General features: G+C 42.7%; 6 protein-coding genes across 13 annotated transcripts; all 6 read right to left on the bottom strand.

Annotated features, from left to right (window-relative positions):
• Positions 1–23,739: 23,739 nt before the first annotated feature.
• LOC130207158 (uncharacterized) lies at positions 23,740–26,292 on the bottom strand. Of its 2 annotated transcripts, XM_056435636.1 has the most exons (4): positions 25,598–26,292; positions 25,335–25,494; positions 25,038–25,196; positions 23,740–24,602 (listed from the first exon to the last, which is right to left on the bottom strand). In XM_056435636.1, the coding sequence occupies exons 2-4, from the start codon at positions 25,361–25,363 to the stop codon at positions 23,822–23,824; spliced, it is 969 nt and encodes a 322-aa protein (XP_056291611.1). In that variant the 5' UTR covers positions 25,364–25,494; positions 25,598–26,292; the 3' UTR covers positions 23,740–23,821. The 2 variants fall into 2 exon arrangements, with proteins under 2 accessions (XP_056291611.1, XP_056291612.1); XM_056435637.1 differs by lacking the exon at positions 25,335–25,494 and having other exon boundaries at positions 25,598–26,291.
• A 14,440-nt stretch (positions 26,293–40,732) lies between these two features.
• Positions 40,733–44,001, bottom strand: LOC130207589 (kelch-like protein 10). The gene is made up of 5 exons (XM_056436236.1): positions 43,853–44,001; positions 42,600–43,083; positions 41,891–42,508; positions 41,193–41,342; positions 40,733–41,086 (listed from the first exon to the last, which is right to left on the bottom strand). Exons 1-5 carry the CDS (start codon positions 43,999–44,001, stop codon positions 40,733–40,735), a joined length of 1,755 nt encoding a protein of 584 aa, XP_056292211.1.
• A 10,176-nt stretch (positions 44,002–54,177) lies between these two features.
• kif20ba (kinesin family member 20Ba) lies at positions 54,178–94,572 on the bottom strand. Of its 2 annotated transcripts, XM_056435175.1 has the most exons (35): positions 94,501–94,572; positions 93,796–93,898; positions 93,189–93,278; positions 92,892–93,014; positions 92,536–92,674; positions 91,812–91,996; positions 91,020–91,068; positions 90,537–90,741; positions 90,065–90,178; positions 89,790–89,861; positions 89,484–89,630; positions 88,735–88,897; positions 88,487–88,642; positions 88,218–88,337; positions 87,632–87,771; positions 87,414–87,534; positions 86,823–86,946; positions 85,795–85,955; positions 84,047–84,523; positions 82,563–83,749; positions 81,182–81,320; positions 80,787–80,909; positions 80,624–80,666; positions 79,814–79,939; positions 78,967–79,100; positions 78,471–78,626; positions 78,075–78,251; positions 75,183–75,299; positions 74,829–74,936; positions 73,980–74,189; positions 63,828–63,869; positions 58,850–58,924; positions 57,658–57,775; positions 55,657–55,802; positions 54,178–55,347 (listed from the first exon to the last, which is right to left on the bottom strand). In XM_056435175.1, exons 2-35 carry the CDS (start codon positions 93,895–93,897, stop codon positions 55,267–55,269), a joined length of 5,670 nt encoding a protein of 1,889 aa, XP_056291150.1. In that variant the 5' UTR covers position 93,898; positions 94,501–94,572; the 3' UTR covers positions 54,178–55,266. The 2 variants fall into 2 exon arrangements, with proteins under 2 accessions (XP_056291150.1, XP_056291149.1); XM_056435174.1 differs by lacking the exons at positions 63,828–63,869; positions 90,537–90,741; positions 91,020–91,068; ... (4 more) ...; positions 93,796–93,898; positions 94,501–94,572 and having other exon boundaries at positions 90,065–90,156.
• A 3,749-nt stretch (positions 94,573–98,321) lies between these two features.
• LOC130206914 (high-affinity choline transporter 1-like) lies at positions 98,322–106,866 on the bottom strand. The gene is made up of 9 exons (XM_056435182.1): positions 106,714–106,866; positions 105,046–105,262; positions 104,601–104,717; positions 103,764–103,919; positions 102,798–102,946; positions 101,859–102,002; positions 100,653–100,806; positions 100,151–100,368; positions 98,322–99,927 (listed from the first exon to the last, which is right to left on the bottom strand). The coding sequence occupies exons 2-9, from the start codon at positions 105,227–105,229 to the stop codon at positions 99,388–99,390; spliced, it is 1,662 nt and encodes a 553-aa protein (XP_056291157.1). The 5' UTR covers positions 105,230–105,262; positions 106,714–106,866; the 3' UTR covers positions 98,322–99,387.
• Positions 106,867–107,276: 410 nt separating this feature from the next.
• On the bottom strand, positions 107,277–114,184 carry LOC130206912 (high-affinity choline transporter 1-like). Of its 6 annotated transcripts, none has more exons than XM_056435176.1 (10): positions 114,012–114,184; positions 112,642–112,832; positions 111,653–111,808; positions 110,429–110,545; positions 109,807–109,962; positions 109,468–109,616; positions 108,863–109,006; positions 108,546–108,699; positions 108,212–108,429; positions 107,277–108,014 (listed from the first exon to the last, which is right to left on the bottom strand). In XM_056435176.1, the coding sequence occupies exons 1-10, from the start codon at positions 114,080–114,082 to the stop codon at positions 107,520–107,522; spliced, it is 1,851 nt and encodes a 616-aa protein (XP_056291151.1). In that variant the 5' UTR covers positions 114,083–114,184; the 3' UTR covers positions 107,277–107,519. The 6 variants fall into 6 exon arrangements, with proteins under 6 accessions (XP_056291151.1, XP_056291154.1, XP_056291152.1 ...); XM_056435179.1 differs by having other exon boundaries at positions 108,212–108,258; XM_056435177.1 differs by having other exon boundaries at positions 114,008–114,082.
• A 1,908-nt stretch (positions 114,185–116,092) lies between these two features.
• On the bottom strand, positions 116,093–124,855 carry LOC130206915 (ankyrin repeat domain-containing protein 1-like). The gene is made up of 9 exons (XM_056435183.1): positions 124,749–124,855; positions 123,419–123,607; positions 121,622–121,750; positions 121,194–121,301; positions 120,651–120,749; positions 119,903–120,001; positions 119,669–119,767; positions 119,477–119,575; positions 116,093–117,788 (listed from the first exon to the last, which is right to left on the bottom strand). Exons 1-9 carry the CDS (start codon positions 124,773–124,775, stop codon positions 117,711–117,713), a joined length of 927 nt encoding a protein of 308 aa, XP_056291158.1. The 5' UTR covers positions 124,776–124,855; the 3' UTR covers positions 116,093–117,710.
• Between the last annotated feature and the right edge of the window lie 19,324 nt (positions 124,856–144,179).

Raw genomic sequence — 144,179 nt, 5'->3', positions numbered from 1 at the left:
TGGATGTCAGTGGTGTAAAAAAAAATTCCCTGATTTAACAGGAAGTGGGAATCAGTGAAGTCGCCGCTAAACCGGGTAACATTTTAAAAAGGTCAAGATTTTTTCTGTGTCCTCCGTCACAATGAGTCACCAGCTAATAATCCCCAGATGAAGACACTGCTATCCAGCCGAACAACGTAATCTGTGACGAGCAGGGTTTTTATTCACTTATTTTCATTTTGTTGCCATGGAGATGAGTCAGGGCAATGTCTGGTTATCTTGTGGGTTATTAGGAGGGAAATCATGGGTCATCTCACTTTGATGAAGAGGATGACTTTGACAAGGTGCCATATCAAACTGCAGAGCGGAAGTACGGAGGAACGACAGCACATTAAACTGAGATTGTTCCTGAGCCAAGAGAGGTAGAGAATTGGTGGATGGACCATGTTGATGACAGACTTTGAAAAATCTAGATGTATACACGAATAATTAACATCACAAATGTGTAGGTTCAAGCACACCAACAACTTGCTTTAGGTTTAGGAAAACAAGTCATTTAGATACCCGATACCCTCTAATGACAGAGACAAATTCCTCATAAAAAGGGGGGAAAAAAACAAAAGAGGCGCTATAGAGGAGGGATTTTTCTTTATCTCTGAGGCTGCAACATTACATGTGGTCAATGTCAAAAGGTGGTTGTAGTCTTGCAGAAAAAAAAAAAAGGGATAATAAACAGCATTCTCGTGTTTCTTAAATCTGTTTAAATAGAATCATGAAACTGTAAGGGTTACAGGTACTGGAACCCAAAAGCACGACACGTAAACAGGAATGCAGGAGGAGGATCTTTACTTGGTGATTCAGGCAGGGTGATCAGTCAAACAGGGCAACAAATCCAAAAAGGGGCAGGCAAAAATCTTAAATCGGGTTGACAGGCAAACAGGGTCGTAACTGGCAGATCAGAATTAATATTTTGGAATTCACTGGAAAGTTTGGCAATGACACACAAGACAATCGGAAGTGAGGGAGCTAAATAGTGAGGGACTAATGAGGGGATGGGCTGCAGGTGAGAAGGGCGTGAGGACCAGGTGAAGGGAATGAGAGACAATCAGGTGAGGAAGACAGGATCTGGAATGCCAGGAGAGTTAATTAAGCATGCAAGAAGGATGAATATAACTATGGTGTGGAAGTCGTGACAGAAACAATGTTTTTTTTGTATTTCCTCAGGTGAATCATCTGTTCGGCTGATAAGTGGCCCTGCACTGTAAATATATCCCAATGCAGTGAGCAAAAGGGGTGCGATGACCTTTTGAGTCAAAGAGCCGGGTCGAAAAATACGGCCATTTCCCACAGCTGCCGAAATTATCCTTTGCACAACACTTTCATGGATCACATCGTTTTCATTATCAGCATTGTGCTGCCGTCAGGAGAGAGATATGCAGAGTGAATACGATCACAAAGAAGGGCTTTGTATTCGGTCACACTTTCATATGGCCCCCGAAACCACGACTGGGCAACCGCTTCCTGCAGAACCAAAAGGTGTGTTAATCAGTGCTCCATGCGGTGGCTATTAAACCCTGCCGGCTCTGATCCAACCCGCGCCAAGAAAACACCGCCGGGGTTGCGGCGGTGCTGCCAGATCTCCTCTCCGGGGCGCTGAGGTCTGTTGACTTCTACTGGCGAGCAGACCTGATGCACTCATTCACTCGAGCACATGGGTGAAGGGTGACTCATCTGTCACACACACACACACATTAAACCGGCACACGGGAAAGTGAAATTCCACCTGGATTCAATCTCTCCCGCGGCAGATGAGTCGAATTCTACTCACTTTGGAGATTCACTTGAGCTTTCTCATCATGGAAATTGGAATGACATTTGAAATAAATAAGTTACTAGTGGTTTGGTAATTGTGTTGGCAATGACTCCAACATTCTAATTCTAATTACATTCATCCCCAAGCTCTCCTCTCCAGACCCTTCGTCATCAGGCGATGCCACATTAAGTTTCGAGTTGAGCAAACATTTCCCCGAAGCAGCGGAGCGACTCGGGAGGCTGCGATAAATCACCTGAGTGAGACCTCGCGAGATAGACTTTGGCTAAAGCTCGGCCAACTTGGACCCTCGACACAGCTGATTGTCATGCAATTTAATTATAAACTTTCTTCTTCCAATACCACCTATAAAAAACATGGAAAACTCTGTGTAACACATTGATATCATACATGGTATATATTTATATTCCAATACCAAATTCATACAAACATTCAGTAGTATTAAACCATGAATGAGAGAGAACATATCTGACTTCTACGCTGCCCCTCGAATGAGAGGGTCGTTACAATAAACCACCGCAGGTTTTATATTTAAAATTATTAGAGGTTTTTGCAAAATTGGAATAGAGTTGAGGACCAAAAAGAATGATTTTGTGTCCAATTTGCATGTTATCGGTGTAACAATGGCACTGAATACTGTACATATACTGGCATATTCAGAGCAACAGGGGGCCGAGGATGGAGCCTTGTGGAACACCACAGTTGGGAGGGGGCACCGACTACACTTTCTTGTTGCTACACGGACATATGTAGGGCCTTAATACATGCTGGTCAGGTCAAAACAGATCAAACATAGCAATTCATAATCTTTTCAATGAGGATAATTTTATTATTTATATTTAATATTTATCTGTAACTGCATATTGATGTCGTCTTCTGTCAGTCCTAGCAATACAGGTGAGAACGAATGAAACATTGTGTATCATACAAATACTCTGGGCAACACACAATCTACTGTTTGGATATCATCGCTGTCTTGAAGAAAACACCGTTATCATTTTCTTTAAAGTAAGAAGGTTCTCTGGACAATTATTTATTTATCTTTGCAGAAACCGAGCAGGAAACATTTTCTTCACAAAAGCAACGGTGTCACATAACATAAAAAAGATTTCCTTTTGTGTACTAATGTATAGGAGTGTGTCGCTCCATACACACACCCAAAATGAAATGAATATATGTGATTGTTTCATGTTTGAGTCAACAACAAGTGGTGGGCTTGTGAGGAATGAGTCTATCATCACTCAGTAGAAGACTTTGTTGTTTTGTTTGGTATGTAGGTGTGTGTGTGCGTGTGTGTTACCACAGCAGGTAGTCTGCTTTGTGTGGCCCCAATAATCTCTGAGCAGGATCCTAGTGATGCGAAACGCATACTGCTGCCATGCGATTCCCACACACACAAACACACAATACACACACACAAACACACCCTCGCGTATTTGCTCTCTGCCGTCATCGGTCAAACAAAAATGCATTCCCCCAGACACCAAAGACATTCGATTGAAATGTTAATGTACGATTGTACGACGGTAGAAAAGAGGTCAAGACAAAACAAATGTTTTTGGTGAAATCTTCTCTTCAGTTTAGTTCCAAGTCACAAAGCTACAGTCTTACTTAAAGGGTAGCGACACAACAACTGTATACATCAAAGTCTGTTTACAAGAACAAGTGCATTTGTGAACTAGAACTTCCGCTTTGAGGTCGTGTGTGTTGTGCACCGACAGATATGCTAGAGAGGTTCATGTCATTTATGTTCGCTTTCTCTCATTCCAGGCTTCCTGATTGTTTTCACCTGTCATCACACCTGTCTCCTATGCTCATCAGTGTCAGCCCCGCCCCTGATTGGTCCCACCTGTGTCTTGTTACCATGTGCTTAAATTCCCCTGTCTCCCAGTGTTCCTTGTCAGTTCGTCTGGTCTTTTGCCATGATCAGGTCGGGTTATGTTGTGCTCTTGAAAAGTTTTTGTTTTGATCCCTCATCACTCGAGCGCTTCATTTTGTTCACTGCAGAACCGAAAAATAAAGTACTTACAAATACTTTATCTTTGTCTCCGGTCGCGGGGTCGTGCAATTGGGTCCTACTTCCTAAGTGTCTGAGCTCGTAACAGAACGAACTGACCACATTATGGACCCAGCCGACCTAAGAAAGAACGCTTCACGCCGCCTCGGTACAGGGCGTGACGATTTTTCATCACGAGGAAAAACTGGACAAAGTCAGCCGGAAATACAAGAGCTGAGAGGACGCCAGGCCGTGGTTCAGGAAGAATTATCTACACAGATGCAACAACTGGTTGCCCAAATGAATAATTTTTTCACTCATCAACAGACTGCTCCTCTGGTGAGGTCATCCACAGCTGAGAATTTGCCTGTCAATCCACTCTAGCTGACGACCCAGGCCCAAATCAGGCTGTTTCCTCCGTTACGGCGTTACAGCTGGCTCTTCCGGAGAGATTTTCCGGAGACTCTTCGAATTGCAGAGCCTTTCTGGTACAGTGTGATCTGCATTTTCAACACAACCCAGCAGCTTTTTTATCTGAGCATGGTAAAGTGGCGTTTATTGTGTCTCATTTAACGGGAAGAGCTGCAGCCTGGGCTACTGCAGAATGGTCTAGAGACACCGAACTATGTTACTCATTGGCCGATTTCATAGAGACTATGAGGCGCATTTTGACCACTCATCGCCTGCTACGGAGGCCAGCAGAAGACTGTTTCAAATACGTCAGCTCAACCGTCAGGTGGTTGATTATGCCATCGAGTTTCGTACAGCAGCAGCGGACAGCGGATGGAATGTTCGCTCGTGACGCCTTCATGACAGGACTTTCGAACCGATAAAGGACCAGCTGGCTCCACTGGAGACACCCGGGATCTGGAATCCTCATCGCTGTGGCCATCCGGATCGATAACCGAAAGAGAGAGAAGGAGGGCGTCGTATAAGATGATATTGTTATCCTCCAGAATGCGCCGAGGAGTCGCGCCCGCGCAGCGGAGGATTTCAGCTCATGTTACGGACCATCAGCGGACTACCCTTCCGAATCACTCCTGTGTACCCATGCAGCTTGGAAGGTCCAGGCTTTCTCTGGTGGCGAGGCAGCGCCGCCGTCTCGGGAGGGGGTGTGTTTTACTGCGCCCAGCGGGTCATCAACTCGCTTCATGCCCGGAAAAGATCGTGCTCACCAGTCAAAAGGAGGCGCTGGTGAGCAAGTTTCCGCAGACTTCCCTCCTCGACCTGTTACTCAGGTAGACATTTGTATTAACAATCAGACCATTGACCAGGGTGTGTTAATAGACTCAGGGGCTGACGAAAGCCTTATAGACTGGGGCCTAGTCAAACAGCTAAAAATAAAACTGTCCCCGCTAATCGCTATCTCATCCTGTTAGTGCCAGTGCCTTAGACGGCCGCTTGTTGTTCACAGTTACCCATTGCACTGAGCCCATACGGATTACTATAAATAAGGACCATACCGAGAGCATGCAATTTCATATTTTGAGTCGACTCAGCACCCGATTATTTTGGGGTTTCCTTGGCTGAAGATCCACAATCCTCACATAGACTGGCCTTCAGGAAAGTTATAGACTGGGGAGAGGATTGTAAGGGCAGGTGTAAACTTTCGCAACCTGTTAATGCACCAACAGACTCTAGTAGGATCATTATAGATCACCCTGACTATCCTGATCTACACAAGGTACCTTCCTGTTACCATGATTTAAAGAAGCGTTTAACAAGTCTAAAGCCTTGTCGCTACCTCCTCACCGAGATTTTGACTGTCCCATTGATCTCTTTACGGAGGGCCCCCATTCCCAAGGGAGACTTTACTCGATTTCGAGACCTGAGAGAACAGCAATGGATGAATACATCTCCTCTTCACTCAAATCAGGGATTATCCGTCCTTCATCGTCTCCAGCCGAGCGGGAGGAGCCGAGTTCTTTGTGGGAAAGAAAGACGGGTCTCTGAGACCTTGCATAGACTACAGTCCACTAAATGACATTACGGTGAAGAACCGCTATCCTCTGCCACTCATGTCATCTGCTTTTGAACTGCTTCAACGGCCAAGATATTCACCAAGTTGGATTTAAGAAATGCATATCACTTGGTTAGAATAAAACAAGGGATGAGTGGAAGACTGGATTCAACACTCAGAATGGTCACTATGAGTACTTGGTAATGCCTTTTGGACTGTGCAATGCACCGCTGTTTTCAAGCTTTTGTGAATGAGGTTTTGGGAATTCTTGAATATTTCAGTGTTTGTGTATCTGGATGACATACTGATTTTCTCCCCAGACGCTAAATCTCATGTTAACCATGTCCGCCAAGTTTTGCAGAAACTACTGGATAATCAGCTATATGTCAAGGCAGAGAAGTGCGAGTTCCACACAGAAGAGGTGTCTTTCTTAGGATACATAGTCTCACCTAATCATATCCAAATGGATCCTGCGAAAGTCAGTGCAGTATCCCAGTGGCCCACACCAGACTCCAGGAAAAAGGTTCAGCAGTTCCTAGGATTTGCTAACTTCTATAGGAAGTTTATTAGGAATTTCAGTTCTGTTGCTGCTCCTCTGCATGTTCTGACTTCTCCTAAGGTTCCTTCAAGTGGACCCCAGGCGGATCTTGCTTTCAAACTTCTCAGAGATAGATTCACATCAGCTCCCATACTCACCATTCCAGATCCCCAGCGCCAGTTTATGGTCGAGGTGGATGCTTCCAATGAGGGAATTGGAGGAGTACTGTCTCAACGTTCTGCAGAAGACAACAAGATGCATCCATGTGCTTACCTGTCGCGAAGTTGACAACGGCAGAGCGGAATTATGACGTGGGAAACAAGGAATTGTTAGCTGTAAAAGCTGCCCTCGAGGAATGGAGACACTGGCTAGAGGGTGCAGAGCAACCGTATTTAGTCTGGACAGATCACAAGAATCTAGAATATATAAGAAAGGCTAAGCGTCTCAACTCCCGTCAGGCCAGGTGGACACTTTTCTTTAGTAGATTCAACTTCACACTCTCTTTTCGTCCCGGTCTCAGAATCAAAACCCGATGCTTTGTCTCGTCTTACGATCCCGAACCACTTGCGGTAGAGCCCAAGACCATCTTTCCACTTAACCGGTGATCGGAGCCTTTTCCTGGCAAGTGGAGTCAGACGTTAAAGAGGCAAATGTCATGAATCCAGCGCCTAGCGAGTGTCCCAACAATCTGCTGTTTGTTCCTGAGGCTCTTCACTCCAAGGTCATCCACTGGGCTCACTCATCTGTGCTTCCGTGCCATCCGGGAGTAGCAAGTGCCGGGAGTAGCAAGAACAATGTTCAGGATTCAACAACGTTTCTGGTGGCCATCCATGAAGACAATGGCGTAGAGTATGTAGCTTGTCCGGTGTGTGTGTATGTATGAGGTATATAGCGCTTGTCCGGGTGTGTGCGTGTAATAAGACCTCATCTCAAGTTAAGATGGGCTTGCTCCAGCTGCCGCTGCCGATTCCCCATCGTCCTTGGTCACACATTTCGATGGATTTTGTGACAGGATTTCCTCATCCAGAGGCAAGACTACGGTTCTAACAGTGGTTGATCGATTTTCAAAGATGGCTCACTTCATCCCATTGACCAAGCTTCCCTCTGCCAAAGTCACCGCAGAGGTCATGATGAATCACGTATTCAGGATCCATGGATTCCCTAATGACATTGTTTCCGACAGGGGTCCACAATTCATTTCCGCCTTCTGGAAAGAGTTTTGTCGACTCATAGGTGCCACCGTCAGCCTGTCATCAGGATATCACCCTCAGTCAAATGGACAGTCGGAGCGTCTGAACCAAGAACTAGAGACTCTGTCGTTCGTCTCCCGAACACGCTACTGTGTCTCCTCCCCGAACCAGACCACCTGGGTGACCACCTCACATGGGTCGAGGTTGCCCACAATACCCTTCTCTACGGCGGCTACAGGTCTCTCTCCATTCCATTGTGTCAATGGTTTCCAGCCTCCACTTTTCCCTAACAACGAGGAAGAGGTGATGGTTCCATCGGCACATGCCATGATCAGACGTTGTCGCAGAGTTTGGGCTGGTGCTCGCCAGTCTCTTCTCCAAGTTCAGCTCGGATGAAGGCTGTTGCGGACGTTCATCGCAGGGTCCTCCCTCCTACAGTCCAGGCCAAAAGGTTTGGCTCTCTACCAAAGACTTACCACTCCATGTCGCCTCAAAGAAACTGGCTCCGAGATTTGTGGGTCCGTTTCCAGTGTCCAGAGTCATCAACACCGGCGCCGGTACGCTTGCAACTCCCAGGACCTTGAGAGTGCACCCGTTTCACGTAGTTAGAATCAAGCCGGTGTGTGAGAGCACACTTGTTCCGCCTCAAGCCCCTCCACCGCCCCAGTTCTTTGAAGGGGTGGCGTTTACAAGGTCCGTAAGCTAGTGGAGGTCCGTAAAAGAGGGATGGGCATGCAATTCCTGGTAGACTGGAAGGGTTACGGTCCTGAGGCTAGAAGCTGGATAGCTGCTTCATTTATCGAGACAAGACTCTTATCCACGACTTTTACAATCAGCCTGGGCCATCAGGAGTTGGCCCTAGAGGGGGGGGTACTGTTGTGCACCGACAGATATGCTAGAGAGGTTCATGTCATTTATGTTCGCTTTCTCTCATTCCAGGCTTCCTGATTGTTTTCACCTGTCATCACACCTGTCTCCTATGCTCATCAGTGTCAGCCCGCCCTGATTGGTCCCACCTGTGTCTTGTTACCATGTGCTTAAATTCCCCTGTCTCCCAGTGTTCCTTGTCAGTTCGTCTGGTCTTTTGCCATGATCAGGTCGGGTTATGTTGTGCTCTTGAAAAGTTTTTGATCCCTCACTACGTGAGCGCTTTCATTTTGTTCACTGCAGAACCGAAAAATAAAGTACTTACAAATACTTTATCTTTGTCTCCCGGGTCGTGCAATTGGGTCCTACTTCCTAAGTGTCTGAGCTCGTAACAGTGTGCCTCCGCCAATCATGTTGCAGTTTACATTCACGTCTGTCCAAAAATGACATTATCTAAGCACATCAAACATTTGGGGAATTGTCATAATTAGCATATGGATTCTTAGAATGGAGTCGTGTAGAGTGGCCTCTGACTTCTATTCTGTTCATTCTTTCATTTTGATCTTTTTTGACCTTTCTATAATCAAAATGTACTTTTCCTTCACATATTTGAATAAATCCCCTCCAGGTGTTCCTGAGATGAGGACTGTCGCAGGCGTGGAGACATACAAATGTTGTATAAAGATTTTTTTTGTGGCTCTAATCTAAAAACCTGTGGGTGTGGCGTTAGGATGAAGCTTTTTCTTCTTCGTGTATCCATTTAGTCTATGAAATGTGAGAAAAAAGTTAGGAAAATCCCATCTCAGTATCCAAGAGCCTGAGGCGATGACTTCGATGTGCAAGTTTTGTCAGAGTAACGATCCAAAAAATATATATATATATTCAACACGAACTGAGGGAAAAGAGAAAATTATGACTTAACTTATTTTAAAAAGTACTTTTTAACATGTAAAAACGGAAATAAAACTGAAAAGACTCGCTGATTTAGTGCCAATGTGAGACATAGAGAGAGGAAACACCAGAATGAAACGGCAGATGCTTTTTTGTCTCCTAATTCCATCCAGATTGAATTAACACCATTTCTCATCATTAGCATGTCCTCTTTTTCCTTTAGATCACTGATCATCCCATTAGGCCCGCACTGCATCCTCTTCTCATGGCATCAGTCTCATTACCCACTCCATCCCCGCCCCCTCATTCCTCGTCCATCGTCCTCTTATTCTCTTTTTATTTTTTATTCTCAACTGGACTCTGGGCCTTTACCCCTGCCAAATAATCCCAACAACGGGAGCAGGAGGGCCGGAGAGGAAAGAGGCTGTGATATGACTCCAGCTGAATAAAGAGGGAGAGTGAATGAAAGAGTGAAGCGGCAGTGGGGAAGGAAGTGTAGAATAATGAAGTGTGTCAGAGAAAAGGAGAGCAGATGGATACTTAACACTTCTCTCCATCCACGGCATTATCTTTAAATTGTCCTTTTTCTTTCAAATCTTTCACACTTCCCCATTTTCTCAGAGACACTCGAACTCACCAGCACTGTGATTGCCAGTTTGGAGGTTATAGTCCCACCGTGCAACGTTAATGCTGCAGGAATCAACCTAAGTCATGAAGTGTGGCTTCACTGGAGATGAGAGATGTACCACCTTTGCTCAAATACATATATAGTGTCAAAAATATCAAAATCAAATCATGAGATTTGTGAAATGTATTTCAGAGAGCAAAGTGTGTAATGTTTTTCATTTTGTTTTGTGCGATTTAAACAGTCATTTTGAAGAGCTGAGCCACATAGTTTGAATATACCAGCAGCCAATGTGAATTATACTGTACGGCTGCTTTTGTGGCGCAATATGTTTTTAGAACTGTAATATTTTGACAAAACATGAGCAAAAATAAAAATAAAAAGGGTTAATTATGGTGTATTATTGTCTTGAAAATGTCAGGGAGGATAATTCACGTATTGGTTTAATTGTTGATCCCTCTCTGTTGTATTAACTCAAGCAAAGACACAACATAGATTGGCACAAATGTCCTCTACCATTCTACTTTTACATTTTAAAGTGTAAATCTACTCCATGCGGAGCAGCTACTGATGCCAGTTAATGATTGATTGGACTTGATGAGAAAACAAGACTTTCTAAAGCGCTGTAAGCCTCTTTTCTGCAACAGTCATTAGACACAGTAATCCTGATGTGCATTAGATTTAGCCTGAGAGAAAGAGAGAGACTGGGAAGGATGGAGATAAAAGATGGGAGGGGATCCAGAAGAAAGGAGAGAAAAAAGGAAATAGGATTTTGGTCTAAATGCCTATCATTTTAAAACATCAATTAAAGGATTTACATCTGGGGGAAAAATTTGGGCAATTTATTTTTGCTCTGTTCAACTTTGAACTTGGTAAGTGTTACATATATCTGCTTCAAAAAGGTTTTCAGACAGTTATGAGACAGGAGTCGCCGGTAATTTTTTAAATTATGTGTACCAACTATCTCACAAGGGTGTGCAAATTAATTTAGCTGTGCCGTATTCTGTGTGAAATATTCCTGATTATTCATAAGTGCTCCAAATGTAGTGCTCACAGTGTGAAGTCAAGGAGCGTCTAATGAGTGAGCGAGTGGATTCAGATGCATTTGCACACAAAAATGGCTGCAAGTGTGTTGACACAAATATGCAGAATACGAGTGGAGCCAGCGTCACACCCCACAGGTTGTCAGGATCTGGGTTGAGCTGAAGTGAAAAACTGGAAGAGTGTTTTTTACTTAAATTTTTCTCTCCATTTGAACAAGTGACATTGATCGCGGTGACTACCGTGGACAGTAATGGGGCTTGCACCATGTGACCACAACGGCCTGATTTCAGCTCACATGCAGCTGATACCTCCTGTTGATATGAAGCCAACACAGAAATTCATCAAAAGGCCTGCTGAGAGTCGGGTCCCCATAGACCCCCCCCCCCTCTCCTATGTTCAAAATGTTCAACTTTCCAGCCCGAAGCAAACACGATTACAGCCTGATAACCTTCAAACAGCAGACGTTGAGCTCTGGGCTGTTTCTCCGTGTCTTTGGTCCGGCCCTGAGGCCAACACCAAAAACCCATGACTCTTGTCATCGTCTTCAGAAAACACCCCACAGCTCAGTTCCAAAGCTACTACAACACATTTCACGAGCTCTGCAGCTTTAAAAAATATATTTCAGTATACTATCCTAAAAAAAAGTATACATCTAAGTCATCATGAACATTTTGAGATGCATCACCTGCTCTTATTCCGTCTACGGTTCTAGGATATGCAGCAAGCCAAACATAATGCATTTCATATCTACCGTTTTCCCATGCTATGTGTTCATGAGGTGTTTCGTGCACGAGCTTGAAGCCGTACAGGTGTGAGTCCGTCAGTGCATTGGAAACCACATTGTTGGATGGAAATGCATGGAAGCCTGTGAAGCATGTGTAGCGTTGAGGCTAAAGCCACAAGGAATGGAGCAAAAATGTTCTGCTCTTGTATGGAATCATTATTTTTTTGGAAAGAGTGATGGATGAGGAGTTTGTGCAAGCAGCTCCGACTTCATTCTCGCAGGGCGAAGTGTAAGAAATCAGACGCAATGAGACTGAAGACATCAAGGTTTAACAGTGTGTGAATTTCTGATCACAAGAAAACATTCCTAATTCCTTCTGTCTAGATTGACCATGACGGTCTGGAATTGGAAAACACATGGAAACAACCTTTTTGATAGAAGCAAATACTTCCGTGGATCGCCTATAATCTCCAAATTATCGCAATTCACTTCTTACGGGACTTTGAATCCTGTGTAAATAGTAATTTATTCTGAATGACAGTGTGACATGATGTGACAACAGCAGACTAGTAATGCCCTTGATACAATAATCATGTCTGGCAGCCATTAAATCAGTCACCGCTTCCATGAAGCAGTTCATAAGCATGAAGAAATTATCCCGATGCGTGGAAAGACTAAACATTAACAAAGCCCAAGTACGCTGCTGATGTGTGTTGGATATCGATGACCGCTTGAATACTTTGTCAGCCGTTAAATTGCGGAGAGATTTTTTTTAATTCATGTTGCTAATTTTATGGTCTTCCTCCAAAGTATGACTAAGAGCTGAAGCTGAGTAGGCAGCTGGGAAAGAACACAGCCTGGAGCCTGAAGACTTTCGCTTCTGAGTCAGAGATGGAGATTGTTGGAGTGGGAAGGCGGTTGTAATGAGTTTTATTTTGTTACCGTCAAGTTTGAATTAAGTATGTTATCAGGCAATTAAGCCTTTCTTGGTTGAAAGAGAAAACTTGAATTCAGAAGGTGTACGGTTGTTTTTTTCTGTCTAATTAGGAGAATATATTTCTTCAAATCTGAGGCCATGGTGCTCTGCCGGAAACCGGTGGATTGCTCCCTCCAGGTGGGGACAGAGTGCCTGCCCCAAGCGAAGGAGTTCAAGTATCTCGGGGTCTTGTTCACGAGTGAGGGTAAGATGGAGCGGGAGATCGACAGGCGGATCGGTGCAGCTGCAGCAGTAAAACAGGCGCTGTACCGGTCTGTCTTGGTGAAGAGAGAGCTGAGCCGAAAGGCAAAGCTCTCAATTTACTGGTCGGTCTACGTTCCAATCCTCACCTATGGTCACGAACTTTGGGTAGTGACCGAAAGAACGAGGTCGCGAATACAAGCGGCCGAAATGAGTTTCCTCCGTAGGGTGGCCGGGCTCAGCCTTAGAGATCGGGTAAGGAGCTCGGACATCAGGAGGGAGCTTGGAGTCGAGCCGCTACTCCTTCGCATCGAAAGGAGTCAGCTGAGGTGGTTCGGGCATCTGATTCGGATGCCTCCTGGACGCCTCCCGTTAGAGGTTTTCCAGGCACGTCCTACTGGGAGGAGACCCCGGGGAAGACCCAGGACACGCTGGAGAGATTACATCTCCCGGCTGGCCTGGGAACGCCTCGGGATCCCCCAGAATGAGCTGGAAAGTGTCGCGGGCGAGAGGGAAGTCTGGGTCAACCTGCTGGGTCTGCTGCCCCCGCGACCCGACCCCGGAATAAGCGGATGAGAATGGATGGATGGATGGATTTCTTTCTTGTAAATTTTTTTGTTTTATTTTTGCTTTTCATTCGACTAAAAAAGACGAAAGAACTTGTGGAACGTACAGAGTGAAGCTAAATTCAACCTATATGTTATTGTTGACCATCGTGAACTGAACACAGGCTGTGAGAGGATTAAAGTTGTAAGATGAAGACATGTCAGTCACAAAGTAGCCCCGCCCTAAAGCCTAACCAGCTTTTATTATTTCTATTATACTCTACATGGGACTATAATTTACTAAATGCTGTATTACATATTTTAAATTAGCATTAAAAACCATAAACTTATATTTACTATGTTTTTTTTGCTGATCAAATCTTTTATTGGTTTTCCAGATATGCAAATGCAAAAAAAATGATGTGCACATTGTACGTATACAAAAGGTACTGAGACAAAAACCATATAAAACATAAAATAAAAAATAAAATAAAGAATATACATATAAATATTCTTTTATATTTACTATGTTGACTGAGATAATAAATCAAGTAGAGCCATTTCCTCGTCGACTTGTATACAATCTGCCCTTTTGATGCGACCAAAGAGTCGCCCCCTGATGGCCATTCGAAAGAATGCAACTTTAAGTCACTCCCGCTTCGGCTTCTCTTCCAGACCTGCAGGTTGCCGCCTGGCTCGCAGCACCACTTCGGTCTCCTCGGACATTTCTGTTTCCAGTGGTCAGCTTTCATTCGGCAATCTCGAGCTGCCAGGAGGATTGTGTTCCAGAGTAAGTGTGAGGAAACCCCTGAGATAATTAGGCGCAAAGTTTGTGAAATTACTATCACATAAACTCTTTAAAGACCTCTCAGAATTGATCGCACTCACACGTTTGGGCTCAATAACGCCTCCCGGGAGACTTTCCTCGACTTTCTTTTAATGAGTAACCAAAGTGGTTAGTGGTTAAAATCTCATTTCATGCCCTCCAGCCGAGCTATAAAACCCAAACTGTCTTCATATTGGGAGGTTTAATTGAGAATTTCGAAGCAGGGTGAATCAAATTTGATTCAGCATTATACACAGAATGACTGTTGTCTCCTACTCTGCTCTGTAGAGGAGTGCTACTGTATGAAGCGTGGATCCTCACGGCTCGGCATGACTGCAGCATTGATTACCAATCTGTTCTCCCTCGCTCCCTCTCTTTTCTTTTTTCTGTCACAGGGCATTTCAGTCCTTTTGAAGGGTCGATATTCAAAGAGGAATTCAAAGTTCACGCATCACAAGAGATATTTGTACAGCACTTTTGGTGAAGGTCAAAATATGAGTCAGTTTGTTTATATTATATTTCAATTATTTGCAACTTTATATGGTCCTATCAGAGCTTTGACTTGGTGAAATGCTTCCTCTAAAAGTTTAAAATCAGACAGACGTGCAGGGAATGAAGAGGTCCAACACACATGCTGGTATCCTTTCATTCAGTCTGTTTGCTAAATATTAGTTGTTATAATGTTGTGAATTGTATTTTCTTACATGTGGAAGCAAAGTCATGAGAAGTAATTGAAGCAAATAGAAAATGTCTTCACCTCAAGACGACTGTTTGCATTACTTCTCATGTGATGAATATTACTCCAGCATTACAGAGGGTCTGATTGGGAATTTAAAAAAAATGTCTCTGGCAATAGTGACATGAAATTAAACGGACAATGATTTGGTCACTTCCTGTTTTACATCTTTTTTTCTCCTTTGCATCTACAGATATGCAATCTTCATATGTTTTGAGTTTTGCCACTACAGTTCCCTGCATCTGTCCAGATCAGTCCATCTCTGGTCTGAAGCGTGACAGACTGACCTCAGATCAACACTGGAAGCTTCACATTTAAAGAGCAGAGCGCGTCTCGGTTACACCTCACATTAAAGTCCGCCACAGTTGTCTAATTAAAATATTAGCGGTACCAACATAGATCCATACTGGACCTCCAGCGCCTCTGAACAAGAAAATGGAAATAATTAGATTCTTACATTAATGTCATTAAATTTCAAAAGAAAAGCATGTTCTCTTTTAAAAGTTCCACTTATCTTTAGACCCATTGTTACAAAGTGGATTTATTTATTTTTGTTGATTGGCATATTTCTCTTGACTTAAACACGATAAAAGAAGCTAATTGGCTTTCGTTAATGATGTCCTTTCAGGTAGATTAATTCTGTGCGAGTGGCCACAGTGGTCCTCCACTTCTTCGGCTGCACTGCTCTTAAAATCCATATTTATGAGGCCGGGAGCACGAGACACTCTGTCCTCTGGCAACCTGGTGTGTGTGCACAGAGAACCCTGTGTGCACAGCTGTACTGATGGTTTACACACACACACACACACACACACAGACGTGCATGAGCACCACTACAACATTGTAGATTAGGAGGTGAAGAACCAATCAGAATTCAGTGGAAACCTGAACTGCAAACTTGAGACTTGAACCGTTTCTCAATTCAAAGTACACCAAGTACAGACTTGTGTGTATTTGGAGACTGGTCTTGGGAGTCCAGACTCCGAAGGACGGGAGGACGGTCTTTCTGCGATTGGAACAGCAGCTTTCTTGATGATGTCACCACATCAGCTGTTCTTGCGTATGAGTTTACTCCAATTATTCACTGTAAATATTTTTTTACAGTCAAACAAAATATGACAACCCTGCTTTTCTCATTATCCTTAGAATATAATTATTTTATTTTGAAATATATATATATATATATACACTGAGATCCTGGCAAACTCAGCACTTTAATTTATTTCCCCCCTTGTATATTTAGTATGAGTATTTCGTATTTTTTATTTTTGTAAAAATATTTATATTCATTGATCCTCTGATGTGCACCGCTGCTGTGATTTTAGAAATGTCCCCACTGCAGGACAAATAAAGGAATATCATATCATATAGTTATATTACACATGTAATTGCAAACAATTCGGTCAAAAGTAAAAATACAGCACTTATAGTTCAACGTTAAAGTTTAATTAAAATATAAAGTTATGAATCTTAACCCTGTCAATCTGATTTAACGTTACAGTGAATAAATAATAAAGTATTTGTGCTCGTTAGATCCGCCAAACCAAATTATAGCTCATGTTTAACCGCAACGGAGAAATCAGAGCCAGTGGAGCATTTAAAAAAGTCCTGCCGAGATCAGGCTGCTCTCGTCGGCCACACAGCGCTGACCGCCCGGCGATGTGGAGCTCACCGAGCGAGCAGAACTGTCACGATTTTCCCACCTTCATAGTTAAATTCATCCTGCCTGCATTCTTAATTAACTCTCCTGTCATTCCAGATCCTGTCATCCTCACCTGATTGTCCCTCATTCCCTTCACCTGGTCCTCACGCCCTTCTCACCTGCAGCCCATCACCTCATTAGTCCCTCACTATTTAGCTCCCAAACTTCCACTTGTCCTCTGCCAGATTGTCTTGTGTGTCAGCGGCAAACTCTCCAGCGAATTCCTAAGTACTAGTTCTGATCTGCCGGTTACGACCCTGTTTGACTGTTAACCCGACTTAAGAATTTTGCCTTCCCCTTTTTGGATGTGTTGCCCTGTTTGACGGACCACCAGATTTTGACTCTGCCTGAACCACGAAGTTCTCCTGCATTCCTGTGTTTGTGCCGTGCTTTTGGGTTCCAGTACCTGTAACCATTACAAGAACCTCAAATCTACGGCGTAGATCTTTATTAGGCTGCATCATAACAAACTGACTACAGATTTGATTTTTAAACTAACTTTTCGCCTGAAAACATCGTAAAACTACATTCCTGATCCTCACTCAACAGTAGTATTTAGAAAAAGTCAACTGTCAGTAGTTTATTTTCTCCTCCGCTATTGTTTCCGGTTGCTGGTGTGAAATGCATTCTGGGATATCTGCTGGCCAGAGTGCGCGCAAGTCTCCTGACGCATCCTCCGGAAAGTGGGAGGATCAAGCCACATCCGGGGGAATTAAATAACAATGTGTTGTATTTTATAAAAATATAATCAATCGCTCCAGATAATTTAAAAAAGGAGAGAACACAAACAAAGTGGACAGGAAGAAATCAGATGTGTGTAATGTACACATTAACTAACATATAATAACTGGTAATGTGTTCCTGGTGCATCGTAACTCAGCTGAATGGAGCAGGGCAGCGATCCCTCCATGATTTCATGATAATTAGCGTCTGGATCATTAGATGAAATTACATCACCTGTAAATTCAGTGTTCTATTAATCTGAGGAACATGCCTTACACTTCAAAATGGTGTGAATAAAAATGACGAAATGATTTAGTTTTTATAAATGTGTATTCCAGTTTACCGGGAACCAGTTGGGAGTGACGATGTGTTCCCGTGTGGATCTTCTATATATGTTCAACAAATGGAAAATTGACAATAAAGATGACTTCTGACTTTGACAACCTTACCATCTTAGCAGAAGTGTCCCTTGAGAGGATCCGTAGAGCCCCTTCATGTCTACTGGAGCTTAGATTCATACACATTAGTCCACTGTCCAAGTTAAATATAATTTTATTTCAGGCAATTGTAAACTAATTAAAGAAAATGGATCCTAGGAGATTTGTTACGTTCACTAAACCTCACTGGCCCATCCAATTAGCAGCGTCTCCTTATTTCAATGATCTGTTGGTCCTCACATTGAGCTAATACATCCTTTAAGTGTGATGAATCAAACAATAAAAGGAACATTCTTTCATCTCCAGGCACAGTTTATGTGAAACTGAAATTGGAATGTCGAGAATTGAAGGGTTCATCTGGACAACAACCGCCAGATGGATCATCTGCTTAACATCGGGACATTACAAACGCTGTGGGTTGAATACAAAATGAAGAGTTCGAGGCAGAATCACAATGCGGCGATCACACTTTCATCCAAACTACAGGACCTCCGGGTCCGGAGCTGGTGAATTACATTACAGGAGCAAAGTCTGACTGAAAAAGTGAGGCGAACCCCTTGTGAAAGGTCTCCAGAAGAAAAGGAAGTGATTGAACTTGAGCTTCGGTCCCCACGGACGTCCACTATCCCTCAGCGCTTCCTTCAGAGGGCGATAAGAGGGGGCGAAAGTAAAAAGACTGAAGAGATCCAACCTCAGTCAAGTTCATTGAATTCACACTGACACTCGGGTGCATGGCGGTCAGTGCGGAGTGACTCACAGACTCAAAGTAGAAGAGAAATGGCATAAAAAGAATAAAATGATATATTTTTATTTTTCTACATCATGTTGGTATTATGTTTGAATCGGTGTTACTAAAGGTGGATTCAACAATATATGATGACTGCAACCTTTGGAGTTGGCAACAACATCAGATTTATCTTCTGTACTCGGGCCTCGCAGAAATTCCAGCAGATGCCGAGTGATGGTGAAATTATTGGTATTAATCAGCCGCCCCAATGAACTCCTTGCACACATACCGCAGGTAATATGACCGTTATGTGTTTATGTCGTTAAAAAAAAAGAAAAAGAAAAGACTTTAAAATGGTTCCTTGTATACAGCGGTGGAACATGAACACGAATGAACTCAAATACCATACGGAGTAATAGTTTTAAGGTATTGTACTTTATTTGAAAACATCCACTTGATGCCGATTTAAATATATATATATATATGAAAGCATTTATAAGACATTACTTGACATTTATGATGCTGCTGCTTTCTGTCGTAAACATGAGCTTATAATATTGTGTATAAGTGCACAAGTTATTAAGAGTTCATCTTGTTTGGCTGCTTATTAATTACCTTCGCATTGAAAATGCGGAAGGTTATGTTTTGATCGCCGTGTATTTATTTATTTATTTGTATGCGTGTTATTCGCATAACAAAAAAAGTTTTAAACCAAATCGCGTGAAATTTGGTGGGATGATTGGTTATTATCCGGGGACCATTTGATTAGATTTTGGGATCGGGTCAAAGGTCAAGGTCATGAAAAGGTCAACATCTTCTTTTTATCATAGGTCAATTTATATCCAATTGGCATGCAACTAATGCCAAAATGTTCATAATTCAATGTCCAATCTTGTGATATGCGAAGGTATGCGCTCTACCGAGTGCCCATTCTAGTTTATTTATTTGTATGCGTGTTATTCGCATAACACAAAAAGTATTAAACCGAATCGCATGAAATTGGGTGGGATGATTGGTTATTATCCGGGGACCATTTGATTAGATTTTGGGATCGATCGGGTCAAGGGTCAAGGTCAAGGTAATGGAAAGGTCACACTCTTCTTGAATCGCATGAAAATTGGTGGGATGATTGGTTATTATCCGGGGACCATTTGATTAGATTTTGGGATCAATCGGGTCAAAGATCAAGGTCAAGGTCATGAAAAGGTCAACATCTTCTTTTTACCATAGCGCGGTCAATTTTTATCCAATTGGCATGCAACTAATGCCAAAATGTTCATAATTCAATGCCCAATCTTGTGATATGCGAAGGTATGCGCTCTACCGAGTGCCCATTCTAGTTAGCATTGTGATTATCTTGTACACAATCAATCGCCTTTCAGAATGTTGCATTGTGGTATTTCTGCTTTTCTTGAAGTAAAGTATCAGATTACAGCACCTCTAAACTCCAATCCCATTTCATCTTCCTTTCTTCATATATATTCTATTATTTTCTCGTTCATTTTCAAAATAAAAGCATGCTACAACCCATAAATAGCTCCATTGCAGCATCTGTCTGTACTTCATAGATATATCAGTGGCTGTTTAACAAAGGCACATTATGTATTAGTGGTAACATGATTAATTAGAAATTGCATCAAGTAAACAAAGAGAGAATGAAGATGTAAAGCTTACCCCCATCGCCTTATTAACGAGGACCTTCTCTTCATGCCGTGTGCTTCTCTGCGTTTGGAGTTTTTTTTATGTCAGCCTTTGTAATAATGACATGCTCTCGTCTAAACATGCATTATATAAATATATAATATAGCGTTTGTGATGTTGCTCATGTAGCGTGTGTGTGTGTGTGTGTGAGTGCGTGTGTGTTTGTCATTGCATACTTATATCTGTGCATGCGCTGATAAGCGCGTCTGGAGAGACTCTGTTAATGAGTTGCTGGTTGGTTGAGAGATCTGCAGCACAGCTGCAGTGAGGCCGCCTGATTGCACAGCTTTGGAAACCAACTCATCCTTAAAGCTCGGGTTAGAGAGCAACACATTAGATCTTACCGGATCAGAGAATGTGGACTACAAAGAGAAAAAGCAGTAATTGCTCATCGGGGTAAAAATGGCCTTTTCTCTTTCCAGTCTCGTCAAACGACTGAAAAGGAAGCGTACGTTCCCTCGGAGAGTCCTTATTATGTATCCACATGAGACCACATGTCACCCTCTCGCAAATCTGTGTCTTTGTATACAAAAAGAGGCAAAAAGTTCCCGTGACCTTTAAAGTACGTCTGGAGGTTTCCCCTCGACGAGGAAGCTGCGGAGCAACTTCATACTTTTATTCAAAACGGCAGTTTTTGTGAAGTTATTGACGGTGGTTATGAGTATTAATCAAAAGGACACATCTCAATATTCCCTCAGGATTTTGAGTGTGTGAATTATTCCTACAAAACGAAGTCTCCATGCTCGATAACCATTCATGGCAATGTATGCGTTCTTCCAACTATTCCATGACCATATGGGAATATATAAAGCTATGAGCTAGAGTTTATAGGCAGGTGTTATTCTTTTTACACCATTACACAAAGGATCTCTTCAAAATCCAACATGGCGTTGCATCAAAATCCCACTTTTCTTGACTTTAATCGGGTTCAAGAGAAAGTCAATTCTTTTGTTTATCTTGTGTATTATTCTCTGCAATTAGCAGCCGATAGTAGAATAATCATGTACGCCCATTCATTGTTCAGGACAATCAAATTAAATAAAACAAATAGCCTAATTATACAGGCTGGTTCTGGCACGGCTTCAGGTGCTGGAATGAAAAAGGAGCTCAGCGGGGAAATCAAACAGAACCCAGGGCATAAATTAAAATTAAATAAATATATTAAATAACGTGTGCTAATGCTCATGGAAAAGGCTCAGCTCACAGTTTACTAGTTAGAAGTTGCAGTTTTTTCTCTCATCCAATACACAAACAAACACACACACACACACACGGTCCCGTTCTTTTAAAGTTCAGAGACGTGCCGCTGCATTAATACATGTAATCCTTCACTGTAAGTGAGGAGACTCGTCATTCTTCCTAACGTGTTAGTGACTTTATACGGTCACGTCACATTCTCTGCAGTTTGCATTAAAAATTCAGGAATTTTTAGTTGAAAGGATGTCCACAGAGGATGAAAGGTGCACCTTATTGGATTAGAAATTAACTTTAATAAAACGAGTCATGTTAAGAAAACAAGACACAGACAAACAACTTGTTGTGTTGCTTAGGTTGGAAATCCTTTTTTTTAAGAAAGCTTTGTTTCTTCCTATCGTGAAGGTATATCATCGTCAATATAGTTTTTTAAATAATTCAAATGTCATCAACCCCCATTTTTTTGGCAGGTGATGCACTATTTCTATTCTTAGAACATTTAAATAATGTCAGATTCAGTTCCCTTTATTTGTGACCTATAGGCTTCAATACACCATCCCCCAAATATCCTGGTTTGAGTCTTCTCACTAAAAAAGTAGAAAATCAGCGAAATGTCTCGATGCAACTTTATTTGCATGAACAACATATTTATATTGAATTTCATACTCGGTCTTTGAACTTTGAGGAGGGTTTTTCTCCTGGTCCCTGGAGCCTTCCTGCCACCTCACACTGATCTTTTGAAGCTTTGAAGTGCGTGTGTGTGTGTAGAATAGTTTTTTTGATCTTTGATATACTGTCGTGGTGGTTATTAATGGCCCATAAAATATAATATAATGCTCTATAGGCTAAAAAGCGTTCTTATAATGAATAATTCTGTTTAGATATGTGTGCAACCCTCATCCCTCTGCTCTTGGAAAATATTCAAGGGAAATTCTATTGTTTGAAAATCCCAGGGCATCGATGAGGAAAACATGGAGGGAAAGTCTTTCAAATTTTTCCTCTGTGCTTTCTCCTCCATCAAGTGGTAATTTATTCTGATTCAGCTGCAAAGGTTCGGAGCTTTGGAAAGCCATCTCAGCATTAACAGCCATTTGTCTGGTTGCAAAGGCTGGGATTTACAGCGCCGAGTGGTGTTATACCTTTTCATTACATTCAACAGTGTCGGCAAAATAGACTTTATTAATCCAGGCAGTTGCATATTACACCTACACACACACACACACACACGCATGCCCATACTATAGCAGCAAGCCAATATCACATCTTTTTACAGGCCATAAAAAATGCCTGTGTTGGATAGCACTTTGCCATGTTGGTTTAAAACCATATATTTAGAGAGAGAGAGAGAGAGAAAAAAATAGAGAGAGGAGGAACACACATACACACGCCCATACTATCGCAGCAAGCCAATATCACATCTTTTTACAGGCCATAAAAAATGGCTGTGTTGGATAACACATTGCCATGTTGGTTTAAAACCCTATTTTTAAACAGAGAGAGAAAAAAATAGAGAGAGGAGGAACACACATACACGCGCCCATACTATTGCAGCAAGCCAATATCACATCTTTTTACAGGCCATAATAAATGTCTGTGTTGGGCGAGAGAGAGCAGATGAGAGTAGTCGCACACACTCGTTGCGACGGTGCGTAACACACGTTATTAAATGGTTTACCAATACTAGGCCTTAAGGTGAACACTGTTTTCGTTTCAACCCGCTCCACAGTCGCGCATCTACACAATCGTTAGCTCATAAAAAAGAACGAGTTGTGCTAACCAACCAAAAAAAAGTTTGTCGCTGAATTTGCCGTCGATTCTCGATGAGACTATGTTTTATGCCGAACTAGTTTCTTCAGAGCGTAATAGGATCTTGGTCACGAGGGGTGGCACGGTTCGACACGTGATCGGTCTACACCAATGAGGTAGCTGTTTTTTGTCAACAGAACGGCAAGATGGCGGCTCCCGTGGTTGGATTCAACGTTACCGATAAAGAGGAAAACACCCTTAAAAGTGGGCTAAATGGATTCTAAATAGTGCTGTATACATAGCCGCGTCCAATAAGAACAATGAGGCAAATATACGATCATGTTATGCTTATGTTAAGTCATTTAGATCAAGTTTGACATACCTGGGAATACACCTTACTGACGATCTAACATGGACTGTGAACACCCAGCACACACTGAAGAAATCAAGGCAAAGACTGTACTTCCTACCTCAGTAGGAAGTACAGTCTTTGGCAGTAAAAGGCAGTAATTGTACTTATACCAATGACCATTTGTTCGTTCGTTCATTCATTCTTCCACAAATGAAAACAACACTGATGAACAAAAGAAACAATCTTTATGAAAAATATGACATATATAAAACTGTACAAAACTACAAAAGAAATAACATATTAAGGACGCTCAGTCCTCACTGTCAGTGTCAGGGCAGTTGTCTTCCAGTTGCTCGGTGTCTTTGGTGTTGGCACAATTACAGCAACGACATAAGTCTGTGCAACACAATCCTGCAGAAAAACAGGAACATCTTCCTGTCTCACAGGCACCTTTGCAGCCGCAGTGTATGACATGCAAAACACTGTCAGGGGCCGGATTTCTGGTCATCCAGGTGATGTGCAAGGTCCCATCCTCTATTTGCCAACCATATCCAGCAGGTGATGGAGCACTTCTTTTTTGTTTGCGACAGGACCTCATTATTGCAGCCTGGTAGTTTGCCCTTTTGCAGTGCTGTTGGAGGGCATCAGTAGTTGGGGGAATGCATATTTCTGGCAAGGCTGATGATGCCATACAGAAAGCCTTGTACCTAGCTTCATTTACATTATCGGCAGCTGGCTGATCATATAAGTGGCACACATACTGGCAAAGAAGTGCAAATGTTGACTGCTCCAAGTTAAAGTGAGTACCTAAACTTTTAAAAGCCTTTAGGTACTCACCTTTCTCACATGCAACAGAAAATGTCTTTTTTTCCCCTTTGCCATAAAAGGCACTTGTGGAGTCACACCCAGAGAATGTGTGAATTCCGATCAAGGCTGAACACACACTGGTTCCGAGAGCTGATGACACCTTGGTAATGTCAATGGTTGACAGGGTCTCTGCAAAAACCAGCTCGCAGATGTTGCGCTTGGTGGGGATGTGAAACACCAGCTGGGGGAAATCACGAGCCAGCCTCTTCTTCAACATATCCTGTCTGCAACAAAACAGTGACAATTAAGAGTCACAGGAGTATCATGAAAAGCAGAGAGTGGTGCAGGTGGTACAAGACATTACAGGCTAGAACCTATCTGCCATACAGCACATTGAACACCAAAGATGCCCAAGAAAGGCACACACACACACACACACACACACACACACACACACACACACACACACACACACACACACACACACACACACACACACACACACACACACACACACACACACACACACACACACACACACACACACACACACACACACACACACACACACACACACCTCCTTGTTGCCAACTGGTACATGTTTGTGCAAACAGCAAGAATTAAAAACAGTTTCTCAGGCCTGTCACACACATGTTGTGTAAAGCTGGACTTGCACATGACAAATAATAAGACGTGAGAGAAAAATGCATTTCAGTTACCTGTAGTTTGAAGCATCAAGACCTTCATTTGCTTTCACCAGTTCAACGAAGGCCTTCCTCAGCTGGCCCATTCTCAGCACCTCTTGGTTGACAAGCAGCCTTTGGCGAATGATCCTTTCACAGAATATCTTATAGCTGACATCAAACGTGGGCTCAATCCTAGAACACATATGAATGAGAAGGAAATAAATGAATATGTGTTGTGATTGTGTGTACATACAACAGAATGCGGATTGAATGTTTACTTATGCAATGTTAAGTTAGTAGCTCCTTGAAATGCAATATAATAAATAACACTGTTCTTTCTCTGGTTTTTCAGGCCTCATCAAAAACCTGGTGTAGCCTACTGATTATAACAGCCTTTGTGGTTCTGCACCTCCAGAGCCACACAGTCTGTCTTTTATATGCAAAAAAATACTTTGGTCCTCCTTCAACTCGGCAGCTTTCTGCAATTGGCCTTAACAAAACAAAAAGGATAGCTCAATGAGTTTGTTGACATATCTCACACATAATTGTACCTTTCAGTCACTCAACCACAGTGTGTGTGTGTGTGTGTTTACCTGCTGTTAATGTTTCAGCCTTTGACAGAGTATCCCTTTGTCGTTTGCCTGCTCGGTTGACGAACTTCTCCTTCTTTCCACCTTTGCCATGGATTTTTTGTCCGTAAATCTACGGTAGCACGTGTGATGGAAGCCAGCATCCTCGGGAATATTGTCAAACTCCACATCAACACAGTGTTTGAAGTTCTCAGCCACGTCCCGAGACTCACCGTCCAACCCGAGCCACGTTTGTAGGCTTGTCCTGTATGTATTCCATCGTGTAGTGGTGAAATAATGTACCTCCTCGTGCTTGACTGAAGTAATATGCATAAAACAATGTTTGTTTTTTGATTTATTAATATATTCCGGTGTATTTTCTTCGTCTTCCGTACTGCTCGAGGACGCCATCTTGCCATTCTGTTGCCTCATTGTTCTTATTGGACGCGGCTATGTATACAGCACTATTTAGAATCGATTTAGCCCACTTTTAAGGGTGTTTTCCTCTTTATCGGTAACGTTGAATCCAACCACGGGAGCCGCCATCTTGCCATTCTGTTGACAAAAAGCAGCTACCTCATTGGTGTAGACCGATCACGTGTCGAACCGTGCCACCCCTCGTGACCAAGATCCTATTACGCTCTGAAGAAACTAGTTCGGCATAAAACATAGTCGCATCGAGAATCGACGGCAAATTTAGCGACGAACTTTTTTTTGGTAGCTAAGCACGACTCTTTCTTTTTTATGAGCTAAATATTGTGTAGATGCGCGACTGTGGAGCGGGATTCATTTTCTAAAGGACTTTTCGATGTTCACCTTGCGGCCTATACCCCTCTGGGGTATCGATTGCATCATCGTGCGAGAACCAACTGGCAGCAGCTCAAACGGGGGCTGGTGGATTTTAGCTAGTTGTTGGCAGAAATAATGTAGCTAAGGACATATAGCAACTTAATCAGACAATTAATGTGAAGCCTAATATATTGTAATTCATTCCCATGCTCGCTGCTAGAAGTAATCACGGTGACGAGCTCCTCCGCCCACAGCGCCGAGTCTCCACCAAGCCCGGCCCTGCTTCACGGCTCATGTCGGGAGCTTCCATCCAATTACATTCAAGATCCAAACAGGAAGTATTTTTTTTAAATTAGTTTTTGACGAGACACAGTTGTTTAAAAAAGAAGCTGCTATCACAGCAATATAATTTACAATCTAACTAACTCTACAGCAGCTTACAATACACAATTACAACTTATTATACCCCTGGAAAAAAGTTTAATCAAAGTAAGTATTAAATCAGAATTCCAGGGTTGCTCTCCTTTTGATGTTTTGAATATGATACGATCAAGATCCGATATTTAAAGTCACAGCTAGAGCTGATCTTCAAGGTTATAAAGATAGTGGTGGCGTGTTTACCATCCATCCCTTAATTCGTGCAGCATAGTCCATCATCGTGTCTTTTGAAGACGTAGAGTGCAGTAGCTTGATAATGGCCCTCTTGGAGGAGCACACTTTATGAAACTGTCTCTGTGACTCTAACTCCACCCCCCCCAGATAAATCAAACTGAATGAGCCTTATCCTCCGGCTCCCCAAAGGGTAACGTCTGAATGACACATTCGGTCTGATTGTGTTCCACCTTTCAAACGGGTTAACAAAGCGGCAGCCAGGCCAGCTCTGAGAATAAATCGGCATAGACTCGGGGCATCATCGTATATTGTGTGCAGTTCAGGGTGAAATCAATAAAACGAGATGGAACGAGTGCAGGGCTCGCTCCTCTTAGCCCGGTAGCTGATGACTCATCCGTTGCTGGGCTTATTTTGTGAGCTCTTTTAATGAGGAACGACAGTTGCGTCACAATAATGTTCATAGATGCTGGGGTTTGGAAAAAGCAGGCCATCTTAAAATGTGATTTTAGAGGAAACAGTTGAAAATAATGTATTCAGCAAAGGACAGCTTTTTTTCAAATTTGTGGAGAACTTTCTCAGAGCGAATCATTTTGACGAGGACACTCGGTGTCATCGACGTGACTCCACGCCGAAGTGGATCAGGATTACTGAGGGACACTAGTTTTATTCTATCTTTATAATTTCTAGATGAAGTTATGAACACATTCTTCTTTGATATTATCACAGTAAGTACACAAAAAGCCTCACATCACATTTAAGAAAACTTTTTATGACAGAAAAATATCTGTCTTGATGTAAGTAATCAACTGAGGAAGTTTCATCGTGATATATAATATGTACAGTATTAACCCTATATTCACCTACAGCAACATTATCATTTGTTTTACTTTAAGTTGCAATTTGAGTTGAACTCATCACACAAAGACTTTGTTTTTACTACTCTGTACATTTATCACACTCATTGTATTCCAGTTGTAATTTTTATCTTTTCTTTATTGAGGTTAAAATAGAGGCAGACTCCATCTCAAGGTGTAGCTTTTGGTGCACGGGTCAAGGCACACATGAACTTGGACTTGCCCGAAATATGATCCTGCAATTTCCAATGTTCTGCCCTGCAGTAAATTCTGCTGGCTCAGCGATTTAAAGCCCGAAAGGTTCTCACAAGCATTTCGATTGTCTCCACACAGCTCTCGCCATGGCGACGGCTGATCTGGTGGCTAGCGGCTAACATGTGCTAATAGTAATACGAAATGGTTATTATCACCGTGTAATAAGAGATGTAGCTCAGGGGCTTTATATAATTAAAAAACACATGTAAACAAAGGTAAATAGACAACAAATTAGAAAATAAAAGGTAACTTAAAAATGGTGTGTATATGTTTACAAATATATCTATATATATATGTATATATGTATATATGTTTACATATATATAGATATATGTAAACATATGTATTTTGGTTATATGTGTATATATATATGTACATACACATATATATATATTTATATGTGTGTGTGTGTGTGTATACACTACCGGTCAAAACTTTTAGAAATGTACACAGTTTAGATTTCGTAATGTACTCTGAAATTAAAGAATAGAACATATAAACAATTGGAGATTTAAAAAAAATGTATCATGCAATCGTTTTGTTTACCAAAATGTAATTTAAATTGTTCACTTGTTTCGTACCTTTTGCAGATATAACAGCCAAACTCACGCGTGGCATTCTTTCTACAATGGAAATCAAACAGCTGCAAGTTGTGAACCCATTACTTGTTCCCTGCAAAAGGCCTCTTTTTATAACTGAAATTATTTTTCAGTTTTTGGTAACCTAAACCTTTTTGTTTCACCGTTTGTCGCTGAACTTTGTACCATTCAGGTTATTCACTTGAACTGCTTACAATTCAATAAAAACTGAAAAAATGGGCGTGTTCTAAAACTTTTGACCGGTAGTATATATGTATATGTGTGTTTATTTCTATGTATATATATATATGTGTGTATATATATATATTTATGTATATGTATACACACATATATATATATATACACATATATATATATATATACATATATATATATGCATTGGATTACAACACACACAAGAGGAAGAGCAACTTTATTCTCTGTTCAGGTAGACATCAAGCTACTCTGCAACATCTTGTCATTTCAATTAATTTTACGGCTACATTAATGCTCTAAATCTCGTACAACACGGGTTCCCGGAGAACCATTAAAGTCCTCAATCTGTTCCCATTCTTATGAGGCTCTCCTTGAAAAACCAGTCTGTAAGAAATGGGACAGAAGGGAGTTTTAACTCAAAGACCAAAGGCCCGTCGTCGGCCCAGTGACACCTCCCCGCTGCGCTGTGAATCACAGTCATGCTACGCAGTAAATCCAGCAGCAGCTGGTGCAGACACAATCCTTCATTCATTGGGACCCAAGATTTACTGCATTCCTCTCCAAGAATCGGCATTTGTGGCTGTCGCGTCCATCTGTCATCCCACGAGGGCCGCGTGCGCTGCCCGAGGGCACACTACCGGGGAACGCATCCAGCTGTGATGGAGTTTGTGAAGGTCGTTCTCACCAGCCGACGACCTGCATCGCAAATAAATGTTCCGTACAAGTTTGCCCGTAAACTCCCCTCACTGGGACCGACGGCGTTCAAACAAACTTGTGTAGAGCTTCAACTCTTTGCTGCCTTGAGTGTTTTTGGAAATGATCTAAATGGATCTGGAGCAAAGCGCCTTTTTCCTTCAAGGGCACAGACGAGACCACAAGTATGAATTATTTACACGCAACAAGATAAGGATACACACACAAACACACTATCTGCAAATCCACAGGCCTCCGGGATTGACGAACTGTACGCGGAGCCGGAGTGAGCTCAGAGCAGTTTGTTGTGATTATACGAGATGAGATATCAATCGACTCAATTAATCATACTCGGCCTCTGAGGGGAACATCAGGCTCTTGGAGCGGCGGCAGGTAATTATGGGATACATCAAAGAGGAACACGGGATAAATACAGAAAGGGCATTTTGGAGTTGTTGTAAACGTACACAATAGGCACTTTTTTATACGTGGAAATAAAAACGAGTGTGTAAAAAGGTCGATCGTATCAGCGGAACAGAACCGAGAGGAAATGAGAAACGTCAGCGTTATGAAACCGGGCTTTACGGAGGAGGAACTACAGACACTAAATACACTACACGTTTTTGCATTATGAGCAAAAGTGCTGACATACAGTCAAAAAACATTCATTTGTATTTAGTACATTCATGCAAATAAACAATGGCACAAGAGGGAATTAAATTACCTTTTTATTTACTTCTATTAACTTTTAATTGACCGACATTTTATTTTGGTAATTTACTATAAAATTATGAACCTTATCCTTAATCTAAGCCTGCCTTTTTCTCATGCTTGTGAGGAAATACTGCTTGTGTGTATGTGTGTGTGTATCTACAGGACTGTCTCAGAAAATTAGAATATTGTGATAAAGTTCTTTATTTTCTGTAATGCAATTAAAAAAACAAAAATGTCATGCATTCTGGATTCATTACAAATCAACTGAAATATTGCAAGCCTTTTATTCTTTTAATATTGCTGATTATGGCTTACAGCTTAAGAAAACTCAAATATCCTATCTCTAAATATTAGAATATCATGAAAAAGTATACTAGTAGGGTATTAAACAAATCACTTGAATCGTCTAATTAACTCGAAACACTTGGAAACACATTTTCAAATGTTTGATTTTGTTTTGCTGTTATAAATCTTTTTTTTTACTTGGTCTGAGGAAATATTCAAATTTTATGAGATAGGATTTTAGAGTTTTCTTAAGCTGTAAGCCATAATCAGCAATATTAAAAGAATAAAAGGCTTGCAATATTTCAGTTGATTTGTAATGAATCCAGAATGCATGACATTTTTGTTTTTTTAATTGCATTACAGATAATAAAGAACTTTATCACAATATTCTAATTTTCTGAGACAGTCCTGTATATGGCTGGATAATATATATAAACACATACATATATAAGTATATATATATATATGTATATATATGTATGTATATGTATATATATATGGATATATATGTGTATTTATATATACACACACACACCATTGCCTGGGATGTTTCCTGGGTCGGTCGTCAGGGAGAGTTCATAATACTGTGAATGCAAAGACTCAATCATATTTATTCCAATGGGACACCTTTGAGATTATTACTTTAACCCTTAAACAGACATTTTGAAAATGTGACAACTGGACAAAATATTCATGTTTTCCAATGAATGATTGTGACTCATTGTGTGAAACTCAAATTGGACCGAGCTACTCTCTCTCTCTCTCTTTGGGACGGGTACACCGGTGATCAATTTGCATTTGTAGCATTTGTATCTCTGTATTATTTTCCGATGAAAAGCTCTGAGCAGTTTCGACCAATAACCATCCGACCGTACACTGCCTGAGGGTTGATGTCTCTTCACTGTCCTTTTGCATCATGGAGAGTTGACGGCAAATATGTTTCAGAATGTTCCCAAACTGAAGCAATACTACAGCATTTATTAAATATACTAGTAAAAACTGCAATAAAGTAGGTGCCTCAGACTGGCCTTTCTTTTGAATGGAGTAAGTCATGCAAAACAGTAATACTCCTCATTAGTTTTATGATGATGACTTGGTTAATAGCTCCAGGACTTTTCTTCCCTCACTTATTTTCCCAGAGTCTATTGGAAGATATATTTTAGTTCTTAATGGAGCTAACCTGGATACACGACGCTCAAATGAAGTTGATAATAAATGCATGAATGTGTCGTCATTAACCTTCAGTTCCCGCTATTATGAAGCCCTCGCTGATTACCGTTGACTACAGCTCTCCTCCAAACTCGAGGAGCACAACATACTGCACAGGTCGTTCGTGAAAACTAGAATATTTTATCTTTTAAGCGCGCCTAAAACTGCTTGAAAGACATTTACACTGTGATTTGCTGATTTTGAAGCCCAACAAAGCAGGTTTGAACTGCTCAGTAATCCATTTGCAGCTGACGTGGAAAACACCATCAAACCTCCAAATGGAGCTGATTGAGCTCCAGTGACACGCAGAAGGCAACGTATAAGTCTGTGGGCGCTGCAGAGTTTCCACGTTTCGTCCCCGACACAATGCTCCAGCTGCCTCCCAGGCTGCTCACACCTCTCTAGGTGTGGCAGCACATATGTGTGAACTACTGTTCTCTTTGATCAACAAAACTTCACCCAGGAATCGTCTTACTGATGAGCACCTTCACTCCATCCTGAGGATTTCCTCAGCTCAGAGCCTGACTCCAGACATTAAAGAACTTGTATCCAAGATGAGACGCCAAGTGTCTGGCTCAGACCAGTGAGCATCACAGAGCAGCAAACGTGCTTTGACGCATTTTCAGTTTTTTATGTAGTTTCATTTTTGCATTTTTATTCTCTTGCTACAACAGGCCATTTGATTTTTCTTTGAAGTAAATTATTTTTGGCTGTTGTTTGCCTGTAGAAAATGTTTGCACTTGCAATTACTCTGGAGAAACTGCAGATAGAACCATCAGCAATTAATGAAACATATTATATTACTTTTATTTATATTTATTCATGTATTATTTATTATTTTTATTTCATATTTAATGTTGTTTTATAGGCAATATTCTATAGGCCTTGTTAGTTCCAGGTTCAATATGTGCACTAAGGTTCTTTCAATACGTTTTCAATCAATGTTGAACCCATCTGGCCCTTGACAATTTCTTTATTTCGGCCCACTGTGTATTTGAGTTTGACACCCCTGGTTTACGGGAACGTCCCCCATTGGTTTGTGGACTAATGTTCTGATGCCTTGACTTAGTTATTTTTTACAACTGAATACATTTGAGGGTGATCAGAAATCCTAGTTACATTTAGGGATTTGAAACTTTGGTGAAAGGTCAAAGACATAAAGACATATCCCAGACCAGCCAACGCCATGGTAGCTACCAATAACACTGTAGCCATGCCCCGAGTCTATTTACTCTAAATGGGACCGTAATTTACGTAATAAACATCATATTGTATTTAAACTAGCGACTGAGACCACAAAGTAACATTTATAATGTTTACTGAGGTAATAAATCAAGTCAGAAGTAGCGTCATTTTCCCACCGACTTCTCGACTATCAGACTCATTTTGCAACCAGAGAAGTCGCCACCTGCTGGCAATTAGTAAGAATGCAACTTTTATGAATTATCACATATTTGTATTTGTGTGCAATCCTCCATCTGTCTTTTTTGATCACAAAAACACTTTATTTTTTATTCTATTTCCCCCTCCACACTCATAATGCCTCGTATGTATGTGCGTTACACCGTTGAACAGATGGCGGCGCTCCGCCAAAGGCAAGACGTAATATAGATTTATTCCATGAAGATCCGACACACTTCCTCACCCCTTAATGCACTCTAAGCAGCATATGACACCTGTTAATTCACGGAAGCAGCCTGCGGCGCTCCGGGTCAGGCGCAGAGTTCAGATGGAATGGCAGCGATTTGAGTCACGTGACCATTTTCCAAAGGCAGAGTTTTGTGGACGAGTTCAGAACCCCGAGTGAGCTACTGAAAGTTCATCTCGGCAGACGAGAGAGAGAGAGAGAGAGATTCTTTTTTGATTTTTGCTAAACTTTATTTCAAACTTTGCACCACATAAAACCAAATTCCAATCAACACAAATTCCTTTAACTGCAGCACCAATCCTGAAAAAGAAAATTGTTCATGATGCTCAAGTTCTTTAATAACAAAAACAAAACTGCTCCACTGAGGCCAGGAAGTGTTTCCTGCTCTCAGTCGATCTCGCCTCTCGCCCTCTTCTCCTCGTCCTCCACCAGCAGCACCTTCCTGAGGTCACACAGGATCTTCTTCAGCCTGTGGAGTGAAGGCTCCTCTCTCGTCCTTCATCGTGAGGAAGGTGGCGGAGAGGAAGAACTTGTCTTGGCAGAAGTAGTCTTCCACCTTGACATGCCACATCTGCTTTGTCTTGCGGAGGAAGTCTTTTAACTCCTCCACACTGTAGTGTGGAAGAGGGGTGGAGTCCTCCTCCTCCGAGCTGGACTCTGGCTCCTCTCCTCTCCTCCTCGACCTCCGTCTGCCCGCCGTCACCTTCTTGGCCTGTGGGTTTTCTCCGTCCTCCCTACACTTCCTCTTTAGCCGGGGGACTCTGAGGCTCTCCTCCTCCCCCTCCATGTCTAGCTCACTGTCTGACAACACCACCTCCCTGGCACCCTGCATTCAAACATTAAATAGCCAAGAGTTTTTTTCAGCATGAGAAATACGATGTGTGGCGGAAGTGCGTGAGATGTTACTTTGAGATGCTGAAGTAGGTCCAGGGCGGTGTCATGGCCCATGAGCTCCACAGGATCCTGACGGGACCTGGTCATTTCACCAACAGCGCACATGAAGTCCAGCTGTCTGCTCGCGGTGGTCTGGTTCAGAGTCTCGTGGAACAGAATGAAGAACGCACTGCAGCGTTGGTCTTCGGTGATGAGCTCTTTGTTACACGGCGCTGGATTTCCTCCGGTGACCTTCAGCGTTGTAGCGTTGACGTCGTTGCCGGCGGCGGAGCAGGAGCTAGCCCCGCGGGCTGCTGGCGGCCTTCGCTAGTCTCTGCTTCTTGCTCTGCACGTGAGATTCCACCGCTGGAAAGTCTCCCGACACATAACGCAGCTTCAGAAGCATTTCACCGACCGGAACCAGAAACACTCGTTCTTTTCTAGCCATTTGTTATTGAACTTGCATCCCCCCCATGTTTTCTAAAGTAGCCGATGCTTCACGTTGTAGGGGATTGATGGGACCGAATACGCGGGGCCCCTTTAAGAGAAGGGGCGTGGCCCCGGTGACACCAGAGACACCGCAGAGCGACCGGAGCAAAATATTAGACCTGGCGGAACAGATTGCCTCATATTCGTAGTGACATGACACCCAAAAAATTTAAGACCAATCCAATCTGAATTTAAGACAATTTAAGACTTTTTTAGGCCTTATTTTTTGGAAAAGCAATTTAAGACTTTTGAAGGACCCGCGGACACCCTGTTCTTTGAAGAACTCTTTAAGGAAATGTTTTTTTAAAGAGAAGCCTGTTTTGAAGGGTTCTTTATGGAAGCAAATATGGTTCTTCTATGGCATCACTATGAGGAACCATTTTCTGAGGATGAGCTCATCAGTTTCGCTCCAGCCTTCTACGGCTCTCTGTCCGCACCGTCACCCGCCGATGACCTCGTTGCTTGAGGGGGGCAGCTTCCTGTCGTTCCCTCCACGTGACCTCCATTCCCGTCAGCTTTCATCCATTAGGAGCGTCCATCATACTCCGGGGAGCGTGAGACTGGCTGTGAGGAGGGTGTTGTCGGAGGAAAAATCACTGCTCCCTATTTTCACTGGTTTGTAAGCAGATATTTGATGAAACTCATCAAACCCAGTTATGGTCCTGTAACACCTCCAGGTTCTGACCTGAGGGCTCTTGTTTTGAGGCTGTTTACGGTTTATTTCTCGAGATGACGGCAATCGTCACTTTCATGGTGGATTTTATTTCAATTGAATGTTTTAAATTCAAGATAAGAATGAATAATTACTGAAAGACTGTCCTCACAGTGTCGGCCATTTGTTTACCTAAATGTGAAGGTCTCCGATATTCAATACAACCTTTTTTACTATGGACACATTTCCACTACTCCATCTCCAGAGTGGAAAACACTAAAAAGTATAAGCAGCCACAGATTTTAGAAGGTAACCAAAATGTGGCGCCTTGATTGATGACACATTAACACATACATGACTCGATTTATCTATATCTAAATCAAGATCCTGTCCTGGAACCCGTAAGATGGAGAGCGCAACATCCGTTTGTCAGATGAACTGAATGAGTCAGAGCGTTGATCTGTGGAAAGAAACAACAAACTGCAGCCTGTCATTTGAAACTTAAATAATCTATTTCTTGAAGAGTGAATCATAACCGTTTCTTCCTACACACAGAAAAGTAATGGTTCTTAAATGGTTCTTTAAAGGGCTTTGTGGTTCTACAAAGAACCATCACCTATTGAAGAACCTTTATTTCATTTGAGGGACCATTCTAGGTTCTTTGAAGAACTCTTTAACCCTCCTGTTGCCTTAGGGTCAATTTGACCCCATTCAACGTTGAATGGGGTCAAATTGACCCTAAGGCAGACATGGGCAAACTACGGCCCGCGGGCCACATCCGGCCCGTTGGGCTTTTTAATCCGGCCCGCCGAACTTGTCCAAATCGCAACTTTGTTTACTTCCGGTGTGCGTTGGCGCGGAAAGAACTCGTCACACGAAACCCTTCACCATGATTTGTCAATCCGTTTGTCTGTCAACATTTTGCGAAAAAACAACCAATGAACACTCAGTAAATCACAAAGGACCCGCCCACCACACAGGTGAGGCTCATTTAGAAACAGCCGCAGTGATTTTGGCGAGCAGCGCGGAGCCTGGAGGAGCTGCAGAGCCACGAGGAGGAACACGCAGCCAGAAGAGATCCACTTGGACCGGGTAAGAGTCTTCACTAAACGTTATGTTTAAAAAATAAACAAACAAAAACTCAGTGATTTCAAAGCCTCGTCCAGCTGTTTACCGACGTTAGTTATGTTTAGAGAATAGAGAGAGGGAGAGAGAGGGAGAGAGAGAAGAGAGAGGAGAGAGAAAGAGAGAGAAAAGAGAGAGAGAGAGAGGAGAGAGAGAAAAGAGAGAGAGAGAGAATTCTTATTCCGTTCTATTCAACAGGGGCTAGTCTAGGATTTGCGTGGCCAGACTGAAAAAAATCATAAGGCCTCTCTTGTTCAGAGGGCCGGGCCAAATGTGGAGGCGGGCCGTATCCGGCCCGCGGGCCTTAGTTTGAGGACCACTGCTCTTGGCTGTTGATGTCTATCAATATCGCTCATTTTGAAAATTACGTAAGAGGGCAATACTGATCCGTATCAGACCAGCGAGGAGGACAATATGTGGCTGGCATGACGCCCATTAGCCAATCAGAACGCTTGTACTGTTGTTGCTATATAATAATTCATCTTTATTCATAAAGAAAATGTAAGCTAGCTGTCTGATGCTGCCAGAGGAGACGCAGGTCGAGGACAGCATCATCAGTGTATTGCTGCTTATGCTTCAACTCTGTCAGAATTTTTTTTTGGCATTGGGTGCCCTTTTTTTTGGTTTGAGCACCTGCCCCCCAAAATGTCTGTGCACGTGCCTGCATATATATATATATATATATATATTTGTATGTATATATAGTTATATTACACATGTAATTGCAAACAATTCGGTCTAAAAGAAAAAGACAGCACTATAGTTCAACGTTAAAGTTTAATTAAAATATTAAGTTATGAATCTTAACCCTCAGTCAAACTGATGTAGATAGATAGATATATACTTTATTAATCCCCAAGGGGAAATTTGTCGTGACAGTAGCAGCAACACACAAGAATAAAAACAAAACACAAAATATAAGAAACAGGGATGAAAGATATAGAAGTATACAAGTAAAATAAAAGTAAAATACAAAACAAAATATTTATGTAAATATACAACACACATGCATACACAACACACAACAACACTGACAAATCAAATACAAAAAATATTAAATATAGACAGAGTGCAAAAAGCAAAGTGTGTGTATGAGTGCAGAGCAAATGAAATGAAATGTGTGTGTATGTGTGTAGTGCAAACAAATGAGATGTGTGAAGTACAGATCAACATAGTGTGGATATGAAGTTATTGTTGTAGTTATTGCACTATGATCTGGCAAGAGGTGATCTGTTGTAGAGCCTCATAGCCGTCGGCAGGAATGTTCTCCTGTATCTGTCCTTGTGGCAGCGGAGCGTGAGGAGACGTCTGGAGAAAGTCCTCCTCTGTCCCTGTAGGAGGTGGTGGAGAGGGTGGTCCGGGTTGTCCAATATGGACACAAGTTTCTTCAACGTCCTCCTCTCCACCACCTGTTCCAGGTGCTCCAGCTGGCAGCCGATGATGGAGCCAGCCTTCCCAACCAGTTTGTTGAGACGGCTGGTGTCACCGGCTCCGATGCTGCTCCCCCAGCAGACAATGGCAAAGTGCAGCACACTGGCCACAACCGACTGGTAGAATAACTCCAGCATCTTGCTGCACACGTTGAAGGATCGAAGCTTTCTCAGGAAAAACTGTCCACTCATCTCCTTCTTGTACACAGCGTTGATGTTGGCCTTCCAGTTCAGTCGGCTGTCGATGGAGACGCCCAGGTACTTGTACTCCTCCACCATGTCCACGTCCACGCCCAGGACACTCAGAGGTGGAGGAGCTGTCGCCTTCCTCCTGAAGTCCACCACCATCTCTCTGGTCTTGGCCACGTTCAGCCGAAGGCGATTCTCATCGGCCCACTTTACAAAGTCACTCACCACTGCCCTGTACTCCTCCTCCCGTCCATCCCTAACACACCCGACCACTGCAGAGTCATCAGAGTACTTCTGCAGATGGCATGACTCCGTGTCGTACTGGAAGTCACTGGTGTACAGGGTGAAGAGGAAGGGAGACAGAACAGTTCCCTGTGGGGCTCCAACATCACTGACCACTGTTCCAGACAGCACACGGCCCATTCTGACAAACTGTGGTCTGCCTGTGAGGTAGTCAGTGATCCAGGAGATGGTGGACGCGTCCACACCGACCACCCGCAGCTTCTCACTCAGCAGCAGTGGCTGGATGGTGTTGAATGCACTGGAGAAGTCAAAGAAAGTGACTCTCACAGAGACACCGGTTCCATCCAGGTGCGACTGAGCTCGTTGCAGCAGGTAGATGATGGCGTCGTCCACTCCCACATGAGGCTGGTAAGCAAATTGCAGAGGGTCCAACGATGATTTCACCTGCGGCCGGAGGTGGGCCAAGACCAGCCTCTCCAGCACCTTCATCACATGGGAGGTGAGGGCGACCGGTCGGTAGTCATTGAGGCCAGATGGTGCTGACTTCTTTGGGACAGGGACCAGGCACGACGTCTTCCACAGCACCGACTTGCCCCAGCCTCAGGCTGAGGTTGAAGAGGCGCTGCAGGACACCAGACAGCTGGGTGGCGCAGGTCTTTAGGACCCTGGGGCTGATGCCATCAGGACCTTCAGCTCTGCGCTGGAGTAGTTTCTCCAGCTGTCTTCTCACCTGGTCAGTCGTCACAGAGAGAGGGGGGAGGGTGGAGGAGCCCATTGATGTTGAGGGCTCGGTGGATGTGCAGCTCAGCAGGGGGGACAGAGGGGGAGGTGTTTGGGAGGTGTGATGTGTGGAGGAGACAGGAGAGGGCTGTGAACTGAACCTATTGAAGAAACAGTTCAGCTCGTTGGCCCTCTCCAGGGAGCCCCCTGGCTGTCTCCCTCCCACCTTGAAGCCAGTTATCGGCTTCATCCCAGTCCACACCTCCTTTGTGTTGTTCAGCTGGAGTTTGGCCTCCAGCTTCCTCCTGTAGGAGTCCTTGCCCTCCCTGAGCTTCACCTTCAGGTTGCGCTGGGCTCTCCTCAGCTCATCCCTGTCCCCAGACCTGAAAGCAGCTTTCTTCATGTTAAGAAGCGCCTTCAGGTCCCTGGTGATCCAGGGCTTGTTGTTGGGGAAGCAGCGCACAGTCCGTGATGGGATGGTGGTGTGTTCACAGAACTTGATGTATTCCGTGATGCAGTCGGTCATCCTGTTGATGTCCTCCCCGTGCGGTCCACACAACACATCCCAGTCCGTTGACTCGAAGCAGTCCTGTAGAGCGTCGTTAGCCTCCAGAGACCACCTCCTCACAGTCCTGGTGGTCACCGGCAGCCTCTTCACCAGAGGAACATACCTGGGAGTCAGCCGGACCAGGTCATGATCAGACCTGCCGAGGGGGGGAAGGGCAGTGGCACTGTATGCATCCTTTGTATTGTAACGTTATCTGTGAATAAATAATAAACTCTTTGTGCTCGTTAGATCCTCCAGACCAAATTATATCTCATGTTTAACCGCTCCGGAGACGTCAGAGCCAGCGGAGCATTTTAAAAAGTCCTGCCGAGATCAGGCTGCTGTCGGCGGCCACACAGCGCGCTGACCGCCCGGCGCTGTGGAGTAGAGCCTCAAATCTACGGCGCAGATCTTTATTGGACTGAATCATAACAAACCGACCACAGATTTGATTTTTAAACTACTAACTTCTCGCCTGAAAACATCCTAAAATTACATTCCGTGACTCAACAGTAGTATTTATAAAAAGTCATCAAGTCTCCTCTGATGCATCCTCCGGAAAGTGGGAGGATCAAGTCACATCCGGGCATTTTGACCGTGCTTTACGAGAAGCGAACTTTGAATTGGAACATGGACTCGGGCTGAGACTGATGACGTTTCACAAGTCCACGAGGACACAAGTAGAGAAAAGTACGCACAAGTACGCAGATTGAGAAACGACGACCTTCTGTCTCTACTTATTAGAGCAGCCTGATAATAAAGAGTTGCAGTTTTCTAAATCCTGACTGAAACTCCTCAAATGAACTAATATGATGTAGAAAGGCACACAACTGGTGTGAGACCACTTCCTCAAGGACCTGAGAGAGGAAGGGGGGTTAGAGGTCTGAAATGAGCCAACACCTCTGGATGTGTGTATTCTTTGTCTTTGCCGGCAACTATCAGCCGGGTTATCTGGAGTGACAGCAGATTAACGCACAAAGACATTTTATTTCTCTTTTGTAGTTGTAGGTCCTAAAACCGTGTGGATGATGGCACGGTTCAGGAGTGTTCCTCCGAGTCGGCATCCTCGTGTAACAGCGGCAGGGCGTCCCGGGGAACAGCGTAGTCGGCCATGTTGGGGAGCCCGGACACCACGCAGCAGCTCAGGGCACTGCGGAAAATGTCCATGTCACAAGCCTCGGTCCACTCAGCGGTCAGCTCGTCGTAGCTCTCCACGTTGTAGCAGGTGGTGATGCCATTGAAGCCCCCGACAACAAAGAGACGATCGTCCAGCACTTCGATGCCGAAGTTGCTGCGGGGCGTCACCATGGGCGTCACTTCCTGCCAGCTGTTGTTCACGGGGTCGTACGCCTCGGCAGTGTTCAGACGGTTGTTGCCATCAAAGCCGCCAACCTTTGGGACAGCAAGTGAAATATATGGTGGAAGAAAAGAAACTCACACTCAACTCCTTCTGATTCATCTGTTGACTGAACGTCACACGAGTTTCATGTGAACTTACTGCATACACGAGACCTGCATATGCAGCGGTGCCAGTTCCGCTGCGCGGGATGCTCATGGGGGCGATCATCGTCCACTGGTCGGCCCCCGGGAGGTAGCACTCAACCGTCTGCAGGCACTCCGTCCCATTGAAGCCCCCGCAGATGTAAAGCTGGGGAGAACAGGAGGGGTTCAGTAAAGAATCACTTCTTCTGGCTTCAACTCCTTATGAATTATTCCGAGATCTTTCTACTCTAGCAGGATGATTCACATCGTCCAACTATTGGTGTCGGTCTCTAATATCTAATACGTTGCATCATCTTACTAAAGTTTCTTTAAATCATGATTACAAACCTGAGACAAGCTATCAACAAACTGTCTAAAATAGAAAGGGGATTCTTGTTTATGTCAGTGCCATCCAGATCATAAGTGTTTACATGTTTTCTTTCTACTTGACCATCCACATACAAATTAACCACAGTGTGCAATAGTGACACACACACACACACACACACACTGACTCACACATGCACACAACATCACAGATTCTCTAGAGAGCCCATAGGTCTCTGAAGACCTTCAGTCTGACACACTTCCCTCTGGCCAATTACTCAATGCACCTCAAGACAACTGCATCAGGTCCCATGGAAACAAGGTAACCAACAGGTACACATTTACTCTGTTGCCCTTAAATAACTCCCAGACACTTTTCCACACCACCTTGTTGTGCAGCGTCGTGCTGCTGGCGTCGCTCCGGTGCTCTTGCATCGGCGCGATGAGACTCCACTGGTTGGCCTCGGGCCTGTAGCGCTCGGCGCTGCAGAGCCGCGTGCGCCCGTCGAAGCCTCCCATGGCGTAGATGCATCCGTCCAGCGCGGTGACGCTCACGTAGCAGCGGCGGTGGTACATGGGGGCGGCCTCGTGCCAGACGCGCGTCCTCAGGTCGAACCTGCGCACGCTGTTGAAATGCTCCGCCCGGTCGAAGCCGCCGACGCAGAAGAGGCTCCCGTCGAGGACGGCGGTGCCGTGGTAGGCGCGGGGACGCTCGCAATTGTCTGTCATGTTCATCCAGTGGTCGGCGCGGAAGTCGTACGCCTCGATGCCGTTGGTTGGATTGGCGCCGCTCCAGCCTCCGATGGCCAACAGGACGGCGTTCGGGAGGCGAGGGCGGAGGAGAGGGTTGCTGAGCTGAGCAACAGAAGGCCTGCTGGTCCTGATGTGACCGATGGCCTCAAGGACACCCTGGGCCATTGACAGGCACTCAGTGCTGGTGCTCACCAGCTCATTGGACAGAACCTTGAGCCGCATGTAGTTCAAACTCGTCAAGGCCAGTCGCACCTACGCAGAGAGAAAGGGACAGGAGTGTTGAATTGAATCTGGTCAACACTGAAGGTGCAAGTCCAAACAAAGTGAGCGAAGGTTATCATACCTTTGAAAAGAGCACCGCTACGTGTGCTTTCCGTGCTTCGGGCGCGTGGTCGATCCAGCGAAGGACGGCCTCGAAGGCGACGCTCTCGTTCCTCACGTTGAGGTCGTCTCTTTCGAGGATGTCGATGAGTCGCTGCAGGGACAGCTGCAGGAACTCTTCGTGGTGAGCCACCTCCTCGAAGTGCTCCACCACGTAGCGGTAGGCCCTGCGCTGCAGTTCGGGGCAGAAGACGATGTCGGTGAACTCAAAGATGCCGATGCAGTTCTCTGCGCTGAGCCGCTCCCCGAGGAAGTCGCAGCAAGTCTGCACGACGGCCATCACGTTGAGCTGGTCGGCCGCCAGCAGCAGCTCCTGCACGTTTTCTTCAGTCACTGAAACGGAGCCGGTGTACGCAAACTCAATGATGAGCCGCATGGCGTCGGGAGACACTCCCGGTATGACAAAGACCTTCTTGTCTGCTGGGCACCAGCGTCCGAAGAGAGCACTGAGGGTGAAACATAGAAGCAAAGAGTTGGAAACAGACTTCAGATCTTTGAATTTTTTATTTTATTTTCTTTTAAATTTATTTAACCAGGAAATGCCTCATTGAGATTAAAAATCTCCTTTACAAGAGTGTCCTGGCCAAGACAGCAGCAGCAGCACGTCACACAAAGTTCCATACAATACAACATGAAACAGTGACAGACAATATTTAAAAAAACGAAAAACAAAAGCACAGCATGAATAAAACCAAAACTAAGACTCAAGTCAACACAACCCAGCGTACACAGGAGCACATACCTCCGTCATATAAAACATCTACAGCTAGATGAATTTCCCTCCAATAAAATCGACACACGACCCCGTTTAGTATTAAAGGGGAATTATACAACACGTTCACCACCGGACATCAGAGTGTAACTCGCAGTAAGAATGTCTCAAATATTTCATGTTACATTTTGTATTTAATTTTGTTTTGTGATCTCAATTCATCTCCGTGTTGTGCAGCTTCTCCGTTGTGCGTTGAGTCGAGCATCTCAAGTTGCATTAAAGTAATCTGGTCACTTTTCTGAACACACAAAATCCTCAATGCTACTGTGTTGATCTGCAAATCTAGTTGCTATGGAACTGAGGGAGCACTGTAGCATTCAAATAATAATAATACAACAATAATCATAAATAACTGCACTCTGCAATCAATGTAGCATACAACACTTCATGGAAGTTAATAATTATTGTTGATTAGACGTTCACAAGCTTCAGATACAACTCACATGAAGTATTCGCTGCATTTACACAGGATGACCCTGTGGACGTCAAACGCCACGTTCTCCACGTTGATGACCGCGTCGCAAAACTGTCCCTCCAGACGGAGGTCGTTGAACACGGAGCGCCTGGGCGAAGATACGGCCTGGTCGCTCATCTCGAGTTCCTGGAGTACGAGAGTTTCTTGAAGGTCGACTGGTCTCTTGGGTCCCGAGAGGTGTTTTGAGTCCATGGAGATAATGTGAAGGAGCAAGAATTCTAGAATGGATTCATATCTCAACGACCAACTGACGTCGTTCAATTCAACCGGTAGACTGGAGAACACTTTACTCATTTAAATATTGAAGCCACAGGGGGCGCACGGGAGAACATGTTGGGACGCGCGTTGAATACAATTGCAAAACATAACACACAACACAGGATCCTGTCGACCACGTCAACACGGCCACGGTCCAAAGCGGTAGGCCTCCCATCCACACCTGTTCTCATCAGAGAAATTACCTGAAGGCCTTTTTAATGTTACCGTGTCATCCTGTGTTCAAATGTAGGAACTTCATGTCCCAGTTCACCCGGTGTTTCCCTCAAAGATAGCAGAAAACAACAGAACTACCTTTAGGCTCCAACACACCGGCCCCCGAATGTTAATGTCAGGAGGGCAAAAACAATTCAATACATACAGGTAGACCCCTAGTGGTGCTCAAGCTCCTCCCCTTTTCCCCTGGATGAGGACAGTGCCCTTTCTGCTGGAGACACATTGTTTCTTCATTAATAAGTATTTAAGAATAAAAGTTACTCTCTCTGTCATCAATTCCCGCCAAATGTGTTTTGATATCTGACGGGGAATTTATTTGAGTTCTTGTGAGAATATCGCCCGACATGCTCCGCGGCGCTCACAAGCCCAAAACCCAAGGATAGGAAGTTGCGTATGTGTCCGCTTCTTATAGAAGACGTTTGCTCACTGCTCTGCCCAGCGTGATAGACTTAGTTTGCACATGTGCAGATCGCACCAGTCCTTCCAGAAAGGTCTTGAGGACTCTTCCTAGTCAGCCAGAGCTTCCAGAAGAGGTTGGAGATGTCCTGAACTTGTTTCCATCTTCTTTTGATATTGAGACCTCTCAAACAGTCCAGTGTTTTTACTGTTAACCCTGGTGGCAGTAGCGGCGGGTAGTTTCTCCCACACAGCGGGCGTTCACCAACACACTCCAACAGCATCAGGCGGGATGGCTGATAATCGGAGGTAAGCATATCAGTCATTTGGTTTTTAAATTGAATGTATTATTGGATTATTTTTTACTAAACACACTAAACACTCACACGAAAACAGTCCTGTGGTCCACATGCTCTACAATTTAAAGTCAAAATAATGTTTCAATTGTAAAATGTTTATTTAACTCTAAATAAGTAGGAAATCACAAAAAATAAGAAGTTAAAATACACTATGTTCTATCAGTTCCCAGGAGTGTATATATATATATATGTATATATATACATATATGTGTATATATGTATGCATATATATATACATATACAGTATATATGTATGCAAATATATACATATATATGTATGCATTTATTATTATATACATATATATATATGCAGGCACGTGCACAGATAGAGCTCAAGCACCAGCCCTTTTGCCCTGGATGAGAAAAGTGCCCTTTTTGTTGGAGACACTTTTTTTTCATTCATCAGTATTTCAGAATAAAAGTTACTCTCTCTGTCATAAACTCCCCCCAAATGTGATTTGATATCCGACGGGGCATTTATTTGAGTTCTTGTGAGAATTTCTCCCCGACATGCTCCGCGGCGCCAAACTGGTGCACGTCCTTCTCCTCTGACCTGCAGCACCAGACACACACAGGTCATGACGCTGTTTGTCCCCTGACGTTGTTTTGTGATAAATCAACCACAACATTAGCGCTGCTGAAAACATGACGTCACAACTGGTCGAGGTTTCCTAAAAAAATAAACAAACAAAAACTCAGAAATCCATGATTTCAAAGCCTTGCAGCTGTTTACTGATGTCATGTTTGAGTGAGAGAGAGAGAGAATCTTTTTTTGTGTTGTATAAATGCTGTTTAGACATATTTGAAAGTATGTTTATAAATGTCACGAGAATTCACAGCCAGAAAATAGGAGCTAAACTATGCTAGCTCTCGGTGTCATGCTATCCTTGTGCATCATTGTTTTATGTGTTATCTCTTTGTTTTGTCTGTTCCAGTCTTACAACGATCAATCTTATAGAAAACGAACAACACAGCTCAGCTAAAATAGTTTTAATTTACAGTAAAGTAACAACCATCAGCCAAACTATAGTTTCTCCTCTTCATCACTTTCAATAACACATTTTCGCTGCTTCTGAATTTCTTCTTGGCTGTTGATGACGATCAATATCGCTCATTTTGAAAATGAGGTCAGAGGGCAATACGGATCTGTATCAGACCGGCGAGGAGGGCAATACGTGGCTGGCATGACAACCCATTATCCAATCAGAATGCTTGTACTGTTGCTATATAATAATTCATCTTTATTCATAAAGAAAATGTAAGTTAGCGGTCTAATCCTGCCCAGAGGAAACGCAGGTCGAGGACAGCATCATTGGTGTTATGCTTCAACTTTGTCAGAATTTTTATTTTGGCAATGGGTGCCCTTTTTTTTAGGTTTGAGCACCTGCCCCCCAAAATGTCTGTGCACGTGCCTGCACACACCGCATGAAGCTTTATCTGCAATATGAAGTAATTTCTCAGTCACATCTTTATCATTTTGGTTAATGTGTGACGGACCACATCATTTTTACTCAAACGATAATACAAAATGTAGTTTTCCACATTTATTTACATGCATTTAGCATTGAATTCAGATATTTCACTGCTTTTGTGGACCTATGACCTTTGGTAAACCAATTTCAAACACCAAAACAGTTTGTCCACATGATTAAAGGTGTGTTTTCAGAAGAGATATGAAGAATTTTTTTTAATCTAACTTCAATTTTCAGCTTTAGGGCCATATTTTCTCTTTCCACTTGTACTTGAGGACAATTGTGCCTCATTATTAGAGAGCTGAGACAATCCGTCCATTATTTTGCGGGGTTTAAAACAATTAGAAATTATTGAGCTTGATTATTTCATTGGGTAATAATATGTTTTGAATGTTGAAAGTGATTCCATTGATCTTTTTCCAGTAAATGTTGATTTCTTTAACTTTGCACCTTCAATTGAAATGTATAAAAAACAGACGCAATCTCCAGGTTTAATAAATTACATTGCGTGTCCAAATGCTCCTGGCCCGGCCCCTCTGTCAGATTTTAGAACCGATAGTGGCCCGCAGGTCAAAAAGTTTGCCCACCCCTGCCCTAAGGCAACAGGAGGGTTAAGGAAATGGTTCTTTAAAGAACCCTGGTTTGAAAGGTTCTTTGTGGAACCAGAAATGATGCCTTAAGGAACCTTATTTTGGTTCTTTGAGACACCATTATAGGTTATTTGAAGAACTATTTAAGGAAATGGTTCTTCGAAGAACCGTGGTTTGAAAGGTTCTTTGTAGAACCGAAAATGGTTCTTCTCTGGCATCACTCTGAAGAACCATTTTTGGTTCCAGATGGCACCTTCATATTTTTGTGTAAGCACGTGACAAAACTGTAACGTGATTTTCTGGAAAGGCCAGAAAAAGGTGCAGGAACGAGCTCAGAACACACACACACACACACACACACACACCTTTCTGCTGACATTGGAGCACTGCTGGTGAATATTGGATGGAGTGATGCGGAGGCTTTTTGGGGAAGAGCACTAAGAGAGGAGAGAGAGAGAGAGTGAGAGAGAGTGTGTGTGGGGGTCGGGAGAGCTAAATGAAGCCAGGAGGAAGATGCAATGTGACGGAGGCGCTTCTCTTTGACTTCTGCCCTTTAAGTGCTGAAGTCGATGGAATTCTGAGGACTTGGACGACGTGGAGTTCACATCAGATTCAGGACCGACCTTGAGGAGACGGCGTGTCGCGCTGATTAACTCAAACGGACGGAGATTCACAGCAGGAAGGAAGGAAAGGGAACAGAGGGTGACGCATCACTCCGAGGTAGTTGCCATGAAAATGGATAATCAAATGAATACATTTGAAGTGTTTTACATTTTAAGACATTTCAGACTCACAAAATGCTGATGCCCCCCTCCTCTCTACCTCCATCTGACTCATAGATTGTGGAGGTCTGGATTCATACATTCTATCATGTTCATTGAATGTGTTTATGTAACTCTGTAATGACTCCTTCTGGTCATATGACATCTATTTTTCTGTCCATCCTGGAGAGGGATCCTCCTCTGTTGCTCTCCTGAAGGTTTTTTCCCTTTTTTCCCTGTGAAATTAGTTTTCTTCTATTTTTTGGGAGTTTTTCCTGATCCGATATGAGGTCAAAAGTCAGGGATGTCATATGTGTACAGATTGTAAAACCCTTTGAGGTGTGATATTCGGCTGTATAAAATAAACTGAATTGAATTGAATCCAACAAAATCACTTAAATCCACCAACAACATCAGAGGTGTTCACCGGGAGCCCCCCTGGGATCCGTTTAGGGGTCCTGTGTGTTCCTGATCCTGTGGTCAGGGGGAGCAGCATCAAGGCTGGATGACAGGGCAATGGCCCCCAAAGAGGGCGAATAGGATGACATGTTCACAAGAAACATGATCCTGTCTTCATGTGACTGGCCCGTCCTGAGTTAACTGTAATGTTGATCGTAGTTATTGATCGACTTCTCTATTAACCCTCCTGTTACTTTAGGGTCAATTTGACCCCATTCAATGTTTCACCCTCCTGTTACCTTTATATTTACTGACATATTTTACCCTTGGGGTCAATTTGACCCCAGCAATTAATACCTCCAGAAAATTTAGAATTAATATTGTTTTCCAAGTTTAAATGTGAGGTACTTTATGTTTGTTTGTTGACTACCTAAATAGCCCTTTAAATATATAAAAAAGTTGATATTTCTTATATGTTTGACAGTGAAAAACAGCCTGGGGTCAAATTGACCCGAAAGAACACCGACATTAAACATTGAATGGGATCAAATTGACCCTAAGGTAACAGGAGGGTTAAAAGCTTTTGTTCCGCTGCACTCAGATAAACAATTACCCGTCTGTTCTATGTCTAACAAAATAGCTGCGGTATTAAACTGCACTCTCTATTACCACGCTAACCAAGGTTCTCAGTATTACACGTGAAGACAAACTTTGTACGGTCACCCCTTACTGTGCAAGTAAACAATACACACACACACACACACACTGATGAACTAAATACATGCCCTGCCGTTACAGATTTGAAAGATTGAATCATGACACACACACACACACTTTATCAATAAGACAATTTAGTGTGGCCCGGTTGTATGTCAGCGCTCATGGATTGTAAATATGTTAATAATTGTTCTTACGCACACATTCACTTGATGATAGTTCATCAATAAACCATTTTAATGTTGCTGGTTTGTCTGTATAGTCACAGATTTCACAGGCGATACTCTCTCACACCCATTCACACATGGTGGAGGAGGCGGAACCATCTGGACCCGGATTCAACGCCGCCCCAAATTCAGCCTTTTAACGCCAATTTCACCATCTGAGAGTATAAATAATGCATAAACTGTGAAGGGTTGCTACTTGAATGGAGGAGATCTCACTCCTTGAATAGAAGAGAACAACAAAGGACGCTCCAAGACTTCCAGTGAAGGGGGCTTCATTGGAATAACTGAGAGAGAACGTCGGTGCCAAAGAGCCGCACTGAGACGCCTAAAGAGATGGAAGTCTCTCCAGCTGTGTGTTACGGACGCGTCTCACAATCAGCATCTCTAGATAGAGAATGCGGGAACACGTCGGCGAGGCCGATGAAAGCTTCTCTAATTGCTGCTGAGAAATCTTCTGCATCGGGCTTCTTTCCCCTGGAGTCTGCGCTCTGTATCCCAGAACCAGTCGTACTCCGCGATATATAAATATATATATATATATATTTATATGTATATAAACATATTTATATGTATAATACTATATATATATTTATATATATACATGTGTAATAATATTTATTAATTAATAATATGAATTATTTAAATATTAAATATATGTATACATATATATATATATGTGTGTATGTATATATATAATACTATAAATAATGCATTTTATATCGTATGAAATATATATATATATATTTGCAGTGATAGTTTGTTTCTGACCTCCAGAAACAAATGTTTTGTATTATCTTATTGTTAATGGGTGGGAAGCTGTACTGGTATAGCCTATTATTTATGTGAACACCTCCGGGCTCTTTTTAAAGCTACTTTCATCGTGTGTTTTACCGGCTTCATCCTGTTCCTGAATCCAGTTTCCCTTCACCGGGGGTTTAACGTCCCCGTGTGAAGGTGAACGGTATGTGAAGGTCGTTGAGGTTTTGGGGCAATTTGGTCCAGATGGGAGCTTTGGCTGTTTCTCGGCATCTTTTAATACACCCTTGCTGTGAGTGTGTACAGGCAACCTACTGGTGACGGCTACACACTTGTCACAACATATATTCATGTTTACAATGCAAAAGTGCTAAACAGGAGATTGGGAGGACGAGGAAGCTCCGATTAGATGACATGCAGATGGAGAGCGACTTCCTTCTCGTTAAATGGACTCCACGTTCTTATCCCATCACTTAATTAAAATAACCGACACTGTCGGGGTTCCAATAACACCCCGTGAGACAGAAGTGTGTGTGTGATAAAGATGCTCATATAGTAAATTCAAATTAAATCCAAATTACTTCTGCATTTTTTTAAAACATTGCAGTGCATTGCTCCTGGTATCTTTCTTCTATCCAAATAATCCGCCTGCTTTCTTCCCCTCAACGTGTGGCGGTGACGCACACCTGCAGAAAGAGAATGGGAAGCACTTCGAAGACCTTAAAGTTTGTAAGACGGGACGTCCTTTAAGTTATGTCCTGAATTTAATCGTCTCGCTTATCAAGAGGAAAGGAGCCGAGGGTCTAAAACACAGGTGTCAAACACAAGGCCCGCAGGCCCAATCCGGCCCGCCGCATTGTTTTATGTGGCCCCTGGCGACTTTAAAGACACGTGATCACCTTTTCTGAAAGAAATTGAAGAAAAATATCCCGTGCTTTTATTTTGAAGGTTGATATTATGTTGTAATATTAGAGACATTTTCTTATGTACAATATTTCTACACTGAAATAAACAACAATCAAATGCAAAGAGTTATTTAACAATATGTTCGAGGAGTTTATAAAGTGTTTCCGGCCCTTTAAGAGGGCAGCCATGATGCTGATGTGGCCCACGGTGAACATGAGTTTGACGCCACGAATCTAAAACACATGAATGTGATTTAAACCTTTCATAATGGAACATTTGACTCATCCGCGTGCACAGGTGATGATGTTGCAGTCACATATGTTGTGCCCCGCGCTCTCAGTGCTCCGGTAACCAGCCACCACTTCCCTCTTGGTTCCTGACGGAGGGAATGGAAAACAGAATCGGGCATTTTTATGAATCATATATAAAGTAGATGAACTGAAATTGAAATCTGAGTTTTTGCAGATGACCCTATACTTGAGGGGAAATGAGATAATCCTAGAATGTTGTTGTTGTTGTTATCTATCCTCCTAAAATCCTCCCAAACAAAACCTGGGCCTCTGACTGCAGTTATATAACACATAGCCATAACTCTGACCCTGATAAGTGTTTTTAATATTTTAACTCTTTTAGTGGGTGTGGCTTAACATTATATCTAATATATTAATCAGTTTGCAACGTTGCTCTATTTATTACTTGATTATGTTGCGCTCTGTCTCCTGGTGATGATTTAATAAGAGTCACAGAGTCATGTGTCCGCGTGGGACATGATTGACCACAGCATAAACGTAAACATTATAAACTGTGGGAAAGTAACTCACCTCCAAGAATATACAGGCAACCCCGGTGCACCACAAATTTATTGATTTTTTACTTAATTATGACTCCGAATCCTGAGTGATGACCTCCAGCGCTGTGAGTGACGTGCACACTGAGCTCCACGAGCACCTTCCTGTTGCACACGGCACAAAGAGCCCAGCTGTGTGGGAAGTGATTACTAAGATTGCATCATGGCAGCCTCTCCATCATTTTGACAAATACGTGACTCTCTCTCTCTCTCCGCGGAAGTAAAGAAAGAAATAGAACAGATATTCCTTTGCAGACGGATGTGTCCACATTTGAACGTTTGCAGCCATCTTTAACCTCCTTCATCCTCACGTCTCACACTTTGTTTTGTCAACTCTCCGCATTTTATTTGTATTCCCATTTGCTCCCTCTCTCTCTTTCTTTCTTTTCCTCTGCTGCGTGAAAAAAACCCACATGTTCATACCTTAATACTCACAGATCCACATGGAAATATGTCCTCCTCCATAATGCGGACGATGCCTGACGTCTCAGCTTCATGACTTCCATTCTGCCCAGTCAGACACCTTTTAACGAATTTAATGAACATTTTATATTTCTTCATGGTAGTTTATTATATAACCTTCATGATATACTATCCTATAATAGTGTTATGTTTTCATGGCCCCTATGACATTTTTTAATACAATATTCTTTTACCTTTTTACAACTGACTGCACTATGACCTTGTTTAGGATATTTTATACTTTGAGAATGCCAAACAATTAGAAACTGACTGGGAGGCCCCAGGATGTTCAATAGCATCCTTTTGAGACTAACTCAAGCTGGCGGATTGTTATCGCTGCGTAAAGCTTACGGCAACTCAGCTGGAATTCTAGTTCCTCTCTCCGGGCCTCTCTTTCACCTCGAGTTCAAGACGAGCTCAGCAGACCTTTAAACGAGCCCCACATCAGACTCAGGAGGAGTGTCAGTTGAGTGTCTCAAACCTTGACAGAGGTATATATTTATAGTCTTTTCACAGGTAGTTTTAGTGGCTTATTTAGGACCATGAGGTAAAAAGTGAGAAACATATTCAACTAGAACGGGCACTCGGTAGAGCGCATTCCTTCGCATATCACAAGATTGGGCATTGAATTATGAACATTTTGGCATTAGTTGCATGCCAATTGGATAAAAATTTACCGTGCTATGGTAAAAAGAAGATTTTGACCTTTTCATGACCTTGACCCGATCGATCCCAAAATCTAATCAAATGGTCCCCGGATAATAACCAATCATCCCACCAAATTTCATGTGTTTCATGACCTTGACCTTTGACCCGATCGATCCCAAAATCGAATCAAATGGTCCCTGGATAATAACCAATCATCCGACCAAATTGCATGCGATTTGGTTTAATACTTTGTGTTATGCGAGTAACACGCATACAAATAAATAAATGGCAATCAAAACATAACTTTCGCATTTTCAATGCAAAGGTAAATATATTATAATTGTAATTAAATCCCATGCATGCTGCTGAGAGCTGTCGATCCACAGCTTTGAGGGCAACGCCCCCAAGTTTCATGCACGATGATGTCACGAATATCTGGCTACAGGGGAAAATATTAAAATCTAATGTTGATATTGTAAGAGTAAATTGTATGACGTAAACTTAATTACATGTATGAGTTATGACCACTAGTCAGCGCTGTTCGGGCGCCTGCAGGTGTGAGGGTAGAGGAGAGAAGAAGAGTAGGGAACTTGGCGGTAGTTGGAAGTAGAGTTGAAATAAAGTTATGAGTAAAACCCAAAACGTCTTGGACTGAGTTATTCCTGCTCACACACCCACATCGCTTACTAAATCAAACCAGTGACACGACTGTAGAGCATAACTTAATTTAGTAAATCCCTAGTTTGAAGTCAGAACTACGGAAGCTTAGTGATGAAACATCTGGTTTAAAACCATCCAGACTTCACATGAATCCTCCGAGTTGAGCTCCACTGTCTGAAACGATCTTTATTAAATGTGATGTCGTCTCCCGTCGTCCAGGTTGGGGCCTCTCTGGTCACTTCTTTCTCGGTTTAAAGGTTTTTCCTCCAACTTTTTCAATACTTCACTGAAATATATATTTTCTTTATTTGTGCCCACGCAGCTCAGCAGCCGTCCACCGCCAACACGAGCCAACCGGGGGTCTCGCTCAGCGGCAGCTTTTCCCACTTCTCCACAGGAAGTAGAGGAAACTAAATGAAAATATACAATATAACTGCTACCTATTTGGATGATCAATTATTAGGATAGTTATGGAATAAAAGATCAGAACAGAATAAAATGACAATAGTACGTTTCTAATTTAATGCTAGTTAAAGATAAGTTATACTTTGAAGAATATTTTTTGTATATCCTCCAAGATATTTGGTCTTAAAACATGACAGACATTTTTTTTGTATTTTTATTTGAGAAATTACAGATAAGACCTATAGAACAAAAAGGTATAAAAATTTAGAAAAAGATGATGTTATGACAAGTATGGAATAAGAAAAGTGCACAATTTCAGAAAAGTTGAATTAAATACAGAATCTTTCTTTCTTTTTTAAACTGAGGCAGGTCAACATGTTCCTGAAGAAAAGAACAGAATATAATGATGGACAGATCAGAGGCAGAAGCCTTGGAGTTTGTTCGAGGGAGCGATAAAGTGCACAAGGACTTTAGTGAAGTAGATGTTCACAAAGTAAACGGCAGAGACGTTGAACATCAACCAGAAAATTAAAAAGCCGCTGAGAACATTCTAAGACATTTTTTATGCTCTATTCATATCTTTGTTGATCACTTTCAGAAAATCAATGAGTAAGTTGGTGGTTCAAAATAAATCGAAAACACTCAAAAGCTCACAAAGGTTTGACTAATGACACATCTGGAACTGTTGTCGCTTACTCGCATCAAATAAACAAACACTAAACATTGCACATAACAAGAAAGAAAGAAATAATCATAGCGTGTCTATAAAGTGGAGCTTATCTCCATCTGATGGACTATCTTGATTCATTTGATGGTGAATGTGGACAAACATACTTTCCTCCCATCCAAAGGTTGCTTGAATTATTTGGCAGTATTGAGAAGCTTCGACATGTCGGGGGTTTGACCCCTCGTGTCTGTGCTCTATAAAACAGTAGAAACTGTTGTGTTTCTGTTTGTGGACAGATTGAACAACACAACATGTTGGTGAGCTCTAGAGGGTTTTATGCTGAACTCGGCTAAATGCCTCCTGGATCTAGCCCACAGAATAATATCAAACAATTCCTTTATATGACGTCTCTCCACATCACCAGCTGTATATTAGTCTTTTGCTATATTCTGAAATGATAGTATATGACTCATAAAATAGGTTTTTAGACTAAATAAGACAATCGAGTTCTAACTGAAGACAGCGTGACAGAAAAGGCTCATAAGCAGCGAGACGCCTCCTTCATTTATTTAAGATAGTGTTTACCAACAAAACTCCAATGGTCTACAGTGGAGCTCATTATTTGACCAGCCTGGAGCGGAGACGCCTCTTAATGATCTGGTGGTCACTCGCTTTCTCCTCTGGCGCTCGGCTGATGATCTACGGCAACAAAAGAACACATTGTTAAACAAGTTGGATAAAAAGCTTGTGATTCCAGCCAAAGACATGTTATTAATGTTATTAAAGAAGGGCCTCAACAATGATGAGTCTTACAGTTCAGTCACAACTGATTTCATAGAGAGTAAAACAAGTCAGGATGATTTCTCATTAATTGTACACCGACTTGTTACAATATTTGGAAGTATATGTCCTAAAAGTATCAAATGGGACTAAAATACCATACTCTGACTGTGTGTGTGTGTGTGTGCGTGTGTGTGTGTACTACGATGGCTGTTAAATGACACTCACTGGGTGGGAGGGCATGTCCATGGGGGAGGAGATTACAGGCCTGGAGAGTTTATTCCTGTTCGTCTTCGCTGTCAGACTGAGTGAGGAAGAGGAGGCGGCCGAGTCGCCATCAATCCGCCGGCTCACCAGACTAATCATCTTCTTGGCTGCAGAGACAATTGAAGACAAGAGGAACACGCCGAAGAGGTTGTTTAGACGGATTAAGATCGATATTTCTTTAGCGACTCCATTATTTCCTGATGGTGAACCATTTAACGTCATTGAATGTCATTGAATGTGCTCGACATGCGTTTGTGTGACGGTGAATAGTTTTAACGACCGTCACCGACTGTCCGATCAGACAAGTCGAGCAGGATATGTGGCAATGTGAAGACTAGTTATTATATGCAGTTTTATTCTTCATTTTAGTGAGCAGGGACCAATCGGGTAAAGTCTGCAGGGGACAGAGGGAGGTGGGGAAAAAGAGTTGGAGTAAAAGTGATGGGGGAGGGAGGATCAGATGACAGCACACTTGTGCCGGAACCCCAGGGCGACAATTAATTGACCGAGTGGAAGTGTTCCCCGAGGGTCGAGCTCAGAGACGACGGCTTCATTCCAAGACGCTCCATTAGCGGCCCACACTCGGCTGCCCTGGCCCGGTGACCGTGTCCAACTGGCGCCGAGTTACTCCACACAACGTGTGTCCTTGTGTGTCTTTGTTTGTGTCCTCCGTTGTGTTTTCTGCACACAGGGTTTCAACTGTGACATTTAGAATATTTCCAAAAACCCATCTGGGCCCTGAGATTGCCTCCTGGACGCTATCAGCAACGGACTGAAGGTGAAATAATACAATGCGGCACATTGCATTAGAGGCAGCTTTGATGCACGCGTGTCTGTGTGTGTCTGTCTGTGTGTCTGTCTGTGTGTCTGTGTGGGCACAATTGTTATGAAAAGACCCACAAAGACATTGTGTAATGTGACTCATAGGCTGCTTCTCCTCAGCTCTGTGGATTTCTCTTTTCTGTGCAACATATGCAATTCTTAATGTGCATCATCATCAATTATGTTGCTGATATTTGTCAGACACAGAAAGTGACCACACACACACACACACACCTGATGCAGTCGTCATATCAAGGCATCATAGTCATTTATTATAATAGAAATAGCCTCATAAGATTAATATGCTGTTTATTTGGCGCTTATGGAAAGCTATGCAACAATGTCCTCTCAACATTTTCGGACTTTCCAATCCAGTCTGTGGCACCCAAGACCATAAAGATGCAAGTCTTTAAAAAACAAAAACATTTAGTTTAATTCTTTTGAAGATGAATTTTCTCAAAAAGCTGGCCAACAAACTTTATTCAAAACATAAAGAAATGGTGAATCTGGACAATGAGAAACAGTTTTGGCACCAGATTAAGACACATTTGGTCCTTTGATATGGAGTGTGTGTGGCAGCATGACAATAAGCCATATAGTTTATGTTCACGGGAATGAAGGAACATGTCACCAAGTGCAATGGAACTGAAGTATGAATCAATATTTATTAATCAAGTAATAAGTCATGTTTTTACATCATGATCAAATTGGGAGTGGAGAGCTTTTTCTGATTTCACTAAAATTCTTTCTTCCATTGTATTTAAATGGTTGTGGGATTGAAATATGAATACAATTGTTTTTATCTTGAAGTTTGTCTTATTTAGTTAACATTTGCTTTTAAATTGATCATCTTTGCTCTATAAATAAAGAATATTAAATTACAATAGATTTTACTGCGCTTGTACGGATGGTGTTTTTTTGTATTTATCTTATTAGATTTAATAATACCCGATTGACTGAATGATATGTGAACATGCTGTCGATAAAGACACATTTGAGTCACCAGCTGATGAAAACAAATTAAAACCTTCCACCCTCCTCTGGTGGTCGCGTCATCATATTTAAACGCCTCGCTTCACCTTCACACCCAGGTGAGCGCTGAGGACCTCCCAGTGACGCTCCTCCCACCGACACACTGACCTTTGCTGCCCAGCAGCGTGGGGGAGCTCTGGAGGAATTCTCCGATCTTCTGCAGAGCTCCGTCCTTCCTGCTGCGGCTGTTGCTGCTCAGGGAGTCATGGTAACCTGGAGAGGAGATCTGGTCACAGGCGACGGTAAACTGTGGTTAGCCTCTCAGCTGGTCCGGTGGAAACGAGCTGCACGCGGCTTCCGGTACAACCAGAGGGACACCGTGACAGATCGTGTAGCGAAAACTACGCTTCATGACAAATATTAGCTTCTGATAAAAAATGAAAAACAAACTCATGGTTCAACTTTGACCTCCTGAACTTAGTGGAGTTGTGTTTGCAGAGTTTTCCCAACGCAGAGGACATTTGTTTACTATAGAAAGTTCACAAAGCAACCGGATGTCTAAGCAACTAAGAAAGCAAGTTGAATAATAGAGTCCAGGGTTCAGACACATGTTGACGTGTCCATGACACAAAGGAATGAGAAACAATAGTTTGATTAAAACAAATATGCACATAAATGTTCATTATTTTTAATCAAACCGTAAATAAACATAAGAATATAACACATGACTTTTCAAAACTTTTGGGATTTCATTTTTCCCCAATGACTTTTTTTAAAAACTCCATGTGTGTGTTACTGTCTGTGTTACTATGTGTGTGTTACTGTGTGTGTTACTGTGTGTGTTCGTGTTACTGTCTGTGTGCTACTGTCTGTGTTACTATGTGTGTGTTACTGTCTGTGTTACTGTGTGTGTGTGTTACCATCTCTGTGTTACTGTCTATGTGTGTTACTGTGTGTGTGTTAGTGTCTGTGTGCTACTGTCTGTGTGTGTTACTGTGTGTGTGCTACTGTCTGTGTGTGTTACTGTGTGTGTTACTGTGTGTGTTCGTGTTACTGTGTGTGTTCGTGTTACTGTGTGTGTTCGTGTTACTGTGTGTGTTCGCGTTACTGTCTGTGCGTTACTGTCTGTGTGTGTGTTACTGTGTGTGTGTTACTGTGTGTGTTACTGTGTGTGTGTGTGACTGTGTGTGTGTGTTGCTGTGTGTGTGTGTGCTACTGTCTGTGTGTGTGTTACTGTCTGTGCGTGTGTTACTGTGTGTGTGTTACCATCTGTGTGTGTTACCGTCTGTGTGTGTTACTGTGTGTGTGTGTGTTACTGTGTGTGTGTGTTACTGTGTGTGTGTTGCTGTCTGCTTGTCACCTCTTCTTGGTGAGGGGTCAGCTTCGGCATCAGTTTGGTCCGCATGTTCCTTCTGTTCTCTGCAACCACCTCCTCCTATTAACACAAACACACACACACACAAAATGAAGACACACAAACTGCTCGCCAGCCTCTTACTAATCATATGGTACAGATGAACAATCAAGAGGGAAGAATGACGCAGATAGCTAGAAGAAGAAAAAGCAACAAGCATGCGTTGTTTGAATGAGGGTCAAGACGAGGCCGGCGTCAGGAGAAAAGCGTTCAGACAAACTCTATTCCAGTTTTACCGTTGAGCGAGCTGGAATAGTTTTCAAGAGGGAGAAAACAAGCCGCAATCTCCCTGCCACGAGGCTCAAAGAGCTGACGAGCTCAACTGCTCCCAGCGCATGCAGCACGTGGACGCCTCGGAGAACGAATCCGTTTCCCCTTCGGAACACGAGGCGGAGGTCGGTGACGAGCACCGCTGTCAAGCCGTGTGGCGACGACCTTTTATTAACACTTAAGAAAGCACACAAAGTGTGATGTTTTTCTGGGGGGGTGCAGGTGGCTTTTTTGTTGTTGTCTCCACACCACATCCACGTTGTTTGATGACACCCCAAAGCTTTTATAACTACGGTCTTTTGATTGTTCTGACCGCAAATCTAAATAAGAATAACAAACATTTTAAGAAAAAAGGTCCTCTGAATAATTTAGTGATCGGGCCCTAATAATAGTAATAACAACTTTACATTATCATTATATATAATATGGTTGAAGTCATTCATGAACCAACTTCCTTTATACTTGTGTGCTTTGCTGAGCTTTGAGCCTGTTCCATGATTCTGTTCCTTCGACGCATCCCATCAAAGATGTTTTATTGCGAAGATCACCACATCGCATGTTCTCCGTGCCTCACTCCAATCTCATAAACGCCGGCCGTCCAATTTACCCCTCCCCCCCTACCCCAAAACAAAAACTCTTCGGATCGACACTTTTCACGTAGATGACCTATTTTGATTTCAAAAGGGCGAATTTCGCCGAAAAGTGACAAGTTTGCAGGTATGTTTACTATAAGAAACCTTCCCTTTAAAATGAAAAAGAGGCTTTCATTCCAGGGGTAAAACAGTCCCCACCCCCCGTTATTTAATTAAAAAACACCAACAGTGATTTGTTGGCATTTCTCTCTGCAAGCCACATCAGTTCAATAAATCCCTGGACAGATATCAGACTCATAACTAGCCGTTTGGGGACGACTCAACTTGAGGACGGCTAAACCGACCGGGCAGTGGAGTGGGCGTGGTGAACGGCGTAAACATTACGCACTTCGGAAAGCAGAAAAAGGGTCAAAACATGTGAAGTCATCAGTGACTCAGCAGCCGTTTTTTTTAAATCTGAGAGGGAGAAAGAGAGAAAGAGAGAGAGAGCGAACAACTACTGAAGTAGAAATTGGTAGAGATACAACAATCTGAAGAAAGTGCATAATTGAACTTGTGTGTGTGTGTTTGAGGAAAAAAAAAGTGGAAAGATAAAAGATGATTGATAAGTGAGAGCGACAAACCGTAATTGGAGTGCGAATGTGGAGAAAGTAAACAAGAGGAGATGTGTGTGTGTGTGTGTGTGTGTGTGTGTGTGTGTGCCACATGAGAGAGACGGCGAGATGGGAAGACAGTGGGAGCGTGTGGAGGAAGCCAATGAGACGTGAGATAATGTCGCCGACACTCGGGACCGAGATGCAGACGAGATAGGAGGGGCAGCGCTGTGCTGCTTCATAAACTCAAGCCGTGTCCAACAAGTATACACACACTTTGTGTAGTCACAGTAATTCCATCTTAGTGTTACGGTTATTAAATAATACTTCTGTTCATCTTTCTTGCCCTAGATTTTGAAATTAAATTATTCAACCGAAAGAACCCAGCGGTGCCCACTCTTCCCCAGTGAAAGCAGCGAGCAGCACTAGATCCAAAAGTTGACACGTCTGGACGGCAATTTCTTGTCACTCATTGGCCGCCACATACACACGATACATATGTATTTGCTATGAAGGTAATATATGCCAATATATTACCAATTCTTTCAGAAGTTGTAATGACTAAGAGCAGAAAACATTTCTTATGTACAGCCACAATCATCATGATGCAATAACTGATGAGTCATCTGAAGAAACCGCTATGTTGAGAACTAGAATACAGGCGGTGAGAATAACGGATACAACCAGGACACGCTGTATTGTAGGAGGGGAACAGGGCTTCAGACGGGGCCATACAACATCCACATTTTAAAAAGCTACAGAACTAAAGAAAAAAATCAGAATAGAGATTTTCTGGGACAGCAGCGATGTCTCCGATGAAGAAGAGACGCAGCGTCGTCTGTAAATCATTCGGACGCGGTCAGACGAGGCTGGCTGGGAGAGACCGAGTTCTGGAGGAACGACAGAGGTTAAAGGACAGACAGAGACTGAAAAGAGAGCAAAACAAAACTAGAATGGGCACTCGGTAGAGCGCATACCTTCGCATATCACAAGATTGGGCATTGAATTATGAACATGTTGGCATTAGTTGCATGCCAATTGTATACAAATTGACCGTGCTATGGTAACAAGAAGATTTTAACCTTTTCATGACCTTGACCTTTGACCCGATCAATCCCAAAATCGAATCAAATGGTCCCCGGATAATAACCAATCATCCCACCAAATTTAATGGTATTCGGTTTCATATTTTTTGAGTTATGCGAATAACACGCATACAAATAAATACACGGCGATCAAAACATAACCTTCCGCATTTTCAATGCGAAGGTAAAGATAAGAGTAAAACGGAGAGGGAGAAAAGAGAGCAAAACGGAGGGAGAAACAAGAGAAAAATGGAGGGGAAGATAAGAGTCAAACAGAGAGGGAGAAACAAGAGTAAAATGGAGAGATAGAAAAGAGTAAAGCGGAGAGGAAGATAAGAGGAGAAGTTTAGGCTGCGGGTGTCAACGCCATCAGATTCCCACTTCACCATCACTTCACTAGTCGGCTGTTAGAGGAAGTCAGAGCACTCTATTTAAGAGGGGCCAATTAAATTTACATTATTTCATTGATTTTTGTCAATTTAATTACTTTGGCAAACCAAGACCAGACAATGTGTCAGGAAGATTGGAAGCATCCTACTTTGCATTTAAAATGTATATCAGAAGCAGGCGACACACAATACATCCTAATTATGAAACTATAATTAATAATGAACGAGAGACACCGAGAAATCACAGATGACACGAATCTTGACTTATGAAGAATTCATGATGTCTTAACTTTAGAAAAAGAAAATCACTGAACACTAACCAAAGAATAGACAAAAATTAGCCTGCATGGCTAAATCCGGCCCGTGTGCATGGATCCCCACGGGGAACGGCATGAGCACAAGACCAAGTGCTTCAATTATCAACGCCACACGCAGCTGGACGCAGTGTGGGCTTGTGGTCATACACGCGACCCTGGAAGTGTACACTTTGACAGGAAGTTCTCCGCTCAAGGGTCCTTGATCAAGGAAGGGAATCACAACCATTCCCAGGAGCGCCGCCCTGTGGCTCCTCCTGAACTCTGACCTCCCTGCGGGAGGGAAGCCGCTTTGCACTCCGCCCGACACATGATGGAGATTCAATGGCTGCAACAGCACAAAGGAGACCAGAGTCACTATTATTATTTCTCCCCCCCAAAACAAATCTCTCGTCCACATTGCGCAAAGAGAGAAAAGGGCAGTTTACATGCACACGACAATCCAATGAGCACAATGTGATGAACCTGAAGATGCCACCAGCATGATCAGAGTACGACATGTGGATTATATCCACGACTGAATGGAACGTGAACCCTCTCTCAACAATGAACCAGACTTTAACACATTCTGCAAATAAAAGAAATCTAAATGCCACTTTTTCACAAAAAATATCCCCCCCCCCTCCTATCATCTGATAGGAGAACTAGAACGGGCACTCGGTAGAGCGCATACCTTCGCATATCACGAGATTGGGCATTGAATTATGAACATGTTGGCATTAGTTGCATGCCAATTGGATAGAAATTGAAAAAGAAGATTTTGACCTTTTCATGACCTTTGACCCGATTGATCCCAAAATCTAATCAAATGGTCCCCGGATAATAACCAATCATGCCACCAAATTCCATGCGATTCGGTTTAATACTTTTTGAGTTTTGCGAGTAACACGCATACAAATAAATAAATAAATGGCGATCAAAACATAACCTTCCGCATTTTCAATGCGAAGGTAACAATAATGGACAGCGGGCCGATACTGTACACATCATGGAAGAAATGTGTTTTCAGAGGAGAACACGGCGAGGCATCTGACGTTGCAGAATGATTTGATCAGGGCGTCAAGAGGCATTCGGCGCTTTGCCCTGGAGCAATGAAACGAGTAAATTAATGGAACGCTCCAACGGGAAAGCCATGTGAACATCCTCACTTAATTCCGGTTATTGGCTATTATCAGATAATGGCCAAGTAAATGTAGCCTCTCTTTCACTACTTTAAAACTCACGACAAAAAAAACAACAACGATAGAGAGCAGGACAGTCACGCCATGTTTTCAAATAACAAGGCTGGACGAACACATGCAGTTTTCTGAATAAGATCCGCACCGTTATTCATTCCTGTATCTCGTGTTGGAGCCAAGCTGAAGGTGAGAACGCCGGTAAAGGACATCAACGTCGTGTCTTTTGAATTAAAGTTATCTCGGTACACGGCTGGATTTTGAGGAAAGTTATGGATTCAGGCCGGCAGCCTTCTGGTCAGAAGCACTTCTTCTGCCGCTAGACAGGAAGTTGCCATTTTTATTTCTTTACAAAATGATGTTACATATCTACGCAATCTTTTTGGGCCCAAAAGTAAAAACTACACTAATGTGGTGATGGACGATGAAGAATGCGATGACTGGAAAGAGAAATGATTGGCTGTCTATGAGGATGGAGGAATGGGAACATGACGCCGTTTTGTACCTCAGGTTTCGGTCGTCGTTTACTCCTCCTGAAAATGTGAGACTTCAGAAAAGAAAACGGGGGTTAAAATCATGCAGTGCATTATTATTTTTATTGAAATGTACACTTTCTTAATGTGCTCTGAAATAAAGCATATAACAAATAAACAATTAGAGATAAAAAAATAAATCATGGAATAATATATATATATTATAAATAAATAAAAAGACGGTTGTCTTGTTTAAAAAAAAGTAATTATAATAAATATATATATATATTTATTATAATTACTTTTTTTAAACAAGACAACTATACATAAAAAGAAAAACAACAGATTACATGAAGCTTGACTTGATATTGGGAGTTTAGCAGCAATCAACAATTTATCAAAAAATTTAATGGAAATAAATTGTGCACTTTTCTGCGTGCCGGTGCGATTGCCCCACTAGTGCGTTAACTCCCCCCCCCCCCCCTCCCCACACCAACGCTGGCAACGCAGTCCAGGCCCATGGCGGCGTCTGGTTCCCCCACAGCATAACACCGTTTCAGCAGTCTCCAAAAGTTTAACTGTATTTTTTTTATCTCAGGCCGTTGCACACAGAACAAATTCCCTGGCGTGCCGCTCTCACTTCTGTGCGAGCCCTCCATGCGTCTACTTTGACAACGATGGCTACGAGAACACAAAGACAGCGCAGCATGAGGAGCGACTCGTGTCTACTTTTCACTTGGGTTTCCGTCATGCTCGAACCAGACACGAACGAGATGGAGGCGCCGACGTGATTTAATGTTTTACGTCGTTTTGGAAGGCATCGTTAAATGTGTATGTAGTCCAGGTCCTGGTGGGATTGGATATAAAGTGCCATGATGCCACCAATGGGATGCAGAGTCTCTTCATCAAGCTCCGTTGGACGTATCGTGTCCCACGACTCCCCGCGGGCGTTCGTGCGTCATGTTCAAAACCAACAGGCGCCGCGTGATTGAAGACCCGTATTATCCATTTACATCGTGAGTCGTTCACGAGAGACACAAAATACAGATATTTAAGTGGCGTGAGGTACGTCAGTTTTCATGCAGGCAGTAACCAGACAGGCATTTATTCACAATGTCAAAAAAAAGCTACAAAAATAAAAGATAAATATGTGAAAATAAGAAAGTAAAAAAAAAAAGAGAAACAAAATCGCAAACAGCAGATGTTTTCTTAATAATAGCGAATGGGCAGATTTTCACCATGAGGGGGGGGGGGGCAACAACGCCAAAACCGATTGCTGCCGATTGCGGTAATTCCTTGGTATTCAAAATTTTACTGAGAACACACTCAAGCCTGACTCAATCGTCTTCGGGAACCCTTAAACCCCGTCTGGTCGAGTGCAGCGGGGCAGGGTCCAGGGTCTTTAAGCAACCTGCTTAACCCTCCTGTTGCCTTAGGGTCAATTTGACCCATTCAATGTTTAACCCTCCTGTTACCTTTATATTTACTGACACATTTTACCCTTGGGGTCAATTTGACCCCAGCAATTAAAACCTCCAGAAAATTATTAGAATTAATATTGTTTTCCAAGTTTAAGTGTGAGGTACTTTATGTTTGTTTGTTGACTACCTAAATAGCCCTTGAAATATATAAAAAAAGTTGATATTTCTTATATGTTTGACACAGTGAAAAACAGCCTGGGGTCAAATTGACCCGAAAGAACACCGACATTAAACATCGAATGGGGTCAAATTGACCCTAAGGTAACAGGAGGGTTAAAGTTGAAGAGAGCGCTCCAACAAATTCCCTTTCCCAAATTAGAAGGCGGAGAATAAATTATTGTAGAAGCACATTCATCATCACCAGTTTTAATTTTCACTCGACCTTGCTCACACAGATGAGAAGGCCCACTTGAAGGATTGTTTTCTTAATTAATGTATGATGTCCAGCTGCCGAGGCAATATGGTCTCATGTTCAAAAAGAATGATCCTTCATGAAACACTGATGCAAAAGTAATCAAATCCTTCGTCAAAAAGGAAGTGGGCTAAAAATGTTAAAGTAAATTTAATGGGATTTTTTTTATCATTATGTAAATATTAAAACGCAGTACATTCTCACTGTTGCGTTGATGCATCACAGCTACAGCCAATCTCAAAACTCACCCACTTAATCTAATTAATGAAGAGTGAAACTGAACGAGACGGGCTGTTCTGATGGTGAGAAATTGCTAAATCTGTATATCCTGCGACTCGTGCTGAGGACTTCACCGTTTGTCTTCGTCGTGACGCTCACGTTCTCCCTGATCTACGTGACTGTGTTCCCGCCGAGTCTCGGTTGGATCAAGGATAGGCCAAAGACCCCGCTGGCTGATAAACCCACAGAGAGAGAGAGCCTGCCTGAAATACTTTCTTTCAGATGTAAAATGTCCTCTGGCCCACACACTGTACATCTCTTCCCCTGAAGTAACATGGGCTTGGAGTTTATTAATGTAATAAACATTGTGCAAAGCAAAAAGAAATATGGAGCCATTGTGGTTTCGATCCATCACGATGTTGGTACTTTTTACATTCAGGGGGGAAAACTCGGGATCGTCTGACAACAACAACAACAACTCAATATTACGATTGTAATAAAATGCAGATTCTGACATATGAAAATGTCACACAAGGACAAATGCAGACACACCATTAGCCTTTCAAGCTGTGAATGTTAACATGCTGGCAGCTGACTGGTCCCACATCCAGGAGACTCTCCTTAGAACTCTGGTTTGGTCTTCTCCAACTCCAGAGAAACAGTGTCTGCCTATTTAGTGTAGCTGCTCCGTCTTTACCAGTTCATCTGAAATGGCATGAGCATGGCGTCATTATGCGGCTGAGCAATAAGTTATGATCCTCTCATCGGTGTTGGGTTGGCACTGGAGTATATGAAAAGGATTGGAGAGTGGATTTTTTTCCCTTTGGTTTCAGAGTTCAATGTATTGCAATATTGCCATCTGTCGAAGGGACACACACGGAGCTGAGTTTCCAGGCTGTTCAATAAGTAGACACGCGTATATAAAAAATGTTTCTGTGATAAAACGCGAACATGGCGGTCCGTGTTGAGGGGCGTGTTCATGAGGCCGTGACACTCGACTCTGATCTAAAGTCGCTCAGCACCTCCCCTCCTTCGCTGCGTCAGCTTCTCTTTCTTTCTCTCCTACATTGCTTATGATTGTTGTATCCCCCCCCCCCCCCCCCACACACACACCTCTGCTTGCCTGCCACTTCCATCTTCTTTCCTCTCCTCTCCACGTTTTCTTCGCTATCCCTCATCCCCTCGTGTATTCCCTCAGGTGTCTGTCCATTTGTGGCCTTTTTTTCATTTCGCCTCTCTCCCCTCCGTTTCTGGTCCGGCCCCGTCTCTTGAACCCAGCTCAGTCAACAGAACCAGTCATTAGTGGAATCACATCGGGGTGATAATCGCAGATATTTCACGGCTGTATAAATGCTCCCACTGCTGGTATCAAAAGACGAAAAGGAGCCAGAGACAAAGAGCCTAGATTCATTGTACTTGTTGCACTAATATGTTTCAACTAATGAACTTTTGCCAGTTTCAACATAATGGAATACAATAAAACCCAACATTGGCATTATGGATGTGCGAGTGGATTAAACGCTGCATGCCATCCTCGCTAGTCGGATAAACATTTGATTAATTTACACATTTCAAATGACATTGGGAGGTCACAATATGAAATTTCTATTTCACAACTATTGTTGGTGGAAATATTGCAGTTCAACATTTTTTTAAGTCATCTCTCCATATCAAACAAAGAAATAGAAAAAGATCTCGGCAATGAGTTTATTTGGGAATAGAAGCTGCTCGTGTTAGAAAGTTAAACAGGTCATAACTTCCTCTCTACTTTTGTTTTTGTATTGCTGTGATGTCATCGCATTCAAACTATGTATTCATGTTCCTCACAAAAACTACATTTTGATAATGACACAATACCATGACAGCCGTTAGCCTTTGCTGCTAACGCTACTAGCTTCCCTCCTGCCATATACAGCATTCATGCTCCTCTCCTGATCGCTTGATATTCGACTGTTTAGGCCCTTAATGAACAACAATGAGGAATCAGCACTGCATAGATATCACAGCTTCTTCAATTCTTACAATTATGGAGACGTGATGTAATATAACAGCGGTTATTGGAAACCTTGCTCATCCCAACATCCCTGCTGTGGCAGATGCCGCCTCAGCCTTTAATTGGTCTCCGCCTTGATCTCATCATCCGCTCCCGATTTATTTCCACCCCATTGTGTTCTACTGGCCTCCGCCCACTACCACCTCCACTTTCCACAACAGCTGCTGGGTTCGGCCTCCGTCTGGTTTCCTCCTGATCGACCAGCAGAAAGGTTTCAAATGTCATATTCAAAGTTTTGATTCAGGTTTTTTCTAAAGAAGCTTTGAATGGTGCCGTTATGCAAGACCCCCCTGTTAATACCAAAACTACCAGGGCATTGAATTTCTAGTCTTGTCATTTATTTATTATTTTTTGGGGATATTTATAAGGGTGAATCACCATGTTGCTGTATTTAGACTTTATTTTAGTTTGACAAATGTTTTGATCAGCTGCTTGTCAATATTCCTTAAAGTTAGGTACGTGTGTGTGTGTGTATCTATATATAAAACTAGTGGAAACTCAAAGCGTCTCAGCTCGAGTTGTGTGTGAAGACGTCTTTCCTTTCCTTCAAACACTTCAGCGATCAACATGGTTTATGTTGCTGCATCACAGTCGACTAAATAGCTTTCTTCTTGGTGTCATGTCAAAATGCTTTTCATTACTTATTCAGCGAGGTTCTGCAAAGCCAAGATGCATCTGGGAAACTGATTCTCAAGAAGATTTACATAACGTCAGTAATTACCATTTTGGTTACTTTGAAGAAACAACAACCGAGGCATCGTATGGCGACTGCTGCAATCAAAATAACCAGCGTTCACTATTCAGATAATAAAGTGTTTCCATTTAAAAAGGTGGACGTTTTCACTATAATATTCAGAAATTAAAATGTTCTTATATATTAATAACAAATGTGGCTATAGGGTGATCAAACTAATGAAAGCTAAAATAAGATTAAAGGTTTTCCTCTACATTTCTTTGCAGGGCTTCAATTGCAGCTCGCTCAAAATCATAAATGTGACCGAAAATATAAAAACAGCAAAAAATCATTAAAATATGAATTGGAGGAAAGTCAATAAACAACTATTTAACGCTGACAATGAACACCATAGTATATTTAGTTGGCTCATACAAGGAAGCAATTGCTATTGCTACCTCATCCTTATGATTCTGTAAAACATAAAAACGAAATGTGGAAACAAGAAGTCGTGAATATGGCCTGAAGACATTTATCAGGCGATCGCCGAGAAGCTGCTCCCCTCGCTATCAAGCATAACACGGTCTCCCTCATTCGTCCTTTAAACATCATCTGGATATCATCATTACATCATGCTGCTTTGCCATGCATGAAATTAACTTGACTTGTATTGCAGTTTTTTTATTGAATTAACGTTATCGTAAAAACATTTTTTTAAAGGACAAACATCTGCACGTCTCAAGCCACTTGAGATTATGTGGAGACGAGGCAAATTCAGTGTTGACATGATGAGCAACAAGCGCTGATCATATAATGATATCTACTATGACAGGGCCTTACTCTGTGTATATGCAACCCTTGAGCGGAGTACAATATCTGCAATCTAGAGGACACGATTAAAAGAGGCAGTAGGAAAGCATCGACTGGTTTAGAGGCCCCATCGGCCTTTTGATTAGAGATGGCTTGATTTTCATATTTGGAAAAGTAACATTCTAAATTAATATAGTCAACAAGAAAAAACAACGAGAATATATAATTGCTATTGTTATACTGACATTGACATGTCGGGATTTAAACCCGGCTTGAAGAACTGGCTTTTTAGCGATCAGATGTGTGAGCAGGAATTGTGACTCCCTCCTCAGTGATTGTGTGCATGTTTATTGCTTTTTATGATGGTTTTTATGATGAGGCCTACATTTGATCGTAACCAGTATGTTTATTGCTTTTTATGATGTTTTTGTGATGACCATTTTCTCCATTAGCGAAGGCTTGTAATATCTGGCCACAGGGAGCACGGTTGACATTTAGCCTGATAGCTAAGACTGACACATTTAGCCCTGGGTTGATTGATGTGTACGGTCCCCGTTAAAAAAATAAACCGGCATTCACCTTTGCACACGGTGACGGAGTGATGCGCCGAGTGAACTGTAGCCGACCTGATTGTTCTCCGACTGGGATGCTGGGGTAATATGTTCTCGAGGGGGAGTGAGACCGAGAGAGAGTACGCGTGTGCTATCGCTGAAGGGAGTGTTTCTCATTCCAAGTGGTATTTATGATTAATGAGAGATTGTTGTGTGGCTGGTACATGCATGCGAGTGTTTTAAACAACTTTACTGTATACTTTATGAAGAGGAAAAACCTGTGGTGCAATGTTATCATAAAAAAAGTATCCTCCCCCAGGTTTGAACTACAATATTCTGTCAAAATGTAGGACATGCATTAGAAGCAAAAATATGGCCTTGAATAATGTATTACATCTTTTCTTATTTACTATATCAGACCTTTAGTTTTACAATTATATTGGTTTTCTTTCCACACTTATTGAGGTTGGCAGATAAAATATTCAGAAGAATGGAAGAAGTCATATTTCATTTTCTATACATTATCACTCATGGTAATTTCTCATGAAATGATTCAATAAAACTGAAAGCTCAAATAATTTTCTCGACTAAGTTATGATTGTTCTGTGTACGTATCTACACATTCTGTTGTGGACATTAAAGTTATGAAGAAATGCAATAGTTTTCTTTTCATTTGAAAGAAAATGTAAGCACTTTTCTCTGGACCTCATTTATATTAATATGTGAACTAAAAGAAGTGTAAATATCATTATACATCATGCATCACATGCCTTTGGAGGACAAAAAGTAAAAGAAACGACCTCCTTGCATCAGTAGGGGAAAACTAATTAACATAAGTGCAGCTGCTCTGATGCATTAAATACAAATCTAGTGCGGCGGTGTCCTGAGGACTCCTTCAGCGCGTCCACTCCGAGAGCACTTCTGCCTGTCTGCTCGTTTCCACAGAAGCACTTTGCTCTGATCTGGGATCAGTTTCACACAATGTGTGACTCAGGGTTCTTACACATGTTGACCAATGCATTTCCATGACTTTTCCATGACTTTAAACAAAATTTCCATGACCAAACTGAAATCCCGGTATACACATGAACAATTTAGAACATTTTGCATATTGAGAGCGTACGGCAGCTTATATTTTGAGCGTCTTTAAAAAAAAAAACATATCAATTATTTTAAACTCCGTGTAAATGAACATGTGATAACAAATGTCCATGACTTTTCCAAAACTTTTATGATTTACGTTTTTTTCCATGACTTTTCCAGGCCTGGAAATGACAATTTTAAAATTCCATGACTGTTCCAGGTTTTCCATGACCGTACGAATCCTGGTGACTTACAATCGGTTTTATGGGACATCCATAGCGTCGACCAGTTCATAGGATGTTACTGCATTTTTTAAAAATGGCACATGTAGGATTGGCTCGTTGACCTCGTACGAGTCGCACGTTGCGTCGTGTTAACTGTTGAATGTTCATTCTTCACAATGAGACAATAGAGTTTTTTTCCAGAATCAAAACCAAGACTTTGCGAACACTGCATTTGTACACAGTGACAACAACCCCCCTTAAATACGTTCATTTCACATGTCGGTGTGTATTATTTCAAAACCACTCCAAATGTTTTTTGATGGGAGACATGATGAGTTCGCCGTGTCCTGATGGAACGGCAACAACACCCATTACAACGGCTGTTGCTCGATTCTCAGACGTATTTCTTTACTGCCGGTGCTGGATTGATTGCAGCAGAGGGAAAGGTTGCAGAGGGACATTTTCTCCACAGAACGTGTGAAAAAATGAACCACCATTTCTGAAAATAAGTGTTTATCTCAGAGGCCCTCAGTTCCTCAGTTGTGTTCTAGTTCTCCAGGGAGGAACATTGAGTACGAATGCAGCTTGTTACAGTCAGGTGATTTCGCTGCACCATTTTCTGTATTTTTTGAGTCTGTAGGAAATGTATCCACAAAAGGGCAAAAGGCATGTTCAATCGATTCATAACTTAAACAGGGTCCATACACATGCTCACCAGTGGATTTACATGACTTTAAACTAAATTTCTGTGACCAATCTTTTTGGGAAATCTCGGTATATAAATGAAAAAAGGGACAAAATATCGTATTTAAACTAACAATGAGAATTCCAAAGCAAACAGTAAGAGACAATAGTTTGATTAAAAGAACAAACATGCATGTCTTTTCAGTTACGGTGCGTTCACTTGCAGAGCGAAAAATGTGCGAGTAGGAAAGAGCGTTTGCCGGCTTTAGATTTTGAAAGTCATTCTTTTAAAAGCATATCCATTATTTAAAACTCAACGTAAACGCACGTATGAATATAACAAACTTCAATGACTGTTCCAAAACTTTGGGAACATTTTTTCCCCCAAGACTATTCCAAGCATGGAAATAAACATTTTTTCCAGGTTTTCCATGACCGTACGAATCCTGTTAAACCTCCTTCGTGATGCAATTGCCAACTACCCCACCTCTTACTTTGGACACAACATTGTTTTACTCCAAATGAATGTGTGGCCGAGCTGCTGCTGTGAGGTTGGAACATGGATGACCTGCAACTTCTTGATGTTAAACTCAGACAAAACCGAAGTAATTGTACTCGGCCCTGAGCGCCTCAGAGATCAATTATCTGGTGATGTGGTTTCTGTAGACGGCATTGCCCTGGCATCCAACACCACTGTAAAGAATCTTGGCATTATCTTTGATCGGGACTTGTCCTTTAACTCCCACGTAAAGCAAATCTCAAGGACTGCATTCTTTCATCTACGTAATATTTCAAAAATCAGGCACATCTTGTCTCAAAAAGATGCAGAAAATTGGTTCACGTTCGTTACTTCAAGACTGGATTACTGCAACTCCTTATTATCAGGCTGCTCTAATAAATCTCTTAGGTCCCTCCAGTTGATCCAGAATGCTGCAGCTCGTATTCTCACTAAAACTAAGAAAAGAGATCACATCACTCCTGCACTAGCTGCTCTGCACTGGCTCCCCGTAAAATCAAGAATCACTTTTAAAATTCTTCTCTTAACGTACAAAGCCTTGATTGGTGATGCACCATCATATCTTAAGGAGCTTGTAGTACCATATTGCCCCACTAGAGAGCTGCGCTCACTAAATGCGGGACTACCTGTAGTTCCTAGTCTTAAAAAGTAGAATGGGAGCCAGAGCCTTTAGTTATATAGCTCCTCTTCTATGGAACCAGCTTCCACCTTCAGTCCGGGAGGCAGACACAGTCACCTCGTTTAAGAGTAGACTTAAGACCTTCCTCTTTGACAGAGCTTATAGTTAGGGCTGAATCAGGTTCACCTGGTCCAGCCCCTTGATATGCTGCTATAGGCTTATAGCTGCCGGGGGACGTTTTAGGATGCACTGAGTACCTATCTCCTCTTTTTTCTCTCCTTAGGGATGAATTTTCATCTCTCAATCACACGTTACTAACTCTGCTTTCTCCCCGGAGTCCTTTTGACTTCACGTCTCATGGGGTCATCGGACCCTATGAGACGGCATAGATCCTATCTGCCTGATGGATCATCGAGGTCTGGGCCGTGGAATTCCTGCTACTGACTACGCCACTGTCCTGTTGAGACTCCGCCCACTGTTGAGACTCCGCCCACTCCTCCTCCCCACCGCTATCTGCCTGATGGATCGTGGAGGTCTCCATTGTGGAATATGCCTACTATGAACTATTCATACACTGTCATATTCATTGAATGTATTTTAACTCTAAATCTGTCCTTCTGTACACATGACATCTATTGCACCTGTCCATCCTGGAGAGGGATCCTCCTCTGTTGCTCTCCTGAAGGTTTCTTCCCTTTTTTTCCCCCTGAAGGGTTATTTGGGAGTTTTTCCTGGTCCGATGTGAGGTTTTGGGGCAGGGATGTCTATGTGTACAGATTTTAAAGCACTCGAGACAAATTTGTAATTTGTGAAATTGGGCTATACAAATAAACTGAATTGAATTGAATTGAATCTTACCTTCTCCATCTCCCCGCTCTTCCTCTTGCGCGCCGAGCGTGTGATTTTGACGGTGACGGTGTTCTCCTCTCCCTGGCGGCGCAGAGCCATGCGGTTGGGCTGCAGAGAGCTGAAGGAGATCTCCAGCTCCGGCCGGGGGAAGCGCCTCATCCTGCCGTTCTCTGTGGAGATCTCAGAGGCGTCCAGCACGGACGGGCAGCCAGCTGAGCCCTGTGGGACCACACGGGACTTTAGATTACAAATGTAATTTCCTTGCAACTCGAGAGAATACTTTGCGCCTAGAGCTGAGAAAACAGGCTTGTCTGAGGTATCGAGGTGAGCCACCACAACAGCCAAAGTATCTGGGGCCTCGTTTGAATGTCGACTGCCCATTTATCACAGGCAACCTCTAACAAGCTTGTGTACCTGTGAGCCTTGTAAATGTAACCAAAAACACATACTGATGCCTTTGGTTCACAACAGAATAAGGAAAATGGAACTCATATTGCCTTGTGAATTATTCAGTGATTTATTATGATGTGGTCAACGGACCAAATTATACTTTTTTTTTCTGAAGTTCATTTCTGGCTGCTGCTGGTTCACTGGAGTATCTCCAAACAAAAGATTAGATAATGTGCAGACCAAAATGTGACCAGTCACTACCTCAGACCAACTTATGTCAACAATCTGACGCGTGGCTTTGAATAGGATGTTTGTTGTTTCCTATCCACTAATTTGTAATATAAAAAACAGAAACATCTCTAATTCTAAAACGTGTGTTCCACCAGCGTCTGCAAACACCCCAAATTAATGTTTTTGACTTGACCACAGACCCATCTTTTCCATACTTATATCACCTCATGAGCGTACCTGGCTGCTGACCGACGCCCTGGTGTCCTTTCTTCCTGCCGACATCCTGTTAATGGTTTCACACTGGGACTTTCCAGCCACTGCAGCAAGGTTCACATTGCTTTTAATCTGTCACAGGAAGGATAAGAAATTTAAAAAATCACATTAAATTATGATTACAAGTATAACATCCAAAACATGTTGAGACAATAAATGCATTATTTAATGCTCTTTCACCTCCATCAATATGCCAAGTGACGAAGCGATACAAAAACAAAGAAGACAGTGCCTGCAGCTAAAAGGTCTCTCATACAGATCCTCTTGAATTCACCAGACATTACTAGTCAGGGCACAGTGAACGGTTTTAAGACTGACCTGTGTGACTGTATCCTCCCATTTGGCGTTTAAGGCCTCGAGCTCTTCCTTCAGTCGTGAGATCTCGGCCTCCCTTTCAGACAGAGCAGCCTGCAGCTCTGCCCCTCCATCACCACTCTGTCACAGGAAGTTCATGGACACTGAGGATGCTTTTCAACCGACATGTTATCCAGAGCTTTAAAGAGAGTTATTTAAAAGGATTGCCGTTGGACTAGACACTACGTAATTTATGAGTATCAATCCACAACATCATTTCCGTCTCAAATTGCAACAGTACAAAAGATCGGGAGATTAAAAATATCCATGCACAGATAACATGAGCATGAGAACCTTTTCAGCAAAAATAATCTGAAGGACACATCACTACGGTAGTTATTATTTCACATTTTCTAATCATATTGTAGACAAACAAAATGAACAAATATATGTTGCTTTCCTACATAAAGCTGAGGTTGCCATTAATGGGCAATTCAGTTCTGACATTCGGTGAAAAACAAAAATAAGGCAACTGAACATTTTGAGCGAGCATGAAACCATGGAAACCTAAATAGGCGTGACCAATATCCCCAAACCAGTGAATCATATCCCCAAGCAAAAAAACAAAAACATGTTGTCAGTTTGAGTGTAACGTTTCTCCCACTGTTCTCTTCCAGTAAAATGTCATTTTATAAATAAATGTATCCAATGACCAAAAATGAGCGACAACACAGTCGGTGGAAGAACTGGAAAGATCGAGCTGCATGTGAACCAAACGATGGAATTGCTTCCGATGCACCGTGACTCTGGTTCCCAAACCTCATCTCTCCTTGGAAACATGAAAGGTATCAAAGTGTGGAAAGCATTATGATCATGGAGCAAAATACACTATTGGCACGGAATGACAGATGGCTAGCATGAACAGCAGCGACTCGAGAAATGTCTTTCAAGGCAAGAACAACATGTTTTCAAGGCAACTCTGCTGGACTTGCCTTGAAACTTCAAAAAGGTTTCCAAAGGCGTCTCAGCACGAATGTTCCCCCTTTCTCAGATGTGGACACGATGCTGGGAGAATACAGAGTTCCTGATCCAATGCAAGCAAACACAAATCCATCCGTCCATTCTCATCCGCTTAGTCCGGGGTCGGGTCGCGGGGGCAGCAGACCAGTTGGACGTGCCTGGAAAACCTCTAAAAGGGAAGCGTCCGAATCAGATGCCCGAACCACCTCAGCTGACTCCTTTCGACGCGAAGGAGGAGCGGCTCGACTCCAAGCTCCCTCCTGATGTCCGAGCTCCGTACCCGATCTCTAAGGCTGAGCCCGGCCACCCTCCAATACAATACACATCTATTTTTCATTAAACTCAATGGTCCTTTGATATGCTATAAATACTACTTCTTGTTATCCCACCTATGTATAAACCCAGTAATGAACTTTGCTGAATATATAAATAGTTCTTGCCAAAGAAGTTCAGTTTATTTATATCTCAACACAAAAACAACCAGGCGGAGAACTCCGACCTCGAGAACGGAAATGAGCTGAACTAACTTTGGGCCGAGCACAACATGCTGCACAGGACAGGACCAGATGGATGCAACGAAGATAATTAAAGATGTCGATAAGAGAATTATTAAACCTACACAAACAAGACTGTAATGTTGCACGGCGTAAGTATCGGGCATCATGATATTTATGGCAGGTATCGTATCGAAGTTCTCATTTTGGTATCGTGACAACGCGACAAGACACAGTGTCACTCTGTGGTGCCTGACAGCACCAAGCCCGTTACGATGAGACAAAACACAGTTGGGTCATCAAGAAAGAACAAAGTCAACCCTACTTCACTGCTGCGCCAGGGTTTGCATTACATTACATGTATCGGGTTTCCTTAAAAAAAAAAAATTATTATGCTACAAAAGGCGGCTGCATAAGATTTGCTGCAATTTCTCAGCCAAATAAATCTTTCAATCACAGCCAGCCTGCTCTTCACATTTCCTGTTCTGTGGTTATTCTGGGGGTGCAGTCTGGTCCCGATGAGAGCAAGACATTATGGCACTTTAAAAATCAAGCAAAAGCTCAGTCAGGACAAAATGTGAGAGAGCAAAGTGCCATGTACTGAAATGTCATCTATGTGCAACAGAGAAGTCGACAATGAGGATCCACCGATAAAATCACCTGCAATACCCCAGAGAGGAAAGAAGGAAGGAACCACTCAAACTGGCAACCCAAAGCTTAACAGGCTCCCCAAAACTGGAAGATTCTCTTCCGCCAAGTCCACCCCTCTGGTGTATCACATTACAAGAACCATTTAGTCATCACAAGCTATTCTTTAATGATTTGTATCTGATATTTTTGCTACAAACTGGACTCCAAGGATGCCCTTTTCTTGCTCCGCGAGGGTACGGTTGCTGGCCGAGAGACGCTTTACGATCTCTTTCCCTGTACAACAGCTCTCACAATGAATCCTACCTGAAGGGTAAACCCACTCTGAATGAAACGGGGCGGAACATTGTCGACGCGGTTCAAACCTTTAGGAACGTTTTTCCTCTCGCTAAACCCGATCAATGATGTCACAGGAGGTGTTTTCCCCTCGACGGAGGATGGGAACAAATTGCTCTGACATTATTGATTGGAGTGTGTAGAGATGAAGCGTACTACTGGGAGGTATCAAGTAGCGGAGAGCAGCTACTGTCATTAGTTGTTGCTACTAATCCATTGAACACTGCAGGACAGGATACACAAGTGGGATGCTATTTGACTTAAGAGATGCGAGAGACTAATATCCTTCCTCTCTTCAGCCTCATCTTGAACAGAAGCAGATCTTTATAATGTATTTGATGTTTCTCTTTAATTCTGCCAGTTCACATGTCCAGTGTGCTCCCTGGTGTGTGTGTCATTATCTTTGTGTTACACTGACCTCTTGTGGGGGCTCTGTGGCATTCTGGTGGAGCTGCTGGATGAGTTGGTCTTTCTCTGCTTGGCTGGAGAGAAGCTTCTGGAGCTGGACCTCCAATGCTGCTACCAGGGTGTCTCTCTCCTTCCTCCACTTCTCCATGATCTGCTCCTTCTCAGACAACTGGGAGGACAAGGACTCCTGACGGAGAGGGAAAATTCAAAATACACAATGTCACCCAAATCCGAATGGTTTATCCGCTGTACGGTGGCTTTTTTGATTAGCTTTTTATTGTCAGACTTGGTTCAACTGTGCTCAGTTTCATTAAGAGCTGTTTTTGTAGCTGCAGGTGGACCTCAGCTCCGCTGTGCGTTTCTACATCTAATTCTACAGCTGTTTTCAGATCATCCGTTCACCTACCAGCTGGCTCTGCTGTTGAGTGTAGCGTTCTCGGTCTTCGGCAAACTTCCTCATTTCCCGGTTCCTCTTGTCCTCCGCCTCTTTGGCTTGGCCAATCAGGAACAGCTTCTCCTCCAGCCACTTTTTGCGTTCAGTCTGGTGTTTCTCTGCACACAGCTGCACACACACACACTGGTTATTCTTTTTTATTTATTAAGAGCATGTCGGTTTAAGTCTCTGGACCACGTTTAGGTGCACAGACATGTGATCGGGGTGAGTCTGTGTTCAAAGTGTTTTCTGTTGTTGGAAGATCTGGTCTGATTTAAGTTCTGCGAGGTATAAACGCAGTAAAGGGTTTATAGAAACTGTTTTGCCAACTTTTTGGAGACTCTCCACAGACACACGTCTGTAAAATATTCTTCATCCATCACATTTTTAACGAGGATCAACTAATTACCTATAATAATAAATATGCCTAGTGGAACAACAACATTTGAAAGTGACTGCCCGGTATTACCTTCAAGCTTTCCTGGGCCCGGGCAGCTCCTTGTTTGGCCAGTTTGAGGTCATCCGACGGGCTGCCGACCTGAAGCTGTGAGCCGTTGCCACGACGATCCTGCTGCAACAACATCCCTTTCAATTTCTCCACCTCTGTAATGGTGAAAGCCAGAGAACAAGACACAACACTACATTAATAATTGCATTCAAAGAAACTAAGTACTTTTGTTATCCATGTATATAACCACTAAGCAAGTTGTCTACACTCATCAATCTCCAGTATTTTTATTGTTAGAGTGTTATAAGTAGTGAGAGACTTCTATGACTTTCATTTATATTCTCTAAATATTGCCATTTATAGTTTTTATACATGGCTGTGCCTTGGGGAGATATCGTTTTCAAAATAAATCCTCGAAGTAGTCTAGCTTTCAAATTAGAAATAGTAACCCTGCGTGGTGGAGGAGAGTCCACCAAGACCTGAGGCAGTGGATCTGCTTTTATGAGCCCACAAAGATATATTTTGGTTCTGCATTGCTTCTGCTCTCATGTATGCAGCTTCTGGTGGTGTGCTACACCTCACACTCTGCATTCTGTTGTTGACCTCAGTGACTTAACAAGTATTGACTTACTATAAACTGACTTTGGCATCCAGTTTAAATGTGTTATTGCCGTGCTCACGGTGTGCAGTCGGTTTCGTTGAATGTCTTTTATGGACATTGTGGTTTCTCTGCTGCTTTCGAGCATAAGAGGATTAGACTAAGCCCCCCGCGGGGCCAGACCCCTTCCAAAACGATAACATCCACATTCTTTTCACAACATCCGATTTCTTTTCATGTTCTTCCTTTTGATTTTTCAAAAATCCTCACCGCTCGAGAGTTCCTGGATGAGGTTTAGTTTCTCCTCCAAGACCTGCTCCATCTGGTCCTGTGTCTCTTCCTGCTCAGTCAGAGCGAGACGCATGTCGTCCAGTACCCGCTCCTTGGTTTCAAGGTCTACAAAGTAACAGGGGGGAAAAAGGGTAGAGGTTTACACGCATAATGCCATAATCAACCAAACAGACACCAGAGCAACATACCATAATAAAGGGTAGGACATTTGAATATTTTTTAGGGGGAAATTTATGCCCCCACTGACTAAAATCCAGGGGCATTTAAAAATAAATTGGGGGTTCTTTTTGAAACTTGTGAAATGACATTTAACCTTGACCAAAAATAATAAATATACTTATTTAGGCTTATGGTATATGAGCAATTGTCATAAAAATAGCAATAATAAGATTATTAAGCAGTAGTCTACAGATAGTGTTTTTAGCAAACAGAAATCAGATCAAATTTTAGTCTTATTTATTTGTGGTTATTTATTGTTATTAGATTTTTTTTAAACAACTATTAACAATTATAACTTATTTATTTGTTTTTTATAATTTAAAATTATATTTATTGATTTCTGTGTGTGTACCTGCCTAGTACAGGCAGTACAGATAGGACACACAAAACAAAGAACAAAAACCAAACGCTATTAGACTATCATAATTATTAGAGGAAATTATGGGGGCATATATAATATAATAATATTTGAAAGAGTGGCCACGGTGTTGTAAAAAGGCAGATCACGTTCCAAAAACATGACAAAATGTTTTTGCTCTTGTGAAATAAATACTAACACACATCGTTTACCTTTACAGGCCTTCTGGTCGGACTTGGTGTCAGACGCTTGTTCCTAGAAGAGGAAAGGAGATGGGGAAGGTGAAGATGGACAATCAATAAACCAGCCTGGACTATATAGGCACAACCTTCAGACATTTGGTCTGGGAAAGGGAAAAGTGGCAGATTATTTTACCACTCTGAGCTGCTGAATGGTTCGGTCCCTGTTGGCAACGTCAGACTGAAGCTGCTTCTTGGCTTTCTCCATGTCAGTCAGCTTTTGCCTCAAAAGCTTTTCCTCTTCTCTCATGCCAGAGATCTTCAGGGGAAGAAACAACACCGTATTATAGAAAACAAGTTACATAAGCCATCTGCTGTTTATGTCAGTGTCCAATTAGTATCCAGTGATCCAATGTAATTGGACTTTCATCTTTCACAATGGATCTATTGGAGTCACAGAAGCTGGTGCCTCTACAGCATTAAGTAAATGTATTTGTAAATGTATTAAAATGCCCACTATTTGGCAAATGACTAATTGCCTTTGTCTGAAAGATATTATTTTAGTTTGAAATGTAATAAAATGATGTGTACCTCCTTCTGAACCTGCTGGATTTGCTTCTTGTAGTCGGCTAGTTTCTCTCGGTGGTCTGAAGTGTCGTCCTCCTTCCTCTGAAGGTCGAGGCTGAGGCTCTTTACTCTGTCCGAGTCCTGCTTGGCGTTTTCTTTTAGTCTGGGCGAGTGAGACAAGACGACAATGAGCTGCAACCAATTCTATAAAACTAGACGGGGCGGTACATTGGGTTCAAGAGCAAATTCATTGCCCTTTAATACGGGTTGTGGATGGATGGAACAATGTCCTAATGGAGAGATGACAGGCAAGGTGATAAAGAGAACATTTATCCACAGTGACACAATAATATAGTTTAGTACAAAACCACAAAAAGTAATACAGAGACCGCTTCTCACGGGATATTGGTTTTCTCTGCCTTTCACGGGAGGATAATAAACAACTCCGGGAAAAAAAATACTCTATTATTTAGAGAGACTGCTTACAGCTTTACATTTAGATGTTTACTATATTATCCTAAAAAAATATACAGAATATAAAATAACTGTACTTGAATGTGGCAATGAAATATATCTTAGTGAAGCAAAGCGGACCAATCTTATTACTTTACTACTCAAACTGTTTCAAAGTACCATCATCTCATCAAAAGGTGTCCTACTTTACTATCCTTCATTACAGTAACATTCTCATCTCTGGGTTGGCCTCAACCACTAAAACTTAGACAAAGTTTCTATTTGTTAACCTTAAAAAGAAACAGCTGGGATTTGAGAGAAACTGAAAGCATTACCCAAATAAGAAATATTTGTAAAGTCGGGTGTGGGGGCAGAACTCCTCCAGAAATTGGTACCGTAGTTAAATGTTGGGCTTAGAAAAAGACGAGCTAGGATCAAAGAGGTCCCAGATCCATTGATGTTAGTGCAGGTCCTCCTTTAGGACTGTTGAAAATTTTTCACGCGAGTAGATCACATGCAAAGATAAGGTACAGACGCAAGTGGTTGCGATAGACGCGATCGGGCGGCGCGTTCGACGTGAATTGCGCGGCGTGAAGAATTCGCCTCAAGCTGAAATATTTAAAAGTTATGAACGGGGGAGTTAGATATTCCAACGTTTGTGGGATGTCCTCAACAAGTATAAAGCATAACTAGTGGTTAGTTCTTCCGTGGTGGATGAAGGAAATGCTAAAAGCCACGGAGATAAGCCACGCCTCCTCTTAGGCACGAACGAAGCGAGTGACGCGAAAAGCCACAAACGGTCGAGAGACTCACGAGAGTTTCGGTGTGAACGCAGCAGACGTGTTGCGTGAAAGGCTCCACGATGTCTTACAGAACAACGCGAGTCGGACCCATCCGAATTCTTGGAAAAAGGAATTTCTCGCCCGTCCATGCAAAGAGGCCGACGGGTTACCTTTCCATCTCCTCGGCTTTCTTCTCCAGCTCGGCGTCCTTCTGAGCGATGGCCTCGTGCGCCGCGGCCAGCAGCTCCCGGCGCCGCTCCACCTCCCGGCGCCGCGCCTCCTGCACCGCCTGGCTCTCCTGCTCCTCCCGCCGCTCCTGCGCCTCCCGCAGGCTCTTCTGCAGCGATGTCACCCGCGCCTCTTTAGCCAGCAGCTTCGCCTGCAGCTCCGCGGACACCTGCGCCGCCTCCGCCAGCTGCTCCTCCATCGCCCGTTTGACGGTTTCTTTGCGCGTTCGTTCAACTTCGGAAGAGGCCGGCGGAGCTCCGGCTGTGCTTTCCTCCATGGTGAACACCTTCGACCTCAGGGATGCAATCTCGGCCTGGAGATCAGAGTTCAGCTTCTTGAGCTCCTCCTCAGCAGCAGCAGCGCTTGAAGACTTCTTTGAACCCTTCAACTTAGCTTCTTCCAACTCGACCTTGAGCCGCTCTGCACTTTGCTCCCGCTCACTGAGCTTCAGCCCCAGATCGTCTAACAGTTTGCCGGAAGCTGCTTCTTGGTCACAGAGTTTGCGTTTTAACTCCTCCAGCTGCTGTCGTGACATCACTTCTTGTTGCTGGAGCTTCTCATGCAGCTCCTCCGCCAGCTTCTCTGAGGCCCGAGCTGGTTCCTCAAGTTTTGCTCTCAGCCGTTTGACTTCCTCTTCGGACGTCTGTTCTTGGCACTTGAGCTCGACGCCCAGTTCCTCCAGCGCTCGCTGCGACGTCTCTTCTTGCGCCTGCAGCTTCTTTCTTAGCTCGTCAACTTGCCGCGTTGAAGCCGCTTCCAGACGCTCCCGCTCCTCTGTGAGTTGCTGCAGCTGCTGGTTGGAGATCTGCTGACTGTGCGCCAACTGTTCTTTCGTCTGTGCGAGCCGGTGCTCCAGCTCCAGCATTCGTGTGTCCTTGCTCTCGTTCGTCTGCTTCTCCTCAGCCAGACTCTCCCTCAGCTCAGACACTTCTCGTCTCCGCTGATCATCGACAACACCAGCCGACGTTGCTGAAGCCTGCACTTCCCCTTTGAGGCTTTGAACTTCTCGCATCAGGGAGTGGATCAGGGAGGTTTTCTCTGGGATCTCCTCGGCGTGTTTGTCCAGTTGGGCCTGAGCAGTTTGCAGTTGGACCAATACTTCATCGGCTCTCTTCGTCTTGCTGGTCACCTGTGGTCGTTCCCAAAAAATATCACTTCAGTTAAGTCATCTAGCATTAAGAGCTTTTAATCAAAACACAAATAGCCACAACCTTATGGCAGGCAACACTCATAAAGCTGGTGTCAGGTCTGGACTCAAATACCAGATCTCATACATACATTCTAACAATTTAACATTAATAGAATATCTTGAGATAAGTAGCTTTGTTTCATAACTCACTGAGAATGTTACATCAGTGCAACATTTTCAATGAATTATGTAACAATGCTTCGGGTTAAATTTGACCAAAATCGCTCAGTTGCCCACCTGGTGCTCGGAGTCCTCCAGCCTGGCAGCGAGCTCTCTGACTTCGAGTCGAAGTGCGTCGCTCTCCTGTTGCCTCGTTGCTCTCTCCTCAAGCAGCCGGCGGGTTTCACTCCTCTCCCCCTCCAGAGCCGACCGAGCCTCCTCTTTGCGACTCCTCTCTTGGCCGAGAGCGGCGACGATGTCCAATCTGCCGCGCTGCTCTTCGGAGTGGGCCGCCAAGGCGTCCTCCTTCGCCCTCCTCTCAACTTCAAGGGCCGCCGTGGCTTTCTGGCAGCTGTCGCTCTCCTCTTGAAGGGATGCCAGCGCCTCCTCTTTGCTCCGCTTCAGCTCAACAAGTGTGGCGAGGGCCTCCTCCTTGGCTTTACTTTCTGCCTCTAAGGATGCCAGCGCCTTCTCTCGTCCCATAGTCTGGTACTCCAGAGCAGCCAGGGTGTCTTCCCTGCCTTTCTTTTCCTTCTCAAGGGCAGTGAACGCCTCCTGAGTGAAGAGTAATGATTAGTTCCTTATTTTAAAGTTCAAACTGCATTGAATACACTTAAGGGAGGGTAGAGTGTCACAGAAAGAGATTTAAAAGCCTTTTAGGATTAATGTATTTCATAAAGTTGATCAAATCATTAAATGTAAATTACAGTAGAAATCATAAACCCTATATTACTAAACCATTCCCTTTAATATAGCAGTGCTAGGATTTCATATATTCAAGTTCCATTTCTTGGGATTATTTTTTGTTTTCCTGGTGAAACAGAGACGCACCGATAGTAATTTTCTTAGACAGTTTGTATTTCTTAAAAGTCCGACCTGCTGATTCCTGTTTTTGCAGATTCCACATTTCTTAAACGTATCTGCAAGTTAATGCAACCTCCGCTATGGTAAGCTCATAAGCAGGGCTTTGCTCAGGAGGGGCCCCGTGCCGTCAGCAGACGAGCCGGTCACTGCGATTACTTGGAGCAGCGTGCATGGGAATGAATTACAATATAATAAGTGTCTTCTAAGTCAGCCAAATGTTTTTAATGTTGTTCCACGGCTCCTCCAAGCGTTTTGTCTTTGTCAAAGACTTCCTTATGCCTGTGTGTGTGTGTGTACATGTGTGGTAGTGAAGGCACGTGTACAAATGTGGCAAAATTCTAAGTCTGAGACTGATGGGCGGGTCATCGGTCATGGCCGATCAGCCGAAAACCAGGTTTTGATTGGCAGCTGATCGGTCGGCGCTTCGCTCAATCAGTTCATTTATTCCTCGTAATTGAGCAACATTTTACATTCTAACCTATTTGTGAGCTGTACGAGGACGCCCTTGACCTACTGCACATGCACAGCATACCATTATCAGATGAATACCATGTAGGCCAGTAACAGCCTGGGGGTTATAAAAACAAGCTTGGGAACAGGTCACTGCTTTAACCCGATGAGTCTATGAATATGAGAGTGCACAATGTGAAACTAACATTGTTCTCTCCTGTTGTCAAGGTACCACTGAGAAAAGGCATTCACCCCCAACTGGTCAACATCACTAGACTTTTGCAGAACTAATTAACAGAGCTGCAGAACCACGAGACGGGGAACTTTGGAAGTGGATGAGATATTTCCCCAGAAGAAGCAAAACCTCAAACGTAATATTGCAAGAGATGATGCCGGTTACGCTCAGCTTGCCCTTCACTAAAACTGGTTCTCCTAAGAACGATCACGGTACTGATGACAGGGCATGGAGCACCTCCTCCTGGTTCTGTGTTCTCCTTTCACATGGTTCTTACCTGCAGCTGCTTTCTCTCATGTGAAACACCCTCTGTGAGAAGCTCTCTCTCCTTCTGTAGGTCTTCCACTTGTTTCTCCAGCCGGGAGATCTCCGATAACTTCTCCTCGGGATGAGCGAGAAGCCTCCTTTTCTCTTTATCCTCCAATCCACTGGCTTCACCTAGGAAATAACAACAAGTCAAGATATAAAACAGGATGTGAAAAGTAGGCCAGATGTGACACTGATATCCAACAATTTGGGAAAGAAATACATGTTGCCATTCACCACTTAAGAGATAAATGTTGCTAAATGGATGGCGACTAACACTCATCGGGCTCATCAACTTTTCAGGGGTGAAAACAGATGACAAAGACGTGAACCCCAAATACATTTTTAAAATAGTATATGTCTCTGGCAAAATCGCAAATTAATACATAATAAAAAAAGTATCAAGTAAAAAAAAAAAAAAGGATGTGGATCCTTGTGGAGTCCCATTTCTCTCCTTAGTGAACAAAAAAAAAGAAGACTATACAAACACAAAAAGGCAACATTATACTGAAAAGCATCTCTTGTGCTATCAAATTTAGAATAATTAAAAATGTAAAATGGTCTGAGCATCAGTCCTCTAGACCAGTGTTATCAACCTTTTTTCAGTGCTGTACCCCCCTTGAGCTTCACTGATGATCTTTGTCGGTCTTGGTTGTGTGGGGGGGGGGGGGGGCGACAGCTGTGATCGAACACCAGGCAGTCTGTTTCTTTGCTTTGATCACAGTCATTGCAGAGAAGATTTTTTTTCATGGATTCTAATTTTAAATATATTTAAAAAAATATCACTCCACGTACCCCCTGGAGTGCCTTCACGTGCCCCCATTTGAGAACCACTGCTCTAGACCGCCACCCCCCCCCAAAACAACAACATGTGAAAGCAGCAACGCGACAAAGCTTCCTCCTCTACCTGCCCTTCACACAGATTAAAGACATTGATGGATTCATGTGCATGTTTGCCACAGTGTTTGCGAGGCATCTGCCCGATCAGCTGGTGCTCACTCAGTTCCAACATCTTCCTCTGCGGCTCCTCTCCAGCTTCTCCCCCGTCTTCCCGAGCCCCCGATTGGACTGAGCTCAGACATGTTTGGGCAGCCTCGGCGGAGTGGGCGTCCAGAGATGTGTCCTGAGGGAGGTTGGAAACATCAGACACATCAGTCCGGGAGATTAGCGAGAAAGTCCCCACGATTAGAACATCCAGGTATGGTGCCAGTCCAACCGCACACACTCCTGTCACGACGATCCTGGAGCTGGGTACTTATAATGATAATAATGGCTTGAGGAAGCAAATACTTTACAAATTTCTGCATTCAAAAGCAGAATTTTCCTGCCTTTGTATAGAATGTCAGAAACCTTGAAATTAACGAAGATAGTCGTTCCAATCAAAATCACTAATATTTTATTTGTTACAGAGAACGGGATGTATGAAGTGGGAGTGCATGAGAATCTTGTCACTAAGATAAAAATGTATGTTAATCATTAAATTATTGTTATCAAAAACCTATTTTAGCATTCGTAACAATTTACCCAAACAATAAGTAAACAAACCCCACATTACATGACGTGGGCTCCGAGGAAAGGAGATTGCGTTACCATGGATTGTGCGTCTTGATCGAGTGCAGGGGTGGCCATTTTGTTCATGAGGTTCTTGAAGATCTCGAACCGCCGTTCTGCTCGCTCCTCTAAGATCTCACTCTCCCTTGCCAGGCGGTCACTGAAACAGCGACACACAGAGACACACATTTGTATGACTTTATTATCATACCCAAGACATTACTGTGTGTGTTTATATATATAGAAATAAATCTCACTTATAGTCGTTCTGCATCTCGGAGAAGATCTCGGAGAACTCTCTGCTGATTTCCTCTCTGAGTCGCGCCTCCAGGAGGAGGCTCTCTGCTCGCTCCTTCTTCAGCTGGAGCTGCAGCTGTTTCAACAGCTCCAAGTGCCTCTGAGCAACGGGACACAGAATAGTCTCAAACAACAAGAAAGACTTCAAATTGATTTTTTTTATAAGTTAGACCTCTGAATATTTCAGGTATATGTTCTATTTATGAAAAAAACTTCAACAGATACAATCCTTAAGGATTTATCACTATGAAAACAGGACACGTTTTTGTCATCAGAAGCTTTCTGGTTTCCATTTAGTCTGAATCGCGTTCGAGCTGGCGTCAGTTGAATGCAGATGACTAATCTGTTAAGAGAGCAAAGGCAGAAATGCAATCTCGGGACCTATCAGCTGTCGTCAGGCGACGATTTTGCTGGTAATGGTTTAAATGTAGCTGGTCCACTGGGTCCACTGGCATCTCAGGCGACTGATCAGACTGTAAACAATGAGCAGTGTACAGAGAAGGAAGTCTCTCCCCGGATACCTGCCAACATTGGGAAGTGACTGACCTGCTGTACACCGATGGGAAGTGGATCATCACTTGTATTGGCATCGTCTTCATCGCCCGTCTGATCCATTGAGCCCTCCATCTGGCTAACTTCTTCCTCATACTCATCATCCTCATCCTCCTGGAAGAAAGATGGACACGTAATGTTGACAATCTATTTCACGTGATAATCCACGCAAAGTAAGATTCAAACTGCAGCACTAAAATATAGTTTCAACTGTAATAAAGGAACTCAAGAGCCCCGTGATGTGACCCCGCTTCCAGCCTCACCTGGACATCTTCCAGGCTCATATCCCAGCCAATCATGGAGCTCCTCCTGCTGCTCCGCAGAGCCTTTCTCTCAGCATTGTTGATGATGAAGGATATCTCACTGGTGGACCGGTGGGGCATGTTGATGGGAGGCGGCCTGGTGGACAGAACAACCACCTGGAAACACACCGGAAATACAAAGATAAAACATCAAAAAGTATACACTTCTCAGAAGCACAATAAGAGAGAAAATGAAAATGTGTATGCACCTTCTGCGCCACGGCAGAGAATTTGAGGACGTTGAGAGTCTCGTCGTACATGGAGGCACACTGGTTGATGTTGACGATCATACAGGCTTTGCCTCGGCCGCGGAAGAAGCCCTGCAGGTAGTGGGTCAGCTTGCTCTCCCTGAAGGGAATGTGCTGAAGCAGCCTGAGGGAGGGAACAGCGGAGTTGGCACTGATGTCTGTGCATTGGGACCAGTTTGTGCTGCGACACTCTTGAAGCTGAAGTGATGTGCAACTTGTGGAGAATTTCTAAATCATTGTTTGGCTAGCAGGGGGTAAGAGAAGAAAAACAAGAAGCCTCCACATATTGCCAGCTTATTAAATGGTACACTATGTAATGTAATCACCCTATTGACATTGGGTCTGTGTCCACTTGATGCATACAAGTTAGATATTCATTCTCCTTTTAGCACTGTGTTGGTCTTTTTAGCTGCTAGATGTACATTTTTGTCACCGGGTGCAAACTTTGTCCGTCTCCAGTAGGTTGTATTAAGAAGAGTTTATCTTTTTATTATAGTTGCTGAAAAAAAGAAGAAGCAAACTCTATAGGAGGTTGAAAAGAGTAATAAAAGGATCACAGTAAATCAAGACAGTGTGCTATAAGGAGGCTAAAGAAAAGACATTGTTTGTGTTAATGTTCTGTGATTTCAGCTCTTTCATATTCCATAAAGTCTATCGATTGATTATCAATTGGAGACGAGGAGAGAATGACGGACAGGTACAAATCTCACTTGGCCTGCTGATTGTGTCGAAGTCCGTTGATGCATTTTCCCAGGATGAGCAATGAGGTGTTGATGTTTCCGGCTTCTTTGAGGCGCTCTCCTTTATTCTGGGTCTTGGCGCATCGCTCAGAGCCAGCCAAGTCACATAAACACAACCTGATGACAGTCATCCACATGAAGGATATGATAAGAAGATGCTGTACATCCATGTTCAACTCTGCACTAAACTATTGAGTTTCCACACATTTTCAATGCTGCCTTATTAACGCCTTAAAACCAGGTTTATGAGCCATGTCTGAACAATCTGTCACTCACTCGCTCACTGTGTGGACCTTCGGAGTCCCAATATCTTCAATCCTCAATACGCGAATGGAGAAAATACTGTGGCTGCAGAAAGAAAAAATTAATTGGAGCATACATTTCCATAACTTTGTAAGAAGATGGAACAAACGGGATCCTAAGAGAGAAGTCACCACAGGAGATGAGCACAAAAACAAAATGCATACAAAACAGTTATAAAATGGACACATATAATGCTTCAGAGGAAAGACTGAGCTAAGTGTCTGGAGGCTCCTGGCTGGTGTTCTCACCTCCTGCTGGAGAGCTGGTTGAGTCGGGTGGAGGAGAAGCTCTGGTTCTTCTTGCCCAGCTTCATCACCATGTAAGCCTCTTCCGCACTATTCACCTGAATCCATCGCAGATCTAAATACAAATGTGATCAAAACAGGAGATTCATATGAAACAAAAAAATAAAAAATAAGTCAGAAATATTTTTGAATTTTTGTATTCTTCCTGTAGGAAGAAATATTTATTGTCATTTGAGCAACATTGCATTTCAATTATTCATATGCTTATTTATCAACAATCCATGGGAAAGTTCCTAAATTACTGTATTTTAAGAAAATGTAGCGGGTTCATTCAAGCATAGTACACATTCATACCGCGTCGGGATATATGTCACTCATCTTAAAGACGATTAGAAGACTGACTCTTTGTATTTCATCCTGCCAGAAATCTATGCTTAAATTGTCTGCAATGTTTCAATATAGAACCCTTCTGACCTCTGACAAAGCGTTGCCCTTGACGTCCTGCGACAGGCGCAGTGCGATCCTCCTCGGCGCCCCGCTGGGCGTCACCTCGAGGAGGTCGTGGATGTTCTCGTTATAGATTTCACAGAAAGAAACCCAAACAGAGAACTTGATGTGGGCTTCCAGGGACAGACTGATTTTGTCCTCTGATGCGACGGTGGTGTCCAGCATGGAGGAGCCTGCAACACAGGCAAACGCTAACCATCATTGACCTGTAGCAACACACTCCACAATTCTCGCAGAAACAGTCGTCATTATGTGCATCACTATTCTGCATAACAGAAGGCAATGACATTCCTTTGGCCTTCCTGTCCTGAGTTTAAGTATAAAGATAAGGCTAAAATAAAATCAAAGCCTGATAGTCCTGTCAATTAGCAATATTACAACATGAGCACAGAGGAAAAAGAAATTAAGAGAAACGAACAATAATAAATTTAAAGAAAAATCTAAATCTTGCCTTCAAAGAGAGTCTTGTTGGTCAAGTTCAGCAGGCCGCTCTTCTCACTCTAAAAGATGAAGTAAAAAATGTAAATGTTACCAATGCATCAAAGACACCATGACTAAAAACCAAATATAAATAACAACATCTTAAGCCAATAAAAAAAAGAAAAGCTACCAAGCTGCTTTTTTAAAGCATTCTAAGACATTTGCTTTTACTCAACCAGTTTAAAAGAAAGAACAACTTACAGTCCTTTAAAAAGTCTGAGCACAATCCCCACTGCACATGGGAGTACGCCAGAGGGCTTTCTGCCAGAAAGGGTTTATTTGAACCCAAATCATTTCCTAAATCAAGTAGGTTCATTAACTCAACCTAAGTACATGTTTGGCAGGTCGGGTTTCCTGTCAGAAAGCCCTGAAGACAAACTTCTATCATGTGCGACTTAGGAATGAACCAGTCCGTCTCTTTCAGTCCCAAAGCCAATGGTGGTACCTGGGCTTTGGGTCTCGACCGAAACAAAGTACCAATCCGATACCCGTGTTATTAATAAGTGTGACTGGGATCATTATTGTATGTGTAAGGCAAAATCAGGCTTGACTAAAACATTGCTTTCCTAACTTTGTAAAACAAATAAATACATGAATATACATTTTCTGTATTGTTATTCATCTACAAAATAGTAAATCGGTACATCGACAACTTGGTTAAAGAAATCTTTAATTTAAATGAATATGGGTTAACGCTGGTACTGAAGGAGGACTGAAGCTAACGCTCGGCTAATGCTACAGCAGCCTTGGACAGATGGGTTACCCGTTTAAATTGACTGAAGAAGTTTCTCTTGAAAGTCACTTCCACGGCCTGCTGCTCCCCGGTGAGCTTTGTGAACTCGCGGCAGCGTTGAGGTTTGATGCTCATCCCAGTGAAAACATGTTCCTCAATACTGCTGAAAATGACATTGAGAGACCTCGGCAGGATACCAGCATTAGCATCCGGACCTGGAGTGACAAGAGCAAATAATTAGATTATTAAAAAGTACTTGGAGGGATGCAAGATATAAATTTGCCACGTTAAATTATCAGTAGATAATGGGTAATTTATGTTGCTATGCAATATTACAATGATGACATTTTATGCAATAAATTATCGGCTGATAAACGCCAAATGTCTTTCATTGACTTAACAAGGACAGCATCTACACACTAGGTAGTGGTATGCACCTTTAAAGTTAGTTTGCTAGATGAAGTTAAGAATATTAAATAATCTACTTTTGCTGACATCTTAGCCTTTTTTACACTCAGGGGGAAGCGAACATGAACTAACATGCACTAAATGCTTTAAAAATGCTGTTTAATTCCTCCAGTTGCTACATAGAGGATACAGAATCAGTTTCAGCAAAAGGCAGAGCAGAAATTCAGAGTTCACTCACTTATTGACAAAATATCAGCCCGAGTCTCCTGACAGCTAGCCAAGCTAAAGGTGTGTCCTAGAATCAGACCAAACAAAGAAGACTCTACAATAACAAAGAGGAACCCACCTAAGAATGTGAAGGTCTTCCCAGCGTTTGTGACTCCATAAGTGAAAACCAGAGAGTTCTCCCCTTCGAAGACATCTTTCACCAAATCCTTTACCGTGCCTTGAAAGAGCTCTCTCTGCATCGTCTCAGGACCATACACCTATTAAAAAAGGGTAATGAGTAGGAACGTAATTAAAAAAAACATGAAACACTATCTTTCACATGAGGATTGCTCAACCTGTTTTTAGGTCTAGAAAATGAATATTTCTTGACCAAAATACATATATACGATATATATTAAAGTCTAATTCATGATCAAAATAAAATTAGCAAATGTTAATCCACATCAATAAACTTATCCTCCAGGAAGCACCAACCTGAGAGAACTGAAAACGCTGTCCAGTCTGTGGAAGCGATTTGTCAGCGCTAAGCCTCGCCGAGAGGGACAAACTGGGAGGTTTCAGGAGAATTGTTTCAGGGTGCTCGATGGTAACACATCCCTGTTAAGGAAGGAAAACAAGTCAAAAATGTCTTTCAGCTCTATTCAGTTTTTAAATGGTCTGCAGCTGCAAATACCTCATCCGAGTAAATAGCACAAACAGAGTTTAACAACCACGAAACCAAGCAGCCACCAAGGACGCTGGCATTGGTTCCTGAATATTCGTAATTTGTACCTGTGATTCTCCATTATTAATCTCTGCTGTGCTGAAGGGTCGGATACGGAGGTAGACCTGAAGGTGCTCTTTCTCCTCCATGCTGGAAAGCTGCACAACACATCCGGATGTAATCAAAAACAGAAGGAGGAAAGTGAAAGGCTGCATTTCAGACTATAGCTTGAATAAAAACAGATTAGCACTTGAATGGCCTTTACTTATGGTATTTTTGTCGTGTGTAGTTTATTGAAGAGATGTTACTTTCTTGATTCTTGTTGTTCTGAGTTTGTACTTATTGTAAGTCGCTTTGGATAAAAGCGTCTGCTAAATGACATGTAATATACATTTGGGCTAAAAGCTCTAAACTTGAAAGCATACGTTCACATTCTCTAGCATTGCTTGCTGTAAGAATGTGTGTTGTTCCTACAGGGCTTTTGCAAAACTTTCAATTTAAGTGATGGATGTGAAGCAAAACGCACAGTCCTGTTCTGAGAAAAAGTATATACTCCATATGTAATATATACGTGACAATCATATGTTATACGTTGACAATGGGTAGGACATACCTCTAATATGCAGATTATATTGCTAGCATCATTGTGAATTACCCTGACATGTGCAGGTTTACCTGTGGCAAGGTGCTGAATTCTGATGAGAGATCTCTCTTCAAATCATCGACCTCTAATTGAACCGGTCTTTCAACATCGTTGTTCAGGCATGATTCCATCATCCTGCAACAAATAAACGAGGACGTTGAAGTAAAGCAAAAAGCAAAAAAAAGCCAAAGTGATCACATGCTAGCCAACTTTAAAACGTTGCCCGACACCATAAACCGACAGTAAGAGTAAGCTAGTTTAAGTCAAGCCCTTCAAAAGTCTGGCACTTAATGTTGCACTTGCAACACTCTTGGTTTAGCTTTAGTTCACCCTACACGTTGTTGACCAACAGTTTTTCAACTTGTTAGCTAGCGTTAGACGAGTCAAACAGAGTTGGTTCGCATACTTAATGCGCCGCAGCGAGACGAGTGTGTGACGTCAACGCTTCAGAGAAGAATGTAAGGTGGTGTCAGTGTTACGGCTGACTTCCACCCAAATGCTCATTACGGTGGCGCTTTGTTAACGTATTATGTGCCTGACAGTTTATAAACGTTTTGAAGGTTCTTTTGCACAAGATTTAATCGCAGGAAACGGCTAAATATTAGCCGTTTAGCTGTAAAACCGCACCCGTCAACTGGTAACGTCGATTGTAACATAGTTTAAAATGTCCGTTTACTTTTCTGAAAGGAAGTAACTAAACGTCAACGCCACAACTGTAAAATTACTCCAAAACATACCTGGCAGTTATATGTGGGACATTGGTTGAGAAAAAACGATATTCGTGTGTGTGCTAGTTAGCTCACTAAACACAACAACACAACACAGCCGCGGTGTGAGTTTGAAACGGACCAATCGGAATAAAGCATAAACTGCGCATGCGTCCCTTCGTTGTTCTTCTTCTTTTATTCTGGTGGTTGGCAAACGACGTTAAGGCACATTACCGCCACCAACTGGTCTGGAGTGTCAACCAGTTGACAACTATTACATACTTCAATCGAGATATAAATGTAACCTAATGAAGCGTTGAAAACAATATTTGTATTCCTATCTTTGAATATTTTTGTAGCTGTTTTTGAATAGTAGAGTAGCCTGGTAGTATGAAGTATGTCTACCAAACATATAACATTAAGTATGTTATACTTCAGACCATGCCTAATATCCAAATATATATAAAATAGTGGTTTTGAGATAAGATGTCTTCAATGAAAAGCTGTTCATGTGCACTCTTCATGAGGCAGAATTGACCCATCCTAAAACGGTAACACATGTGTGGATTGTCAGAGTGGGTTACTTATACTAATAACATTGCAAAATAAAGTGGCAAGCACTGTACATGGTTTAACCAGGATTAAAACATGGCAGGACTGCAATAAGGCCAATACAACTTTATATAATGGTATAAAATACACACGAAATATGGTGAAAAAGATAAGACATGCTAAGTTTTGAGAAGCGATTCAAAAGATCTCACTGATTCTGCAAGTTCTCCGATTCTCCGATTCAAAATTCTCACATTTTTAATGCTGGAGGCTTCACACCCAGGACGTGCGAAGGAGGAACGAGGACCCGCACATCGCTGCTTGCAGCTTTAATTCACTATTATTATTGCTTTCTTTTGCATAATGCATATTGACTGTAGGGTGCTTTTGTAGGTGTTCCCCCACACTTCAACACAGTATTTCATATATGGTAGAATGAGAGGACAATATATTTAATCTTGTTCATCTAAATACAGCATGAACACATCGTACATCTCCGCTTGTGTTTTATATTAACCACATTTGGGGTTATTCAGGGTTACCCTCAGAGAAACAATGTCTGTTCCCACCTTTTTGATTTCATTGCGTGAGCAATTTCAGCAGGCAAGCATTAAAACCTCCTGTTGACTAACACTCCTGGAAAAACACATCTCCACTTATCAACTTATTAATATCACTTATAGAACTGTTTATTATATTTGTTTACACAACCACAGTTTTAATATGCCCCCGGGCAGCATTTCCAGAGACAAATATGAATACATTTATATACATGTACATTGTGATGCTGGTTGGATACCTTTGCAGATGACCTACTGAACACAACTATTTTATTCTCTGGATTTTCAATTTAGAAGTGTTTTCCCATGAAAAATAATTAGAAACTGATACCCTCAGGGTGAATTATGTGTGTGTGTCTGTGTGTGTGTGTGTGAGACTGTGCCCGTGTTTTGAATTATCGAGCATTCCCAGATCTACGTTTATTGCTCATCATTTTTCTGTTCTTACCTCAATCATTGTGTCCACTATTTTCCCTCAGAGCATCTCTTCACATGAATTAAAAACCTACATTGCCTATGTCCAAAGAATTCTGCATTTCCATAGACATTTTAGCACCGACCTTGATCACAGCGTGACTTGTCGTCCCCACTGTCATCCCTGTCCTTTAGCTAGTTGTTGTGTAGAAGGCACAAGTAGGCCCAGTGTCTCGCTGTCTCCCAGCAGAACGTATGCCTCACGACCTGTCAACGAGATCTTCAGTCATTTACCTTGAAAGCCCGTTTTAGTGGGAGATTGCGACACAAAATATCTGGCAGTATATGCATGCCTCATCCAAACTCAGATGAGCACACAACACTGGAAACATAATAAGGGATTGCAGAGCATCAACATGTTTCATTCATCGAGTAAATACGGGGAAGGAAACATGCTGTAAATCTGATTCAGGAGCAAACTAGTTAAAGGAGCTTTATTTAAAATTCTGAATGGCTTAAATTTGGTCTTGGAAAATGTATGGTAATTGAAGAGAGAAACCGTGATGACAAACTCTCATGGCATCGGACATTGGGCTGAGATATCCTGACTTTTAGTCACAAAATGTAACATGTAATTTAAGTGTTTAACTGAGTATACGGGTGACTAAGGAGGTTATATTATGACAACAGTAACTCAGTTCATCCATCCATCCGTCCATTCTCATCCGCTTAGTCCGGGGTCGGGTCGCGGGGGCAGCAGACTCAGCAGGCTGACCCAGACTTCCCTCTCACCCACAACATGTTCCAGCTCCCGAGGCGTTCTCAGGCCAGCATGGAGATATAACCCCTCCATGGACGTTGAACGTGCCCTCCGGTCCCCCTTTTTTGAAAATGGGAACCACCACCCCAGACACCACACCACACCACTGTTCTTGCAGCGGAACGTGAATCTTGCAGAACAAGGGTTATGTGCATGGTCCAAAATAATGTGGATCTGTTTTCTCATGTACTATGATTTTAGCCCAGGTTAGTACACATTCTTTTTCCCATAATAGACTTTCTGTGACCCTAACTTTTTTTCTGACTTTTTAAATCTTTCTCCTTCTCTTCTAAGTCTTTTCGTAGCATCCCCAGTTTGTTTCTAAAAGAAACATCTTTTCGAAACCCGAAAAAGTTTGACTCAGTCCAAAGATTCACTTAAAAAAAAAAAGATGCCAGAAGTGAAAAGTACTTTTTCTACATTGCAGACTGTGAAGGAAACCCACTGACACACAGACAGTGAAGGAAAGCCCACTGACACACAGAGACCCGTCTGCAACGCTTGCTTCAAAGCCACACAGACCAAACTCACATCTGTATGTATTTACCAGTGGTGGGCCGTCAGGGCCTTCTAAGCCTTCTCTGAAGGCCTAAACATAATCACAAAATTAAAGCTATTTTATAATAAAAGAAATAAAAAAATAAACTTTTATTTTCTTAATTTTCATTTTCTTATTGCACCATTGTTTTCCTCTTTTGCTGTGCTTCCATCCGGCAGCGCTGTTCCAGTCTAATTTATTTTAAAGGCACCAATGGAACACCTATGGAACACGTGTGTTACACATTTGTTACACCTGTGTTACACATGTTCCACACGTGTGTGTTACACGTGTGGAACACTTGTGTGGATCACTTGTGTGTTACAGGCGTGGAACACATGTGTTACACCTGTGGAACACGTGTGTGTTACACGTGTGTAACATGTGTATGTTACACCTGTGGAACATGTATGTGTAACATGTGTGTGTTACACCTGTGTTACGCATGTGTTACACCTGTGGAACATTTGTGTGTTACACCTGTTACACGTGTGCTACACCTGTTGAACATGTGTGTGTTACACATGTGAAACATGTGTGTGTTACACATGTGGAACATGTGTGTGTTACACGTGTTACACCTGTGGAACATGTCTGTGTTACACCTTTGGAACACGTGCGGAACACGTGACGAACACCTGTGTTATACCTGTGGAACACATACGTTACACACGTGGAACGTGTATTACACCTGGCTGTGTTACACATGTGTTACACCTGTTTTACACATGTGTTACACCTGTGGAACATGTGTGTGTTACACCTGTGAAACATGTCTGTGTTACACATGTGTTACACCTGTGGAACATGTGTGTGTGTGTTACACCTGTGAAACACGTTGTTAAAGGGGCCCTGTCCTTTACTTGGGCGACTGAGGCATTTTGGTTCCTCCGGCTAGATGATTAATGCGCTCTGTGGTTCTGCTGCTTGCTGTTCGTTTCAGACAAATTGCCTCCGACACTCTGAATGTTATTCATAGGTTTTAATTGTGTGAAGTCCGGTACAAAACAGCCTACCAGCTCACCGTGATACGGTCAAAACATTTTTCCCGTTCCGGGGTCAAAATACCTGCTGTCGCCAATTACATGGTGATTAATATAGGCGTACAAAATACCAGCAACAGCGCCACCCAGTGTATAGATAAAACATACATTTACCTACACAACATTTGGCTCTTACACACGTCTTTGTTACACATGTGTTACACCTGTTTTACACATGTGTTACACCTGTGGAACATGTGTGTGTGTGTTATACCTGTGTTACATTTGTGTTACACGTGTTTCATTTGTGTTCCACATTTGTTACACCTGTGGAACATGTCAACACTTTAACAAAGCACAGAATATAGCAGTACAACCTAATATAACATGTAATATGACAGCATGGTACAGTATAGTATAGAATAAATAAATACCATATTTAATAATAATGGTATGTTATATAGTATGTCAGACAGGGTGAGCTAAAAGGCAATAATAATAATATAAAAGGCAATATTTAATTGATGTCTTTCTTTCTAAAATGGTTTCTCATAAAAAATAACTGTATACATGCTGCTGTGGACTAAATGTAAGCAATTTATTTTTGATTAAGTGTCATTGTTATTGTAAAATTTGAAAAGCTCTTACCAAAAACAATTTTAAAGGTTTGACAACGGCTTCTCTCTGGCGACGTCACCTCATACATATCACAAGCAACGTGATCGTCTCTGGTCAAGTTCTTTGTTCCAGGCCTCCTCATTCTCACAAAATAAGCCTTCATCCTGTTTATGAAAAACCCAAATACAGTAGCTTAAATATTCTAAAACAAAATGATTGCATGTTGATAAAAATAGAACATTTCGCAATACATCTTTATTGTGTGGCTACTAACGAGAGGTGTTTATATAAATGTATATTATAAACAATATCAATATATATATATATATATATCTTAATAAAATCTCTTGGAAAAGACCCTGAGTGGCCCAAAGTATGTGGTGGAAGAGGGAGAATACGAATATTGCCGCAGGGTAAAAGTCTTTGGTAAAGTTAACATGTGGTGTTAATCATCGGCTCCAATTTATCTTGAGGAGATTCTGTCTCATCAAACGATTCCTTCTCGTTGTACGTCTTGTTGTCAGCGGAGTCCTGGACTTTCAAATTGAACACGTCCCATTTCTCAGGAAGCAACCCTTTGTTGAAAAGCAAGGCGGCCAGGTAGGAGAAGCACAAGTTGGCAGCGAAGGCCGACAGCATGGAGATGGTCCTCACTGGAGCGTACTGGACGTAAACGCCATCCTCCAGAGTGCATCCCGGGAAGTGTATGACTGGCGCTAACCCCAGCGACGGCTCTCCACAGAGCAGTCTCAACACCAACCCGATCAGCCAACCCGCGGCAGCCCCGTAGAAGTTGGATATTTTGAAGAAGAGGACGCAGACGAGCTGAGAGAAGATCAAGATGTAGCAGACTTCGGCACCAAGGAACACCAACAAAATGATGCTATTTTTGATGTTGGTGAGTGATACGCCGATCAAGCCTGCCACAACCACAGTCACACGGATCACCCACTGGATCTCTCTCTGGGATGCCTGGGGGGGGGGGGGGGGGAAGGAAATGGCAAGGAATAGATGGTTTCAGTGAAGTAATGGAGGCAAGGTTTCACATTCCCTCAATTGCTTCGACTTTATCTCCGGCCCTTTTTCTCCATGTCACTCGCAAGTCTTTTAAATCTTTAAAATGGGCCACGGTTTTGTCTGCCCCTTTTTTTGGGGGTGATGGAGCAAACTAAGAAACAATTGTAGTTGTTCTCACCCGAGGCCTCAGGATAGGCCTGTAGATGTTACAAGTGAAAATGGAGGCTATGGAGATCAGAGCGGAGTCGGCTGAGGACATGACAGCAGCAGAAATGGCTGCGGTGCCAATGATAGAGACGAAGGCCGGGGTGAGGTGGTTCAGGGCGATCGGCAGGATCATAGCTCCCTTCCCACTGTCCAACGGAGACGGAGAACCAAAAGAAGTGAGGTTCCAGTCTGGCATTTAAACAGATATGATAGACAAAGAGAGAATCAGGCACATTTTTGACCAGCTATGTTCACAGTAAATTAACACGTCCACATCAAATTCTTGTTTCATTTATTTATATTTTGTCTTAAAAATGTTGTCTGATCCAATCTGCACATCAATTGACTGCTTGGGATTCTTACCCAAGCGTTGAGAATCCCAGCATTCAACCTCCGGGGGACGCATGTATGTACTTGTAGGTTATCATCGATGTTTTCAATGAAAGCTCTGTGTCAATAGAAGCTCTTATTACCTGTGGATACAGCCACTGCCCCGATCAGTATCGGAGGGATTCCAAATATCAAGATAGTGAAGGCCGCAACAAAGCATGTGACCCGAGCTGCCGATGTGGAAGTAGCCGACAAGGTCCTCTGGTGGAAAGATTGGTATCCCATGCCTCCCATTCCCTTGGAAGTGAAATAGTCATAAAAATTGTTGAGTTCCACGTCACATTTTTATTTTATTCAGATAAGCATTAGATAACAATTGAACTGAATGTTCTTCATGTATCAGCACTAGCAATCGTCTAGGGTCCTTCCCATGGTTACCAGGGTCTGGTTACCATGTGAAGGACCCTGTTAACCGGTCTGACAGCCGCAAAAAAAAAAATGCTAGCAATGCGATGGAGTCCCTCGTACACTCTTATGAAACCCCAGTGGTTAGCTAGCTACCTTGATGAAGTGAATATGGAACTTGCAATCGCCAGAATACACGGTGCTAAAGAAAGAACTATCTTATCCTGGTCCACGGCTTTAAGCCATTCAACAATATATGTAATTGTAACATAATATAATACATTCCCTTATAAAATATCTGGAGATGTATAAGGGGGTGGGCTTCGCCAACAGTGGGAGGGGGGTCAATTAACAGTATTTATGTGTGTGTATGTATTAGGGTATGCAGGTATGTGCATATATATATGTTAATATGTGTGCAGGTTTTTGCATATCCATCCGTATTTATATATATATATATTCTTTAAAAAATATGTTTTCTAATGTTTTTTGTCTGAGTACCTTTGTATACGTACAATGTGTACATATTTTGTGTACAAGATTTGATCTGGTTAACAACGCATAGAAAAGTATTGTAATGGATAACACATGTGGATTTCTTAATGTGCATGCATATGGTTGGTCATTGATCTAGTTGGGCTGCAGGTTGAATAAACAGAAGAAAGAGAAAATGAAAATAATATCTCCCGATGTAATTAGTACCCAATCGACCGATGTAGCACCGAGTCGGTTCCCTGAACTTTGTGATGTTTATTCGGCCTTTACTTGGTTTCTTTCTGGATTTTCTTATTCAAGTTTTCATGACAAATACCAAATGCTCCGTCAACATTATACACATGTGTGAATATATCCATTTCTATGTAACCAACTGCAACATTATATGGAGGATGATCTTTTTACACTGGAGCAAACCTTCCTGAGTTTGTAAATCGTCTTGAGCTCACCATTAATAAGAAGGTATCGATCAAGGTCCAAACAAACTTTCCGTCCAGTCTACCGATCCACGGCGCCTGAAACGTGTTGTTCATGACCGTCTGAGTGATGTCCACGGAGAAGGGGTTGGTCAGGATGAACGGGACGCAGATACACTGCAAAGACACAAGAACACAACCGCAGTAAAAACACTTATTCCGATAAGGTACGCTCATTGTAACCCACTGATTGGCTAATGGAGGCAAAGAATTTAATTGGCCAATCAAGGACCAGAGTTATCCGGGTCAAGGAAGGTCACTTCCTGTTTTGATTGGCGTACCAGACAGCGGAGTGTATGTGACCGACGTACCTTCAATGTAATATCCCCTGCAGACAGCGGTGAGTGCAGCACGATTGCAACTTGCTATCAGATGGCAAGCTACCCACAAATTTGATCTATATGGATGACTGCCCACTTTGACCAAGTTTATTTTTCATTATACATATATGTGTGTGTGTTACTTGATTTATGTTGAAATATCAGTAAAAACTGAACTATTTTTTTCCCACAAGAATTGAGCTCCGTAGCCGAACGTGGTGCCTGGTCCGTGGACTTTGGTTAAAATTATTAAAATAGAGCCACAGGTTACAGGTCCTTCCTCCTTAAGACAAACACAAACGTCTAATGTCGATATAACAGGTAAACATTACATTACATTTCATTTAGCTGAAGCTTTTATCCAAAGCGACTTACAATCTCACACACCGAAGACACAGCTACTGGGAGCAGTTCAGGGTTAAGTGTCTTGCTCAAGGACACATCGACTAGGGCACACATGCCTCCCAATGCCAACTAGCCCAGAAAGGATCTTTGGCAAGCTCATCAATATTTCTACAGGCCAGAGTTAGTCTACAATAGGTGTCGTTTTATTGGAATATGTTGTCACACATTAAAAGTACAGCCTCCTCACCATGGTGATGAATATGAGCAGGACCTGGATGATGTCCGTGTATGCCACAGAGTAGAAACCGCCCAGCAGGGTGTAGAGAATCACCACGGTAGCGGAGATCCAGATGCTCACAGAGTAAGGCAAATCCAAAATCACATTCATGGTGGCACCTGTAACACACACAGACACCTGCCGTTGGAAATTGAGAAGATATCACACAGATTTCATTTCACACGCCGAGCCCAATACCTCATAATCGGGATGTTTTCTTAAACAGCGACAAACATACCGTTGCAGTAAAATGTCATGGGTCACATTATTGGGGACAGCTTGATTAAAACTCATCATAAACGAACGTGACATTTGACGTCACATAAAGTTGGAGCCGGGGATCGAACCACAAACCTTGTGGTGACAGGACAACCTTCTCTACCCAACAAGCGACAGCCACCATTGTTGTCCTAAGCCTAACCCTAAATGTGATTGTGCTTACACAATGTTAGAAGGTATGATCACAATAATAGTTTGGGTATTTTGAAGTGGCTTTGTATGAGGTACTTCTCTAGAGTCAGTGTAGCACCAACAGTAGACGGCGGTTGGTGCTCCCCCAGTTTGGAGAAGCAGACGCTTAATGTATTTCATTCACATGAAAGGAAGACCTGCCTATAAAAATATATCAGTTCAAGGGTATACTAGGGTGAAACCTATCTATACTGTTTTTGACAATGTGTTTTTTTTGCCCTTGTTCACAGCTGTACATTGCTTAGAAAACACACTCTAGTGTGGACGAGTACCTCGTACAACTTCAAAACACCTGGACTATCCCTTTCATGTAGTTCACGCCTTTTTATGACCATGGTGTCTTGCAACCCTGGATTTAGACTCATGCTTCACTTGGACTCGATTCAGCTGGTCTTGACTACAACTCTGATTGGTGAAATGGAAACTATAAAGACGTTGTATTGCTAAAGTGCTTATATACCGTACCTAAGCTTATAAGTGTTCCAGCCAACCACAAAATATCGCTTAGGAGTGCACCCAGTGACTGAACGGCTGCGAATGCTTTTCCATACTTGATCTGGAAAGGGTCCAACATGGTTACATATCTTTTGTCTCTCATTGGCTTGATGAACACAAGGCCACCTGCAAAATGAAACAGACGGAGAGATTCAGCAAATGGACGATGCACATGTTCAAAACAACAAAAACGTACATCAACTGCCTGATATTTGCATGCAGTGTTTTGTCTTTAAATGAACATCCAATCTGTTTGAACATGACATAAACATCTGATGAGGACCCTTGCATTTACATCTGCTTTCAGTAAGAGGCAGATTAAGCAGGCCTCGTCAAAAAAGGACACAAGGCTCAAGTCAAGGGAAGCTATGTGGGACTTTCAGCGTTGCTAGCTAGGCTCACCTTCCTTTCAGAGGAAGTGATGCTAACACAGCTATCCCTGTCGGTCACTTTAACCCTGGTCCTTACACATCATAGATTTACTTAAAAAAGGCTCCTGAATCAATGCTGGTACTAGTTCTGTGGCAGTGGCTCTCTTAAAGATGCCCACGGGATCACGTGATGATTACATGCAGTCATTACAAAAGAGACGGCTGTAAAATGATAGTTATAAGATGAATACATGTCACAAACATCTCTAATTTATTATACAGGATCATCATTTCATTCGTTCCTGAGGTATTTTTTAAACAGTAGAGATGAGGAAGTTAACTAATTCATCCAGAGAAAGACTATGTGGGCCCAAAAGTACAGAGGAGCAACAAGAAAGCCTTAATTGTAATAGATTGTCATTCTTAAAATACTTACCTAAAATCAACGAAAAAGATAAAGCTGATAAGAAGACTAACGCTGACGTTAGTCCCATAGAGGGGGTGTATATCATCTCGGTTACGCCCATGATCAGGCAGCCTCCAACCCAAGTGGCTACAGGATGGACAAGCACAGAGATTACTTCACAGGAAAAACAAGTGTAGAGTAAAGTACAGAGAAATGTTTATGAATGTATATGCATATATTGAGTGTCACAATTCTGTTATTTGCAATAGAAATTGCAAAACGTGTTTGCGGTTGCAAATGAGTCGTGAATAGGTTTCTACTTACTACCAATTACTAATCTCTATTGTCTGTGTCGGGGAAATCTTATTTTGTTCCAAATAATTTAACTGTAGCCTGTCAAAGTGCCGCCTGACATATACCTGTTGCGGTCACTTTAGCATCAGTGGGATGTGTCCGACAGGATGTAATGCTGCACCTGTCATTGTGAAGATCCCCACCACCTTCGTTATGCTTCGGTTTCCCAGCAGCGCCATCTCTATTTTGTCGGCCGCACTTTTGTTCTCCTCCTTCTTGGACTTGATGGAAGCCCAGATGCCGACTCCGAGCACCAGCAGGTAGAAGAACAGCATGGCTATCACTCCGGGAATGTTGACAGACATGTTCACCCTGAAGACCTGGTGGAACCAGTATCACTGGTTGACGAGGAGGAGGGGGGAGGGGGGGGGGGTGTTCAGTTTGGTTAGACAAACAAAGTCTGATGAAAGATCTCTTCAATTATCGTGGGGACATAATAATAATAATAATTATTATCATTATCATTATTATAATAATTATTAGTATTATTATAATAAAAAATATTATTAGAATAATAATAATGTATTTTATTTATAAAAGCACTATTCATTAAAAGAAAAGCTCAGAGTGCTACAGAGTCAGTAGATAGTTAAAAATTAATAATAAAAAATTCAATAGCTGGCAGTTAACCCCATAATTTAATTTAAGGCAAGAATGTTGACACTTGGCTGAGAAGATGTTTCACACTTTCACCCGTAATGGTTATTATAGGAAGTTACAGCGGGACAAGTGCTATGAAAATTCTTACAAAAATCTGCCAAAACTTTCCAAGTGTCAACTTGACTGAACTTGAACGTAAATGTGCTCATTCACTTGCTAAATTGTTGATTCTATTTAGAGTCCACATGATGCACAACTAAATACAGATTAAATCGGTTAGTTATTTACAGATTCCCCTTTGTACAATTCAATTCGATTGATACACCTTTCTTCTTCTTCTCAAGACAGGGTGAGTTAAATTACCTTTAATTACCTGGGTGCTAGTGAGTTTTTCGAGTGAGAGTGTGCTCACCTGTGTGCGCGGATGTGTCGGCGCGTATCACGGCAGAGCGATGTGGGTTATGGGAGCGGCGGCGCTGGGCTTAGCCCAGAAGAGTGGAGCAGCGAAATGTGTAGACATAGAAACACTCTCAGACAGCAGCTTGCTGTTACGTGCGCCTGCTGCCAGTCTGACTCCGCTGTTTTGGGTGAATGACGTCACGTGCGACCTGGAGGTGTTAACCACTTGTGTACCAAATCTTTTTTTTTTTTGGTTGAAAACATTCGGGGCTTTAGCCCCGGGTTTTTTAGCCTAGGGACGCCACTGGGTAGGCCTACGGCGCGACTTTCAGACGCGCCTTTTAAATGCCACGCGGCGCGGTTTTCTTGCGTTTTTCAGGCGTGGTTAAAAGTTAAAATATTCTCAACTTCAGACCCTGTGCGCAACTGCGCATGGCCGGTATGAGCGCGTGCACAGTCCTACGTCGGCTCTTCCAACCTTGCCCCACATTTTAGTAGGCTATATTGAGTCTAGGGCAAAACGAAACTCAACATTCCACCACATATTAATCTTTAAGAGACACTTTAAACATGTGTGCTTTTCTTTCGGGTTAATTTCAAAGTGATCTCACAATATTATGCTGTTCCTGCCCCCTACTTATTTATCATGTTGCATATAAGATATAATCTCCCTTAAAGAAATACAGAGTTAAAAAGTTCACAGTTATCTTATTGACAGAACTCACACAATGTGCTTGTTTTGTCTCCAGCTGAAGACATCATGGAGTCAATGGAAGGAATACATAGTTACCTCAGGATGGATAGCTTGTGGCTGAGTAATATCCTCATCCGATCACCGATATTTAGCAGTAGAAGGATCTCTGAGCACCACCTTGCAAGATGGTTGATTTCCTCTCTTGATTAAGTCTCAATTTGAGGCCGATGACGGTATCATCTGGCAACATCTTGACAGTTCTCTTCTTGACTGGGCTTGCAGACCAGGATCTCCAGATGGGAGATGAGGAGGAGGGGCACTCAGCCCTAGGGGGAGGGGGGGGGGGGGGATAAAGTATGCCTGCTAATCCCAACTCCCTGGGGTTTATTGTTTGTTGGAGAGGAATTGTAATAAACGGTTGCATGTGTTGGTACTCAATCCCAGAGTGCATTGCTTTCCCAATGAGTGGCATCGTGTAGATTGTGTTGAATGCTACGCTGAAATCGACACACAGCATTCAGATTGGAGGGCAGTGAAGATGTTTCTTGCCCGATCTGTTGGCTCTCTTTGCAAACAGGTGAGAGTGTAGACTAGCTGGGATGTTGTTTGGGATGTGCTGGAGAACCAGTTTATTTGACCAGAAGTGACATCTCACCCAATTTAGACTTTGGGAGTATATTTATTTTTTCAGAAAAATATCAGACAACAATGAAGAGAGAAAAAACAAAAACCGATTCCAGCTGGCAAACACTGTTGTATATCTATCTCGCTCTCTCTCTCTCCTGACGACTTCTTTACTATCAAAGGTCATGAAAAAAGGCCTTTGATAGCCTCCGTGGCCAGGGAGGTTTTGCCTTTTTTTAATACCCTGGACTCATCATAGGCTCTTACCCATCATTGTCTCATATGATGGTGTCTTTTACGGCCTTTGTTGGCGTCTGCTGTTTTGGCAACTGTTTGCATTGAATGTTCAACGTATCCCATTTCTCTGGAAGCAAGTTTTTCTGGATGAGCAGAGAAAACAAGTACGAAAACAAAAGGTTGGCGGCCACGACGGACACCATGCAGATGGTGTTCACTGGAGAGCGTTGGACATAAACACCGTCTTCTAGGGTGCATGCTGGGAAATGGATGATGGGCGGTAGCCCAATCATCGGCTCTCCACTCAACAGTCTTAACAGCAGACCCACCAGCATGCCCATAACAGCCCCATAACCGTTGGAGATTTTGAAGAAGAGAACACAGACTAGTTGAGGGAAGATAACAATGTAGGTTATCAATGTGCTAAGAAACCATAACACATATATGTTGTTTTCGAGACTGGTGAGAGATGTGCTGATCACGCCTGCTACCACCACACAGCCACGAATCACCCACTGGATCTCTCTCTCTGAAGCCTAGGATAGGAGAAATAGAGAAAAGATGGCATGATGAGTTACTTATCCTACACAGAACCATCTGAGGATCCATCATCGAAAACTGTTGAAAGGGCAGGAAATTTAACACAATAGTGGGCAGGGGATTGGAAGAACCATCTGTCAATCTAACTCTTGCCAAAGCCAGTCGATTATAAGAACAACTTCAAGGTTGTGACCTGGGTCCTCAGGAGGCTCTTATAGATGTTGGAGGTGAAGATGGAAGCTGCAGCAAGCAAGCCAGAATCAGTCGATGACATCACCGCGGTAGCGACACATCCAATGCCGACAATGGAGACATAGGTCGGAGTGAGATGGTGCAAGACAATGGGCATTACAAGAGTTGTCTCCCCGCGTTCAAATGGAGATGGAGAACCATAAGAAGTCAGATTCCAGTCTAAGGCATGGACAGATACACACAGTACACAAGTTGAGACACATCAAGTGGTTTAAAGGGAAGTTGCATGTTTTAAGCGTACGAAAAAAAGAGATTTGAATGGGAATAAAAATTACCAGTTGATGCGGCCGTTGCACCAATCAGGACAGGGGGAATTGCAAAAATAAGAAGAACTGCAGCAGCAGCAAAACAGTTGATTTGAGCCGTTGCTGAGGAATTAGCAGACAACGTTCTCTGATGGAACTCCTGATAGCCCAGGCAACCCAGAGCCTTCAAAGAAAATATCAATATTACACACCATAGAAATCACAACATTTTTCCAAATTGAGTGGATAGGAGTGCAACACTTTGGATAAGGCTGAGACATAAAGGTTATGGCTCTGCAATTTTTGGAGTATTTTTTTTATGAACAATAATGCGATCTTCTACTTACCATAACACATACAATGTCGATCCATCTCCAAGCTTTGTCTGCTTCTAGTTTACCCAGCCAGGGTGCCTGAAAAGTATTGTTCAGGGCCGTCTGAGTGATATCGATGGAGGAGGGGCTCATCAGGACAAAGGGGACACAGAACCACTGCAGAGACAAGCGTCATAATACTGAGGCACCCACAAGGAGATCAAGAACTGTAGAGAAATGGCATCTGATGCTTCTAATGACGAGACCACAGCCTTTGTTAGCAACACAAATATGACTGTTTTCAGTCTAGAATTGTTCATAGTATAGGCTCCGAATTCAAATGAATAGAAGAAGTTGACACTGACAATACACTGTCTTTACGTTTTTGTTTTTGAAAAGACCTGATCTTTCTCTGACTTTGTGCTTTGGTTATATGAACTAAACAAATGATAATAAGCGAACAAACTGTGCTTAACATACATTTTTATATTTGAGCTTCATTGGCCACAGAAGCAGGAATCCTCTAGCATGCTGATACCTGTTTGTCAGTCAACCCCCATCACCCATTTTATGTGAAAAGCCATCAAACTAAACCAGCAAAACCTGTCTTTAGAAAACCAGGAAGTGGGAAAACGTACCAAGCTGATGAACATAAGAATAAGCTGTATGACATCTGTGTAGGCCACAGAGTAGAGACCCCCCATTAGCGTGTAGATGATAGCCACCACTGCAGAGATCCAGATGCATATGGTGAATGGTAAATCCAAAATCACACTCATGGTTGAACCTGTGAAAACACAGCTGGCAATCATTCATTGTTGTAAAAATTACATTAATTTGCAAGTGTATCCTTGCATACGCAAGAAACGACAGTGCCATTTCCTTTAGATTGGGATTACTTCTGTCATATATGCAACACGTGTGTACATCTCATTTTTCAAAATGTTATCTTATTTAAACTGTCATGGCTTACATACCTAAACTAACCAGCGTTGATGTCACCCACAAAATGTCCGTCACCAGTGTGGCCACAGCAAAAAGAGTCATTGGTACTTTTCCATACTTGATGTGGAAAGGATCCATCATGGTCAAATATCTTCTTTCTCTCATTGGCCCAGCAAAGAACAGACCACCTAATTAATGAAACAAGGACCATTTTTCAGTAACCCATACGGAGAACATGCAGAACCCACTTACCGTGAGACGGCGGTGGTCACCCTGGTACCATCTCACCACAATGCAACGCTGGCGTTCATCATTTTTTGTAGAATACCTCTGCACGCTATTATGAACGTTAACATTTTGGGAATGGACTAACAGTTCTAAACAAACAAGACTGTAGAGAACATAAAGAAAAACTTACTCAAATAAAATACATTCAGTGGCAATTTTGCAAAGTTTCCGAATTCCAGAAATTATCTGTGATTCCATTCGTTAGGAAGACCTTAATCTGCAACGGAAATGCGCGTGCCAAAAAGTGACATGTAGGCGTGAATGTATACAGTGAGGGGTTGAAGTCTGACACATAACACAGTTGTCAGTTGTGTCTGGCAAAACAAATATAACACACTACACATTAGTGATTGAGAACAGACTTACCAATAATCAAACTTAGTACTTCTCCTAAAATATAGCTGGAAACCCAGACAAGGCCCATAGAGGGGTCGTACACCATTTCTGATGTTCCAACAATGAAGCCACCTCCAATCCACGTCGCTGATAAGGGAACAAAAACATATGAGAACACACAAACACATAGACACACACACAGACACACAGACAACACGCAGGTCTGCTTGACAAAAAAATGTTGATGACAGGATAGAGGAATATTGATTATAATCAAATTATTTCATTGCCATCACCTTCTGGCAAACTGACAAGAGGGAACAAGATTCAAATCAATGAACAAAAGAAATGTCTTCGAGGCATGCTGTGTTCCCTCTTGAGGTCAACCGTATTCAAATGGTATTAGCTAACATTACATTTGACACAAAAATGTGTTTTAATACTTTTAAAGACAACCTTTTATCAGTCTGATTTAGAATTTGGAAGTCACGTCTTTTTTCGCCACACTGATGCATTTAAATTGTCTGCCCTCCACGAAAAAGGATTACATTACATTACATGTCATTTTGCAGACGCTTTTATCCAAAGCGACTTACAATAAGTGCATTCAACCATGTGTACAAACTCAGAACAACAAGAATCCAGAACGTAACATTTCTTCAATCAAGTCAAACTACAAAAGTACCATAAGTAAGTGCCAATCAAGTGCCACTGAAGTGCTAATCTGTTTTTATTCCAGATATAGTCGGAAAGATGTTTTTTTTCAATTGCCAACAGAAGATGTAGAGACTTTCTGCTGTCCTGATGTCAGTGGGGAGCTCGTTCCACCACCGAGGAGCCAGAACAGCAAACAGTCTGGATTTTGTCGAGTGATTAGCTAGAAGGGACGGTGTCACAAGTCGGTTGGCTGTTGCCGAGCAGAGTGAACATGCTGGGGTGTACGGCTTGACCATATCCCGGATGTAGACGCGGCCCGATCCGTTTGCAACACGGTACGCAAGAACCAATGTTTTGAAGCGGATGCGGGCAGCCACCGGTAACCAGTGGAGGGAGCGGAGGAGCGGAGTGGTGTGGGTGACTTTCGGGAGGCTGAAGACCAGTCGAGCTGCTGCATTCTGGATGAGCTGCAGAGGTCGGATGGCCTTAGCAGGTAGACCTGCCAGGAGGGAGTTACAGTAGTCGAGGCATTAAATAACCAGCGCCTGGAACAAAACCTGTGCCGTATTCTCCTGATGTTGTGCAGCATGTACCTACAGGAACGTGTTGTCGCAGTGATGTCGGCAGTCAGCGAGAGTTGACTGTCGAGTGTCACCCCGAGGTTCCTGGCAGTCAGCGTAAGGGCTAACACAGAGTTGTTGAAGGTGGTAGTCAGGTTGTGGGTAGTCAAGTCGTGGTTGGGAGAGCCTTTCACTAGAAGGAAAAGTAGCTCAGTTTTTTCAGGGTTGATTTTCAGGTGGTGTGCAGACATTCACTGAGAGATGTCAGTCAGACAGGCAGAGATTTGTGCCGCTACCTGTGCTTCAGATTGGGGAAACAAAGGTATCAGTTGGGTGTCATCAGCATAGCTATGGTAGGAAAAGCCATGCGAACGAATGACAGAACCGAGAGAATTAGTGTACAGAGAGAAGAGGAGGAATTTCGGTACATGTAAGAACGAGTCTGAGGCCTATAGTATGAGTTGAAGTAAACACATATTCACAAAGCAGTGTTATACCCACCACCCCCGAAGACTCCAATGAAAGACTCCGAGGTCTTTATCCTCCGAGTCTTCATACGACGAGTTTCCGCTGACGCTAAAGACCCTACTCGGTTGTGCACCCGAGTTGACGATAATAAGCTCCAGCCGTGATCGGACACTCCACTAGCCGGTCGGTATTCAAATGTCCGCTAATTGAAACCAAATGGCCTCACAACAACAGCTAATCTACCCCCTAATCACTGGATATTCAGGTGTACAAGAATCAACTGTCTGCCAAAGTTGATTCCTAAGACCGTACAGTCTAACAATCTAGCAGCGTCAATACAACAAATACAAAAGTGGCTTAGCAGATAAAACTTATTTAAAGAAGATACTTAGCCAGGACCCAAGTCGTCAGTAGTCTAGCCTCACAGGTAGAGATGCACCTGTATATTGACTTTGCATTTTCTTAGTTTTTGTGCTGAACACACACAACAACAATTTACAATTCTTGTCCATATGTCATGATGTCATGATATTGGGCTGCAATATAAGGTGAACTCACCTGCAGTGGTGAAGATCCCCACAACTCTACTGATGCTTCGGTTTCCCAGCAGGGCCGTCTCCATGCTATCAACCTGACTTTTTTTCCTTTCCTTTTTGGACTTGAAAGAGGCCCAGATGCCGACTCCAAAGATCAGCAGGTAGAATACAACCATTGCCATTACTCCTGGGATACTGACAGCCATGTTGAACCTGACGGAGTTTGATAGAGTCAGGTTGTCACAGATTAAAATGAATTTACCAGCATACTCATTGCCTTTTGGTTTGGCGACTGCGCCCTCGAAACCTCTAAACTGCTTTAACAACCCTTCGAGTTGGGTGGGATGGTTGTCAGTTGCTTACACTCTCCTTTGGAAAGCTGCCGATACAAATATGGTGCAGACCAAACAACTAGATTAACAGGAAAAATGGATTTTTGCAAGAAATTCCAAAGATTAGCTGTTTTTGAATCATTTTGCTTCTCTAATATCAAGAATCATCAGGAAATTATCTTCTACATCAGGGGCATTCAATTAAATGAAATAACAAAAGTTCTATTAAATCATGTCTAAACATTATTTATTGTCAGATTTCAAATTGCACTGGATAAATTATAAAATAATACATACTGAAATAATAAATCAAGGTGCTTCTCTCAATGCCGATATTATTTCAGTATAGAAATATTAGGCATCTTTTAGGCATGTATATCACAAAACAGGCAGAACAATAGATATATTTAATTGCAACAAAAAAAAGTTACGATGGTGCCCCCCCCCCCTTCCCCACACACACACTTTCCTATCTCAGGGGGGGGGCATCATGAAGGAGTTATGCACCAACATGGCTAGCAGCAGCACTGCGGGTACATGAGGGCTGCATTGTAAACAACAACAAAAATACATATGAAACAGCTTTTGTAAAATGTTAACATTGAGTAGGCTACTAAATCTCAGAAAAAAAAATTGAACAGAATTGTGCCACGATATCCATATTATTCTCATCTTCTAAAAAGAGAAATGTTTTTGTAGGGACTTTATCTGTGGTTATTAAAAGCCCTTGTTTCAGCTCTATTCCCTCTCCATTAACATCATGCCTGGCAGTGAATTATAGGAATCTGATAATTGTTTGCGTTTTTATCAACTTCATTTTTCTGTGCCTTCGTTATTAACGTTTGCTCAACTTTATTAGTGCTTTAATTGCCTCGTGGACGGCGCTTAACATTGCGTCTTTAAATAATTGCAGCGCTCTCTGCACATATGAGGCATAGTGGGTTCGAACTGTCCATATCAATAACAAACACATGAGAGTCTATTAGTTAAAGGCTCTGGTCTCACTGTCCACATTTCTCTTTATCGAGCGCGAATATGAAATAACGTCTGACTCACGTACTCTTCCGTCAGTTCTCTCTTTCTCTCTCCCTTCTGTCCCGATGCCAAATTGGTTGACGGAGTGCCTGGCATCCAGGGAGCAGGGATTCCTGGACCGCTACACGAGCGCCGTAAAGGTGAGAAAAGATGCGCCGGTTGAAAATGAAGCGCACCGTAAACATGTTCTAGGGCAGGGGTTCCCAAACTTTTTAGACCACGCACCCCCTTCTACATCCCGACCGGGTTCACGCACCCCCAATCCCCCACAACGTAATAAAGAAAAACGCAACAGAATGCAAGAGTTGTTGACGGGGGGGGGGGGGGGGGGGTGCTAGTGAGAGTGTGCTCACCTATGCGCGCATCACGGCTGAGCGTGACGCGCGCCGGCATCGAGCCGAGAAGAGTGACGGGGGGGGGGGGGGGGGGCACGTCGAGCTCTGCGGCGACCACGATCGACGTATTGAGCACCCCTGCATTCAAACATTAAATAGCCGAGAGTTTTTTTTCAGCGCACCACACTTTGGGAATCCCTGTTCTTGGGGATTCTGTTCTTGGGGATTCTGTTCTTGGGAATTCTGTTCTTGGGGCTTCTGTGCTTCTGTTCTCCAGCAGAACCTTTTCAAAATGACAACAGTCCCACTCACCTTCTCTGTGATCACTCGTTTTAAGGGATCTCACTGCCAGTTTTCTCTTTCGCGTGCCTGATGATGTTGTGTTCAGACACAATAATTGGATTCACAGCGCAGCAGCTTGGTGACACGCTGCGGAAATAAACTGCAGACTTGTTCTGTTGTCTGAGAATAGAGACAGAAGCAGTGTCAATGAAAATAACTTTGTCAATATGACTGCGTTAAATCAGTTTGGGACTAGTTGTGACCTCTCTTTATAAACACACAGACAAATAAAGGTTCTAAATGGTTCTTTAAAAGGCGTTGAGGTTCTACGAAGAACTATTACCTACTGGAGAACCATTTTTTCGTTTGAGGCACCTTTATATCTTCTATGGCATCACTCTGAAGAACCTTTTTGGTTCCAGATGGCACCTTATTTTTTCTGAGTGTAGGCCTACAAACATGGAAAAGGTATTGCACCAAGCATTAACCTTCACAGTGGGTTTTTTAACATAAAAAAACACGTTAGATGTTAAAACATACCATGCATGTGTACATTGTCCTAGTTTCATTTGATTGGAACTCATCAACACAACAACTCCGTATATGCTGCGGTCTATTCTCTGCCAGCAGCAGCACGCTGACCCTTGAAGGTCTGAACTCGCTTGGAAAGCAACAACAACTTTTGTATTCAGCTATGTGAGCGCTGTCACGGGCCTTTTGCTGACTGCTTCACGGCACGGTCACAAGCAGAACATATACAAAATTAACGACCGCTCGGCACCAACCGCGAGACTAAATTATAAAAAAAAGTGCGGCTCATCAAAATAAAGTCCCTTGTGCCTATTTCAGCTGCCACTCCTTCTCCAACTCACACCTCATATCCTTCACTCATGTTGTCAGCTGTCTCAATGAGAATGTCAAGATGACACTATCATTATATTCAATGTGTGTGTGTGTGTGTGTGTGTGTGTGTGTTTGTGTGTGTATCATGGGTCAGGTATATATAAATAGTCCACATGCAGAATTCCTTCTCTGGAAATATATTTATAGTTTACGACTTATTATTAGCCGTGTAAATCATCCCGTTACCCAGCAGGCTACCAGCGTCTGAGGAGGCGCTGCATGGGGGTTGCGAGAAAGAAAGACAATGTGACATGAAACCAAACACAATTACGTGGTTTTGTTGCTTAAACTTATAGGCCTAATTGTATGTTGGGATATTAAGCCTAAACACAATGTTTGTCAAAAAACTTAATGATGAGTTTTTTTAAACATAATTTCATCTTGGAAAAAAATAAAGTTGCTCAGAGTGACACGCAAAATACTTAGCATTCGTGTGTTAAGAACTAATTGTGGCTCAGCCTCTTAAATTTGCTCTCTCACTCTAAATCAATATGGAATCACACAAGAGCACACATTACTAATTCCTACATCAAACCTCCCGGTTGTGTGCGCGCTCTCTCTCTCACTCTCTCTCAATAAAGACATCTTAAGTTCAAAACAAGTTTTAATCAAACAATCGACAAATACAAGGCAAAATGCACATATATCTTTGGCAATACAAAATGTATCTTATTTCCAGCCATATATTAAGACCTGCTCTATCCCCATAAACACTGGTCAAACATCCCCTGAACCAACTCTGACTTTTCGTCTACTTCCCTCCTGCACTCTCTCTGTGTGTGTGTGTGTGTGTGTGTGCGCGTCAAAATGGGCCAGCAGCTGGAATGTCCGCTCGTGCAAGTTGAATTGTTTGTATCCCCAGGTGACCTTCGATAAGGTGACGAGGCCCCAGATGCTCAAATTGAACTCCAGTAGAAGAAACTGGGAAACTCTAAACAAGATAAACTTGTTTCTGAAGGTAGTCTGAACTAAACTTCCAAACAAATGTCCAATCAACGTTGTGGACTGAGGAAGAGGGTTGATGATTCCTATGTTTTCAATTTGATGAGGAACAAAAGTTGAAGATGAAGATGAGTCAACATAACTTGACTGGGCTTCATGTGCTCAGCAGTACGTTTCTTTAACTCACAGATTTCTTATGATGTCGCTCCATGTATTTTCGTATTGCGTATGTGTCTCGTGAAGAAAAAAGAAAAAGAAAAAAAATGTACTGTATAACTGCTAATCACCATTTTCAATAAAGCAAGTGGAAGTGGAGAGGCTCTTCTCATTCTGTGCCCAAAACTTTCTTCTCATCTCTCAATCTTAAAATTCACAAGACCAACAAACTTGGTTAAATTCCTCTGAATGTTGAAGTATAACACACACAACCTGCCAGTATAAGGCAAGGCTTAGTTCCTCCCATTTCTTTTACGTTTCACACTAAGATGGAGTCATTTTATACAAATAAATAACTTCCGTGTTACACTTGGATTGATCCACAAACTGTTGATCTAATGGAACTGGGAGGAAAGTGTGAACCAGGTGTTGTACATCTGGAGAAAAAAAAACACTACCTCCCAGTTCCCATTAGTTAATAAATACAAATAAATAAATAAAGTGTATATAATTAGTTCAAATCTAACCCTGAACATGTTTCAAACACTCAAACTACACTACAACTCTAGACAGTCACTTGGTTGTTGTTGATCGCTCAGTTGTCATTAATCAATAATAAATACATCATCTTCTCATTGCAGCGTCGCCGACTTCAACTCAGCTTAAAGTGAACATTTAGAAAAGAAGAAGAACACATCTTCACAGCCGAGACATTGTCCAGCAATATGTGGCAAACAGTTCATCGATCGCTGCTAATCATCACATTATTAACCACCTGGTTACACTTCACATTGTTCTTCAGGTTCCTGCTGCCCGAGTGGCTGTACGATGAGCAGTAAGTAGGGACTTAGTTGAGATATTTCCCATTAGTTTTACTAACTTCAGATAATAATGCGGTGACGTCCTGAGGGCCTCGGCGTATGCCTGAACGCGTGGCACTGCTCGAATATGATTCAACCGCACACTCGCAGCCTCACTGGATAGACCCGTTTTTGTGTGGAAATATACCAGAATGGACTTTAAATGTTTCCCTGTCAAGCCCAACCAACATATCCTGAGACTGAGTCGCATGTTGAAATCCTGCTCTTGGTGGAATGTGTTGACTTCTACTGGCTGAAGTTGCACAGGAGGCTCTTGGCTCCGTTCTGCCACGAATTCAGTGTCTCCAGGGGAGTTTTACCGTCCTGCACGGGAGAAACAAAACACACGGGACTTCAAATTAAAAACTGGGATGCTGGCTTTGTGACAACTGTCACACCTGTAGCTTGTTTGTATCGTGTGCTGCAGGGACAGCTTCACGTGGAAAGTTACAGGATTCCTGCCAACTGCTATTAGACTGTATAATAAATCACCTCTGGCCAGATGATAGATAGATAGATAGATATATACTTTATTAATCCCCAGGGGGAAATTTATCGTCACAGTAGCAGCACCAATAAACTAAACACACGAGAATACAATATAAATATAAAAAACAGGGATGAAGATATAGATGTATATAAGTACAATATAAAATACAAAATGAAGTATATATATGTATATAAATAAAATGAAACATATATGTATATATATATACAGACACACAAACAAATATAATACAATGACTGTGCAAAGTATACAAAGTAAAATATAAAATACCAAATAAAATATATATGTATATATATATATTTACACAACATATATGCATACACAAATATAATACTAATGATAATGACCAGTGTAAAATTAAATTAAATATAGACAGTGTGCAAAATGCAAAGTGTGTGTATGTGTGTAGTGTAAATGAAATGTGTGAAGTGCAGATCAACATAGTGTAAATATGAATGTGTACAGTGATAATTATTATGTTATTATTACAGTTATTGCACTAGGATCTGGCAAGAGGTGATCTGTTATAGAGCCTAATAGCCGTCGGCAGGAATGTTCTCCTGTATCTGTCCTTGTGGCAGCGGAGCGTGAGGAGACGTTTGGAGAAAGTACTCCTCTGTCCCTGTAGTAGGTGGTGGAGAGGGTGGTCCTCCTCAAATTGAACAACATCAATAAAACTTGCACCGCTTTCACTTTATTTTCACTTAGATACACTGTCTACACTTTGATTTGATTTATTTTCATTTATTTATTTATTTGTATTTTTAAATAATTGTAAATAATTCTTTATCATTTTTATTTTACATTTTTCTTTATTATTTAATTTCTTAAATGTAATATGTCCTGGTCGGCTATTTCATTGTATATATTGTAAACATCCTTATATACACTCTATACCAGGGGTCCCCAAACTTTTTCCTGTGAGGGCCACATAACTTTTCCCTTCTCTGATGGGGTCAGTTTGTAACCGAAAAAGTGTGACGATCGCTGGGGTGCCTAAATGTAAAAAATTATTGTTTTCCAGAAAGCCTCACATAACCAAATATGAATAACCCTTTCAATTGTTCTCTTACCTAACCTTTTCGCCATTATTCCGTTCTATTTGACAGCGGCTAGTCTAGGATTTGCATGGCCAGACTGAAAAAAAAAATCATAATGTGTCTCTGGTATTGTTCAGGGTGCCGAGCCAAATGTGGAGGGGGGCTGTATTCGGCCTGCTTTATATATTTCTACTCTACAGCTCACGCAGGACAACTGTGGCGTGTGTTCTTTTGGTCGACAGCAGATCAGATTCCTCCTGAAGGCTGGAAGACCTTCAACCATCAGAGTCAGGGGACCATCGATGGAATGTAAATGCTAAGAGTCTTTAAAGGCGAACAGGCCCAGTTTGCACTGGAGTAAGTGCCTAAATATGTTGCTTTTCATGCCAGAATCGAAAAATATCATCTCTTGATTATTTTTGAGGTGGGATTAAGAAAGATATGCTAAATTTCTCTAAACTTACACAGTTCTTGGTGTTGAGACCGGCCCCGTACATCATCAACAGCTTGATCATCTTGAATCTGTTTATTCTCACAGCATCGTGCATGGGCGTGTCTCCATCCTTCAGTGGTGGGAGGAAACAGAACAGAGTGTTATATACAGCTGTACATTGAATTTTTCGCTGTGACCTCTGTGTCGTGTCAAGAGTCCTTACTCTGTCTTTGGCGTTGACGTCTGCTCCACATTGGATGAGATGCTCGGCGCACTCGCAGTGTCCCGTCCGCACGGCCACGTGAAGAGGAGTGCTGTGCAACTGAGGAAAGAGTTTAGGTTTCATTAATACTCTTCCAATATGTAATGGAGATATGTACAGAAATCATCGAACACATGGGTGTCTTCTTCATTTCCACCAGCAGGTAGAGCCAAAGATCCGTAACTGTGTACCAACCTTGTCTCTGTCGGTGAACTTGGCTCCCTGGTCGAGGAGGAGCTGCAGGGCCGGCAGGCTGCCTCCTCTGCAGGCCCAGTGGACTGCCGTGGCGTCCAGCTAAGACACAGACACAGACACACACACACACACACACACACACACACACACACACACACACACACACACACACACACACACACACACACACACACACACACACACACACACACACACACACACACACACACACACACACACACACACACACACACACACACACACAGAACTGTTAGACTGACGCTATGTTTAGTGGCCATTTGCCCATTAAATCAAATAAATATATAAATCAAATTGCCACTGAAGCACCATTGTCCATTCAGGATTCCATTTCTCAGTTTAATTATTTAACTTAACAAAACAAGCAGACAAACAAAAGAACAAAGGAACTCCTAGCGCTGCCTCTCCTACCCAGTTGCATGCTGGTCCTGTATCTGCCTACTCCTACATATAACCACAGGGGCCCACAGTGTTACCCAATTCAAAAGACTACATATATCTAAACAACAACAACAATGAATTCAACTAAACTAAAAACTATCAAAAGAAAAATATATTCTAATATATCAAAATATCCAACCTAAATAAGTAAACAACCTGAATCATTAAACAATACTACTTCTAATTAAAATTCCTATATAGTACGATCCAATAAATAGCTCCAACACTGTGTGTTTGTGTGTTTGTGGGCGTTACATATATCCCTCACCTTGTCCTTTTTCTGGATGGACGCTCCGGCCTCCAGGAGTCTTTTCATGACCTCCACGTGCCCTTTGAATGAGGCTTTGTGCAGCGCGGTTCTCTTGAACTGGACAGGAAGAAAAAGTTTATCAATTTAATAATCAATACTCCACCTAAAAGAGCTTCATGCATCTGATAATGGTAGTAGTTTGAAAGCCCACTATTATTATCACGGGCAAGTATTTATTTCATTAATGTATGATAATAATAATGATAATAATAATAATAATAACTTCATTTATATAGCATCTTTAAAACAGGGTTTACAAAGTGCTCTACAGAGAATCAAGGCAAAACAAATGGAATAGAAAAATACAAAAACTAAATAAAGAACAACAGACAAACTAAATGAGGGAAACCGAAGAACTGCATAAAAAGACGACATCACTTAAAAGCAGTTCTATAAATAAATGACATATACAATTTTTTTTACATGTTGATTTGGATGTTTTTTTGTGAGATTCTGACAAGTTGCCGTGTTTCTAGACGCAGATTACTAAGCGACACTCACGTTGTCGGCTGCATTGGGGCATCCTCCATCAGCCAGGTACTTCTCCACCACCGGCAGCTTGTTCTCCATGGCGGCCGTCAGGAACAGCTGATCGTCCACAGTCTCCGGCTGAACAATCAAAAACAAGCATGTCAACTGGAGGGAAAGGGACGGTGCTCCTGGGTCAGTTACAAGGTCAAGGGTCATTCACACAGAGGGTTCGCTCTCGGGTAGTTTGTACCCCATTGTTAAATCTATGTTTGAACCAGATTTCTCTAACTTTCTCTTCATTCATGAACTGTCATCCTCAGATTTAGCATATAAAAAACTGTCTCATTCCAGAAAAAGAATAAGTAATAATATTATGCTGTAGGCACATTTGTGTGTTCCGCTGATGGAGAAGAAAGTAATATGTTGGTGAGACACTGAAATAAAGAACATAATCGTACCACTCTCTCCGGCTCTGGCTGCTTTTTCTTATGGACGGGAACCTTTCTCTCCCTCCTCTGCTTCATCAGTTGCAGGATGTTGAACAGGTCATCCACCGTCTCCAGCTTCAGCCGGCCGCTTCTATCCGTCTGAGGGGAGGCAAGGCAGAAGATGCTTTGAGCACTCAACCACAGAGGAAGTGGGAACTTTTATTTTGAAAACAGCAGTTATTGTGCTTCATGTTCACTGAGAAATAATAAACAAGTGAAAGATCACAGAACAAGTCAAAGCTCAGCAAGCACTATCTAGTCAAATTAGCTTAAATAATAAAGGTAACAGCGATGCATATAGAGATATCAGAGTGTAAATTATTGATACTGTGTAGTTAACTTGTATAATCTAGCAGCTTGTAATGATTCAGTTAGTTCTTATGGAAAACTGTAATTTGCTTTGCAGGTAAAATTATACTCAGCAAATCAGCTTAATGGCTTTGAGTAAAGTACAATATGTGTAACAGTTCAGCTCCACACCTTCCTTTTATTAGTCGCTTTTCATCCTGTTTGCCTGTTTCACTAACTATTATGTCATTCCAGATCCTGCTTCCCATCTCGTTAGTCCAGCTCCCTTCACCTGTTCTCTCACCTGCCTCTGATCACTCCCACCTCGTCAATCCCTCATTCCCTTCACCTGGTACTCATGCCCGTCTCACCTGTTGCCAATTCCCTCATTAGTCCTTGTCTACTTCGGTCCCCTCACTTGCACTTGTCCTCGGCCGGATTGTAATGTCACTGGCAGAGGTCAAGTGAGGGCACCTAAGTAGACAGAGCTGAACTGTTACAATATGTCCTGCTGAAATATATTACATTATAAGTAGAAAGCCTCACAATTGTACTTAAAATATTACTCTTCGTTTTATCCATTGTGATTCATTTATAATGATGTATCTTCAGATTGAATGATCACCAGCATTGACACAGGTGTGCATTAAAAATATGGCCATTAAAGATTAATAATACACAATGAACATGGTGTTTTTAATTCACACACTGCAATTACTGGAACATTACATTTATGATCAGATTTATTTCAAGTCCAATAAATGTTAAAGTGCAAAAAACAATGTCAATACCACAGTGATGAGGTTTATAATGCACGTGTTATACTCCCAACGCCTTCAGGTGGCAGCATGGACCAAGAGACTCAGAAGGGGTGAGTCCATGTGGGCGGGGATTAGCGCGCAATGGAACTGGCTGATACCAAGTGGTGATTGCATTTATTACAGTTTTGTAAGTACTTGTACATAATAAAAACCATATTTATATATTTAGAATGTGATTATAGTATACGAAAAGTATACTTTTGGTATAATATTAGCACACTATTATTATATTAATATTGTGATTATAGTACACCAAAAGTATACTTTTGGTGTACTATAATCACAATATTAATATATTTCGAATATATTTAAAATATACTTAAAATACAATAAAAATACAAGTTAAGTGAACTATCGACATGCATATTAGCACATACACAGTCATGTACTTCAATATTACTAAGTATACTTTAAGTTGTTCCAATTTAGCACAAAAAATATACTTAATACGCTTCAAATAGTTCTTAAATCCTATTTAATCACAATTTAAATATAATAGTTGTTCCAAAATAACACTAAGTATTATGATTAGTAGGGCTTCAAGTATACTCAAATAGGCTAAGATTAAATATACGTAGCATATTTATGTTTCACCTTGGTAAGTATCAAAATAACTTTCTCAAATTAACTGTATATTGTGTATTTTGTGTGTTCTTACGTTGAGAGCTGCAACGCTGACTTGCTCCTGTTGGCCGCCACAGTCGCTCCTCTCCTCCTCTGACAGACCTCTGCCCCCCCGCTCCCTGTGGGACCTGCGGTCATCCTGCTTCTCTTGATTGACAGCCGCCTCGTAGACGCCACCTTGGAAGTCGTCCGCCTCTTTGCCCTCTGACCTCTTCCCGGACACCTGCAGGAGAGAAGGGATGGAGATGTTGAGACACGGAGGTGTTACACTGAGGTCAGTGTGCTCTACGTGCTTTTATGGGAAATTTAAAAGATGTAAATCTCTCTCCATAGCTTCACCAAACTGACCATGTTGATTCGAAACTTCAGTGAACTTTTATTTTGCATTTCAAGAAAGGAAAGCTTGCGCAATTAAAAAACGAGGAGGGATGAGCAGCTCTCACATTCAGCCGCTGACACCATGTCTCCAACACATTAACACACACACACACACACACACTTCAACTCTTTAATGAGTTACTACTGTTTGTATCTCCAATTATTGATGTGCTCATGTAAACATTTAAAGTGCTTATGGTCTGTGGCTCTTTCTATTTACCGCTTCGTCATTAGGGAAGAGAACCCCTCAGTTAAGAAAAAAAGATGAAATATCTTGATGAAATGTGCAGTAAAAGCAACGATGGGGGGAAAAACTTTAATGAGATTCTTACCTTAATCTAAATTAAGTTGTAATTAAGCAGCTCCTAAAGTAAGGGGTTGTTAAGCAATGAAATGAAGTGATTTAAGGAACCCTGAGTTTAGATAAGAAGTGATTATTGAGGTAATTATGTTCCGCTTTTAAGGATTGTTGGTCCTGATTGGCTGGGTTTATTCTTCATGTGTTCTGATTCCACATGAACAATTGTCACACCAGTGTTGAAATATTTGTTTGTTTTCTTTCCTGTCCTTTTTTTTTTTTTTTTTTACAGAAGTACGTTGTCTTCTTCTAGTTTTACCTCATATCATACGCAACACTATGTATTTGTTTTCCATGGTGTCAAGTGATAGTAAGAAAAATCAAGACAATCAAGGGAAATGATACACACTTTACATGTAAATGGAAAAACGATTAAAAACCAGTTCGTAGTCGACATTCTCTGATAATCACTTTGCAGCAGCGTGACACTATAAAACAATATTGTATAGCATGTAAAGAGCATGTGAAGAACTTTAAAAAAAAAAGTGTTTTAGAATCATATTTTTTTATATTAAAAAACATCTTCATATGTATTTCCCCTTATAAACCCGATTATTGTCGGTTCCAATCTGCTTCCTATAGTTCTCTCCATAGTTACTATAATTTACATTAACTCAGGTGATCTTACCAGTTCCTCAACGCTGTGCAGTCCCATTCTTCTCCTTGATATGTAGTTTATTCACAGGGTGGGTAAGTGAAGCTTAAGTCCACTGGTCTTCTGCTGGGATGGTCAGTGTCTCTCTGTCTGTCTCTCCTGCCTGCAGCCGCTGCCTCATGCCTCTTTTATAGCCCTGTCAAACCTCTGTAATAAAAAAATAAGGGTCCTGTCACTCAAACTCAGATCACATTACTGTCTTCATGTGCTCATTTGGCACGCTCGGTGCGACCAACATCCCCCCCACCCCCTTTTCTCTGTATACTCAGTCCCTCCCACCACCAGCTCTGCCCAGTTTGGGCCGCTGCTGGCTTCTCTGTCACCATGCAAAGATGGAGGTGAGGTAAGAGGGGTCACTCTGCCTCACATTTGTGGGCCATTAGACATCAGCAAGCAGGCATGTTTAAAAAAAAGAAGAAGCTCTAAGCCACTTATTTGGAAGTGACAATTAAAGCAACCGTTTAAAGTGTTTCTGAAACTCTGAGAATATTTTCTGGTTCATCCTTTAACTTAAACCTTCCTCAGTTATACACTCAGGCAACTGTTCAATGCCAGTGGACAGTTTGGATATGTTTGTTTCAGATTGTCTGGCTGCTCCTGTTTACTTGATCTAACAATCTGCATTGTGTTCATCACTATAACTACACGCAACTGTCTCAACTCGAGAATTTGACTGTAATCAGAAGAATGTGCATTAAAGTTAAAGTCCTTTTTAGGTAAACCATTTTATTTGCTGTCAATTGCAGAGTGATTCATCTTCTCAAACATAGAGCGTCCTCTGCGGCGTCCCGTCACGCCGGGTATGTGGCCACAAATATGCAGTGATATCAATGTGAAGAGACAGGTTCACGGTGGAGGAGAAATAAATAGTCACCCTTCCAAAACATCCTCTCACTGCACTGCGGCCCCTCACAGCTCAAGGTCAGAGGTCAGCGGGATGCCGGAGCGTTTGATTGACAGCCGGCAGCGGTAACGTCATGTCAGATGTTCGCGTGTCCTGCTGTTGAATGTGGTCAAAATGCATATTGCACATATCCTAGCGATGTCCACACGCTCTGACGGTGATGACACATGATGGTCACAAGCTGCGTGAGCTCACCGCACTCGCCAATCAGGAGCCAGAGAGGGTCGGTCAGGTGGAATGCATAAAAAGCAACTTCTACTTCACTAACACATGCATTTTTGCAAAAAAACGTTCTATTTAAAAAACAATGAAACCCATTAAAAGGGTGTTTGAAACTATACATAGACACACAATGAACAATAACGATAATTTAACCGAATTCAAGAAGTTCAAGGCCGATGCAAAGTTTAAGAGTATATTAATACAAGAAAAAGGTTAAGAACAAGGAATAATCTTTGGCTTTTCTTTAAAACTGAGCCGCCACTCAGATGTTAGCAATTCAGTCACTTCCTCATGTGAATTTATAGCTGCGAGCTATCTTTGAAAATGACCTTGTGACTGAAATAGACGGTAAAAGGGGAAACTGATGGAGACCTTGAAGATTACTGCACAATTCTTTCACATCGAGCTGTATATGTATCGGCAGTGTCTGGCTCAAGGGCACTAAGGAAGCAGCAGGAAGGCTCGGGGTCTCTTGAACTGAACCTGCAGCTGTGACACAATCAAAGAAGTTCATTGTCACCTTATAAATTAAGTTTATAGTGAGGAAGTTTTAGATAAGGTATCCAAGGTATCCAGGTAAGCAGTTCTTAAGGTAACAATTACCGTGTGTGGGAAAGTGTAGCGTAGCATTACTTAGCGTAGCGTAGAGTAGAATATAGAATATTCAGTGCCTTGCTCAGGACACCCGACTTGCAACTAATGGGAGCGGGATCGATTGCAGGACGTAGGGTAGGTTAGCGTAACGTAACATAGCGTAACGTAGCATAGTGTAACGTAGCATAGCGTAACGTAGCATAGCGTAACGTAGCATAGCGTAGCGTGACGTAGCATAACGTAGCGTAACGTAGCATAGCGTAACGTAGCATAGCGTAGCATAGCGTAGCATAGCGTAACGTAGCGTAACATAGCGTGACGTAGCGTAGCGTGACATAGTGTGACATAGTATAGCGTGACGTAGCGTAGCGTGACATAGTGTGACGTAGCATAGTGTGACGTAGCATAGTGTGACGTAGCATAGCGTGACGTAGCGTAGCGTGATGTAGCGTGACATAGCATAGCGTGACGTATCGTAGCATGACGTAGTGTGACATAGCATAGCGTGACGTAGCGTAGCGTGACATAGTGTGACGTAGTATAGCGTGACGTAGCGTAGCGTGACAGTGTGACGTAGCATAGCGTGACGTATCCATGATGTAGCGTAACGTAGCATAGCGTGACGTAACGTAGCGTGACGTAGCGTAGCGTGACGTAGTGTGACATAGTATAGCGTGACGTAGCATAGCGTGACATAGTGTGACGTAGCGTAGCGTGACGTAGCGTAGCGTGACGTAGCGTGACGTAGCATAGCGTGACGTAGCATGACGTAGTGTGACGTAGCATAGCGTGACGTAGCATAGCGTGACGTAGCGTAGCGTGACGTAGTGTGACGTAGTATAGCGTGACGTAGCGTAGCGTGACAGCGTGACATAGCATAGCGTGATGTAGCGTAGCGTGACGTAGCGTAGTGTAAATGCGCAGCCAGTGAAAAGAATACAACATTATAAAGATGATCTACTGCTGGTGTGAATATGTGAAGCCTTTTGTGTCTTCACCGTGACTACAATTTTAAAAAAGTAAAAAGATATGGAGGTGTAGATTTAGTATACATTAGAAACCCCCTAATCACTAAATGAACTATCCGCAGTCACGTTGCATTGTGGGTAACGTAGACACCAGGGTATGACAAGGAATGGGTGGAATAAACAATATGATAATTGCGGTTTTCCTGCATGGATTTGGATGATTTTGGGGTTTAATATTGGAAAGAACAACAGTGAGGCAGGAAGACAGGACGCAGTACATGTTTACTTTTCCTAAACGGACTCCAAAGAGAATTTATTTGGAAAAGCCTGTAGCTTGAAGTGTTACACATTCAGTAGGAGATAAACCGGACCACACGTCGTGGGACTCTTGGCTTGGGCTGCATTAAAACAAATATGTGTTAATTGAGAGGGGAACGTGTCTGTTTCAATGCTCATTGCATGTTGGCTGTCTTGTAAAGTATAGTCGTCGTTTGTCAACCCGAAGAGGACGAAGATGAGATAAGAATGTATCTGTTTGAGTCAGCATCAGAAATACATGAGGGCAAATGGCAAAACTGCCCCTAAGAAATATAATTTTGCCCCTGATATCAGTAGGAGGGGCAAAAAATGCTCCCATAATTTCGATAAATTGAAAGTGTTTTGCTTTTGTTATTTGTTTTATGTCTCCTATATGTATTGCCTGTATTAGGTAGGTAGACAAAAAAATCTATAAATACAATTTTTAATAGTTGTTTAAAAAATTGAATAACAACAAATAACCACAAAAAATGAGAATACAATTGAATATGATTATCTGATTCATGTTTTCTGTAAAAAAAATCGAAGAAAACACTTTGAATTTGTAGACCACAGAAAATAATAAATATACTTATTTAGGCTTACAGTATATGAGCAATTCTCATAAAAATGGCAATAATAAGACTATTAGGCAAGTCTTATTATTGCAATTTTTATGACAATTGCTCAGATACTGTAAGCCTAAATAAGTATATTAATTATTTTTCAACAAAGATTAAAGGTTATTTCACAAGTTTCCAAAAGTGCCCCCACTTTCTTTTTAAATGCTCCTGTATTTTAGTCAATGGGGGCCAACATTGGCCCCTAAAGAATATGTAAATGTTCTACCCTGGTTTGAGTGAGGAAAGAAATCTGACACACAAGAACAGCATTTCTTTGGACTCAGCCTGCTGACCCCGACATGTTCATCTGTGTGCTCCAGGAAATGTTTTACGAGTGGGGATTCTGTTCTACGGTCTTCTGTTCTTGGGGATTCTGTTCTTGGGGATTCTGTTCTTGGGAATTCTGTTCTTGGGGATTCTGTTCTTGGGGATTCTGTTCTTGGGGCTTCTGTTCTAGGGGCTTCTGTTCTCCAGCAGAACCTTTTCAAAATGACAACAGTCCCACTCACATTCTCTGTGATGACTCGTTTTAAGGGATCTCACTGCCAGTTTTCTCTTTCGCGTGCCTGATGATGTTGTGTTCAGACACAATAATTGGATTCACAGCGCAGCAGCTTGGTGACACGCTGCGGAAATAAACTGCAGACTTGTTCTGTTGTCTGAGAATAGAGACAGAAGCAGTGTCCATGAAAATAACTTTGTCAATATGACTGCGTTAAATCAGTTTGGGACTAGTTGTGACCTCTCTTTATAAACACACAGACAAATAAAGGTTCTAAATGGTTCTTTAAAAGGCGTTGAGGTTCTACGAAGAACTATTACCTACTGGAGAACCATTTTTTCGTTTGAGGCACCTTTATATCTTTTATGGCATCACTCTGAAGAACCTTTTTGGTTCCAGATGGCACCTTATTTTTTCTGAGTGTAGGCCTACAAACATGGAAAAGGTATTGCACCAAGCATTAACCTTCACAGTGGGTTTTTTAACATAAAAAAACACGTTAGATGTTAAAACATACCATGCATGTGTACATTGTCCGAGTTTCATTTGATTGGAACTCATCAACACAACAACTCCGTATATGCTGCGGTCTATTCTCTGCCAGCAGCAGCACGCTGACCCTTGAAGGTCTGAACTCGCGTGGAAAGCAACAACAACTTTTGTATTCAGCTATGTGAGCGCTGTCACGGGCTTTTTGCTGACTGCTTCACGGCACGGTCACAAGCAGAACATATACAAAATTAACGACCGCTCGGCACCAACCGCGAGACTAAATTATAAAAAAAGTGCGGCTCATCAAAATAAAGTCCCTTGTGCCTATTTCAGCTGCCACTCCTTCTTCTCCAACTCACACCTCATATCCTTCACTCATGTTGTCAGCTGTCTCAATGAGAATGTCAAGATGACACTATCATTATATTCAGTGTGTGTGTGTGTGTGTGTGTGTGTGTATCATGGGTCAGGTAATTATAAATAGTCCACATGCAGAATTCCTTCTCTGGAAATATATTTATAGTTTACGACTTATTATTAGCCGTATAAATCATCCCGTTACCCAGTACCAGCGTCTGAGGAGGCGCTGCATGGGTGAGAGCGATTGCAGCACCCCAGCACAGCTTATGAGTGTGTCACCGTACGAAGATAATCCTTCAGTGAGAGAGACAAACCATCCGGTCGTAATTCAAACCGCTGTTTGCTTTCTGACCCCCCCCGACCGTCCTCTTTCCATCTGTCTGAAGGAGAAGTAATTCTGACATTTTGACAGAGATGAAATGTAAAAGGTGATTTGTTATGCTGCAGACGTGAGGGCAAATGCCGGGTGGGTGGGGGGGGGGGGGGGGGGGAGGTTGCGAGAAAGACAATGTGACATGATTAAAATGTTATACTCATTTTTTATCAATGTGTGTGATGACCAGCATGCGTGCTAAAGTGTTGACGGAACCATATAAGCGGAGGTAAAATGGTGGCACACGGGGTTAAAGCACATGTCATCAAGCAGTCGGTCACTTTGTATTGTTTCTATTGCTTCTAAAGAAAATATGAAGGTCGAAACAAAGTATCACAAATTGAGGCAGAAGGAAAGCAGTTTACCTCCATTGTAGTATCTGTTGTGTAAAATGAGTAAAACTATTAACTGACAGAACAACAACGACAGCTTGTCTTCAGTGTGAAGGAGAGGTCACAGACTGGAGTTGTGCCTCGAAAGTTGACTTTAAAAAAAAATTATACTTGAGATGAAATTTAGGTATTTTTAAAGAAATACAACCTTCAAAAGTAAGAATGCATAATAATAATAATAACACTTAAAAATAAATAACAATAAAGTTAAAATGAACCATGCATCTGGCCAGGAAGGGCCATATTAAAACACAAAAATCAAAATGTTAAAGCAGGATAATATTTATAAATAAGGAAGCAAAAAAATCAAAACAACCATGCAACACTTCACCAACGTTGTGAGTCAATCATAAAGTTGACTTTTTAAACGTTTTTTTTGTTTTGGGGTTGTAACTGGAGAGAAGTTGCTTACAATGGCCGCATGGCGACTTCTTGACGGTTGAGTATCTTCGAGAGATTCGAAAGCTCACCCGGGTTTATTCTGCGTGCATGAGCACACGCTTATTAAGTGTTTCTAAAGCATGTCTTAAATACTTCTAGATGACATATTCATAATTAAATGGCCATGAAGAAAAGTAAACATTGGGGGCTGGCAGCAGGCGCTGCTCTCCAGGGCCTTTAACGAACCCCGGGAACCATCTGAGAGCAGCATTCTTCTTTCAGGGACAACAGTGATGATGCTGCAGGACCTGTTTGTTCCCTCTGGAGGAAACAAAGTTTGTTGCTAAGCAGCACCGGACGAAACTCAGTTTACTGGAAAGTACCTTATTAGTTGCCGAGCAACATTTTCTCATCAGATGCGTTGGGAACTGCTGAAGTCTTTAGCGTGGGGAATGAAACTCCATAAACGGTTTCAATTTAGGATTATTGCTCTTTGGTGTAAAGGAAAATAATCGCAAACTCCGTAACCACAATGCAAAGGATGATCTGATAAGTCGGCTGAAATTCTCACAGCTGTAGATTTCACCGTGGTCAACAATCTCACCACACTGGTCCTCCTCTCTCTCAACCTGGATGACTTATGTGCTTATTAGCATATTCATCAGAGGGTTGATTGTGCCACAGAAGAGCTACAGTGTCAGAGAGTATAGAACACACACTTTTATGTTACCCTTCTGTTGCTTTTGGCTGCAGAAGGTGAGCTGGCTTCTCAGACATAACTGTGGTGAACTGCATACCGGAGCATTTAGCAGCGGAAGAACAGGAAACGTCCCCATGGAGTTGGTGTAGAGCTAAAAAGACTAAAAGAGGGGGATTCTGGGAGTTACATTCATCATGTGGCCACAAATCTGACTCCACATGTATCATAAAGTTGCTCTGTACCTGCTGGATGTTTAAATACTTAAAATGGTAAGGTCCATCATCAGATCTGTGCCTCGCCACAACTCTGTCTCTGAGCTCCTCGGGCAGTTCCTTCGACCTCATGATTCTCATTGGCTCTGACATGCACTGTGAGCTGTAAGGTCAGATATAGACAGGTGTGCGCCTTTCCTCATCAAGTCCAATCAGTTTATTTAAACACAGCTGGACTCCAATGAAGGAGTAGACCCATCTCAAGGAGGATCAGAAGAAGTGGACAGCATGCAAGTTCAACATGAGCATCACAGCAAAGGGTCTGAATACTTACGACAATGTGATATTTCAGTTTTTCTTTATTAATACATTTGAAAACATTTCTACATTTCAGTTTTTTTCTGTCAAGATGGGGTGCTGAGTGAACATTAATGATAAAATAAAATGAACTTTTTTGATTTTAGAAAATAGCTGCAATGAAACAAAGAGTGAACATTTTGAAGCGGTCTGAATACTTACATTAAATTCTCGTAAATCCATCGGCTAACGTGAATTATGATTTGGCTTTTAATTAACATTTTAAATGGCTTAAAATGTGTTCGTGAACTGGTTGCTTGTAAAACAATTAAATTGTAGAAGCGGCCTCTTGAACCCAATTTGTGCGTCTCGAGTTGCTACTCAGAGAATTTCTGTCAGTAGAGACATCATCATCATGATGAAATGATGAGTGGAGATTGTTTGGGGATTGGACTCCAACGTTAGGTAGTTTATTAAAAAAAAGGGGGGGTAGCGAAGCTGTGGTTGGATCAGGAATATGCCCCCCTGGAGTCTAGACACGGGTCATGGTGGTCATGAAGGGAGTGGCTGAAAATCCAATGATGGGACGAGGAACTGGAGGTGATTTAACCCTTGTGTTGCCTTCGGGTCATTTTGACCCGAATCAATATTACACCCTCCCCCCGCCTTTGGGTCATTTTGACCCGATTCAATGTTTCACCCTCCTGTTACCTTTATATTTACTAACATATTTTACCCTTTGGGTTCAATTTGACGCCAGCAATTAAAACCTCCTGAAAATTATTAGAATTAATATTGTTTTCCAAGTTTAAGTGTGAGGCACTTTATGTTTGTTTGTTGACTACCGAAAGACACCGACATTAAACATTGAATGGGGTCAAATTAATCCTAAGGCGGGGGGAGGGTGTAATATTGATTCGGGTCAAAATGACCCGAAGGCAACACAAGGGTTAAAAAAGAAAGAAGTGAAACCTTGATTTAACCAGGTGAAACCCTTTGTGATAAAAACATGAAACGCAGAACAAGACGAGTTAAAAAGAAACTAAAAGTTAAAAGACAAGTGACATAACCGAGTTAATTTAAGAAACATTGACATGTTTGGTAACCTGCCTCCATTTTTTTCATTATATATTTAAAAGCAAAGCAGTAAGTGTTTTAAGTTCTTTGAGTTTCAAAAAAAATTCTGCAACATGCTCCAAGATGAGCATGTTCCATTTCCGTTCCTGCATTTGTGACAGAGAGCATCAGGAAGTCCTGAGAGTATTTTCCGACACTCTCCTGCATGATGGAGACACTCAGGTGGTCTGGGAGCAGACCCAGGATGGCCTTATATGAATGAAGGTCTACCGATGATGATCGGGCCATCCTACGAATGGGGTGTGATTGGCGGTGGTGAAAAGAACCAGGATGGTTGGCGAGGCTACAATCAGCTGTTGGAGTAAAAGCCGAGACAAAATGTTTTCCCCCCTAAGAGCAGCTTCATTACAACTTCCGAGCACTCCAGTCCTCTTTCGACTTTAATCGAATCTTTCAGATGAAACCCACACAAATGGTCGGATGACTACAGCGGCTTACGGCGCTGATGATACCAAAAGGCGATGACGCAGATGATGTTTACGATACCGTATCTGTTATTTAATTTTATATATATCTATATATACACTACCGTTCAAAAGTTTGGGATCACTTAGAAATGTCCTTATTTTTCAAAGAAAAGCATTGTTTTTTTCAATGAAGATAACATTAAATCAATCAGAAATACACTCTATACATTGTTAATGTGGTAAATGACTATTCTAGGTGGAAACGTCTGGTTTCTAATGAAATATCTCCATAGGTGTATAGAGGCCCATTTCCAGCAACTATCACTCCAGTGTTCTCATGGTACATTGTGTTTGCTAATCGCCTTAGAAGACTAATGTCTGATTAGAAAACCCTTGAAAACCCTTGTGCAATTATGTTAGCACAGCTGAAAACTGTTTTGCTGATGAGAGAAGCTATAAAACTGGCCTTCCTTTGAGCTAGTTGATTATCTGGGTTCGATAAGACTCTCAAAATGGCCAGAAAAAAAGAAGTTTCCTGTGAAACTCGCGAGTCTATTCTTGTTCTTAGAAATGAAGGCTATTCCATGCGAGAAATTGCAAAGAAACTGAAAATTTCCTACAGCGGTGTGTACTACTCCCTTCAGAGAACAGCACAAACGGGCTCTAACCAGAGCAGAAAGAGAAGTGGGAGGCCCCGGTGCACAACTCAGCAAGAAGACAAGTACATTAGAGTCTCTAGTTTGAGAAATAGACGCCTCACAGGTCCTCAACTGGCAGCTTCTTTAAATGGTACCCGCAAAACGCCAGTGTCAACGTCGACAGTGAAGAGGCGACTCCGGGATGCTGGCCTTCTAGGCAGAGTGGCAAAGAAAAAGCCATATCTGATACTGGCCAATAAAAAGAAAAGATTGGTATGGGCAAAAGAACACAGGCATTGGACAGAGGAAGATTGGAAAAAGGTGTTATGGACAGATGAATCCAAGTTTGAGGTGTTTGGATCACACAGAAGAACATTTGTGAGACGCAGAACAGGTGAAAAGATGCTGGAAGAGTGCCTGACACCATCTGTCAAGCATGGTGGAGGTAATGTGATGGTCTGGGGCTGCTTTGGTGCTGGTAAAGTGGGAGATTTGTACCAGGTAAAAGGGATTTTAAATAAGGAAGGCGATCACTCAATTTTGCAACGCCATGCCATACCCTGTGGGCAGCGCTTGATTGGAGCCAATTTCCTCCTCCAACAGGACAATGACCCAAAGCACACCTCCACATTGTGCAAGAACTATTGAGGGAAGAAGCAGGCAGCTGGTATGCTGTCTGTAATGGAGTGGCCAGCACAGTCACCAGATCTCAACCCCATTGAGCTGTTGTGGGAGCAGCTTGACCGTATGGTCCCCAAGAAGTGCCCATCAAGCCAATCCAACTTGTGGCAGGTGCTTCAGGAAGCGTGGGGTGAAATTTCAACAGATTACCTCAACAAATTAACAGCTAGAATGCCAAAGGTCTGCAATGCTATAATTGCTGCAAAAGGAGCATTCTTTGACGAAAGCAAAGTTTGAAGAAAAAAAATTATACTTCAAATACAAATCATTATTTCTAACCTTGTCAATGTCTTGACTATATTTTCTATACATTTTGCAACTCATTTGATAAATAAAAGTGTGAGTTTTCATGGAAAACACGAAATTGTCTGGGTGATCCCAAACTTTTGAACGGTAGTGTATATATATATATTGGTACCTCACATTACAAGAGGGAGAATGGAAGCTGTGTTGAAGTGTTGACTCATTTGTCAGCCGGTAAGAAACCTCACCAGACCGAAGCATTCAAACTAGTATGTTTCATAGGAGTCTCTCCTCATTCATGATGTTGCACTCGGCTGTAAACACTAAAAGGGACGTTAGTTGCTTTGTGAGAAATGAAAAAGAGCGCTCAAGAGGGAAGTAAAAAAAAAAAAGGCCCTATACTTTCCCGCCTCTGCACAATAAGCGTAAAGCAGGCGTAAATAAACGGCCATGTTGTTGGATGAAGACCCCCTCGGTTCCACTGCCGGTAAGGGGGTTTGAGATGCTGCTAAATGATCCGACAAGCTCCATTTTAAATCATACTGAGGTCTTTAATGCACAAAAAAACTTCAGTATCATTCTCCTAGAGGAAAAAGACAAAGACTTATATATCATAAACATCCATGTTGGTTTGTGTCCGACTGTATTGATGCTACAGTTTATGAGTGTAAGAATGAGGATAATACCCCCCCCCCCTCCAACATCTCTCACACACACCTTCTTTGAGCTCCAATAGAATTTATGAGTGGAGCATCTCGGAGAGAGCTTGATGTCGGCAACGAAAGTTATTTAAGATGGTGAGAATGTGACTTACAATCATGCATTCATACAACATGTAGACAATCTAGGGTTAAGTGTCAAGGACACATCGACTCGGGCAGGGATTGAACCACCAACCCCCTGGTTGAAAGACAGACCTGCTAACCACTGACCCACTGCGGTACATATGCACACATAAGCCTGTATGGACATATACAAGTTTCTATTAGGACGATTCACAGCCCAAGGTCACAGAAAGTGTGTGTCTGTGTGGTTTCACGTGTGTACATGTGATCATCCTCATAAAGGTGGGGGCAAAGGTCAAGTGCAGCAAACCAGCACCTGCTGTAACCAGACCACCCACACACAAACACACACCCTATCCAAGTTATTTCTGTTGGACACCTGATCATAAACAATCCATAATCCTCCTCTAATCTCCTTCACTCCTCAAACAGAGTTCCACTCGACAACATCACAGATTAACAACGTCCAGCTGGGGAGAAAAATACAGGCCAGTTCATTGTTCTATTGTTATATTTATATACAAACTGCTCAAATGTTTCTTGACATATTCAGTATTAACAATTTTCTATAAATAAAGTGGAGTAATGTCTACCTGAAGAGAGAATGAAGTCGCTCTGCCACGCATGCTTTTAGTGCACGTGAGCGTGCTCCACTGGCTCTAATATTGTTGGGGGTGAGCAAGGCAGGAACCCAAAAGCAGCACAAGGAGTCTTTCTTTCAAAATAAAAAGGTTTCTTTTAATTGTTCACTGAGCAGAACCACAGTCTGGCAACAGGAGAGAAACAAACGATCCAACAACATAAAGGGGTATGAGGGCAGTTTAAGTAGCCAGCGTCCTAATTGATGATCAGTCACAGCTGCTCTGGCAATCACCGCCCAGGAGGAGGAGACAGCCACACCTTCTTGGTGAGCCCTAGACAGACAGGGTAAACACACAGGAGACAGAAGGACAGGGAAACACTGTCTTGTCTTGACGACAACATGACAGTACCCCCTCAACGAGAGCCTCCAGGCGACTCTCTGGGCTTGACAGGGTGCGTCTTGCGAAAATCTCTAATTAACTCCGCATCCAAGATACGGGAACGGGGTTCCCAGGACCTCTCCTCTGGGCCGTATCCTCCCAATCAACCAAATACTGAAAGCCCGGCCTCGTCGTCTGACATCAAGTAGTCGTTTGACTGTATATGCTGGATGGTTGTCAATGACCCGGGCGGGGGGAGGGTGATTGGTTGGAGGGACCAAAGGACTGGTGAGGACCGGTTTCAGTCGGGAGACATGAAAGGATGGGTGAACCCGGAGAGCCTTGGGAAGGATGAGTCTGACAGTGGAGGGGTTAATGATGCTCTCAATCACAAATGGTCCAATGAAGCGTGGTGCCAATTTCTTAGAGTCAACCTTCAATGGAATGTCTCTTGAAGACAACCAAACTCTCTGACCTGGAGCGTAGTCTGGTGCCTGGGTTCGGTGACGATCAGCAGTCCTCCTGTTTCTCTCGGTTGTCTTTAACAGCGCTGCCCTGGTGTCTCTCCAAATCTTGCGACAGCGTCGAAGATGATGTTGCACCGATGGGACAGCCAACTCCTCCTCCTGTGCCGGGAACAGTGGAGGCTGATAGCCTAAAGAAACTTCAAATGGAGAAACACCTGTGGCAGAGGAGGAGAGTGAGTTGTGCATATTCAATCCAATTTAGGTGAGCGTTCCAGGAAGTAGGATTAGAAGCGGCAACACAGCGCAAGGCGGACTCCAGATCTTGATTTGCTCTCTCAGTCTGTCCATTGGTCTGTGGATGGAAACCAGACGACAGACTGACAGTTGCTCCCAGAGCGTGGCAGAATGCTTTCCAAACTTGAGAGATGAACTGAGGGCCACGGTCTGAGACGATGTCTAATGGAATGACATGAAGGCGGAAGACATGATTTGTCAAGAGGACTGCTGTTTCATGAGCTGAAGGGAGCTTGGGAAGACCAACGAAGTGGGCGGCCTTAGAGAACCGGTCTACAATGGTAAGTATCGTGGTCATACCATCAGAAACGGGGAGACCGGTGACAAAGTCCACGCCAATGTGAGACCAAGGACGGCCAGGCGTTGGCAAGGGGCGGAGCAACCCTATAGGTGGTTGATGAGAGGCCTTAGCCTGAGCACAAACAGAACAGGCAAGGACGTATTCCTTAGTGTTGCTACCCATGGAGGGCCACCAGAAGTGTCGTCTGAGGAGGGACAACGTCCGACTAATCCCTGGGTGACAAGCGAATCGAGAGTTATGTCCCCACTGCAGAACCTGAGAGCGGGCAGCCTCAGGAACAAACAACCGATTTGCAGGTCCTGTGCCTGGATCTGGTTCCTCCTTTTGCGCCTCACGGACCGCTGACTCAACCTCCCAGGTTAGAGCTCCCACAACCAATGATGCAGGCAGAATGGTGTCGGGCCCACTCGGGGTCTCCTCAAAGGCAAACTGGCGAGACAGGGCATCGGGCTTGATGTTCTTTGAACCAGGGCGGTAAGTGATGGTAAAGTTGAAGCGGCCAAAAATAATGCCCACCGGGCCTGGCGGGAATTCAGCCGTCTAGCTGACTGGATGTAGGCCAGATTCTTGTGGTCTGTCCATACGATGAAAGGGGTCTCCAGCCAGTGTCTCCACTCCTCCAGAGCCAACTTCACCGCCAATAGCTCGCGGTTACCCACATCATAGTTGCTCTCTGCTGGAGACAAGCGTCGAGAAAAGAAAGCACATGGGTGCAATTTCTGGCCAGGTCCGGAGTGTTGGGAGAGAACAGCCTCCACCCCAATGTCCGACGCATCAACCTCAACGACAAACTGCCACGTAGAGTCGGGTTGCACCAGAATTGGTGCAGAAGTGAAGCGGTCCTTTAATAAGGCAAACGCCTTATAAAGTATATATCTATCTATCTATCTTGATCCGCCTCAGCAGACCACCGGAAAGGAACAGCAGGAGAGGTGAGTCTTGTCAAGGGGGCCGCAATCCTACTGTAATCCCGGATAAACAGACGGTAAAAGTTGGCAAACCCAAGGAACCGTTGTAACATCTTCCTGGAGGAGGGTTCAAGCCACTCTGCCACCGCTTTGGTCTTCTCTGGGTCGGTCCTCACCTGCCCACTCTCGATGATGTAGCCGAGGAATCCAACAGAGTTGACATGAAACTTTCATTTCTCTGCCTTCACGAACAACTTGTTCTCCAACAGTCTCTGTAGTACTTGGCGGACATGATGTTGATGTTCTGAGCGGTCCCGGGAAAAAAATCAAAATGTCATCAAGATACACAAAGACAAAGCGGTTCAAAAAATCTCAAAACGTCCTTAACCAGTGCTTGAAAAACTGCAGGTGCATTTGTTAGTCCGAAAGGCATTACCAGGTATTCGAAGTGGCCCAGTGGTGTATTGAAGGCAGTCTTCCACTCATCTCCCTTACGAATTCGTACCAAATGGTATGCATTCCTTAGGTCCAGTTTGCTGAAGATGGTGGCTCCCTGTAAGGGTTCGAAGGCAGAACTGATTAATGGCAGAGGGTACTTGTTCTTAACAGTGATGTTGTTTAAGCCACGGAAGTCTATACAAGGGCGGAGAGACTTGTCCTTCTTGCTGACAAAGAAGAATCCTGCCCCTAAAGGTGAGGAGGACAGTCTGATAATGCCAGCAGCCAGTGAGTCATTAATGTATGTCTCCATTGTCTCTCTCTCTGGTCGTGACAAGTTGTACAAGCGACTTGAGGGAAACGTGGTCCCTGGTAGCAACTCGATAGCACAGTCGTAAGGGCGATGGGGTGGCAGAGAGAGTGCCCTCTCCTTGCTGAATACCTCGCCGAGGTCATGATATTCCGTAGGCACAACCGACAGATCCAGAACAGCAGATCTTGGGGAGGCAACGCTGGCCTCTATTGGGGGCAACGCGGACTGCAGGCAGGATGAATGACAGAAACTACTCCATTCCATGATCTTACTTGTTGTCCAGTCAATGTGGGGGTTGTGTTGCTTCAGCCATGGATGTCCGAGAACTAGAGGTGTCTTAGGGGCAGAAAAAACAAAAAACTGAATTAACTCACGGTGGTTACCAGACAAAATGAGGGACAGGGGCTCAGTGCGGTGAGTGACCAAAGCTAGAGACTTGCCGTCTAATGCACAAACTCTGACTGGAGGATCCAGAGGTTCCGTTGTGATGCCCGCCTGGGAAACTACCTCTGTGTCCAGAAAATTCTGCTCAGCACCAGAGTCAATCAAAGCAAATAAGGGGAGAGTGAGCTGTTTAAGACAGAGTCTGGCTGGGACTTGAGTTCTGGATCTGAATTTTCAGGGGTCTTCTGATGTGCTCGCCAGGGCCCCCACGGCTACTGGTGAGCCCGGTCTTTTGGGCGGAGCGGACACGCAGCAAGAAAATGTCCAATCCTACCACAATAGATGCACTCACCCGCTCTGATCCTTCTCTGGCGTTCAGATTGAGAGCTTGAAGCTCGGCCAACCTGCATGGGCTCCTCAGGCTGCATCGAGGAACAGGGGTTTGGGTCATAGGTGTTAGAGAAACCGGAGGAAGGTCTCACGAAAGATGGGGTGGCATGGACGCTCCCAGAAGAGTGGGACGGGTCGTTCCTCTCCTGACGTCTCTCTCGAATACGATTATCTAACTTTATCGCCAGATTGATCACCATGTCTAGGGAGTCGGCCACATCATGAACCGCGAGTTCATCCTTGAGTCGCTCAGACAAACCGTGCAGAAAAACTCCTCGTAGAGCATTGTCGCCCCATCCGGACCCCGCTGCCACAATGCGGAACTCCACCGAGTAATCTGCAACACTCCTTTGGTTCTGTCTTAAATTAAGCAGACGTTTAGAAGTATCTTCATCACAAACAGGATGATCAAAAACTTGTTTTAGTTCACTCATGAAACGGCCAAAGCAATACACACTGATTCCTCCATCTCCCAACAGACTCAGCCCAGTCTAATGCTCTTCCTCTTAGTAGTCCCGTAACATAAGAGATCTTAGCCTCATCGGACGTGAAAGTGAACGGTTGGCGAGAAAACACTAGTGAGCACTGGAGTAGGAATCCTCTGCACCTCCCCAGATCTCCACCATAAGGTTCAGGAGGTGGCACAGGTGATTCCTTGATTACCTGAGGCGGAGCGGGGGATGGAGCTGATTGACTGCCGACAGTGCCCAATAATCCTTGATTCTCCGACAATTGGGTCTTGATGGTTCTGTTTGTCATTCAAAAGCTCTTGTATTGCCTCCTGGTGTTGTCCTAATAAATTTCCATGACCGGCAACTGCCCTTTGAAAATCTTCCTTGTCGGCTGGGTCCATTCTTTTGGTTGGATCGTTCTGTTGGGGGTGAGCAAGGCAGGAACCCAAAAGCAGCACAAGGAGTCTTTCTTTCAAAATAAAAAGGTTTCTTTTAATTGTTCACTGAGCAGAACCACAGTCTGGCAACAGGAGAGAAACAAACGATCCAACAACATAAAGGGGTATGAGGGCAGTTTAAGTAGCCAGCGTCCTAATTGATGATCAGTCACAGCTGCTCTGGCAATCACCGCCCAGGGGAGGGAGGAGACAGCCACACCTTCTTGGTGAGCCCTAGACAGACAGGGTAAACACACAGGAGACAGAAGGACAGGGAAACAGAGGAAACACAGGGAAACACTGTCTTGTCTTGACGACAACATGACAAATATGGCCTTCTTTGGGCAGGTAACACCTCAAGACCTTCGGTGTTGTCACAGAGGTGTGGTACTCACACTAAGGTTCCCCGTTAGGTGAACACCGTCAGCTCTGTCAGCTCTGCTGCCGATGTTTGCACTGTTGGCTGCGAGCCGCCGGCTCAGCTGTCGCCATGTTGAGAGCCATGTGGAGGCAATAGAGATAGTTAGTTAGATAGAGAGTTTTTTATTGAGCCAGTTCAAGCTGTTTGGGCATTATCTATAGAAATAACAATGGGTATTAGTATCTGTTCTACATTATTAGTATTTTACACCATGCTAGCACTGAGAGGCTCAGTATGAACCCCCCTTACCCACACAGTACATGGCAACATATCAGATATGTGTCTGTAATTAATAATAATAAGGGATGTGGACTTTTTTCAATCTACGTTTGAGGATTGTATTCAGATAGATATGATGGAATGTAAAGGTCTTATTTTCTTGTTGTTGCAGCTACTCCACAAACACAGAAGCTTCTACATGCTGTGAACAGACACCAATGCTAAGCCAGATGTAAAGGCAACAATCCTGTGGCCTGCATTTGTGTGTGTGTGTTTTCATAGAACGCCAACTGCTCGCCATGAACAGGTGGAGCGGGCGCAGTAACGCGGCGTCAGAGGCCGTGTGGTGAAAGAAGGCTCGCCACCACCAAACGGCAGCTTCAGAGGGATCAGTGCTGATCCCCAGGTTCAAGGTTAAAGACAAGAGGGAGGGAGGGGAGAGCTAATGATCAGATTAATAATGTAATACGCTGCCACGGTGTCATGTGACGCGCCTCTGCAGCGGGATAAGTAGCGTCATACCGCCGAAGGAGTATCTCCGGTGTACTCAAACTTTGGTGTATTTACAGTTTCGTACGTCATTTGTATGCAAAGATGTAAACAATCCAGTTTTCAGCAAATAATTAACGTAGAGAAAAAGGCACTCGGCACATTTGTTAGGCCTCGAGCATCCACACAGGAAAACACTGACATCAAGAATAACTGTTGTTTGAGAGAAACCACACAGCACCTTCTATTTACCCAAGTCAGCTGCTTTGAAGACATTATGATGATGCAATGTGACCGAGAGGGAGGCGACTCCTCCTGGAGAGGTTTTATTCTTGTTTCACTACTGTGACAAAAGTGTTGAAAAGTGTGTGTGTGTGTGGGTGTGATGCAAGAAAAGAAGTGCAAAAAACAGAAAACAATAAATAGAGATAACATCAGTCATCATAAGCCACCAGATCATGTAATACTGTATAGCTGAACAAATGTGCTATTTATCAATAAGGAGTTACATTTGTGATTTATATAAGCAATATTTAATTGTTTATTCTTACTAAACTCACACAGTGATATCGTCATGGATACCATTTTGGGAGTATTGGTCCCAGCATCATATCTGCATTCAGAGCTGCAGTGTTGAAGGAACTTCATGCACTGGTGCCCATCACACCCTGAACATAATATCATCTTTTTTTCTGACTCAGCTGCTGTTCAGCTGCCGCTCGCTTTATTTCGAGGGTTGGGCACCCAACCTGAACTTTTCGCTATATTTGATACCAACCAGGGTTTGATTTAAATGAGCTGAGAACAAAATGACCACCACGATACACGTGTGGGCCAAAAGGAGCGACTTAAAAGATACATCATCTCGGTTGCTATTTGACTGGATTCGTTGCACGGGCGAAGGCGCAGAGCCGACTCCCTCTGATGATGCAATGTAGTCAGGAAGTGACCGTAGACTTTGGCTTTAATAGAGTCGATAATGCAGTCTGCAAGTGGAGTCCATAGTATGACCTCTGATATGTATTTGGGTGTGAGGGTCAGTTGTTTAAGTCCATGTTCATTTGATCTCTGCACATTGGTGGCAGACATTCGGGGAGGACCAATGGATGTAGAGCTTCTCTTACCTGCGTTACTTCTTTTACGACCTCTCCATCCGGTGTCTGTGTTGAGAAAAGTCAGGCAAGGATTGTGCCAAGTAGCTAATAAAGACCGATCACGCAAGTGTGATGCCGTCAGCCACAGCGGGGAAACTAAAGACTTTGATGCGTCCCGTCTGCGTCCTCGGGCTTCAACAAAGTAGATCAAACATTCACTGGCGAATGTTTGTCGGATAAAGGCTGCTGCTGCTCAGTGAACCACGACACGCGGCGAGAAGCTACAAGTGCAACGTCTCCGCGGTTTGGTTGGATGAGGCCGATGTCATTGATGAAGATCTACAAGGTACGCTCAACAGTCCAGGTCTCAATGGAGCTCTCACTGTGGAGAATGGGGAGGAAAAAGCCCTCTGAGGAAAATTTGTAATTTGTGATTTTGGGCTATACAAAAAACCCCTGAATTGAATTGAATTTAAAAGTAGTTTTTTTAGGTTCCAGCGTACAGTGTCTTCATTATTTTGTCTTCTGCTTTTTCCAGTCTTCGCTCTCGGCATGGAGGAACATATAGTTAAACAATATTTGTGTTGGATGCACATATTAATTATTAATTTTCTTTATTGGTTTTCT

This window comes from Pseudoliparis swirei, chromosome 17 (assembly GCF_029220125.1).
Source record: "Pseudoliparis swirei isolate HS2019 ecotype Mariana Trench chromosome 17, NWPU_hadal_v1, whole genome shotgun sequence".
Lineage (NCBI taxonomy): Eukaryota > Metazoa > Chordata > Actinopteri > Perciformes > Liparidae > Pseudoliparis > Pseudoliparis swirei.
Note: the sequence above shows the minus strand (reverse complement) of the source record. Positions and strands in the feature narration are given on the sequence as shown.

What these genes read in the sequence shown, in the direction of transcription:
- LOC130207158 (XM_056435636.1), bottom strand. Translation starts at nt 25,363, where the DNA reads ATGAGGCCTGAAAAACCAGAGAAAGAACA. An exon ending in GAAAAACCAGAGAAAGAACA is followed by an intron (nt 25,197 to 25,334) that starts GTGTTATTTATT and finishes TATGTGTTCTAG; the next exon opens with GATTGAGCCCACGTTTGATG. An exon ending in CTTGATGCTTCAAACTACAG is followed by an intron (nt 24,603 to 25,037) that starts GTAACTGAAATG and finishes GTTTTGTTGCAG; the next exon opens with ACAGGATATGTTGAAGAAGA.
- LOC130207589 (XM_056436236.1), bottom strand. Translation starts at nt 44,001, where the DNA reads ATGAGCGACCAGGCCGTATCTTCGCCCAGGCGCTCCGTGTTCAACGAC. An exon ending in TAGCGGTGCTCTTTTCAAAG is followed by an intron (nt 42,509 to 42,599) that starts GTATGATAACCT and finishes CTCTCTGCGTAG; the next exon opens with GTGCGACTGGCCTTGACGAG. An exon ending in GCACGACGCTGCACAACAAG is followed by an intron (nt 41,343 to 41,890) that starts GTGGTGTGGAAA and finishes TGTTCTCCCCAG; the next exon opens with CTTTACATCTGCGGGGGCTT.
- kif20ba (XM_056435175.1), bottom strand. Translation starts at nt 93,897, where the DNA reads ATGATGGAATCATGCCTGAACAACGATGTTGAAAGACCGGTTCAATTA. An exon ending in CAACAAGACTCTCTTTGAAG is followed by an intron (nt 90,742 to 91,019) that starts GCAAGATTTAGA and finishes CCTGTGTTGCAG; the next exon opens with GCTCCTCCATGCTGGACACC. An exon ending in GGGCGTCGGTCAGCAGCCAG is followed by an intron (nt 74,190 to 74,828) that starts GTACGCTCATGA and finishes GTGGTCCCACAG; the next exon opens with GGCTCAGCTGGCTGCCCGTC.
- LOC130206914 (XM_056435182.1), bottom strand. Translation starts at nt 105,229, where the DNA reads ATGTCTGTCAACATTCCCGGAGTGATAGCCATGCTGTTCTTCTACCTG. An exon ending in TGGAACACTTATAAGCTTAG is followed by an intron (nt 102,947 to 103,763) that starts GTACGGTATATA and finishes TGTGTGTTACAG; the next exon opens with GTGCCACCATGAATGTGATT. An exon ending in TCGATACCTTCTTATTAATG is followed by an intron (nt 100,807 to 101,858) that starts GTGAGCTCAAGA and finishes TTCACTTCCAAG; the next exon opens with GGAATGGGAGGCATGGGATA.
- LOC130206912 (XM_056435176.1), bottom strand. Translation starts at nt 114,082, where the DNA reads ATGCCAGGCACTCCGTCAACCAATTTGGCATCGGGACAGAAGGGAGAG. An exon ending in CACTGCGACAACACGTTCCT is followed by an intron (nt 110,546 to 111,652) that starts GTAGGTACATGC and finishes TTCCCTTATCAG; the next exon opens with CGACGTGGATTGGAGGTGGC. An exon ending in AGTACTAAGTTTGATTATTG is followed by an intron (nt 109,963 to 110,428) that starts GTAAGTCTGTTC and finishes TTCATTAATTAG; the next exon opens with GTGGTCTGTTCTTTGCTGGG.
- LOC130206915 (XM_056435183.1), bottom strand. Translation starts at nt 124,775, where the DNA reads ATGGGACTGCACAGCGTTGAGGAACTG. An exon ending in CCATCCAGAAAAAGGACAAG is followed by an intron (nt 120,002 to 120,650) that starts GTGAGGGATATA and finishes TCTGTGTCTTAG; the next exon opens with CTGGACGCCACGGCAGTCCA. An exon ending in AGTTCACCGACAGAGACAAG is followed by an intron (nt 119,768 to 119,902) that starts GTTGGTACACAG and finishes CTCTTTCCTCAG; the next exon opens with TTGCACAGCACTCCTCTTCA.